This window comes from Mustela putorius, unplaced genomic scaffold, assembly GCF_011764305.1.
Source record: "Mustela putorius furo isolate JIRA1106 unplaced genomic scaffold, ASM1176430v1.1 tig00000083_pilon_pilon_pilon, whole genome shotgun sequence".
In the NCBI taxonomy this organism is placed as follows: Eukaryota; Metazoa; Chordata; class Mammalia; order Carnivora; family Mustelidae; genus Mustela; species Mustela putorius.
Window position 1 is genome coordinate 45,674,872 of NW_025421273.1, and position 131,914 is coordinate 45,806,785.

General features: G+C 38.1%; 1 protein-coding gene and 1 pseudogene across 2 annotated transcripts; both read left to right on the forward strand.

Moving 5' to 3' along the window:
* Positions 1-15,721: 15,721 nt before the first annotated feature.
* Positions 15,722-104,345, forward strand: SLC30A9 (solute carrier family 30 member 9). 2 transcript variants are annotated; one of them, XM_004764076.3, is made up of 18 exons: positions 15,783-16,034; positions 27,135-27,302; positions 41,712-41,774; positions 43,913-44,012; positions 46,370-46,462; positions 46,835-46,917; positions 59,142-59,200; positions 64,881-64,948; positions 67,159-67,261; positions 76,392-76,447; positions 79,488-79,623; positions 82,613-82,652; positions 83,701-83,772; positions 84,231-84,338; positions 86,913-87,078; positions 89,487-89,616; positions 92,258-92,371; positions 100,801-104,345. In XM_004764076.3, the coding sequence occupies exons 1-18, from the start codon at positions 15,923-15,925 to the stop codon at positions 100,843-100,845; spliced, it is 1,716 nt and encodes a 571-aa protein (XP_004764133.1). In that variant the 5' UTR covers positions 15,783-15,922; the 3' UTR covers positions 100,846-104,345. The 2 variants fall into 2 exon arrangements, with proteins under 2 accessions (XP_004764135.1, XP_004764133.1); XM_004764078.3 differs by lacking the exon at positions 41,712-41,774 and having other exon boundaries at positions 15,722-16,034.
* Positions 37,505-38,842, forward strand: LOC106006990 (annotated as a pseudogene).
* Positions 104,346-131,914: the final 27,569 nt, after the last annotated feature.

Genomic DNA, 131,914 nt, shown 5'->3' on the forward strand with positions numbered 1-131,914 from the left:
GAGGGTACATGGGATTGAAATACAAATGAAGACATTTTGACACTCCAGTCTCACCGTGGACCCAATTCAGCAATAGGTTACCAGCTCTGGTGTTCCTGGGCCAGTATACCCTTTAATAGGGAAGAGCTCTGTCCCAGATCTTCTTTGATTCCCTGCTGTGGGAAGTTGGGCTGGATTATATTACCCTCAAGAACTCATTCCTTTTGCTGAGATCCTTCCCCACCTTTGCCCTGTACTCCATCCTTGTTACTGACCCTGTCCCGGACCCCCATCCCTTTTGGTGGAGAAAATCCTGAAGTTTGAGCCCTGCAAGGCTTCAATCTTATAACCCCCTTGTCAACAATTTTCAGTTTTGACCAGAGGTAGGAGAGAAGGGAAAGGAGAGTGGGCATTGCTCAAGTTGGGGAGTATCTCAGGTCCCTGTGGCCTAAGGCTAAGTAATTTTTCCCACATCTCTGAAGTACAGAAAGATCAACCCAGGAGAAACAGCTTCTCCCTGAGGCCTAGAACTGAGCTAAATAAAGTGAGCACTTGGAAGACCTATTGAGGACACATGTTCTGCAAAGGCTTAGATTGTTTCCTTTTTTTTTTTCTGAACTTAACCCTGCCTTTATTTCCGCTTTTCTCTACCTCCAGACATCTCATGAACCTCTTTCTCTTGGCCGTGTCCTCAACACTTGCCCCATTGTTCTGTTCTGTTGTATTTGCCCTCCAAAACGTCAATCTCCAATCTAAAATAATACCTCCCTGGGCCTTCTTTCTCATAGCATTATTTTTTCTCTACACTTAATAGTGTTAACTCACTCTGGTATACTCTTCTTTCTTTTTATTCCTTATTTGCTGTTTCAGTTAAGTCTCAGGTATGTCAAAGTCTGTCACTGTGATAACAGATTTGTCAGTTCCTCTTGTAATCTCAGTTTCCTTACGTATTATTATTATTATTATTATTATTATTTTAAAGAAATCACAAGTAGATGGAGAGGCAGGCAGAGAGAGAGGGAAGCAGGCTCTCTGCCGAGCAGAGAGCCCGATGCGGGACCCGATCCCAGGACCCTGAGATCATGACCTGAGCTGAAATTAAGAGTTGGATGTTTCCATTGAGCCACCCAGGCACCCCTAGGTGTCTTTTGTGAACAGCTGTTCTGGATTATTCTGTGATCAGCTTGTTCAAGCTGGGAATGACATTATCCCAGAATTCCTTTTCTTGGGTTCGAGTGGGCCCAAAGACCAATTTGTGTGAGAAATGACTGGCCGAAAATGAAGGCGTGGCCGTTATTTGGTAGATGGGGGTGATGGATAGCTCAGCAGTGCCCCGCAGGGTCAGGTGTGTAGTTGCTCTTTGTACTTCATCCTGCTCTTCCTTTGGAATGCTGCCCGGGGTCGGCCCCCTGGTGCTTGGCTGCAGACCAAGAGTAGGAAAAGGCAACTTTTCTAGCTGCCTCTTTAAACTTCTCATGCAGTTGTTTGTTCCCCTTCTTTATCCCCGGCTTTCTTGTCTGGTACTGGCTTCCCACCTCTTCCTCCAGGTTGGAAAGGTACTAGATAGATTACCTGTGTGTATTCACTTACTCTGAAAATTCTTTGTATTTTTGTATTTTGTTATCGTGGGGTTGTTTTTAAGGTGTGTGTTTGTGTGTGTGGGGGGTGGATTTATTTTCCAATTTGAGTAGATTTAGGGTATTTTAGGGAAAAGATTATTTGGGGTGTTGACCATACGACTAGAAACAAATCAGTCCTAACAAACTTAGGCTTTGAGACTTCAAAACTCGTCAAAAGAAAAGTCTTTTGGTAGGGTTTTATTCTGAATAATCCAAAGGATCCAAAGCCTCCCCCCTCCAAGATGGATGGAACTTAAATGATCCTTTATTGCCTGTCCAAGATAGACATGGGAACCTAATGGGATGCAAGGGGCAGGAAAAGACGGGGAAGGGAAAGTGAAGGTGGAGAGGCAAGAAGCCTTAGAAAAGGGACTGCTGTCTATCTGAAGTAGACTCTGATTCAGTCTGGTAAGAAACTCCATCGGAAAATTAAATAAATGTTTTTGCCATATTCTCTGAGCTCTTTATTCAGAATGTCTCTGTTTTTTTTCTGGTTGATGGATTCAAACGGACATACCAGCTGTACGTTAAGAATGATCAAGGTGTTGCAAATACATGTAACCTCCATCAGGTATAATGTCAGAAAGTCCATAAATGGTAGTTACAATCTTTAGATATTCTCTTAGTTTCCTTGGACCTGAGTTTCCTCGTTTGTAGAACATGGCCAATAAAGAATTATTTTGAGGATTGTTTGAAGTGTACATATTCATATACTGTAATGGTTTGTTCAAATAGCTATGTTTTATACTCTGTTTCTCAATTTATCTTAGGGGATTCTAGGACTCCTGGAATTTAAAGAACAACTTTGGAGATCCTGTTTGATGAGTCAATATTTAGTTAAAACTTGTGTTATCATGTTTAAAGTCAACACCTTTCTGGGCAAAAAAGAAAGTGGACCTGTTAAGAGAATCCCTGCCCCTGCCTTAAAATACAAAGCTTTATCTTGGCAGTTGGATTTTTCCAGGGATATGGAGGCTCAGGCAAGGTACGGAAAGCAAAAATGCTATTACTTGGTGCAGACATCAGATCAGCTTCTGGAATTGTGAGAGCTCTCTCCAGAAGTACATCTTCAAAATCAGTAAATGATTAAAAGTCCTCTAAAACATGCTCTTTCTAAACTACCCCAAATGAGTGCATAAGGAGGATGCAAAAATAGCCTAAGAAATGCTCAAAACTAAATTTATCTGTAATATGTAGAGAATGAGCCCCAGAATTACAATTCTTTCTTCTTTAGAGAATTTGCCAGAAATTGGGAGTGACTTCATTTCTTTATCCCAAGTGAGACACCTAGAAGTGGAGATGAGACCATTATCATTGGAAGGCACTAGAGCATGGCCCAGCTCTAGGGTTCTGAAATCTGACAGGCTTGGTTTCAATTTTTAGCCCTGTGATTGGTTTCTCCTATAAAATGGGGTTGAGAGGACCCCATACTCTGTGAGATGATAAAATGAGCTTAAGAACAGAGTGTTTAGCACAGTGCTTCACACATAAGGGCATACATGTTGGCTATCATCATCATCCGTAATTTAAAACAATTCTGTGGAGTTTTATTGAATAATTTGAGTAGTTAACATAATTTCCCACTTACCTATATCCCAAAGAGAAAAGAACTATAATTATTTTCCAAGTAGTGTTTAGTAATAATTGATGTTTATATCAATGACCACCTCTCATTTTCTCCCTTACCCAGGTTCTATAAAATTTTGAGTTGTCAAAGTTTGAATTTTGGCAATTACATGATACTGTGGTTTAACAGTAAGAGCACAGAATCTGGCTAGAGCCCTGATTTCAGTAGAAATCTACTTCATACAGATCTGTGACCTTGCATAATGCATTTAATCACTCTTGACAGCTTCTCTCTTGAAAAATAGGGAGTAATATAGGATCAAAATCCTTAACGTTATATACTGATAGCATAAAGTTTTCTTCCCTGCCACTCCTTCACTTTTCTAGAATGTTATATTCTAAGGGTTACACTAGTAGGGGGTGTTTTTAAAAGAATGTTACCTAAAATGGTGAAGGAGAAAAAGTATCAGTGCAATGAGGAAAGAGCTAATTGTATTCAATATTTTATTGGAAGGGGGTTTAGACTCCCTTAAGGTCTGCCCCCTTCTGCCTCATGCATATTCAAATTCTGAAATCAGCCCACAACAGTAGAACTAGTTGGAGCAGAGAAAGACTGGCAACATCCTTTGGAGGCAAGACCCAAGAAGAGCTGGAGCTGAGGTTCTGAGGAAAGTGTAATTAAATCAAAAGGACTAAGAGGCTGTGTGTGCGTGTGTGTGTGTGTGTGTGTGTGTGTGTATGAAGAAGCAACAGAAGAAATACAATGCAAAGCACAAATGCAGGCCACATACATAATTTTAAATTTTCTAGGAGCACATTAAACACAGTAAAAAAAAAACAGGTGAAATTAATTTTTTAATGTTTTATTTAACACACTGTATCCAAAATATTCAAATTATTATTAATATATTTTATATATTCTTTCATATTAAGTTTCAAAAATCCGGTATATACTTTATTCTTACAGCACAGCTCAATTCATACTAGCTACATATCAAATAATTACTCTCCACATATAACTAGAGGCTAATTAATTGGACAACAGAAATCCTGAAGTTATGAAGGAGATTGTAAGAGATTCTTTGGTGAACTTGGCCTTAGCACATGTTGCTTCCCCAAAGGCTAGGAGTAAGATTCCATAGCTGTGAATGGAGCTTAGGGGCCAGCTAAATGGAGTAAAATGATGATTCTAATCTCCACTGCCTTGTGAATTTTGTGTGGTTTGGATTATGTGGCCTGAAAATGAAGTCAGGATTGAACGTTTCTTTGGGGTTTTGTGTATATGTTAAATTGGCCAAATTAAGATTGTTAAGAGATTAAACCACCTTTCTCTTCCACAGTAATGGTGTATTGGTCTACTCAGGCTGCGACAGCAAAATACCATAGACTGAGTGACTTACATAGCAAAATTTATTTTCTCAGAGTTGTGGAGGCTGGGAAGTCCAAGGTCAAGGTGCCTGCAAGGTAGATTTCATTTTGAGGCCTTTTCTCTTGGCCTGTAAATAGCTACCATCTCACTGTATATTCAGATGCATGTACATGGAGAAGAAGAAAGATCTCTTTCTCCTCTTCTTACAAGCCTGCCAGTTGTGAGTTTAATAATGGATGTTAAAGTGCTTTTGTGAACTCTAGTGCTATTTAAGTTTTTGGTGATGTTATCAAATTACCATGTCCTGCACACAGTAAACACTGAAGTTGGTTTGTTTTTTTGTTTTTTCAAAGATCTTTTTAATAATCTCTCCACCCAAAGCAGGCCTTGAACTTACAACCCCAAGATCAAGAGTCGCATGCTCTACTGACTGAGCCAGCCAGAGGCCCCACTGAAAATATTTTTTAAATGACGTCAGCAGAGTAAGGATAATTGATGTATGTCATTATATATATCAGGTAGTGTTAATGCTAAAGTCTCTATTAACGTAAGAGGGTTTATACTACTAATGTCAAGAATACATGTATTTTTGCCTTTTGATTCTTAGAAAACACATTAAATCATATGTGTTAATCCTGTATGTCAGAAGCATGAAGTCATCAGAATGTACCCAAAGCAACCTCTCAATAAATGCTGTCAGTTACATCTTCAAAATCTATCCAGAATCAGCCTATTTCTCTTCACCCACCTCAATTACTACCATGGACCAAACCATCTTCATCTCTCATCTGGTTTGTTTTAGTAATTCTTCACTTCTCTCTTTCTTCTGCTTTTGCCCATTCCCTTTTCCTATGTCAATTTTCAGTGCAGCAATCAGTGACCTGTTAAATCATGTCTCCTCTGCTCAAAGCCCCTGCAGTAACCTACCAGCACCTGCTGGGTCACTCTCCTCTTGGTCCTCATCATCTACTACTTTCCCCCTTGTTCACCATGTTCCAGCCACACTGGTTTCCTTGCTCTTCCTTGAATGTGCCGAGTACACTTCTGCTCACACACACAAGTCCTCGTTTCCCTTCTACTTAGAATGCTGACCTAGATACCCTTTCAACTCATTCCTTTATATCCTTCAGATCTTTATTTAAATGTCATCTTGGTCAGACTTTTCCTCTTTTTAAAAAATTTATTTTTAAAAAAACTATTTGGGGAGGGCAGAGGGAGAGGGAGAAGCAGACAGGCAGACTCTCCCCTGAGTGAAGAGTCCTATGTGGGGCTCGATCTCACAACCCTGAGATCATGATCTGGACCAAAGACAAGAGTTGGAAGCTCAACTGACTGAGCCATCTAGGCTCCCTCCCCACTTTTTTAAAATTTAAATTCAATTAACATAGAGTGTATCATTAGTTTTACAGGTAACGTTCAGTGATTTATCAGTCTATATAATGGCCAGTGCTCATCACATCCCATGGCCTCAAAGTCCATCACCCAGTTACCCCATCCTGCCACCCCACACCCCTCCAGCAACCCTAAGTTTGTTTCCTGTGATTGAGTCTCTTACCGTTTGTCTCCCTCTCTGAATTCATCTTGTTTTATTTTTCCCTCCTTTCCCTTATGATCCTGTTTTGTTTCTTAAATTCCACATAAGAGATCATGTGGTAATTGTCTTTCTCTCACTAACTGATTTCACTTAGCATAATACCCTCTCGTTCCATCCACATTATTGCAAATGGGAAGATTTCAGTTTCTTTTGATGACTGAGTAGTATTCCAGTGTGTGTGTGTGTGTGTGTGTGTTTAATTTTTTTTTTTTAATCTTCGATGGACATCTGGTCTCCTTCCATAGTTTGACTACTATGGACATGACTGCTATAAACATTGGGGTACAGCTGCCCCTTTGGATCATTACAATTGTATCTCTGGAATAAATACCTACTAGTGCAATTGCTGGGTGGTAGGGTAGCTCTATTTTGAACTTTCTGAGGAACCGCCATACTGTTTTCCAGAGTGGAAGCACCAGCTTGCATTCCCACCAACAGTGTAGGAGGGTTCCCCTTTCTCGCATCCTCACCAACATCTGTCATTTCCTGAATTGTTAATTTTAGTCATTCTTGGCCATACCTTTCCTGACCACCCTACTTAAATATGCCACACTCCAAACCTGGCATTTCTTTTCTTCAGATGCTTTGCTTTTCTCTACAATACTTACTGTCTTATAGTGCTTATCACATGGCATGTACCATTATCATGTATTTATCATCTGTCTCCCCTACCAGAGTGTAAGCTTTATTAAGACAAGAATCTGTTTGTTTTTTTCATTGCTTAAAGTCAGTTCCTAGAACACAGATTGCATTCAGTAAATATGCACTGAATGTTTGAAACAAAATCCACCACAGAAAAGGATCCCTTTTCTAGCATCCCCTTTCCTAGCATACTGGGTAGCTAACAAATCTGAAGTAGAGAGTCAAGCTTGGAAGCTATAGAATGGAGTGATGCAGCTTCTATTGGAGACAGTCGTCACTAATGTGGGGGCACTCACCGGAACTTCTGTCCCTGTTCTGTCTGGAAACTGCACGTATCTTGGCTTCATACCTCTTCCCTTGCCCCACATTTATTCCATGAGATACCTTACTTTTCCCATTAGTTTCTTTCCAATGGAAGTGTCTGTCACATCTGTGAGCCCTAAGCTGCAAGGGGGCCTAGGGAAGCGAGTCCCAGCCTTTACTTTGGGGAAGTGGACCCCACAAGGTAGGAGATTCCCCAGATACTGGCGTTATATTAAAATATGCTGGGCAGACAGAAGATATGATCAATGTCCTTCATTAGCACCAAACTACTCTAGCATTTTTTAAAAAAAAGTTCCAGGGGCATCTGGCCAGTTCAGTCGGAAGAACATGCAAACATGGGTTTGAACCCCATGGCAGTATAAACATTACTAAAAAAAAAAAAAAAAAAAAAAAAAAACCCCAAAAAACACACACACACACACACACACACACACACACACACCACAAAAAAAACCTAAAAAAAATTACAAAAGAAATTCATTAAAAAAATTTCACATCAGGAGACCTGAATTTAGATAGAAACTTTAAGCTAGAATTTGTTTTTCATTTTAGCAACAATTCCTAAAACTGCCCCAACATGGTTAGTCTAACTCTTCTATACAGTCAAATGCATATGCATGAAAGGAGCAACCCAGCAGAGATGTGCTCTTAGCAGGAAAGGTCAGGACCACTGTCACCAGCCCCTTGGCTGCCCAGGGACCTGTGGGCAGAGCAGGCCAGTAGGTGTGGAGGAAGCAGGTGTGGGCTCACCAATAGCTTTGGGGTGGCCAGAATTTGCTTCTAATACCAACTGTTAAACAGTCTGATGTTAGATTTGTTTTTCTTCATTCCTGATTTTGTTTCTAAGCTTTGTCAGTTGCATATTTTCTCATTTCACATCCTGATAAATAACAGCCAAACTCCATGGCCTAGAGTATGGTTTCCATCATGAACTTCTACTTCTTGGTCAGAGGGTGGAGTAAGTAAACTGTATGATGCTTTACTTATGGAAAAGGAATGAGTGTGAGTCCGTTATCAGGAAAAGCAGCAGGGGTGTGAAATACGGGGCTGCCTCAGAGCTTTTCTTCTGTCACCCTAAAAACTGTTCAGCAGCTGGGTCAGTGAGTAGCCTGTGGCCCAGCCCAGCTTCAAGACAGTAGCGTCTAGGACTAGTCTTGATTCCATTTAACCACTTTTCCCATGAACTTTTTCTTTTTTAAATTACTATTATATTTTTGCAAGTATGGGACAGAAACGACTCTGCCATATTATTAGAGATTTAAGTTGACAATTCATTGTCGTTACTGTACCATTTAGTTGCTGACATAACATGCAGCAGAGGCTACACTGCAAGTTAATGAGTAATTATTTTTTGTACTCTAGCTTCTGCTTGCAATTCATTTGTCCTAGCTGTGTGGGGTTAGTAATTATTTTTTTGACACGTTCTAAAATGTTTTTATCTTTTTAAAAATATTTTTGCAGCTTATTTTTTATTTCCTCATTTGTTTAATTCTTTTCTGTTTATTAAATTCTTCCACTTGTCCCATTCTTTGAAAAGTCTCCTGGCTCTTTATGGTATGAATAAGAATGTGAAATGCTTCAATTAATTTATTCCTTATTATAAATAAGCCAAAGCCCCAGTCAAGCTTGTTTACCATTGTATGGGTACAGTTTAGGCCTCAGTTGTCAAGGGCTTATTTTCAGCTTGTTACAAAGCATGCTTTGGCTTCCCTTCTCCAAAGTCTGCTCCTTCCTAACCAGGAAACAGGGCAGGGACAGGATTCTTTTCTTCCTTTTTCGGTTTCTCTGTAGCTGCTGTATATAGATGTGGCTTAGCTAAAATACAAGAATTGACTCAGTCCAAGCCCCCCTCCCTCCACTTTTACAGCTAAATAAAGAGTCTGGATATTTTTTAGAAAGAACAAATAATTAGTGCAGAATTTCACAGTAATCTGATACATATATATAGAGAGAGAGAGATTGATGCCAGACAAAAGTACTTCCGGCTAGTTATCCAAACACAAGGACTGCTGGAGGTGTTAGATGGGAACAAAACAGCTGAAATGAAGTATGGCCATACTACTGAAATATTTGGTGGAAGATGGGTTCACAAGAGGATAGTAATAAAAAAGGCAAGATTGGCCCTGTTTATCTTTTCACCTTCCCATCCCCATGTGTATAGATATTTGAGGCAAGAAGGAAAGAATATTGCCTCCCATTCCTCTCCAGGTTCCCAACAATGATGCTGAGGTGGGGAAGAAGCTTCAGACATGGACAGAACTGATACATGGTAAGGCAGAGTTACGAGGTTATTTATGGAGAAATGGGAGGAGATTGAGTGGAATGTTGGAGACAGAGCAGGTAGGATTGGAGAGGCTGAGAGCGCCTCTCAAGAATGTAGCTCAAAGTCGTGTAAACATTTTAAGGGGAAATCTTTCTTTCTCCTAGATCTGTTATGTATGTGTCTACTGAGGGGGAAGGAGAGCTGATTAGAAAAAGAGATAAAAGTGGATTGAAAGCTCTCTCTGTAGGGTGAAAGTTGCAGAGATTTTACAGACATAACCGTCACTCTTTCTCACTCTGATGGAGCCTCTGGACTAAAGGAGAATTAAAACAGTCATGTAGTTCTTATAGTTTGCATGGGTTCATTCACTCACTCACATACATCTTATGTCCCATGAACTACTATACACCAGACACCAAAGCTTGAAAGATGAAGAAGAAACAATCCCGGTCTAAAGATAATGAGGGGAGACAAAAGATGTGTAACCAGTTTGAGAATCTCAAGAGGCATAAGCATGAAATGTTCATATTTTCTATACTTAGTACTTGGTCAGACTTTATTGTTCTGGGGTAGTAGCCTCCCTGGTTCTTGAAACTTTAATTCCAGGTACTGAGATTTAATTCTCTTCATTTAAAACATTAATCTTGGGCGTCTGGGTGGCTTAGTCGGTGAGTGAGCATCTGACTCTTGGTTTTGGCTCAGGTCATGATTTTGGGGTCATGTGATTGAGCCACGCCGTGTAGGGCTTAGCAGGGAGTCTGCTTCTCTCCCTCTCCTCCTCTCTCTGCACGTCCCCCCCCCCCCCCCCGTGCTCTCTCTCTCAAATAAGTAAGTATTTTTTTAAAAAAATTAATCTCATATTTAATTGAAAAACACTCATATCTCTCCAGGGTGTAGACGGGACCTGTGGTTCCAACTCACTTTACACACACGTCTTTCTCTTCCATGTGCTTGCTTTTCTGATGGTGGGGTCAGGAGCTCAACAAGGGAAACAGGTGATCTCTCAAATGCACGAGTATAGTAAAGTTGCTCTTCCCTTTCTGTAGGTCATTGTGGCTTATCTAGCTACTTGTCAGTGAGGACACATAAGAATTCCCAACAGGCCCCTCTGCGGAGAAATTCAATCCTAAGCAGTTCTCTATGCTTTGATAGTTCTCTGCCAAGACTTGCTGTATCCATCAGCTTCCCACTGGCCTGAGACACACATGCCCACATTGTCCCAGGTTTGGTTGTTCTGTAACAAGTCTACAGGTCTCAATCTCATTTACTCTCCATGATCCCAGCTTGAAGTCTGTACGTTCAGTCAGGATCCACAGTCTCTGCTCTCTGTACCATCACCCCCCAGTGCTCAAAATTTTCTCCCAAATTCATAGCATTGGAATAGATCAGCAAGCCTGTGGTTAAGCAAACATACAGATGGGGATGGAGATACCACTCTCCTCTTCTTGAAGATGCTACAGAATTTTACAAGTACCATAGCGTAAGTACAGATTTTCAAAACAGAACACAAAATATAGTCACTATTAGTGAAATAAATTGTTAACTTGGAGAATTTGATAATGTAACATTAAGAACTTCCTTTCCTTAAAAGACACCACTAAAAAGTGGTAAGAACTCACACAGTGGAAGATATTTGTAATACATATATCCAGCAAGGGAGTTGTTTCCAGAATATACAAATCAATTAAGAACCATACAAACCAATCATACAGATCAAAAGAAAGGTGGGAAATAACAGTCTTGAATAGAATATGAAAGGACATGCAAATGGACAAATATATATTTAAAAAGGTAACCAGCTTCACTTACCATCAAGGAAATGCAAACTAAAGCTACAATGCCATGTGCCTCCATACCTACCAGGAGGCTAAAAAAGAAGATAGTAGCAAATGTTGGTGTGGTCATGAGAAAACACAACTTTCACATCATGGAGTATATATTTTTACAACTACTTTGGAAAACTGCTAGTAACTGCTAAAGCTGCAAGTGTGCAGTAATTTTAGTCCTAGGAGTATATCCATCAGAAACACATACATGTGTCCATGATAGTTTGTAATAGCCCCGAACTGAAACTACCCAAATGCTAATCAGCAGGAAAATGGGTAAACTGTGGGATATCCATACCATGGGATCTTACACAGCTGTGAGAATGAAAACCGTAAGAATCCCATAAACATAATACTGAAGTAAAGAAACTACTCTTTCATATGTCCTATGAAAGAATACAGTGTACACAATTCATGCATAGAAAGTGTCCAAACAGGGAAGATCAGTCTATGTTGTTAGATGAAGGATTCAGAGTAGTGAGTGGAAGAGAATCTTCTGGGAAGCTGGTAATGCTGTGTACTGGTAACATAGTTTTGTTCCTTAGTTAAAATCCTTAGAGGTGTGCCTGTAAGATTTGTGCTTTCATCTGTGTATTATACTTCAATAAAAATTTAAAATTTTAAAAACCTATGAGAATTTCTTCTGGTGCCCCCACTGTGGCTTTGCAGAAGAAATTGACTCTCTTCCACAAATGCTGCCCTTCCCCAAAGTACCCATACTACTTGCTCTCAGTCCCCAATTTATTTTTCTCAAGGATAAGCAGTCTCCTCTGTCCCCAGGAGTATTTGGTAAATTGATTTGCCCAACTGTAATGCCTGTAATCTGCTGATCACTAACCTTTGAGGAAAGGAGTTAGGGGCCCACATGGTGAAAGATGCATATATATGAACTTATATATAAAAATCTTCTCCCAACTTAACAAAATGAATTGCAGAAGGGGCCATTATTGGAGAAGCTAGGATAGGTAAGACAGCTAGGACCCAGGAATATGGTCATCACTAGAGAAATCACTCTTTCTATTCCTGGATGGAATGGGCAGAGTGAACCTACTGAATGCAAGTGGAGTTACTATCTAGTTAGAACATGTAATAATTGTGATCGAGAAACAAGTTACTTCACAAATAATGTGGGGAGAAAACCCATCAGAACAACCAACCTCTGCCTCTCCCCCTTGTAGCCCATGCGCACACACATAGATTTGGAGTCAGAGGACCTGTGTCTGATTCCGTGTTCTAGCCCATCCTTGCTGAGTGGTCTTGGGAAAATCACTCAACAGCTCTGAAAAATGGAGAGGAGGATTAGCAGCCCGGTCAGACATCATATCAAATTCACATTTCACTTTCTTTACTTATGCAGATGTTTGCCTATACATACAGACTATGTGTGTGCAGACCCACACTGCTTCTGACTACGTTTGTACAGCAGGCGCTGACACACTCGGCTCTGGCCAGGGAGTCTCCCTTTTAGCCACATGTATGCCATTTTCTTTTTGAAGTGTTTAGGTGGGCAAGCTCCCTCCACCCCCAATCCTGCACGAAACAAACATGATGCCCACAGATAGATGGATTCAAAATTAAATTTGTGTTCTTAGCATACCTCATGATAGAACCACTCATTTTATATTGCAATGGACTAAGTCAATTTTCCAAATAAATGGCCAAGTTTGTCTCATGATCAGAATCACTGTTTTCCCAAAGCAATAGACAAGGTGAAACCAAGAAACAGTCAGCTCAATTACGGAAGCAAATTCCTGAAAGATGTAGGAACTTCTTCAGAGTTCATGGAAAACCCTGCAGGTGTTGTGGTATATGCTAATAATCAAATGACAGTTCACTCCTTTCCTACTTCTATTTCCATCTCTCTGACTTAATAATTATCTACATTTAGGCATCTATTTATATCATAAATCCTCATGAAACTATTTATTTGAAGCTGTATGTATGATCATGTTGATCATACATTAAGAAATGTAGGGACATGCTCTCTTGACCTACATTTCAGGAGATAAAAGATCATGTTTTCATTCAGATCATTTGAAAGACCTGGTATTTTCACCCACAGGATAAAACCCACTGATTTGGAAAGTAACCTGCGTGGTTAAAAGCAAGATTTCTGCCTTAGTTTCCTTATCTATAACTTGCTCAAGTGTTATGAATGAGATAATGCATGTGGAGAGTGTGGCGATTAGTAAATGATCAACATTATTACTAATAACATCATTTTTTAAGTAAACCAACATGGGGTTTACCCCAAACATGGAACTCAAACTGAACCCCAAGATCAAGAGTCGCATGCTCTACTGACTGAGCCCCCCAGGCACCCCTAATAATATCACTATTTGAAATCTTGAGTTTATTTTGAAATTTTCTGTCTTGTTTGATAGAAAATAAGCTCCATGATATTGGAATCTAATCCATTTAATACATATAGGCAGCTGCTGAATGTGTCTGAGTGGAGCAGTAAGGCAAAATCTCTTGGTAAGGATAGGATTTCTCATTTAGGATCACAGGAAATTCTCCCAAGGAGCTCTAATACAGATTGCTTCAATTTTCAGCACTTGGGGAAATTTTGAGGACTGTCCAGCAGGACAAGTATATAATAACAATATAGGTCTAAATACCAAGACAGCTCCAGAAATATTTTAATGCAAGTCCATGGAGACCTTATTTGACAGAGCATTTTGAGGCATAAACAAGAAAACTCAGCATAATCTGCTGTGTTCCTCAAATTTATTTGGCAAGTCAAGGCTTCTGGAGTTTTATCAAAATTAATGCAGTATCCAAGTTAAGAAACCAGGGGCTACTTTAAGAATCCAAAGCAGGTAAGCATTATAGTGAAGGTCAATGGATATTTACATAAAATAAGAGCTAAGCCTTTACGTATTTTATATCCTAAAGTTGAATTTCTGTTAAGATCTATTTACAAGGAAGAGATAAGAACGTTCCAGTAATATGCAAGTATTTGAGTAATCTTGAGGTTATGAATATTTATGGCACAGCATTTTTATATATCCACTTAATATTTTTAAGAGAAGGAAGGGAATCAAGTAAGTGGTAAAATTATTATTTTTTAAAGATTTTTGTTTGGGGGGGGTGAGAGTCCTGCAGGAGAGGAGCAGAGGGCGAGGGCTCCATCCCACCATCCCGAGATCATGACCTGAGCTGAAATCAAGAGTGGGCCACTTTAGGGGCACCTGGGTGGCTCAGTAGGTTGGGTGTCTGCCTTGACTCAGGTCATGATCCCAGTGTCCGGTCATTGGGCCTCATCTGGCTCCTCTCTCTTGCGCCCCCCCCCCACCCCCCACAGCCTCCCTTTGGTTCTCTCACGCCCTGTGTCAAACAAACAAACACACACAAACACCAAAACTTAAGGGGAAAAAAAGTGGGGCCTTAATCAACTAAGCCACTGAGGTACCCTGACCATTTAACGTTTTAAACTATGTTTGTCATAGAAGTTAACTTTACCATTCTTGTGATAATTTCATCACTATGACTTCACTAATCTGGCTATCTCAATTAGCAAAAAAGACTTGATTCTCTCAAAATTAGGAACATGCTCATTTATTTCCCTTTGAAATAACTACTATGTAGTAACATAGTTGAGCTACTCAGATTGGTTTCAAAACAAACGACCATGCCATTGATTGGTTGTACCAGCTACTGTTTGACACCCTTGGAAAAAGCAAATGTACAAAACCTAAAATTCCAGTATCCTGACGCTTATTTTCGATTCTGAGAGACAGAAAATTAAAAAAAAAAATACACTGATAATTTCGAATACTGATAAGCATCTGAAGAAAATATACAAGGCAACCGGGTAGAAAATAACCAGCCCTACCACACACAGCCAGAGCAGTTAAGGAAAGCCTCTCCCGAGTTTGCGCTGAGACGTGGACTCGCGTGTCCGGGGTAAACGCCGCGGTGCTTACCGCGGTGAATATCGTTCCTGTCTCTCTCTCCCTAGCACCAGACTGGCTCCTGCTCCGAAGGCTGCACCTCTCCGTTTACTCGGGCAAATCGTGAACACATGCTAGTCTGACTTTACTACATTACACACGAGACTCGGAGGTTCAGAGGTTAGCACGGCCATACCGATCCCAAAGCGAGTGCCTGCCTTCAGGCACCGGCTACACGAAGGGGTCTTACAAAAGAGAACCAAGTACTGCGGCCAGGTCCGGAGAGTAGCGAGTTCCGCAGGTGAGCTGCCGCTTCGGCTCACCCGGGAGGGCTCCGAACGCGGTAGAGAAGGCCAGCATCCTTCCTTCCCACCTGTCTTCCCACTTCCACCACCACCGCTCCCGTGCGCTCAGAAAACAGGAGCAGGCAGACGCCGGAGAAGTCCCTGTCACTTCTCCCAAAGCTGCCCCGTTTCGATGAAAACAAGTTACGCGATGCTTTCCACCGAAAGTAAAAGACACAGATGCTGCGAAAAAACAAAACAAAACAAAAAAACAACAAACAAACGGCGGACACCAACCCTGACTGCAGCCACGCCCTGCCCACGCCGCCCGTCTCGCTCGGCGGAGACCCGGGCTCAGGGTTTGTGTTCCTCGTTACGTCACTTCCGCCGCCTGCCCGGCAGGCGCCGATAAACGCTGTTACCATTTCCGGGTCAGTGAGGCCGCCTACGGCGGCGCAGGCGTGAGTATTACCCGGTGTCCAGTCTATGGAGTCAGTTGTTCCCCGCGGCGTCGCGGAGGCAGGAGGTGGTGTCCGAGTGGGGGCCTTTGCCCCGCCAGGATGTTACCGGGCTTGGCCGCCGCCACTGCGGCCCACAGGTGTAGCTGGACCTCCCTCTGCCGGCTCCATCTGCGCTGCAGGGCGGCGGCCCACGGCTCCAGCGAGCGCCAGGGTGAGTGTCCCGCCTCGGCCGCTGACTCCGCGGCAGCCGGCCTGGAGGAGCAGGCCGAGCTCGGCGCCTCGCCTCGGGCATTTCGGCCGCTTGACCTTCTCCAACCCCAGAACCTTCCTGTTGGGTCTGTGTCTTTGCAGTTCAGCTCGCCCGGGTGGCAGAGACCTCTGACAGCTCTCCCAGACCCTGGTTTTCCCCAGGGCCCTAGCACAACTCCCATGGAAACTGGCCGGTAGCTCCCGGGCCGGGTCACATACTTGAAGCCAACCATTTGTAGCAGATAAAATGCTACGTGCGCGTCGCGGTGTCCTTTAATGTCAGCCCCTTTCCCCCAGGCAATGAGAAATTACGGAAACCTAAAAGTGCCAGGATCTTTCGAGTTCATCGGCTCCCCTTCGTTGAGCGCTTTTGGCTCAACAGATTTTCTTGCCCTGCTCCTTTTCCCGTTCTCCTAACTTTTTCCCTTAAATGTCCTAAAAAGGAAGGAGGGAGTGAGGGATGGGGGTGCTACTCATCATTTACGAATCACTCTTAAGTGTGAGGATACGACCATGCCACAGTCATTGAATGAATCCAGTTTTGGATCATAAAGCAAGCTAAGTGTTCAGTTTCGTTGAACGATCTTTACGGTGAAAGCGTGTGTAATGGAGCGGTAACCCAGAAAAACGTGGTTGACGAGAATTTTTATCCCTCTCCTTAAACACTCTTTTCTTACTCAAATTTAAGTTGTCCCGCAGTTTCCAAAATAGCATTGAATTTGTAAGTTTTAGTCCGGCTTACCTACGTTTTTGCCATAGCTTGGGATGCCATAATAGCTTGACCCCTCGAAAACAGAGAGAAAAACAGAACCAAATCCGCCCCTAGTCTAATTCCTTAGATTCTCGAGCATAGAGTGTTTACAGATAACATTTTCCAAAAATTCATGTTTGAAAAAGCTTGTAGCATGCTTGTGGCGTGGCAGTAGAAGTTAGAACTTGTAGTCCAGTCAACCAAGTTTAAAAGTAACAAGTTATAGTGACACCTGTACTGTGAAAATAAATGAGAATATATTAGTATCGTTTATTTGCAGTAAATGTAAAAGCTTTTAAAATTTCAGAATGGTTAATTTTAACATCATGTTCTGTGACTTTTTGGTGGGGATAGAAACGTAGAGGTGGTTTTTTTTTTTTTTTTTTTCTATATTGGCAATACAGCTGGTTCTCTTACGAACAAAATGAATCTTCTGATTATACCATACTCCAGAAATCCTCAAGTAAACTTTCTAGCATAGTTGATTCTATTTACCCAGCAATTTTGGCATTTTACACTTAAGTTAGGTATGCTGGGTAACCTGTCTTCTAAGTCGGTAGAAAGGACTTGAAATTGTGTAATTTGTAATTATATAGTAATAATAGCCATCCTTCATACCAAAAATTATGTACTCTTTGTTTCACCCGTCTGTGAACCACAGATAATAAGTACCTATTTCTTTGGTCAGGATGACTTTGCAAAGTTCTTTGGAATGTTTATCACCAGAAAATTAAGATGTGTTTTCACACTTAACACGTAGTAGGTTTTAAAAATAACCTCCTTTGTGAAAATTTAGTTCCAATAATAACTGAAACAGTTTTTAAAAGGACAACCATTATCGTAAAATTAAAAAGCATTAGGAAAGGGTACTATTTAAGTCAGATGCATGAAAGGAGAAAGTGATATCTGAAAATTTTCGGGGAAAAATAATCTAAAAACAGATGTTTTTCTTTGTCAAGAAATAAAATTTATGCTTCTAAAATTCTTGTATGGCAGAGGGGGTATACTTACAAAGAATAAGGAGAGAAGGAAACCGTAAGGGAAATTCTTGCTTTATCTGCATACTTAAAAATGAGAAATGCCTATACACTGAAAGCTCAGTTTAAAGGTGAAAAGGAAAATAGTATTGTAGAGCCTTGCCATCCAAAAGAAAGATAACATGAGCCACGTATGTGATCTTGGGTTGTCTGATAGCCATATGTGAAACAGTAAAAACAGATCATTAATTTTAATATTTAGTTTAATAATTAATTTTAATATTATTTTATCCAGTATATTAAAAATACTTAAATATGTAATCGAGATCAAATTTTTGAGATATTTTACATCATCTTTTTGTACTAAACCTTCGAAGTCCAGTGTGTATTTTACATTTAGCACATTTTAGTTCAGAATAGTCACATTTCAAGGGCTCAGTGAACAGTGACTACTGTACTGGACAGGGCAGTTATAAAATTAGTATCCCTAATTTATGAAGAATTCTTACATACCAGTGTATCTTCCAGTTTAAAAAAAAATGGGTGAAGAATATGAATGAGTTCATAAGGGAGTTCAGATGGCATATAAAAATGTAAAATGTACCATACTTACCAATAAGCGTAGAAATAAAAGCCCAAGGATTTGCTACTCATTGCCTGTCTTACATTGGCTATTTTTTCATATTGATAACTCATATTGAGGGTGCAGGAAAGCAGGAACTCTCTTTTTCTATTGATTGGGACATATAATTCAGTGTTCTGGTGGTCAGTTATTCTTTTATGAAAAGAACTTTAGGGGTGCTTGGGTGGCTCAGTCAGGCTTCTGTCTTTGGTTCAGGTCATAATCTCAGAGTCCTGGGATCAAGGAGCCCCGAATCCTGCTCCTTGCTCATCTGGGAGCCTGTTTCACCCTCTGCCTGCTGCGCCACCTATATGTGTGTGCTCTTTCTGTGTCAAATGAGTGAGTAAAATCTTTAAAAAAAAAAACTTTAAAGGTTTATACTTTCTGACCCAGTGATTCTATTTTTTTAAAAGCTTTTATTTATTTGAGAAAGAGCTTGGGGAGGGGGTTGTGGGGGAGGAGCAGAGGGACAGGGACAAGCACACTCCACACAGAGCCTGACATGGGGCTCAATCCCAGAACCCTGAAATCATGACCTGAGCCAAAGGCAGAGACTTAACTGACTGAGTCACCCAGGTGCTGCCCCCACCACCCCCGAGTGATTCTATTTAAAACTATATAAAAAAATAATCAGATGGGTATTATAATGTATGCACAAGTTCATTATTCATAGTAATAAATTGATAACATTTATGGTTATAGAGAGTTGGAAACAAGTATATTATGGTGCCTTTATTATGGGCTGTTGATACATGCAACATTAAAAAAATCAATTTAGAAGAATAGTGACGGGAAAGTGCTTTTAAATATATATGTTTTATTTATTTGTATGAGAGAGAGAATGAGAGAGAGAACATGAGGTGGGGGAGGGTGAGAGGGAGAAGCAGACTCTCTGCCAAACAGGGAGCCTGATGTGGGACTCCATCCCTGGACTCCAGGATTGTGACCTGAGCTAAAGACAGTGGCTTAACCCACTGAGCCACCCAGGCGCTTCGGGAAAATGCTTTTATACTATTAGGTAAAAGTAGAAAAAAGTATGGTTAAGAATATATACTGTGCTGGGCGCCTGGCTGGCTCAGTGGGTTAAGCCGCTGCCTTCGGCTCAGGTCATGATCTCAGGGTCCTGGGATCGAGTCCCGCATCGGGCTCTCTGCTCGGCAGGGAGTCTGCTTCCCTTCCTCTCTCTCTCTGCCTGCCTCTCCGCCTACTTGTGATCTCTGTCAAATAAATAAATAAAATCTTAAAAAAAAGAAAGAATATATACTGTGCTATTAACATATACTGTGCTATTAACAATAAGTTTCTCTAGAAAAATTTTTTTATTAACTGTATTTTTCAAACAATCTATAATAAACATAATCCTTTTGCATTATAAAAATGTGACTTATTTCTGTAGTAAATATTTCCTTTTTAAGTTTCTCTGACTTTTCATAGAACACTTACTTTATTTTTCATATATTTATGCCTTGCCTCATTTGGCAAAAATTTGAGATGGGAGGCTTCTCCTTTAAGTACAGTATACCAAATTAATGGACACATGCTTTTGCTTAAATCTGAGGTTAATAGAAGTGTAGCTTTAAGTAAAAAGTATAAATTAAATTTTTGTATTTTACTCTTGTCTCTAATCTGACAAGAATTTTGTTTTGTTGTGCCCCCCACCCCACCCCCACCCTTTGAAGAACTAACAAAAGACCATTCTGGCAGGCTGACACCATGATTCTATGTAGTTCAAGTTAATGATAGGATTTGTAGCTGTAAAATGAGGCTAACTATACTATGTTCCTCCTAACTTTTAGTGCGTTGAGGTTTGGTTCAGCAAAGAGGTCTGAGGCACTGTTGCTGGTGCTGAGCTGCTGAAGAAGACAGACATAGTATCCTCCTTTATTGGGCAGATACCAGGAATGAGAAAACATGGCTGAGTGCTAGGAAAGAAGTAAACCGGGTGATGGGCTAGAAAGTAGCTACGAGAGGCCATTTCTTTAGATATGCTGAGGAAGCAGTGACTGAGTCAAGTCTTGAAAAATGAAAATGAGCAAGCCAGGTGAAGATCTGTGGTGAAGAGCAATCTGGGTAGAGCAAACAGGAACCCTAGAGACCAGACTACTAGTATTCAGGAGCAGAAAAGAAAACTGCTGTGGCTCGGGTAAGGGAGGGGAGGATATGAAATGAAGTTTGAGAGGTACTGGAGCCTTTTAGGCCATAGGTTTAAAAGGCTATATATACACACACACATATACACATATATAAATAAATTATAAATATATAAATAAATTATATGTACATATAATTTATTTATATATTTGACAGAGAGAGTGAGAGTGAGCACAGGTAGGCACAGGGAGAGGGAGAAGCAGGTTCTCCACTGAGCAGGGAGCCCGATGCGGGGTTCGATCCCAGGACCCTGGGATCACGACCCAAGCCGGAGGCAGTCGCTTTACTGACTGAGCCACCCAGGCGCCCTAAAAGGCAATATTGTAAAAATAGCAGTCTACTTTGTGGAAAATGGGTTTGGAAAGGAGAGCGTGAATTAAAGAGATCTTTTGGGAGTTGCTAGGCAGACAAGGCTGTGGCAAGGCCTTGGTAGCTAGCAATGAAGATGGAGGGAAGTAGATTGCTTTGAGGTATGTTTTGGAATATAAATTATACAATGTGGTAATAGAGGTGAAGTATTTTGGACAGTGGCACTTGGTCAACCCTGAATATATTAGATATTGTTGTTTTTATTTGTCTAAGCAAATATTAATAAGAATTAAGTGCAATAGAAATGTATACCAAGAGGCAGTGCAGGAAGTTGCCCCGATCTCATATTCTTAAAAAAAAAAAAACCCAAAACCAAAAAACAGAACTTCCCTATTGGTGGATAAAAATCACGTCAGTAATAGTCCTCAAGGCTGAGCTACCTGATCTAGGTTACACTTCGCTTGGTAGATGATAGGCACAAAAGATTTTTCTGCATTTTTGGCTAGCCGAAAGAATTAAAATAAAGTAGATACTGTTAATATTAGTAGTAATAATAATAGAAGTAATTTAGCAATGACTACATTCTTAGTTTTTAAAAACTTAGGCATTTTTGAAAGTACAGCAAAGTGTTATAGAGTAAAAATTGTGCATAATCTAGATATTTCCCCAGTCGCGTTTTTAAAAAGTAGGCTCTGCACCTAGTATGGGGTGCAAACTCACAACCCTAAGATCAGGGGTCACATGCTCTACTGACTGAGCCAGTCAGGTACCCCCGCTAGCCTCATTTTTAATAGTTGAAATCCCACTATGTTGTTTTGTCTCTTCCTTTTTTTTAAATGCAGCATGATGAATATTTTCCCACATTCTTAAAAGATTTAAATATATACACAGTGAAAATGTAGGGACCTCTCATAACTTAATTATTTTTCTATTAGGAAATGTTTAAGTTTTTTCCAGTTTTTGCCATGATAAATATTACCACAAAGAACAATTTTTGCATATTATTGTGTATTTAATGGGCCCAGCATGCCTCTGCTGTGCTACTCTGCTTATTATTGTGTATTTTAAGTTCACACTAACCTCTTATAAAATTAAGTATAACATGATCAACGTCAGTGCTTTAGGAATTTGGGGGCAAAACTACTGAAATAGTCTTTTAAGTAAAGAGATTGATCTTTAGAAGGTGTAAGCTACAATTTTGAGTCTCTAGCCCTTAAATGAGCCAGTGATGAAACTGCACAAACTGCAAGAAATCTTTTTGTTTATAGTTATGGTTATTGCAGGAGCAGCATATCCAGAAGATAGAATCGTCAGTTTGCATGAGACAGAGTTTCTTTTGTTGTTTGTTGTAGTGTGAAAAAGAGGGCCAAATTTCCTCTTAAAGCCAGAGGAAATGGTAGGTGACAAACCAGATTGGAGAGAGGAGACAAGTGCTTATCAGCAGTGATTGTGAGGAGCTACAGAGGCAATAACAGTAAAAAAGGCAGAGAGGACTGATTGTTGTAACTTGATTGACAAGATAAGAGTCTCTCTGCAGTCCTGATGAAGATACAGCTCTTATATATATACAGTGATGAGAAGTCCTCGTCCAAGCCCATAGAACTGTGAGCACCAAACTTTCAAAAAGATTAATCTTCTGTGTGTAGCTTATTTTAGATGTTACCTTGAAGAAAGGATATATTAGTGGTGGGTACTATTTTTTTAAAACTGTTTTTCTGCATCCTAGTATTAACTAATGAATTCAGTAATTGATTTAAAAATGGTTCTTTCTTTCTTTCTTTCTTTCTTTCTTTTTTTTTTTTTGAAGATTTTATTTATTAGAGAGAGAGAGAGCAAGCACAAGCAGAGGGAGAGGGAGAAGTAGAGTCCCTGCAAAGCAGGGAGCCCTTCATGACCTGAGCCAAAGGCAGGCGCTTAACTGACTAAGTCACCCAGGCACCTGCGTGTTTCCTTTTTTTTTTTTTTTTTTTAAATGGTTGTCTTTCAGTTGCTGTGTTTTAGATATTATATTTGGCTTATTGAATCAAATGTGGTCCTATATATTTTTTAGAATATAAAATGTTAAAGACGGTAATGTATTCTTCAAGTTTTTGCAGTTTTTGATCTTGCATTAATGCCTGATGTGTACTTTTGAAGTTGCTGATACCTGAAATTCTACTGAGGTTAAAAATTAAGGACTTTTTGGGACAGCTAGCAAGGTTATTTCTAGGTTAGTGTCTAAAGAATGCAGGAGTCAATTTGAAGAGACCCTTTTGGCCAAAAATGGGACCATTTGACCATTAATCGGAGCAACTAAAATGGATTGAAATAGATCAAATAATGTTTAAATCTACAAAATGATACATACACAAATTACTGTGTCACTACTTCAGGATAGTATGTAGTGAACTCATTATTTTGAGAACTGGTAAGTAAGGAGAAAATTTAGTCTGATTTTCTTGTAAACTGTACTGCTGAGTGACCACATATATGTGGGGAATTTTCTTTTTGAAGTATTCTGACAAATGAAGAAGTGGTAAAATTTGAATATCACCATTTTATACCCACCTAATGGGTAAATGGTTCTGGGCACTGAACAATAGCAGATACTACACAAATAAAGAAAGACAACCAAATATGTGGTACTTGATGAAAACACTTCCACTGCTTTTTTTTTTTTTTTTTAAAGTAGGCTCTAGGCCCAACATGGGGCTCAAACTCAAGACGGTGAGATCAGGAGCTGCTAACTATACCAGCTGAGCCAGTCAGGCGTCCCAGAACTCATCACTGCTTAGTAAATAGTGTTTGTTCTAATAAAAAGAATTAGAACTTAGATAAAACCTTCACATCCATGGATTTATATAGAAAATACAGAAGAACAGGTTAAACAACACCATGGGAATTAAGTCAGGAAAATTCAGATTGGAAAACTACCAGGACAAAAATTTAAGGTAAATAACTTGATTTCTTCAATTTAAAAATGGCTCTTTAAAAAAAAAAAAAAGACATCCTGGGGGCACCTGGGTGGTTCAGTCGGTGACTGAGTGACTCTTGATCTTAGCTCAGGTCTTGATCTCAGGGTTATGGGTTCAGGCCCTGTGTTGAAAAAAAAATAAAAAAAAAAAATACATCCTGTGGCTTTCAGGAGACTCAGAAGACATCTCAGTCAACAATAGTAAATGGATCTTATTAGGATCTGTTTATACACAAAAAATTATAACACTTGCAACAGTTGGAAATTGATGATATTTGATGATATAAAGCATTGCTTATTTTTTATCATGGTCGTTTGGCTGTGTTTTTTAGTTCTTGTCTTTTAGAATACATATGGAAAATTTTATGAATTTAATTATTTTATGTCTGAGGCGTGCCTGGGTGGCTCAGTAAGTTAAGCGTCTGGCTTTGGCTCAGGTCATGATCCCAGGGTTCTGGGATTAAGCCCCACGTTGGGCTCCCTGCTCAATGGGGAGTCCCCATCCTTCTTTGCCTCTGACCCTTCCTGCAGCTTGTGCTCTCTACCTCAAATAAATAAAGTCTTTATAAATAAACATATAAATAATTTTATGTCTGAGATTTGCATCAAATTAACATGGAGGTGAGGAAGTATTGGTGCAGGTAGATATGAGACTAGGTTCACCATGAGTTGATAATTGCTGAAGATGGGCAATGAGCACCTGGCCATTTATTGTACTGTTTTTTCCTACCTCTGCATATGTTTGAAGAACTAAGGAGAACCTTGAAAAAATCTAGAATCAAATCATGGAGATATTTATATTCTTTTTTTTTTTTTTTTTTTTTTTGACACAGAGAAAGATCACAAGTAGGCAGAGAGGCAGGCAGAGAGAGAGGGGGAAGCAGTCTCCCCACTGAGCAGAGAGAGATGCGGGGCTCGATCCCAGGACCCCGAGATCATGACCTGGGCTGAAGGCAGAGGCTTAACCCACTGAGCCACCCAGGTGCCCCGGAAATATTTATATTCTGAGGGAGGATTTTTTCAACTGTGAAGTAGGGACAGCTGGATGGCACAGTCGGTTAAGCATCTGCCTTTGGCTCAGGTCGTGATCCTGGGGTCCTGGTATTGAGTCCTGCATCAGACTCTTTGCTCAGAGGGGAGCCTGCTTGTCCCTCTCCCTGATGTTCCCTCTGCTTGTGTGCTTGCACGCGCGCTCTCTCTCTCTCTCTCTCTCTCTGACAAATAAATAATATCTTAAAAAAAAAAAAGACTTGAGTAGTCTCTCTTTAAACACTTTAGCACAGCTTATAAAAGCATTGTATCAGTGGGTGGAAAAAAAGCATTGGTGGCATGTTGGCTTTGTTAGGTAATAATCATAAAAGATACCTTGGATTGGACTGACAACACCAGTGGCCACGGTAAACAGGATGCTTTTCTGGAGGGTGCGTTTCTTAGGAAAATTTGCTTTAGTCCTTGCTTCACTGATTTGGCTAATAGTAACAGATTTTACTTTTTTAAAAATATTTATTTATTTATTTGCCAGAGAAAGAAAGAGTGAACACAAGTAGGGGGAGCAGCAAGCAGAGGAGAGGGAGAACCAGGCTCCCCGCTGAGTGGGGAGCCCAATGTAGGACTCAATCCCAGGACCCTGGGATCATGACTTGAACCCAAGGCAGAGCTTAACAACTGAGCCACCCAGTCACCCCTAGGCTACACATTTTAATGTGCAAGGAGGTGCATTATTATATTTGCTTTACTTTAGTGTAAGAGTAAGCCTTTAAAAAAATAGAGGCAAATGCCCCAAAACATACTGGGCCTTCAACAATTATTTGCCAAATAAGGGAAACAGTAAGTTGACAGAGATCACAAGGAGGCCGATAGGCAGGCAGAGAGAGAGAGAGAGAGAGAGAGAGGAGGAAGCAGGCTCCCTGCTGAGCGGAGAGCCTGATGTGGACCTCGATCCCAGGACCTTGGGAACTTGGACCTGGGATCATGACCTGAGCTGAATGTAGACGCTTTAACCCACTGAGCCACCCAGGTGCCCCTGGAAGATCATTATTAAGCAGTTAGAAAACTTTCACCCTCAGGGTGCATGGCTAGCTCAGTAGGTAAAGCACATGGCCCTCAATCTCAAGGTGGAGTTCAGTCCCCCAGTTGGGTGAGAGATTACTTAGGGGGAAAAAAAAAGGAAAGAAAGAAAAGTTCCAGCCCTTAAATGCATAACCCTTCACTCAGGAAAAACTTGACTATCTCTAATGATATACCTTCATTATTTCAGCTAACACTTTAAAAAATATGTAAATTATTCACAAGATGTTCAAGGTCTAGTACTCATAATTTTAAAAAAAAGAGAGAGAAAGAGGGTCACATGAAAGTAAAGACAGATTTAGTTTTCTGCCACTTCAGTGCAAGTGTGGAATATATTTTTCTTCAGTATTTCAGCCCTCCAAAGCCCACAGTCAACCAGATGCAGCAGCTGAAGTGCTTTGTAATTAGTCTTCTATTCTTCCTTCAATTAGAATTCCTGTGTACTGAGGGATCTCACCAAATGTTGATCTAATTATCTGATTAAAAAAAATCAGTGACAGTATGAATGACTGATTAATATAATTCACTTATTGATTGTGAAATGAAAGAGGAATAAATCTAGCTAGCAGAAGGACACAGGGTAATTTTGAGGAGGAAGCCCTCCTTACCTCCTCCCTCTCAGAGTTCTCTACTCTGAAAAGTACATTATGCCAACATTTTTTAACATGTAACCAGCATATACAAAATAAGAAGTATCATATGTCAGAGATGTTTCAGAAGAGGTGAATGATGAGAATGTCTTATCTGATTTTACATATTTTAAGTTTCCAGGGGCACCTGGGTGGGCTCAGTAGGTTAAACATCTGACTTTGGCTTAGGTCATGGTCTCAGGGTCGTGAGATCGAGCCCTTTGTCAGGTTGCATGAGGAATCTGCTTGTCCCTCTGCCTCTCCCTTTGCTCTTGATCGTGCATGCTCTCTCAAATAAATAAATGAATAAAATCTAAAGACTTTTAAAAATAAAATTTCCCATATAGATAAATTTACAAATTAGAGAATAAGAATATTATTATTTTTTCTTTACAAAGCATAGTCTCCATACACATAGGGGTCAATGAAACACCTCTACAGAGAGGGTGGGTTGGCATGTGCTTTTGGGTATTTAGCAGAATGAAAGTTTTATTGTTACTCTGTAAAATTATTTTCTTTCTACCATAGTAGGTATGTTTTATTGGGTATAAAATTTTTGTTGTGAGTTTGTTTGACATTATTTTTTTTTTTTTTTTTTGGTAGAATGGCAGAATGTAGTGACATTGGGAAGCTTTTCAAACATGGTTCGCTATAGTCACCCATTTATTTGTACACTGAGTCAAGTGAAGTCATACTCCACAAATGTTCAGAAGGAAGGACAGGGATCACAGACTCTCAGAGTGGAAAAAGTACCATCATTTGATGAAACAGGTGTGTATAAATCTTTTAAAATCATTTTTTTTCTATATACTGAAATAGCTTGTGTAAGATTATTTGTCCCTTGAATGTTTGATAGAACTTATGTATAAAACTATCTGGGTTAATGTTTACTTTGTGGAAAGCTATTAAACTGCTAATTTACTTTCTTCTAATTTTTCTGCTTTTGACTCAGTTTTGGTAAGTTCTATTTTTTTCTGGGAATTTGTCCACTTAAACTAAATTTTTAATTTACTGGCATCAAGTTCATAATAGTCTCAGCATTTATAGCTTTATCTTTTTTTTTTTCATTCTTAATGGTGTTTGCCATTTTCTTGATTAATTTTGCCAGAACTCTGTCCATTTTCTTATTTTTCCAAGTAGTATCTTTTTACTTTGAATATTTATATTGTATGTTTGTTTCCTGTTTGGTTAATTTTTATTCTTACTTTAGTTATATCCTCCTGTTTTCTTTGTGCTTATTCTGTCATTCATTTTTAAATGATCAGATAGCTATATTGTTCATTAATTCCGTACCTTCCTTTTCTTCTAAAGTAGGTGTTTAAGCCACCATAGCTCTGGTGGATTTGACAGACTTTCCTTCAACAGTTGTCCCTAAAATTTCGCTTTATTTATTTTGTAGCTATGTTATTAGATACATAAACATTTAGAGTCATTACATAACACTGATGCATTACACCCTTTCTTTTTATGTAACAACTCTTTTTTTTTAGTGTCTCTACCAGATGTTATTAGTATTTGCCTGTTTTCCCATCCTTTAATTTTAACCTTTTTTGTCCTGATTTGAATCTTTGTCTAATAATTAGAAATTTGGTTTGTTTATATTTACTGTTATTACTAATATATTTGAGCATATTTCTGCCATTGTCTCATGAGCTTCCTTGTGGGTTTTTAAAAATTTTTTTAAATTTAATTTAATTTTTTGAAGATTTTATTTATTCATTTGTCAGAGAGAGAGAGAGCGCACAGGCAGGCAGAAGTAAAGGAAGAAGCAGGCTTCCAGCTGAGCAGGGAGCCTGATGTGGGACTTGATGCCAGGACCCTGAGATCATGACCTGAGCTGAGGCAGATGTTTAACTGACTGAGCCACCCAGGCTTCCCTGGTTTTGTTTTTGTTTTTTTTTTTTTAAACTTCTTTTTTGCCTTTTTTTTTCTTTTTTCTCTCTGCGTTATCCTTTCTCCCCCATGTGCACACACATACATGCACTAGCTTGGGAGTTAAATACTCTGTGTACCTCACAGTCTACAGGTAATTAAAAAGCTTAACATTCCTGTGACTTTAACAATGACACCTGCTCTTCTACCTTAGATGCTGGGACTGGCATTGCTCTCAGTGACCACACTGTCAAGCTCCTTTTCTGGTATGACAGTACATTTGGCTACAGCAACCGGGTGGTGGATGTTATGATCCTCATGGCCTTCAGGGAGTAAGAGCCCTCTAAACCACCACCCTCAGTGAGAGCAGAGGAAGAGAGAGGCCCTCAGCTGCTGAGAAGTATTTGCCATAACTTATCCCCAATACACTGAGAATCTCCCAACCTCCATAGTTTCTACTCCTTGAAGAAAAGGAGAGGCTTGGAGAGCCCTACATTGTTATGAACACCAATAAAGTATGCTCTACCCAGCCAAAATAAATAAATAAATAAAGTCTGTTTTGTATGGGGAAAAAAAAAGCTTAACATTTGTTTCTGAAAAATATAAAGAACTTAGAATCCTTTAATTCTGGTCACTTTCTCCCAACTCACATGCTATTTATTGGCTAGTATTTTGTGTCTATTCTGATTTATTCCCTCTATACAATATACATCATTATTTGTTCAAATATCTCTAAAATCCTTGTTAACCACCTTTTCTTATTTCTCTGGTCTTTCTGTCTGATGTAGTACATCTTATACAAGTTCCTTTAGGTGAGGATCTTTTTATGGTAAAGGCAATTTAAGATGTTATTCCAGTGTCTTTTGGGTTCTGTTGCTGTTGAGAAGTCCATATCATGCTTTTGTTCTCATGTTTTTTCTATTTTATTGCTTTTTAAATTTGATTAACTTTATTTTGAAAGTCTTTTTCTTTGGTGTAAGCTGCAATTATACTATGTATGTATTTCTGCATACTAGGTATGTATTTCTGTGTATTTATCCTGCTTGAGATTTGTTGGGCTTCCAGGAACTGAGGATTAGTAGTATTCTGTAATTCTCTGTCACTATTACCTTTTCTTGGTTCTCTCTCTTTTTAAAAAATGTATTATTTATTTAAAGATTTATTTATTTGAGAGAGAGATTGAGCAAGCTCATGGGGAGTGTCAGAGGGAGACAGAGAGAGAACCTAAGTAGATGTGGAGTCTGGTGTGCAGGTTGATTTCATCACCCTGAGCGGAAACCAGGAGTCTCACTCACACTTACCAGACTTTGCTACCTAGATGCCCCTTTGCTCATTTATTTTTAAGATTTTTAAGTAATCTATACACCCAACATGGGGGTTGAACTCTAAACCCTGAGATCAAGAGTCACATGTTTCACTGACTGAGTCAGTTTTCAGTTATCTTTTATCTCTTTTTGGAACTCTAAGAATTATGTTAGATCTTTTTGCTTTATTTTCCATGTCTCTAAATCTCTCTGTCGTATTTTGTATTTCTTTATCTTTCTGGCCTGAATTCTGGATTATTTTTTTAGATCTGTCTAGTTTGCTAATTCCCTTGTTAGTTAGCCTCTGGTCTACTGGTTGATATGTATGTTGGGTTTGTGTGTGTGTGTGTTTTTAAGGTTTTATTTATTTGACAGAGAGACACAGTGAGAGAGAGAACACAAGCAGTGGGAGAGGGAGAGGGAGAAGCAGACTTCCTGCTGAGCAGGGAGCCTGAGGCAGGGCTCAGCCTGAGCCAAAGGCAGACACTTAACCGACTGAGCCACCCAGGCACCCCGTATGTTGGGTTGTTAATTTCAATGATTATATTTTTCATTTCTAGAAATTGTTTATTTTTCACCTTGCTTATTTGTTTTCTTGTTCCTTAAGTTTTCAAACTCCTGTTTTATCACTTACCATATTAAATGTGTCTATTTTATATTCTATAAATGAAAATTGCATCTGAAATTTTTTCATTCTTACTGTATTATCTTTTTACTTTGTGCACTCATTCATGATGCCATGTCTTTGTTTTTTAATTGACAATTATTCATTTTCCATGGAGTTTAGTATTTTGGAACTATTCGAAGGATTGAAGATGCATTTCTGCATAGTTTGCTTGTGCCTCACTTAGCTGCTGGGAGTACAGCCTGGGACCAAATTAACTTAAATTCTTTGCGCTAGACTTTTTAGACTACGTTGGTAGCATGAATTCAGACTGCAGACTTGTGTGAGGGCTGACTTAGCCTTATGTTTTTCATCCCCACTATTTAACACCAAAGGAGAGGTTGGCATGCTTTCTTGCTGTTCCCTTCTGTGTGTGTGCTTTTTTTTAATTTTTTTTTTTTTTAAGTTCACAGTTATGCTGTCTGTCTAGCTTTTTTTCTGGGAGTCTCCTGTTAGATGTTCCATCTGGAATAGAATGTAGTCATCTTCTCCTATCTCTCATGCCTCTAACAGCAATGGAAGTAGAAGCTCAAAGACTATAAACCTCAACAGAGGGACACCTGGGTGGCTCAGTTGTTAAGCTCTGCCTTGGGCTCAGGTGATTCCAGGGTCCTGGGATTGACTCCCACATCAGGTTCCCTGCTCAGTGGGAAGCCTGCTTCTCCCTCTCCCACTGTCCCCCAGCCCTGCTTGTGTTCCCTTTCTCACTGTCTCTGTCTCTCTGTCAATTAAAAAAAAAAAAAAAAATCTTTAAAAAAAAAACCCACCTCAACAGAAATCTCAGGGGAAAGGTTGCTTGGCTTTGGTGTTCTCACTTAGTCTGTAGAGGTTCAGCTTTCCTTTTGTTTTTGCCCTCTTTGCATCATTTTTTGTGAGCTTAGCAATGTGTTTGAAAAGATTTTGTCCAGGATATCTAGTCTGCTGTGCAGCATTAAAATGAAGTCCTTTATTCATCTATTTATTCAAGAAGTGTTTTAGTTTTAAGGGTTTTTATTTATTCGTTTTGGAGATAGAACAGGGGGAGGAGCAGAGGGAGCGGGATAAGCAGACTCTGCTCTGAGGACAGAGCCAGACTCAGGGCTCTATCCCACATCCCTGAGATCATGACGTGAGTCAGAATCAAGAGTTGGACGCTAAACTGACTTGGCCATCCAGGCACCCCAAGATGTATTTATTGAATGCTTTTTATATGGCAGCAAAATAGAATGACTCTGACTTTATTACTAAAATGAAAATTAAAACAAAGTTAAGCAAACAAAAATAATACTGCATGGTAAATACCACGGCGGAGGAAATACTGTGTGCTGCAGAAGTACTTAGAGGGGTATTGAACTGAGTCTTGAATGATTGAGAAAGGAGAAATTTTTCCATGAGGAAATGTTACCTAGTTAGGGACCTAAAAGAAAAAAGTAGGTACTGGTGTGATGAATGGTAGAGAAAGGCAAAACCGCAAGTGTTTTAGTGTGATTAGGTTAGTGAGTATGGGACCTGGTGATGATGTTGGTAGTTTTGAGAGCACAAGGGATGAATATCAGGTGGTCAGCAAAGTCAGATCAAGGTTTTGTTGAGGAATTTGGACTTTGTTTTCTAGACACTGGGAATCTGTTAGAGTATTTTAAGTAGGGGAAGTACTTGATCAGATTTAAAGTTTTAGAAAGATAATAGTTGCTTACTAGAAAACCCATTGGAAAGGAAGGAGAGTGAGAGCAGTATTACAAATGAGGGTCTAGATTAAGATAATGGCGATGCTTTTTTTAAGTGAGTAGATGAACTGGAGATTTAGGAGCTGAATAATTAGGACTTGGTGATTGAATTTAGGAAAAAGAGAAGAAGATCAAGTAAAGCATAGTGCCTGGTTACTGACTGGATTGGATGATTGTATAGATGATTCATTGATTGCTAAAATTGGGAATACCAAAACGAATGTGTATTTTAATGAGAAGATGGTGATTTAGTTTTGGACATCTGAACTGTAGGTGCCTCTGTGACATCTTAACAGATGACTGGTAGGCAGTTGGGTGTGCTGCTTTTCTGCAGTGAGACATCATCATCTCATCATCTCTTGGCTGGATTACTGCCTACTCCCTGGGCTTCTACTCTTTCATGCTCGTTATTCTTCAGCCAAACCAGTCTCCCTTTGGTTCTTAGTAAATAAAAAAACCTCGTTCTCATCATAGGGCTTTTGCTCTAGGTGCTTTCTCTTTCCAAGGTGACCTTCTACACATGGCTGACCCCTTTTGGTCACTTATATCTTAGTTAAAATGTCAACTCTGCACAAAGTCATTCTTTAATCATTTCATCTAAAGTAGCCACCCATTCAGTTGGTTAAGCGTGTCTACCTTTGGCTCAAGTCATGATCTCAGGGTCCTTGGATTTAGCCCTGTGTGGGGCTCCCTGCTCAGCAGGGAGTCTGCTTCTTCCTCTGCCCCTCTGCCTTGCTTGTATGTGTATGCATGTGCTCTCCCTTACTCTCTCTCTCAAATAAATAAATAAAAACTTAAAAAAAAATAAAGTGGCCACCCAGTCAGTCTTTAATATTAGCCTAATTTTAATTCTCTCTGTGAGTAGCAGTTAATACCGATTGATATTTTCAATATTTCTTTTATTTCTCATTCCCTCCTTGTTTCTAAAGCCCCATACAAGCAGGAGACTCAGTGCCTAGAGCAGTGGTTTGCACGAAGTAGGGGTTTAATAAATATTTGTAAATGAGTGAATGCAGAGTTCTAACTTGGGGAGAGATTTAGGATTAGCTATTAACTATATCCAGGAGAAAACTGAAGTCATGAGTGTGTCTGGGGCAGTTCAGGAAGGGAGTTCAGAGTGAGGAGATAAGATCTTCCAGTACAGAAATCCCCAGTGAGTCAGGGGCAGATGAAAGAGGAGAAACCTGCGGAGAATACTTCAGAAGGAGCAGCCTGGAGAGGTGGGAGGGAAACCACGGGGAATATGGTGTCAGAAGAAGAGAGTGTTTGAGGAATAATAAACATTTCAAGACTACCTTTTCTTCAGTTGGATGCCTTTCACAGGGGAATATGTTACAGATTCCTAGAGAAACCTGTGCTTGTGTTTACAGTGCCTGTTTTTCATCCTTTTTCCTAAGCCCCATCCTCCCTCTGGGCTTCCTGTGCAGTTTTAACCAATTCGTTCTCTTTTCCTTGTGGTGATGGAGAACTGCAGGGACGAATATTGATTGAGAGCTTGCTATTAGAAGATGAAGGGATGGAGAGTGTAATGAGTCCCTCAGTTCCAGAAATAAGCATATTTATTGGAACATAGAAATGGGAAAAGAAGTGATAAAATCATACCATTCAGGAAAAAATATGTTATAATACTCTTCTGAGGTGAACATAGATTCAGGCAAAAGCACTTAATGTTGGTTCTGCTATACAGAATGTTTGAAATTGAAATCCATGACCAGGTTTCTTTTTTCTCCGCTGACTGAAATAAAAATGGTAGTTTATTTTCTTATATTAGAAATACATTGTTTACTGATGGTTTCATTTTGGGCTCAATTTTTCAAAATTTGCTTAGGTCAAATTAGAACTTGTTAGCCATTAGAAAGCAAGTAATTGCTTGATTGAAAGATAATTTGTATATTTAAGGATTTGAGATTGACTTTTGAATAATTCAAATCACATGGTAAAGTCAGGAACAGCTCATTAAGAGGCAGAGACTTGCTAAGGAATCCTTAAATTTTTAAGGAGCATTCAGATGTTTTAAATTTTAGTAAAATTGGTTTTAATTTTGCTAATGACAGCAGATGTGTGGCAAACAGCCAGGGGTTGAGCTTTAAACAAGTGTCTAGAGATATTCATGGATAGACTAGTTATTTATTGAAATCATAAAGATTCTACTCCAGTGATAGAATATAAGTTTATAAATATGTTAGTGTGCCAAATAAGTATTCATACCTGTTTTTGAACCATTTACTTGCATTTCTTGTTTATGATTCTTAGCACTATATTATTAGTAGCATCTAGACAGTTTGTAGTGAGAAAAATATCCAGAAATATCAGTCTTAGAGCAGATTGTTTCATGTGATGTGGTTGAATTACTTTGATCATTGTGAAAAAGTGGGTTGTATCTGAAACTTTTGACGGCAGATTTTAGCTGTTCAGATACTAGGTGAGTGATGAAATGTTTTCCCTTACTTTTGTCTGCGCTATTCTCTCTTCCCACAACAAAATTTTAAGAAATTGATATATAGATTTTTATAAAGATGCTTTAGAATTTGCAAATAAATTAAAAAAAAGACAAAAATGAAATCATATTGAACTGTTTGGTGTCAAGTGTTGTAAGCTGTAGTTATTAATTAGTGTGTTTTAAATTTTTTAAAAAATTTTTAAGTAATTCCTGAACCCAGTGTGGGCTTAACTCACAACCCCGACATTAAGAGTTGTATGCTCTACCAACTGAGACAGCCAGGCACCCCTAAATAGGAGTGTTTGATACTATCATGATGTATTTTGGATTTGATGTATAGTTAAAGCCTTTTGGATTTTGCGTATGTGTTTTAGTTATCAAAACATAATGTACCATGTTAAGTCATTTCTCCAGTTCACTAAAAAAAACCCTAAGGATATACTAAAAATTAGATGTAAGATTTTTGCTTTTATTTTTTTATTTTTGAAGATTTTATTTATTTATTTTTGAGAGAGGGAGAGAGGCACAGAGGGAAAAGCAAACTCTCCACTGAGCAGGGAGCCAGGTGTGGGACTCAGTCCCAGGACCCTGGGATTGTGAGCTGAGCTGAAGGCAGATGCATAACCGACTGAGCCACCCAGGTATCCTTTGCTTTTATTTCAAAGAGCTTTGCCTTTGTTAGTGCCTAGGCTGTTGGCATGTAACTTATCTATAAAACCTTTGAAGGAAGGTAAATCAGTGGCTTAGGCAGAAATTCTTATCAAGATAGCATTTTGAATAGATGCTTTGAGGTATCTGTTCTACTTTTCCTTGGAGTGATAGGTAAAATATAGAAAGAGAAAACTGAAGAAACAACTGGACTCAGAAAAAGTTGTGCTGTGTCCAAGGAGTGTAATAGAAGGTGCTGGACTGTGGTCTGTAATCAGACATTGGCCACGAGGGGTTCCGTTTGGTTAGGATAATAAATCAGGTGCTACATGCATGGCCAGGTGCTGGAGTCAGACTCATTGTTTGAACTTACCCACACGCTCACATATCGGAGGCTAAACTGGCTTCTTCCATTTGTTATGTGAGGCTTTGTCTTGTAGGAAGTTGTAAGTTAGGGAGGCAAGAGGGAAAAAGAGGAATTGGATCCTGCTATTTGCTGGTTTCGAGACTGGATCGAGGGGTGGGAATTTCAAACTGGCGGTAGGAAATCTGGTTCAAGACAGAAAGACCAGATTGAGTTTTGAGGTAGAGCATGAGGAGAATGAAAGGATATATCTTACTCAGAATAGGATACTAATTAACAATTAGTTAATTAATAGGATTGTAATCTCCCAAACATAAAAATACACAAAGGATCATATTGCAATGTGTACATTTCAAATCAACACATTATACACCTTAAACTTATAAAATCTTGTATGTCAATTGTATCAATAAAAAAAAATGCATGAAAAATCCTAGCTGTAAGAAAGCCAACAAAATCAAATGTGTATTATCTCTAGATGATGCTAAAATAACAGCCTGAATTGCTTTAAAATAAGTTTAATATCCTCAGAAAAATAAGTGAAGTACTCATATTTGAAATACATACTGGCAGAGTAAAACCAGAACAAATAAATCTGGAAAAGAGCCAACTAGAAATCTTAGAAATGAAAGTGTAGTCACTAAAATAAAAATTTAATAGATTAGGGGCACCTGGGTGGCTCAGTAGGTTAAATGTCTGACTCTTGGTTTTGGCTCGGGTCATGATCTTGGGGTCCTGGGATCAAGCCCTGTGGTGGGATCAGCTTAAGATTTTATCTCCCTCTTTCCCTACCTACCCCTCTGGCTCATTCTCACTCTTAAAAAATAAATAAATAAAATTTTTAAAAAGATTTTATTTATTTATCTGACAGACAGAGATCACAAGTAGGCAGAGTGGCAGGCAGAGAGAGAAGAGGAAGCAGGCTCCTTGCTGAGCAGAGAGCCCAATGTGGGGCTTGATTCCAGGACCCTGGTATCATGACCTGAGCTGAAGGCAGAGGCTTTAACCCACTGAGCCACCCAGGTGTCCCTAAATAAATCTTTAAAACAAAAGTCTTTTTTTTTTTTAAAAGGTTTTATTTATTTATTTGACAGACAGAGATCACAAGTAGGCAGAGAGGCAGGCAGAGAGAGAGGGGGAAGCAGGCTCACTGCTGAGCAGGGAGCCCGATGCGGGGCTCCATCCCAGGACCCTGGGATCATGACCTGAGCTGAAGGCAGCGGCTTAACCCACTGAGCCACCCAGGTGCCCCAAAACAAAAATTTAATAGATCAAATAGTCATCGTCAAGTAGAGGATTAGTAAATTGAATTGACCCTTGTGTGCATAGGGAAGCAAAAAGATTAAAAAAAAAAATGAAAAGGCACTTAAAAGGCATAAAGCTCTTGGCTACATTTAATAGGCCATTTTAGAGAGAATAGAGAATTTGTTGGGAAGGCCTGTGGTTTCTTCAACTGCTGTTCTCTTTTAAAACCCATGTGGCAAGCCCTGCAGCAGGAGTAGGAGAGACAGTAAATTCTGTGTTTACTGGAGCATTTTACACTGCTGCACTGAGGGCACATGCATCTTTAGTGGGACTTGGAATTCTGGAGAGTTGTCTTTATGAAAAACTGGTTATAATTTTCTTTAAATCCCATCTCTTAGTTTTCCCTTTTGTTATATTTCGGGGAACATCGAGAAACCATGAACAACTTTAGTAATGCAGAATTTGACTTCCGTTTCTTCATGAAGGCTTTACTGCCAAGGAAATTCTGGACCAAAAAATTAATAAAGTTTGGTCTTCTGATAATAAGGATGCTTTCTCTATCGCAGACCTAGGAGGCATTCTAAAGAAACATATGAGATGGTTAAAAGTTCTTCTTTGGGTCATCCCCTTTTATGCATTCAAATGCAATGATAGAACCATAGTGAAGACCAAACTTGGGACAGAGATCACAAGTAGGCAGAGAGGCAGGCAGAGAGAGAGGAAGCAGGCTCACTGCTGAGCAGGGAGCCCGATGCGGGGCTCGATCCCAGGACCCTGGGATCATGACCTGAGCTGAAGGCAGAGGCTTAACACACTGAGCCACCCACGCGCCCCAGATGATGACTTCTGATAGTGAAGTTAAACTGATGAAAATTGCCAAGTTACATCCAAAGGTAAAGTGGGTTTTGCAGATTGCCACTGATGATTCCAAAATAGTCCGTCTCAAATTTTAAATTTGATGCCACACTCAAAACCAGCAGGATTCTTTTGGAATGGGTGAGAGAGCTAAACATTGATTCCATCGATGTCAGCTCCTACATGGGAAGTGGCTGTACGGAGCCTGAGAGTTTTGTGCAGGCCATCTCTAATGCCTGCTGTGTCTTTGACATGGGAGCTGAGGTTGGCTTCAGCATGTATCTGCTTGCTATCAGTGGTGGCTTTCCTGGATCTGAGGATGGAAAGCTTAAATTTGAAGAACTCAGTATCAAATTTATCAGTTATAAACCCTGCACTGGACAAGTATTTCCCGTCAGAGTCAGACTTGGGATTGAGAATCATAGCTGCGACTGGCAGATATTACATTGCATTAGCTATTGTGCTCGCAGTTAATATCATTGCCAAAAAAACTCATATTAAAGGATCACACAGGCTCTGATGATGAGGGTGAGTCGAGTGAACCAGACTATGTATTACATGAATGATGGAGTATATGGATCATTTAATTGGATCCTTTATGATCGTGCACATGTGAAGTCCCTTCTGCAAAATAGACGCAAACTGGATGTGACGTACCATTCAGCTAGCGTATTGGGACCCACGTGTGATGGCCTTAATCACATTGTTGAGAGCTGTGATTTGCCCAAGGGGCATGTGGGCGATTGGATATTCTTTGATAAAATGGGTGTTCACACTGTTGCTGCTGCTTCTGCTTTGGATGGGTACCAGAGGCCAGCTGGGTGCTATAAAATTTAGGGGCTGACATTTGATTCTGTAGCAAATCTTGAATCACGACTTCCTGCCCTAAGTAGAGGACTAGGACGTCAGCCCCCTGCCTGCATCCTGTGCCTGGGAGAGGAGGACAATGCGTTCTCCCGCCGCCTGTCCTTCAGCTAGCATTCGCGTGTGAGTGCCATTCCTGTAGCTGTTAACTTCAAGTCTAGCTTGGGTTGTGGGATTTGAAGGGACAATTTAAATTAATTACTGCTAGTTTTGAAATGTCTTTGTAAGAAAGATTGGCACGGATGCAACAATATGGAACACTAGGGAGATGGAGTCATTTATCTGTGTTCCTGTGGAAACTAATTGAATTTTTTTTTAAAAGATTTTATTTATTTATTTGACAGAGAGAGATCACAAGTAGGCAGAGAGGCAGGCGCAGAGAGAGAGAGAGGAGGAAGCAGGCTCCCTGCCGAGCAGAGAGCCCAATGCGGGACTCGATCCCGGGATGCGAGATCATGACCTGAGCCGAAGGCAGCAGCTCAACCCACTGAGCCACCCAGGTGCCCCTGAATTTTTGTTTTTAATGGGAGTTTTATTCACCTCTCACACCCGCTACTGAAGAATGCCCTTCAGCTGCTGAGCAAGCATTTGTAGCTTATACTTTGGCAGAATGGGCCAAAAGCATAGTGTTGTGACCTGTTTTCAAAATAAAGTATCTTGTGGTGCTTGGCTGCCTCAGTCATTTGGGTGGGTGTCCTACTCTTGGTTTTGGTTCAAGTCATGATCTCAGGGTCCTAGGGGCAGGCTCTGCATTGAGCTCTGCGCTCAGCAAGAAGTCTTCTTAGGATTCTTTCCCTCTTCCTGTCCCTCCCTCTCTGCTACTCTTCCTGATAAATTTCTTTGAAAAAATATTTTGAGGGGCACCTGGGTGGCTCAGTTGGTGGAGCCTGAGTCTCTTGATCTCAGGGTTATAAGTTAAAGCCCCACATTGGGTGGAGAGATTACTTAAAAATAAAATCTATATTTAAAAATATCTTGAAATTAAGAAAAAAAAAAAGAAAAAAGAAAAAACTAAGTAACTATCCTGAATTTTGTTTTGAGCTCCAAAAAGGGAATAGATTTAAACATTTGTGTGTATTGTTTAGCTTTTTTTTTTTTTTTTTTACTTTATTGTGTGGTAACTTACTGTGTGTATGCTTTTGTGTTTTACTTCATTACATTTTGGTAAGATTTATCCTAATGGTATATGTGTCTGGTTCATTCATTTTCATGGGGATAATTAGAGTACATACTTTTGAGGGCTGTGTGAATTAAATGAGTTGATAAATGCAAAGTGCTTAGAATAAATAGTGGTTGTCACATAGTAAAGGCTCAAAGAAAGATGGCCATTATTATATTTATAATATTCACCACTATAAAATCTATGACTATAACAGGGTATAACTGTCAATGCTTGTAGACATTTGGGTGGTTTCCAATTTGAAGCAACAGACCAGTGCTGCTCTGAAATACGCATTTACTTTTCTCCTTGTACTCTTGTGCAAGTTTCTATTAAGGCAAATATATTGCCCTAGAAGTAGAATTTGCTAGGTCACAGGTTACGCTTGTGTTCAACTATATCAGATAATGGTAACTTGTTTAGCAAGGTAATTGTGTCTGTTTGTATTTCTACCAGCAGTATATGAATTCTCATTGCTCCAATCCTTGCCAACATTAGCTATTGATGTATTTCTTCATTTTCTTCTAATGATGGTTGTAAAATGGCTTCTTGTAGTTTCCTTTGGGTTTTGTCCGTAATGCAGCCATTTCTTCATATGTTTGTTATTTACATTTCCTTTCTTTCTTACTGTCTTCTCTGTTTTTCTAATGAGATTTTTTTTTCTTGTTGATCTAGAGTAATTCTTAAATATTGGTAGTTATCATTTGTTGATCCTATTTATTAGAAATATCTTTTCCCAATTTGAAGCTTTTCTTTTCTTTTTTTAAAGGATCTTTTGGGCGCCTGGGTGGCTCAGTGGGTTAATAGCCTCTGCCTTCGGCCCAGGTCATGATCCCAGAGTCCTGGGATCAAGCCCGGAATTGGGCTCTCTGCTCAGCAGGGAGCCTGCTTCCTCTCTCTATACTTGTGGTCTCTGTCAAATAAATAAATAAAATCTTTAAAGGATCTTTTGATGGACAGAAGTTTTGAATTTTGATTTAGCAGAATATACCCATTTTTTCTTGTTTAAGAAATCTGTCTGTACCATAAAAATATTGTCTGTTGTCTGTTAGGTGTGTAAATGCCTTAACATGTAAATCTTTACCTGAAATTGCCTGTTTATGGGGTGAGGTATATTTAATTTAATTTTTATTTAATTACTCATTTATTTTGGGGGGAGGGAGTTGTACAGTTGTCCCAGTAGCCACTTGATAGTCATCCTTTCCTCATATTGTATCTCTACAATAGTTTTTTTACCCCCAAGATTTTACTTATTTATTTGAGAGAGAGAGCACAAGCAGGGGAAGGAGTAGAGGGAGAGAAAGAGGGACAAACAGCCTCCCACTAAGGAGGGAGCCCAGCATGGGTCTTGATCCCAAGCCCCTGAGATCATGACCTGAGCCAAAGTCAGATGCCTTACTGACTGAGCCACTCTAGGTGCCCCTCTAGAGTAGTTTTGAGTAAAAGAATTCATAGTATGTGTCATCGTTTTGTTCCTTATTTTAAGATTTTATTTATTTATTTATTTATTTGAGAGAGAGAGAGAGAGAGAGAGAGAGAGTGAGAGAGAGTATGAGAGGGGGAGAAGGTCAGAGGGAGAAGCAGACTCCCTGTGGAGCTGGGAGCCCGATGCGGGACTCGATCCTGGGACTCCGGGATCATGACCCAAGCCGAAGGCAGTGGCTCAACCAACTGAGCCACCCAGGCACCCTGTTCCTTATTTTAAAGAAACGCATCTAAATTTTTCACCATTGAGTATGTTTATTAGAATTTTGTTTTATTTTTTAAGGAAATCCCTTATGTTAATTTTCAAAAGTTTGAAAGTTGTATGGGTGTTGAATATTAGTGAATGCTTTTTCTTTAGCTCCTGAAATGATTCTATAGCTCTTGTTCTTCAGTCTGTTAATTAGGGGCATTGATAGGTTTACTAATGTTTGACTACTCTTGAATTCCTAGGATAAATACAACTTGGTCTATCATGTATTATCTTTTTTATACATTGCCAGATTGTTAGCTAATATTAAGTTTATAGGTTTGTATGAAAACAACTACTTATTGTTACTTTTTTAAATAAACTTTATAGCAGAAAATATAGGCGCTGAACTGAAAGCTCCACTTATTAAGCAAGAGCCTCTCCAAGTAAGAGGTAAATATATTTTATTCTGTTTTTCATTATAATGGTGTTTTGAATATACAAAATTAGTTTATATAGAGCTCTGTATAATTGTATTATTCTGAGTATACTGCCTATTTTTATTTTTCTTTAAATATACTGACTGTAAAGATTTATACTCCTGCTTATAAGCTAATTTCTACTGAAGTTCACTTTGCATTTGGGTTATAAATTTGGCGGTAATTATTTTTTCAAAAGCCCAAAGAAGGAAGTAATGGCAAATAAAAGTCACCCATTGCTTTATCATTTTTAGAAAAGTAATGTGATTAAACAGACCAGTACCTTTCAGTTCCAGCACGTTCAAATCCAAATAGAGTTTGGACATTCTTGTCCAACTTTCTTTTTTAGGAATAACTGAGTGACGAAGGCAGTCTTGTTTGCAGCTCTGCTCTTTGTAATGAACTATGTCTCCTGTCTACAAAGCAGCGTGTTTGACAAGGGCAATAACTCTGTGACTAGAAGCACCATGGCTTTGACATCAGACAAAAGTGGATTTGGTTTGTGGTTCCAGGATGTATTAACTGTATGGCCTTGGACATTTTCCCTGTGCCACAGTTTTCTCCCCTCTAAGACTGTGCTAAAAAATGGGATTTCTTTTCTAGGATAACCTTGAAGATGATCCGTAGTATATATAGTGACAGTTAAAAATAATTAACATTGATAGCTGTCACCATCATCAATACCCTGGCCAGGACAGGCCAATAGGGATTTCCGTATACTTTGAAGAAATCTTTAAAAAGTAATTTTAAAAAACACTCAGTTTTTCAGAAGAAAGAATAATTATTTGCTCCAGAGGAGCTCATCTGGATATAGAATTTTAGGATTATTAGAGTAAGCCAGTTTAGAGACTTGAAACTCACAGAAAAAGATTCCTGAACTTCCTTAGATGTTTTTTCAAATAAAGTTTTGATTTTTATACTGAACTTTATGTTTGGAATGTTCTTCTTATTTTTGCATTCGATTTTAATAGTTAATATGATATCTTAAGAGTCTTTTTTACCTACTGTATTGATGAATCATTTTAGTCTTAATTTGCTCTTCCCACTTCAAAGTACAGAGGAAAACTTGTTAATTAATATCTGAGAATAGAATATGAAGCATCAGGGTGATAGTTGGAAATGGAACACATGACTTTCTGTTGTTTTGCCCCTGCTCTTCAGATATTTGCTTATTTTATTTATCTGTGTCCTACAATCGAAAGTCTCAGTTTCTGATTTATAAATATAGACCTATATTGGTGTAGTTTTTGATTCACAGGCTATAACTGATGCCAAACTGATACTTTGTTATTGATCTCTGGGTTTTTTTTGTTTGTTTGTTTGTTTGTTTTTTTAATGAACAACTTGATACTTGGTAGTAGGGAAACAGTTTAGTAGAAGGTAGTATTTTACCTATAATCTGTAGTAAATGTTCTATAATTTTTAACTGATAAAAATATTTCTTATGTTTACTTTAGCTTTCTTATGGACTATGGTGAAACAGTACAGCAGCTTTAGGCTTTTTTGACTGCAAGTCATATAAGAAATATTAATGACCTCTACTATATATATATATATATATATATATATATATACACACACACACACACACACACATTATTGTATGTAACTGAAACAAAAGCTTTCACAAAACGTACTTATTCATTGTATGTGGTAATGTTTATTCACTTTTTATTTGAATTTTTTATAAAATGCCGGTTTTACCCTGCAGTTTAGAAAACATTGAACAAGCATGTGATTTTTTTAATTGAAACCTCCTTTTTATTTAGACCCTAGACAATTTATTATTATTTTTGTAGACCATTTATATTGTATTAGTACAATTTAAACAGACCAGGAATACCTATACAGGGTATCCATTAGACAAAGGGTTGAAATTTGGTGTCAGTTACAGATGACTTAGGAGATAAAATCTAGACGGCTACAAATGGAATTCTGTCCTAATCTGCACTTGGGAGAGTTTCTTCTTCTGGTGCCATTCGGTGCATCAAGAAAAACATCAGTTTTTCTATGAAATTCATTAGTGAGCCCTCTTAAATATCAGCATATGTTCATCTTCCAATGTGATTTCTAATTGTCCATATTTATGTTTTTTTATATTTTTGGATTTAGTCAAAGCAGTCCTTAAGAAGAGGGAGTATGGACCAAAGTACACTCAGAATAATTTCATCACTGGAGTCAGAGCAATAAATGAGTTCTGCCTTAAATCCAGGTATAGTAGTTTTTTTTTATAAAATGTGGTAGTTCTAGCTCATCTACATAACCTTGTATTTCTTAGAATGTGTTACTTGCTGCTATCCATGTGGAAATTTTCCCATGACTCCTTCCTAAATTGAAGAACTACTTTGTCCAGTTAAAAAAAATGTTGAAATTGTTAGCTTATGAAACTGAATTCTGCTTCAGTGTGGGCAATCCAGTCTTTCCTGGTATCTTAAACCCAAAGAAGCAGGTTCTTCAAGACATCTGTATCGCATAAGAACTTTAGTAGTTTTATTATTATGTTAATATGTGGCATATAAGATATCTTATCAATAAGATATTTGCATATTTGTATGTTTAACTTTTTAAAGTGTTGGGTTTTACATTGAAAAAATAAAATTAAAAAAAAGTGTTGGGTTTTTTTTGGCTAGTGGAGTTGAATAATTTAGTTACATATATGTTTATACTCCAACTCTGTTGAGCATAAGTTATTTTTGTTTTCTGATATCTTTTTGTTATGAATTTCCTTATAATCATAGATTTGTTGAGATATTTGTCACAAATTAAAAATTTCCCTTCCTTTCCGTGTTTACCTAAGCAAGCCATATTACATGGAAAATTTCTTGACAATTTAGTTATCAGATTTAGCCTCTCCTCCCCCCCCCCCGCCCTGCCCATCACATCCTCTATGGTATATTATCAAGAAATAAGAATTCTTATAATTAGTTTTATAACTTACATACCTATTACCAACCAGTTGTGCCATTGATTGATGTAAAACAATGTCCTATTTCACATGGAGTATTTCATTTAGTTCTCACAAAAATTTTGTGAATTTAGTAGATTAGGTATTGCTAGCTCCACATTGTAGGCCAGAAAACATAGTAAAGACATCACTGATGACCCAGCTCATTTACTAAGTCAGCATCATGGGGTTAGAATACATATCTTTGATACCTTGTCCAAATTTTATACTAATATGTGATGGTTGGTTGTTGATTTATTGTATTGTATTTATTTTAAAGATTTTATTTTTAAGTAATATCCATACCCAGTGTGGGGCTCAAACCCACAATCCTGAGATCAAGTTGCATGCGCCACTGACTAAGCCAACCAGGCACCCTATAATCTCCCAAGTTTAATTTCTTGGAACTTATACCAGCTTTTTATTTATAGGCCTTTTCATAACTCTTCTAAAATTTCCATAGGAAATTTGATCAAATTTAGAATGACTGTCGGGGCGCCTGGGTGGCTCAGTGGGTTAAAGCCTCTGCCTTTGGCTCGGGTCATGATCCCAGGGTCCTGGGATTGAACCCTGCATCAGGCTCTCTGCTCAGCAGGGGGCCTGCTTCTCCCCCTCTCTCTGCCTGCCTATCTGCCTACTTGTGATTTCTGTCAAATAAATGAATAAAATATTTTAAAAAAATTTTTAGAATGACTGTTTAGCAGTGTTGATGAATACATAAACCTTGAGAATGGAAAATAAATAACATAGAATTGACAGACACTCTTTATGACTTGATACCTGTAAATAATATTACCATTTAGTATCACCACTTAGTATTAATCTGGATATAAACAAGTATGACTATAAATTTTTTTTAAAGAATTTATTTATTTGAGAGAGAGACAGTGAGAGAGAGCATGAGCGAGGAGAAGGTCAGAGGGAGAAGCAGACTCCCCATGGAGCTGGGAGCCCGATGCGGGACTCGATCATGGGACTCTTGGGATCATGACCTGAGCCAAAGGCAGTCATCCAACCAACTGAGCCACCCAGGTGTCCCTATAATATTTTTTTTAAGATTTTATTTATTTATTTGACAGAGATCACAAGTAGGCAAAGAGGCAGGCAGAGAGAGAGGAAGGGAAGCAGGCTCCCTGCTTAGCAGAGAACCCGATGCAGGTCTCGATCCCAGGACCCTGGGATCATGACCTGGGCCAAAGGCAGAGGCTTTAACCTATTGAGCCACCCAGGTGCCCCTGACTATAAATTTTTGATTTAAATTCTTAAGTAAAGGATGTTGCTCTAATCCATGTTTTTTTCTACTTTTTTTCATACATCAGACATTGCAGCGGGGTGTCCATAGCAGATAAAATACAAACACTAATGAAGAAATTACATCTCTTCCTATCACGTTATGGTATTTTTAGTGAGCATCAAGAAAAATTTTTATTTTTTCACTGTCTCTAGACCACAATTTTGTGTACAAAATGCCATCTTTAAACTGATTTTTCCAGCCTTAAACTGATCTGTATAGCCTTTAAAGATCAGGATCTAGGTAGTGGCTTTTACCTACCCCTAATAATCCTTCTAAGAACAAAAACTATGTGAACCTTTTCAGAATAAATTCAGCACGTTTCTTTCTTCAGTGATCTAGACCAGCTTCGAAAAATCAGACGACGAAGTCCTCATGAAGATACTGAATCCTTTACTGTATACTTGAGATCAGATGTGGAGGCAAAGTAAGAACATGCTTCTTCTAGAATAAATGTACAAGGCAAATTTTAGATTAATAAAAACCAATATTGGATAAAGGCTTTTAAATGATCTACTTTAAAAGCAGAATATTTTTATCTTTGCACACTTGTTTGTGAATTACTAATATGTACTAGTTAACTAAAAGTATTTGATAATTTATAAGAAAAGTTGATGTTGAACTTACTTACTATTTAGAGTGAATTTAGAAACATTTTTTAAGTCCTGTGTATTTTTCCTAAAGGACCTTCTGCTTTGTTGTAATCTTTTCATGTAGTTATAGTTCATCTTGATTTAAATATAATTGCAATTAAGGCATTAAAATTGTTCATTGTTGATGGCCATATATGTATGCACAGATCCTTGGAAGTTTGGGGAAGCCCTGAAGCTCTGGCCAGAGAGAAAAAACTGCGTAAAGAAGCAGAAATAGAATACAGAGAAAGTAAGTATATTCAGTTTAAAGTGGAGTTAATTGAAAAGTAAGTTGTAGGTAAAACTTGGGCCTTTAATAATTGCACTCCCTAGTAGTTGCATGCCTCTCCGCTTAGGCTCTTTTGGTTCTAGCAAATACTAATTGCCACTTTGGGATTCAGTTACTTTTTAAAAACAGTATCAGGATGCCTGGGTGGCTCACTCGGTTAAGCGTCTGCCTTCATCTCAGGTCATGATCCCATGGTCCTGGAATGAATCCTAGCATCAGGTTCTGGGTTAGTGGGGAGCCTGCTTCTCCTGCCTGCTGCTCCCCTCCTTGTGTGTTTGCATGCTTGTTCTCTCTCACAAATAAAATCTTAAAAAACAAAATAAATAAAATAAAAGCAGTATCTATTTTCTTGTGTTTTTCCTCTATAGCTCTTTTAAGGATGATGAGAGGAAACAAAGCTGGTTGGTGGTTTATTATAAGATACATGAATATTATAATTTATGGTCTGATTTGAAGATTACACTTGTTCTAAAAGTGATTGTGCTTTCTTACAGAAAAGTCTGTTAATTCAGTTTGCCCGTTTCTACTTTACTTTTCTAATTGTTCTGTTTATTCCAGGGAGAGTCGCATGAATTGGGGGAAGGGCCAAAGGAAGGGGGGAGAGAGAGAGACACAGACTCCCACTGAACCCAGAGATGCCAGGCTGATCTCATGTCTCATGAGATCATGACCTGAGCTGAAACCAAAGCTGGATGCTTAACTGATTGAGCCACCCAGGCACTGCCTGCCCCACTTGTACTTTAATTCATTCATTCAACAGATATTTATCAAACATTTACTGTGAACTAGAAGCTGTGGTTGATGCTTGAGATTTAGTTGCAAATAAGACTCTCTGGGCATTTAACACTCCAATAGTTGAGTGACAAAGCCACCTTTATAGAATTAGGATTCAGAATTATGTGAGATATAATTTAGCTAATTCTTTGATTTACATATATATATTCATTAATGTCAAAAGTGTTGCACACTTGTGATTTAAAAAAGGATACAAAAATATAAAGAATAAAAGTCTCCTTTCATTTTCTCTGGTCACCATCTCATTTTGCTTCCTATAGATAACTGTTGCTGGAAGTTTGGGATATATCTATCCAGAATATTTCTCTGCTGCATTTTCAAATTTTATATACATCATTTTTTTCACTTAAACATAAATTGGTGACACTATACCTATTGTTTTGCCCCTAGTTCTTTATACTTAACAGTGTAACCATAAACATCTCCCCATGTCTACATATAGAAATCTACCTCTCGTTCTTTTTTAACAGCTGCATAATATTCCGCTGTGTGGATGTAATAAGCTTTATGTTCTCAAACTTTTTTTTACTATTACAAAGAATACAACAGTCAGTATCATATTTATTAAATATATAATAACATATTCTCTTATTGCAAATACATAGATAAAATGTTAGTAGTATTTCAAGGTCAAAGGACATGGGCATTTTAAAATTTAATAGAATATTCTCCAAAGGAATATGGTGCCAGTTTATATTACACTTAAAGTGTATGAGGGTGACTATTTTCTCAAACTCTTGACAATGCTGGATATTACCATTGTTTTAACTTTGTTGTGTATTTGATGGGCAGTAGATGATATCTTTAATTTTGAGTCTCTGGTGACTGCTGAGGTTTGTTATCTTTAATATATTTATTTGTTTTTCTTAACTCTTCTTCTATGATAATTTTTATATCTTTACTCCATCTCTTACATTGTGTATCTTTTTAAATTGATTTAATGAGGTTTTGGTAGATTTTAACTCTTTAATTTTGTATGTTCTAAATATTTTTTTTTTTTTTTTTTTTTTTTGGAGTCACCTACTTTTAAAAAAAATTTTATTTATTTTTATTTCAAGTTTATTTAAACTCCGGTTAGTTAACATATAGTGTAATATTGGTTTCAGGAGTAGAATTTAGTGACTCATTGTTTACATCTAACACCCAGTGCTCATCACAGCAAGTGCCCTCCTTAATTCCCATCACCCATTTAGCCCATCTTGTGTCCACCTCCCCTCCATCAACCCTCAATTTGTTCTCTATAATTAAGAGTTTGTCTCCCTCCCTTTTTTTTTATTCCCTTTGCCTGTGTTCATTTATTTTGTTTCTTAAGTTCCACATATTAGTGCAGTCGTACAGTATTTGTTTTTTTCTTACTGACTTATTTTGCTTAGCATAATACAGTAGCTCCATCCACATTGTTGCAAATGGCAAGGTTTCATTCTTTTTGATGGCTGAGTAATACTCCATTGTATATTTACACTACATTTTCTTTTATCCATTCATTAGTCGGTAGACATTTGGGTTCTTTCCATACCTTGGCTGTTGTTAATAATGGCTGCTGTAAACAACAGGGTACATATACTTTGAATCAGTATGTTTGTACGCCTTGAGTAGTGCACCTAGTAGTGCAATTGCTGGGTGGTAGGGTAGCTCTATTTTTAACTTTTTGAGGAACCTCTGTACTGTTTTTCAGAGTGGCTGCTCCAGTTTGGATTCCCACCAACAGTGTAACAGGATTCCCCTCTCTGCGTTCTCATCATCTGTTGTTTCCTGAATTGTTAATTTTAGCCATTAGGGTGAGGTGGTATCTCATGGTGGCTTTGATTTGTACTTCCCTGATGATGAGTGATATTGAGCATCTTTCCATGTGTCTGTAGCCATCTGTATGTCTTCTTTGGGAAAATGTCTAGTTATGTCTTCTGCCCATTTTTAAACTGGATTATTTGGGGGTTTTTTGGGTGTTGAGTTTGGTAAGTTCTTTGTAGATTTTGGATACTAACCCTTTGTATGTTCTAAATATTTTTAGAAATATTTGCAAATACCTTCTGCCATTCTGCAGGTTGCCTTTTTGGTTTTGTTCTTTCCTTAGCTGTGCAGAAGTTTTTTACCTTCAGGTGCCTGGGTGGCTCAGTCAGTTAAGCGTCTGCCTTCGGCTCAGCTCCTGATCCTGGGGTCCTGGAATTGAGCCCTGTATTGGACTTCCTGCTTAGCAGCGAGTCTGCTTCTCCCTCTCTCTCTCTGCGATCTCTCTTGCTTTTGCTGTCACTCAAATAAATAAATAAAATCTTAAAAAGAAAGAAAACAGAAGAAGAAGAAGCTTTTTGTCTAGGTGAAGTCCCAATAGTTCATTTCTGCTTTTGTTTCCCTTACCTCTGAAGACATGTCTAGCAATAAGTTGCCATGGCTGAGGTCAAAGAGGTTGCTACCTGTGTTCTCCTCTAGGATTTTGATGGTTTTGTGCCTCACATTCAGGTCTTTAATACATTTTGAATTTATTTTTATATATGGTGTAAGAAAGTGGTCCAGTTTCATTCCACATGTGGCTGTCCAGTTTTCCCAGCACCAGTATGTTGAAGAGACTATCTTGTTTGCATTGATATTTTTTTCCTCCTTTATCAAAGATTAGTTGACCATATCGTTGTGGGCCCATTTCTGGCTTTTCCATTCTGTTCCATTGATCTATGTATTTATTTTTGTGCCAGTACCATACTGTATTGATGACTGCAGCTTTGTAATATAGCTTGAAGTCCAGAATCATGATGCCTCCAGCTTTGCTTTTCTTTCTCAAGATTACTTTGGCTATTTGGGCTCGTTTGTGGTTCCATACAAATTTTAGGACTCTTTGTTCTAGCCCTGTAGAAAATGCTGGTGGTATTTTGATAGGGATTGCATTAAATATGTAGATGCTTTCGGTAGTGTAGACATTTTAACAGTATTTATTCTTCTAGTCTGTGAGCATGGAATGTTTTTCCATTTCTCTGTGTCCTCTTCAATTTCTTTCATAAATACTATGTAGTTTTCCAAGTACAGACCTTTTACATCTTTGGTTAGGCTTATTAGGTATCTTACAGTTTTTGGTGTAATTGCAAATGGGATCAATTCCTTGATTTTCTGCTGCTTCATTTATGGTGTATAAAAAATGTGACAGATTTCTCTGTTGATTCTGTATCCTGCGACATTGCTGAGTTTGTGTATCAGTTTATCGCCCTCGCCCCGCAAGGATGACAAGACGCCTTGGTTCGGATGCATCTTCTCTCTCTTCTCTCTCTTTATTTCCGCAAGTCTACACACTTATATACGCTTACATGACCAATCAGTGAGCAGGGTACAGCAGGGAGCGAATCAGGCTGTGCACCTAAACGAACAACTTCGCTAGCAACCAATGCTGTTTACTTCCTCTTTGGGCGTTCTGCTTAGTCTCACGAGGCAATCCTAACCTGGCAACTAGCCAGGCGCCATCTTTTAATGGCGGAGGCCGCCCTGGCCAGGGGCCTGCCTCCGACATCTCCCCCTTTTTTCTTTTATGGCAGGGATCGTGCCTGTCTTAGGTTGTCAGTGGCGGGGAATATCCTTACCCGTCATCAGACGTCAGATATCAATGATCTGCTTCCTGTCTTAGGTTGGTATATTTCCCCCACCAATCTTACCCGTCGTTGACTACCGATCCAGGATACTTAGCCACACTTGGGGCGATGTTCCAGCCTCGATGGCTAACAAGGCCTGCACCATGGCTTGCTGTTGCCTATGTTGCTGTCGCCTCCAAATTTGCAGTTTCCTTACTAGAAGAATCAAGCCCACTACGAGGATTATCATCAGACCAATTACACTAGCCCATTGTTTCGTAAAGGTTAACACATCTTGCAATGTTTTGATTATCTCTGGGAGGGTTGCAAGCTCAACTCTGGTGTTATTTATCCTTGTTATGCCTAGTAGCAGGTGCTGAGTATAGTTTTGGAATTCTGCGGACTAATTCCCCCGCAAGTTTTGGGAGAGCTGTCGGGAGACATTCTGTTAGTCACTCATATTAGTATAGGCTACGGGAGTTACACAAATTGCCAGGAAGGGTACTATACATCCCAGTCCCAATAGGGCCCCCCATATGTCCACTTGTTCTTGAACCAAATCCACTCTCTGGTTGACTATCAAGATTCCTGCTTGCAGATGTGCATTGATCTGAGTCTGTGTTTGAAGGGCAGCCGCCGTTCCTTCTTCAAGGGTGTTCACAGCTTCCGCAGTGGGTATAGTTGCAGCAAGCGAGACTGCTGCTGCTGTGGCAGCTGCTGTAGATATAGCCAATGCTGTCACAACGGCAGCTGTGATACCAAAAATCTCTCTTCTTTCTGGATAGCACCACCAGTAACTTGTCCTCTGGAATGGAAACTGGGATAGGAACATGGGTAGGGATACGCATAATCGCAGCCAGCTTGAAGGCCGTGACATTCCAGCACTGGGAAAAATAGCAATTCTTAGTGCAATTCAACGTATCATACAGCTCACTAGCCTTTGTTACGAGGAAAAGGAATGGTGGCGAGACCCATATGGGAGTGGGCTGATAAGTAATATTATTGGGACAAGACAGATTAACTGTTGTCTCAAAGGTACTAGAGTCATTTTGTTTATAAGAGCAGTTGAGGAATTTGCCACCATTTAACATGGACACTGCTGAGATATCAGTACATGCTCCTAGCAAGTTACAGACCTGCCATGCATCAAAGGGAGAGGAGGGAATAGGAGAGAAGAGTTAGTCACTGGTAAAGGATATAGCCATGCTTTAACCACTGCTCACAGCTCTCTGGCTTGAGTCTGCCGCAGGAGGTGTAACATCCCGAGTTATCATCAGCATCTTTAGCATCATGACTGGTGTTCGGAGGCAAGGCTGTACGCACCAGCCGCTCTGGGATCCAAATTGGAGCCTCCTTTTCCTGTGGAAAAACACATACAGACCCCCTACTCCATCCTAACACTGGATCTGGTCCATTCCATTTTCCTGTGAGGATGTCCTTCCGAAGTACTAAAGGCTTAGGGGGAGCAGCAGCATCACTTGCATGTCTGTCTGCAGCTGATTTACCCGTTTTGTCCAACGTTAAAAAATTCAAAATAAAGAGAATGGTGTTGAGCTTATCTTTAGGGGACCTGAAGGTGTCCCCTATTCCCCCTTTTTGTTTATAAAGCGCATTTTTTAATTGTAAGATGGGCGCTCCACAACACCCTGTCCTTGTGGGTTATAGGGTATTCCATGTATCAAGTGAATGTCAAGTTGTTGTAGGAAGGCTTTAAAGGGTTGTGAGGTGTAGGCTGGGCCATTATCTGTCTTTAATTGGCATGGCTTTCCCCATGCCGCAAAAGCCTGTAGGCAATGGGCGATAACATCTCTGGATTTTTCCCCCCGTATGCACTGAGGCGAAAATTATTCCAGAGCAGGTATCTACAGAGACATGAACATATCTTAACTTTCCAAATTCTGAAACATGTGTGATACCATTTGCCATATATGATTAGGTAACAAACCCTTAGGATTAACCCCCAGGGACGGTGCAGGTAGTAAGATCACGCAATTTCTGCAGGAGACTACTATGTCCCGTGCCTGTGCTTTTGTTATGTTAAATTTGAGGCGAAGAGTTAAAGCATTCTGTTTCTTCAAATCCTCCCCTAAATGGTCCCATTGAGGTATGTTTAGCAAGCCTTCATCTAGGAACCATGGAGCCGCCTTTTCCACTGTATTCAAAAAGGCCCGAGCAGTTTTTGTTTTTAATGGCATGCCATTGGCCTTTAGAAGGTTCTTTAGGGAACCCTCTAACCACGACTTTGACAGTCCAGATCCCATAATTAGAATCCCAACCTAATGGCTGTTCCACGTATACTCGCTGCTAAATGGCTCTAAGGCCGCCCCGCTTCTTATTGCGGACTTGTACAAGTTAATCCCGGCTCAAGGCCGCCCCGCTTCTTATTGCGGACTCGCTAAATCCCGGCTCTAAGGCCACCCCGCTTCTTTTTTTTTTTTTTTTTTTAATTTTATTTATTTATTTGAGAGAGAGACAGTGAGAGAGGACATGAGAGGTGAGAAGGTCAGAGGGAGAAGCAGACTCCCCATGGAACTGGGAGCCGCATGCGGGACTTGATCCTGAGACTCCAGGACCGTGACCTGAGCCGAAGGCAGTTGCTCAACCAACTGAGCCACCCAGGCGCCCGCCACCCCGCTTCTTATTGCAGACTTGTACAAGTTAATCCCGGCTCTAAGGCCGCCCTGCTTCTTATTGCGGACTTGTACAAGATTCCCACCACTTTGATCGTGGTCCCTTCCCCGCTTACCTGCAGTTTCAATAAGAAAATCCCGGCTCTATGGCCGCCCCGCTTCTTGTTGCGGTCTTGTACAAGTTTCCCACCACCTTTGTCGTGGTTTTACCCCGCATACCTGCGGACTTCTCCCTTGCAAGGTTTTTCTGTTTTTACTCCCCGCTTTACTGTGGAATTCCCACTTTTGAACGTGGCTAATGTCCCCGCTTACCTGTGGACCTTTACTCCCCGCTTTCCTGCGGATTACCTTGCAAGATTCCTTTATTTAGTTCCCGGGTTTCGGCGCCATTTATCGCCCTCGCCCCGCAAGGACGACAAGACGCCCTGGTTCGGATGCATCTTCTCTCTCTTCTCTCTCTTTATTTCCGCAAGTCTACACACTTATATACGCTTACATGACCAATCAGTGAGCAGGGTACAGCAGGGAGCGAATCAGGCTGTGCACCTAAACGAACAACTTCGCTAGCAACCAATGCTGTTTACTTCCTCTTTGGGCGTTTTGCTTAGTCTCACGAGGCAATCCTCACCTGGCAACTAGCCAGGCGCCATCTTTTAATGGCGGAGGCCGCCCTGGCCAGGGGCCTGCCTCCGACATCAGTTCTAGCAGTATTTTGGTGGAGTCTTTGGGTTTTCTATGTAGAGTATCATGTTATCTGTGAATTGTTCCTTGCTGATTTGGATGCCTTTTATTTCCTCCTTTTTTTTTTTTAACTAGTGAGGGAGAGAGTGGGGCAGGGTAGAGGGAGTGAGAGAGAGAGAGAGATTGCTAAGCAGACTCCACACCCAGCGTGGATCCTGATGTGGGGCTCATTATCACAATCCTGAGATCATGACCTGAGCAAGAATCAGGATAGATGCTTAACTGACTGAACCACTCAGATGCCCCAGGATACCTTTTATTTCTTTTTGTTGTCTGATTGCTAATGCTAGGACTTTTAGTACTATGTTTAACAGTGGTAAGAGTGGACATCCCTGTCTTGTTCCTGACCTTAGAGGAAAAGCTCTCCCGTTTTTCCCCATTGAGGATGATATTAGCTGTGGGCCTTTCATACATGACCTTTATGATGTTGAGATATCTTCTCTCTATTCCTACTTTGCTGCAGGTTTTTGTTCTGAGTATTTTCTCATCTTCCTTCTTCAGTTTTTGTTTCATTCCCCCCATTTGTGGGAGATTTCAAACATAGAAGTACAGAGGAAAGTATAACCACTCCGCAGGAATCCATCACCTAGCTTTACAGTTACCAACACATGGTCAACCTTGTTTTATCTATATCTCCTTTACCCTCACTCTACTAAATTACTTTGAAACCAGTCCATTTCGTCTTTAAATATTTCAGTGTATATTTCTGAAAAAACAGGTATTTGTTTTAGTTAATTTACATGGTAGTGGTAGTTGAACTGTTTTAGAAAATTCACTAAGCACTGCCTGTAGTAATCTGTCATTTGGTCTTAACATCCTCTCAGTTGCACCTTGGCTGAAGATCTAGGATGGTTTTAGATAGTTTATATTCAGGCAAAGAAAATGAATGACCTTTTGCTCATTATTCCTTTTCTTGACAAAATTGAAAACATTTTTTCTTTTTTCAACTAATCTAGTCAGGAGGAATAAGGAATATGTTTGAGATTCTCATAGTCTTGCAATATATAATATGAAGTTATCTGCATGTTGAGCAAGTGTAGATTTTTTTGCAGAATCCAAGTCCTTTAAATCATTAGTATAACATTTTGAGAAGTAATAGAGAGAATCAATAAATCTTAGTATCTGTGGGGTTTGGGCCTCAGAAAAAGCAAACAGTTGCTGATTATATTCACAGATATGCTAAAGAGAGTTACAGTTAAATCCACAGGAGTGAAATATTGCCTTAAGAGAAATATATATTGGGGTCAGGGAACTTCAGAATTTTGGTATCACTATTCAGTTAAAGGCTTCCATTGGGTTCTTTAAGGTAATAGAGATGCTAATTCAGGATATGATCAAATGTTGTTCCAGTAGGGCAGATTGCATTGGGGAACTAGATGGTTGCACTGCAGTTATAGTTCTGGTTACTTTGGGGAACAGATATAATGTGGCAGGATTAAAATAGAGATAGAGGTGCTAGTATCTGAGAAAAAGGTATACGTACTTTTCTTTGACAGGCTTTATTTAGGAGAATCTGAATTCTTCAACTGTATTTCTAAATTCTTTATAGGAATAAAGCTTAAAGGTGACAGTATTACCTTCCCTTGATGAGTTGGTGAAATTTCTAGGTGGAAATTGAGAGACAGTTATGGTCAGTAATATAGGAAGAAAAGGGAGAGAGAGTTTTTTGAGAGCGTGGGAGTTCAGTATGAAGAGGGTGAAGCAGTGGGATAGGAAGGAGATCAAGGAGAAGGGGAAGAAGGTGGAGGAGACATGCTAGGAAGGAAAGAACAAAGTAGACAAATTAGTGGTGTTCAGATCATCCCAGTTTTGGCCAATGGGCGCACCTCACGTTGGTTCTGAAGTCCCTTTGTCATAACCCTAGTATTGTGGCATCCTTTCTTTTAAGTATAATAAGTTGTTTCAGGTTTATCTTGTACATGTTTTGCCCAGATTGGGCATTGCCCATCTCTGAAAAGAACCCCATTTTTTTTTCCTGTGGTAAATAAAATTGAGAGATTGTACTTGGGCCTTTGGGGTACTTTTTTTTTTTTTTTTTTTTGAGGGAGAGAGGGAGGGGTGGAGGGACAAAAGGAGAAGAAGAAAAAGAATCCTAAGCAGGCTGTATGTCCAGCGTGGAGCCTGATGCAGGGCTCAATCTCATGACCACAAGATCACGAACTGAGCGGAAATAAAGAGTTGGACGCCTAACGGACTGAGCCACCAAGCTGCCCCAGTGGTACTCATTTTTTAATAGGTTAACATATTTTTAATGTCTTTCCAGTGGACAGTAATAAGAAATACTTCATTTTCCTTAAGAGAGAAGCTATATAGGCTATTCTGGAAAACTTAATGTTTTCTTTGTTTTGTTTTTTAACTTTTCCTTACACTGAAAATCTTATTCCTTAATCCAATAATATAATTATATTTTTGGTTTACTCTTATATGTGTATACATACATATAGAAAGAACATGGTATAGTTTCAAAATAATAATACCAATATTATTACCATCAGGATGACCTAAGTGTTAACTTTCGTTTTTTTCTTTAGTATATATTCCACTAGGGATGTATAATGTTTCTTTGTTTTAAATACACTTGAAATTTCTGTCTGCATAGATAAACCATCAAATAGATATAAAATGAGGTTCATTTGTTTCATTTTTGCTTCTGATATTTAGAAATAATTTATATGATTCCAAAGTCACATCTACCAGAAAGAACCATCAGAGAAATTTGGTTTCCATCCTTATCTTCTCCACCCTGTTTCTCCTTCTCACATTGGTAACCATTAAAAAAATAAGTTTTGGAGTTATTTTTTCCATTAAAAAATATGCTATGAAATAGCTTGTATATGGTATTAATTCCTTCCCCACCTCCTTTCATAAATAAGGTATACTTTCTGTCTTTGGTTTTTTTTATTGACATTATGTCCTGAGGACCAATCTGTAGCAGTAAATAGAGACATTTCTTCATTCCTTTTATAATACTCCATTTTGTGGGGTACAACATGGTTTATTCAGTCATTCCCCCATAGGTTGTTTTCAGTCGTCTGCGATTAAAATAATGATACCATGAGGCTGTACATCTATGAAAGGAAATATTTAAACATGGGGTTTGAGAAAATAAAGTAATAGAAATTTGTTTTTCTTGTATTTTTAAACCTTGAGCTAAAAATTGAAGAACTGGTTCTTCTATCAAGATTAAGTAATTAATATTTTTAGATAATATTGAGAAGAGAATCTTGTATCAAAGTACCTTTCTGGGGCGCCTGGGTGGCTCAGTTGGATAAGTGTCCAACTCTTGATTTCAGTTCAGGTCATGATCTCTGGCTTGTGAGATCAAGCCCAGCCTCAGGCTCTGCAGTAGACACGGAGCCTGCTTAAGATTCTTTTTCTTCCTCTACTTCTGGCCCTTCCTACCCCCACCCTCTAAAATAAATAAATAAATAAAATATTTTTAAAAGTGCCCCTTTCTCTCATTACATTTCTCCCTGCCTTTTTTTGTTGTGTTAAAAAGCACAACAGAATTTGTCACTTTAAAGGAATTATTAAGTATATTCACATTGTTAAGAAACAAATCTTTAGGAATTTTTTTCCCAGAGCTTTTTCATCACATAAAACTGAAACTCTGTAAACAAATGGTTCCCCTTTTCTCCTACCTGTAGCCCTTGGTAACCCCTGTTCTACTTTCTGTCTCTATGAATTTGACTCATATAAATAGAAGTATACAATATTTGTCTTTTTAACTGAGATTTCACGTAGCTTAATGTCCTCAAGGTTTATCTGTATGCCAGGATTTCCTTCTTTTTAAAATCTGAATAATATTTCACTGTATGCATATACTGCCTTTTGTTTATCCATGGACATTTTGGTTGCTTTCACTTCTTGGCTGTTCTGAATAGTGGCGCTCTGAATAGGAGTATGTAAATATTTCTTTGAGACCTTGCTTCCTTTTTTCTTTTTTTTTTTTTTTCTTTTTTTTGGATGTATACCTCCAGGTGGGATTGCTAGATCATATGGTAGTTTTTAATTTTTTGAGGAACCCTCCATGTTGCTTTCCACGGCGGTTGCACCATTTTACAGTCCCACCAGCATACAAAAGGTTTTCACTTTCTTTACGTCCTTGCCAACACTTGTTATTTTCTGAGCTTGGTTTTGTTTTGTTTTTGGATAATGGCCATTCTGGTGGGTGTGAGGTGATACCTTATTATAGTTTTAATTTGCATTTTTCCATAAGGCGTTTGATATGAGCATCCTTTAATGTGCTTGTTAGCCATTTGTATATCATCTTTGGAGAAAGGTCTGTTCTAGTCCTTTGCCCATTTTTTATCCAGGTTGCAGATCCAGATTTTTTATAATAATCTGGTACTTTTACTGATAGCCAATAGAAAATATTTAACATAGTCTTAAAGAGAATAATTGTGTTAGTGTAGAACATGACTGATAGAATATGTATGAGCTAAATGTATTTTGTAATTCTTTTCTTATAAAGGGCTGTTTAGAAACCAAAAGATACTAAGAGAATATAGAGACTTCCTGGGAAACACCAAGGTAAGATTTTCTTTCTGATAATGTTACACGTGTATATTTTTGCACAGTGAAATTTTAGTATCAGTCCACTGTGAAATTTTAGCATGTCTGATCATAATTCAAGATTTTCTTAAGCACAGTGTAATTTACTGAATTATATAATCTGTCTCTGTTTGGTTTTCTTGAAATTAAAAAAAACTGGGACATAATTTCTCTTTAAATTCATAACATGTTATAAACCATAAGTATATAGATACAGGTAAGGGAGAAGACTTTATTTTCTTAGGTTTTTAGTAAAATTTAACTCTTTCGTATACACCTTTAAATTCCTTTGTCCTCTCTCCTACTTCTAACCCTGATTAAATATTCAAACTGCCACTTCTCTGCTTGTACTCAAAAAGTTTAGCCCTTGGACAAGAAAATTACACAGCCATTCTGATTGTTCTTACTTATTATATGAGTATATATAAAATCATGGACACAATATTATTTGACAGTCTTACTGAACTTCCATAATGCATTCAGTCTCTCACTCCGTGAAACAGCTGTTGCGTACTTTTCCTGTCTTCCCAAACTTCCTACAGCCTTCCTCTTCAGCTGATGACCTTGCTTCATCTTTCACTGAAAAAAATAGATGTAATCAGATAAAAATACCTCACTTTTCATCCCCAGATTTACTAACTTATCTACTTGTGTGCCAGAATACTTCCTATTAGGAGGAAGTTAATACTGAGACCAGTATAGAAAGTTTACCTTTATCATCCTACCTCTTATTCTCTTCTGAATCCTCTTCCTTTGGGCTTTCATCCCCACAACTCCACTGAAATGGCTTTTATCAAAGTCACCAGTACCTCCAACATACCAAGTAATCATGTCCAGAGCCAACGTTGCATTTAAACTTGGTTGGGAGATAGCTCCTGTCGAGAAGTGAAGGTCCTATTTGGAGAAAGGACTAGCTGTGCAGATTGTCTCCTTTCTTCTGAGTTACATTTCAGACATTGCTCCCTTTTGGCAAAGTTTTGGTTGGCAGTGATGACGACTCTAGTCATATTTTATTTGTTCTTTTCTTTTCTATTCATTGTATTCAGAACTCCTTAATTTCTATTTCCTCTCTGAGTTTTGTGTTTCTGGCATCCCATTGGTGGAATCTTTGCCCCAGGAGCCAGCCTCTTCACTGCTGCTGTGGAATAACATAGGTTTGTGAGACCTGCCTCCTCGGAGAATCTGTTCCTAGGTGTTCTGTTTCCCATGAAGGGGTTCATGGTCACTAGATTTTTGAGAGTAGCTACTGACTTCTGAACTCAGTGTCACTAGAGGCCTTTTGAGGATTCATACTTGTCAACCTTGAAAAGTTCCAGGGTTTGAATGGAATTTTTTTAAAGATTTTATCTATTTATTAGAGAGAGTGAGCAAGAGAGAGAGAGAGAGCACAATTAAGGGCAAAGGGAGAGGGAGACGCAGACCCCCTTGCTGAGCAGGGAGCCAGATGTGGGACTTGATCCCAGGACCCTGAGATCATGACCTGAGCCAAAGACTGACGCTTAACTGACTGAGCTACCCAGGTGCCCCCTAGAATTTGTTTCTATTATACTCTTTTTTTTTTTGTAGTAATAGGATAACCCTCTACTTTTCCCATATTTTTGGACAAAACCTTCACTCTCCTACTGAAGATGGTTACTTTCATTCTCCAGAAATATATGGGGCTATTCCTGTTAAATACTTAATATTTTTAAATTAAATATGAAATTCTTCTACTCCCCCCACCTTTTGATCCACTTGATTTTCTGTGATATTTTGCTTTGTATTAGAGGAACTCTAGTAGTGATATATATGAACTCACTAGTTCTGGGTCTGCCAATATTCATTCTCTTATTAGAACAGTATCTAACTGTCTGATATCTAATTTCTCAATGTCCTTTTAATACATTTCTCCTTTAATACACTTCTCCTTTCTTGTGCCTTTCCTTAGAATTCTAATTCTGTGAAATTATTTGTGATAGTCCTTTAGAGCATTAGAAGTACCTTTATCTCCACTTGCAGTTATAATTTTGAAGTGTCAGTAGTGCTTTGAGTATTTTATGCTGATTTGCTGGTAGTCGTTTTTGAAATATTGCCACATTTTCTGTTTTTGTTCCAATATTTTAAAAAATTATTATCAAAATTTCAAATATATACAAAAGTAGAAAAAATATTTGATGAACCCATCTTCCAGTTTCAGTAATTTCCAGCGTGTTGGCCATTCTGCTCTCTAAGGGTCAGTTCTCCAATTGCTTTTATTGTGGAGTTTATGGGTGGCTTTAATAGGATGCTTCCCAAGGGTGTTGTGAATCCTGGCTCCTTGTAGATCTCTTGCTTTTCCTTAGACTTTGTCACTATTTCTGATCTAACAACCAACGTGTTTTCACCTTTTCTGTAATAATTTTTTATCAGCTATTTGAGCTCCGTAAATCTTTTTTTCCTTAAAACATTTTATTCTACTTTTTAAGATCTCATTTTCCTTCCTTGTCTGTCTTGTTTATCCCAAAAGTTCTTGCACCTTTCTTCTAAAGACATATTTCTCATCTTCCACTTTAAACAGCATCTTTTCATTTATCTCTCTGCATTTTTTTTTTTTTTTACTGTTTCTAAAATAATTTTTTGGAGTTTTGTTTTTCTTTATTCAGCCAAAGGACACAGCACATTCTCATTATAATAAAACAAATGTACTCTAGTTTTTATTTATTAATAAACAATAGAACTCAAAAATCTACAGCCATGGTCAGCGTTTATGGTTTGCAAATCTAAGTTCAAGTAAAATCATATGGATAAGGTTTCTTCCTGCCTAATTCCTGGTCTTAGCTCTGGAGGCAGTTCAAAAGAGAATTTGGGGGCATCTAATTGCACATTGTCAAGAGCTGGCCTTAACACTTAAAATCTAGAAGCTCTCTCTTGTGTTCTGTTGTCCACAGGGAACGTAGGAGGTGTTTTTTAAAATCCTCGTCTGCAGACCTGACTTCAAAACACTATAAAAGTGAGAAGAAATTTAAATAGGCATTTTTCTCTCCTAATTCCTGATATGAAATCTCACCTCAGCTTTCTTGGCAATAACCAGCCAATTCTATAGAAATTCTATAGAATCCAAGTGTATGCTGCAGCAGCCTGACTTAGAGGACCTGCAGTTTCAGTGCGGGCTATTTGTCCCTCTTCAGGGCCATTGTGGTCTGTGTGCAAGGGAACAAAACTGCCATAAGCTGTGGTGACTTACCAAGAAGTAAGTAACTCTTACATGGCATGACCCCAGTAACAACCTGAAATCTGACTCCTTATTTGTTTTCCTCATCTGTTTTTCAGAGTTCCAATCCATTACATTAGATCTTAAAGACTGTTCTGATCTATTTATTTATTTTTAAAGATTTATTTATTTATTTATTTATTTATTTATTTATTTGATAGGCAGAGATCACAAGTAGGCAGAGAGAGAGAGGGATAAGCAGGCTCCCCGCTGAGCAGAGAGCCTGATGCGGGGCTCCATCCCAGGACCCTGGGATCATGACCTGAGCTGAAGGCAGAGGCTAAACCCACTGAGCTACCCAGGCACCTCAAGACTCCTCTGATTTAGACTTAACCAGTAAATTGTTGACACCTCTACCTGTCTTGTCCAAATACAGAGCCGTGAAAGAACAGAAGAGAATGTCTACCAACTCCCAAAATAAAGGAGGGAGCTCATAAATATGCCCAGCACTCTCTTCTAAATTTACCTTAGTAAACTTACTTAGTCAACCCCCAGACAACCACTGGGGAGGAGGGGATGCCACCAGTATCGGGAGGGGGGAAGTCTCTTCTCATGGAAATCCAAGAGGGAAGGAATAGTCAAGTGCCCGTCACCAGCAGAAGTATTCTTTTTCCTTGGAACACCTTGTTCTCTAGGAGCCTAAGGTAGTCTTTCTCCTGGTTCTCCTTGGACTTCATTAATACCTTCACTTCCTTCATCTCTTCTGCAAAAAAACTCCTCTGCTTATTTACTCAGTCTCCAAATATTAGAGATTCATTATAGACTCTTTTATGTTTAAATCCCATTAGCAGATCCAACTGGCATTTTCTCCAAGATAGATACCTATGTAACTTCTGCTCACCATGCCTCTTATTGAAACCTTAGTCTCAATCATCACCGTCCTTCACCTGGACTACCCTCCTAATTGTTTTCTCCATCTCTGCTTTGTCCCCATAATTTGTTCCTGCTGAGCAAGGGGCCTGATGTGGGACTCGATCATGACCTGAGCCAAAAGCAGATGTTTAACTGACTGAACTGCCCAGGCGTCCCTCTTCTCTCCATTTTAAGCTATGTCTTTGTAAAACCCAAATTAGACTATACCAAATATCTGCTTAAAATCATGGTGCCTTCTTTTTGCCAGTAGAACAAGAGTTATACTCCTTACCATAGTTTCCAAAATCCTGTGGAATATGGTCCCTGCCCCCTTCTCTGTCCTCAATCCCTACTATTTTCCTTGCTTTCTATGCTCTTAGTCACATCAAGCTTATTTTGTCCTTTCCACACACCAAGCTTATTTCTTTCCACGTCTTTAAATGTCCTGTGTGTATACTCCACCTGAAACCATTCTTCAGATTTTTTTCATGGTTGCTGCCTTCTCATCTTTGAACGTCTTTCATACTCTAGCTAAAATAACCCTTTCCACATACACCCTCCCCCCATACATGATCTTCTCCATTCTGTTTTATTTTCTTCATTATGTTTATTATTTATGTTTATTATTTGTATTATTATGTTTATTATGTTTATTATTATCTGATGTTATGTGTTTGTTTATGGATTTATTCTCTATCTTCCTGGACTCAATTGTGAGATCAGTGAAGGCAGGACTCTTGTTTACTGTCAGGTCCCAACATCTAGAATTGTGCCAGGCATGTAGTAGTTGCACAATAAATATTTCTTGAATAAATGACATAAGGCAGACTATATGAAGTGCTTTAATAGAAATGTAAAGTTCAATAATAAATGTGCAGCCAAGTGAGTATTCTCTGTGACTGACCAAGAATGGCTTTAAATAGAAAAGTACCAGTTGGCCTAACATGCAATGGGATGAGTAAAAGCTAGACCAATTGTGGTAGAAGATGATGCTAGCATTCCAGGGAGAGGACAAAGCAGGAGAAAAAACAAAGTATACATTGAAGAAACAGCGAAACTACCTTTAACTCAAGATAAATAGCTTTCTTTACTTGGCTTGTTTCTTTTGTTTTGGTTTGTTTTGGAATTCAACATTATCACTTGAGGTCTTTGGTATTTAGAGAGTAATAAGGAGTTAAATTGGAGAAGCAAACTTGGCTTTGACTGTTCCTTAAAAGTTAAGTTGCTCAAGAAGTGGAAAAATTTTAGAGTGTATCGATTTTAGTTCAATACATTTTTATCATTTTATCCCTAGTGTCTGTGAAACCACCGCAGATCTTTCCTGGCAACAGGCAGGAAATTACTTACAAAGAGACAGTTAAGTTTTTGGAAAGAGATTCACATATGCTCTCAATTTCTGTCTTCTCACTTTTTAACATGCAGATTCTAGAGAAAAGGAAGCAAATAACTAAATCTAGATGTTTAGAGGGTTTGATAGAGGACATATTTTCTGGTGTGTCAGATCACTTATAAGCATCAAACTGTTCTCTGGAAATTTTAGAGATTTTTTGTGTGTTTTTGTCTGTCTGTTTTTTATAGCCACGGTCCAGGACGACATCAGTTTTTTTTAAAGGGCCAGGAAAAGTGGTGATGGTTGCCATTTGCATGTAAGTACCACTTAAAATAAAAATATATTATTTTTAATGTGTGTATCTGTGAATGTAAAAATTTATTACTTGGTGTTTAGGTGAAGAGTTAGATGTTTATGTTATTATAGAAGGAAGTTGAATGAACCTTTTTAAATTCTTGTCAGTAAAGTGTTGAAGGAAGAGTCCACATAGATATCCGTGCTTGTGCTGGGTCTGTTTTTGGAGTGGTTAGGATCTAAGAATAGTTGCTCTCTGAAAATTCTTTTATTTTCATTGGAGTTGATAGAAGTTTTTTAGAAAGGTGAATTGGCTGAGATCAGTTTTTGAGTAAACAAGCCTGGGTCATATCCACTGAACAATATTTACATTGTTGTTTTGCCCCACTTATCTTGGAAGAACATAACTGATATTTGTGCCTCTTCTTTTTCCTTCTGTCTTCTTGATTCCTATTGTTCTCTTTTTTCTCTTTTGCTGATTAATCTATTTTAGGATATTTAAAAGTATTAATTCCATAATTCATTAGTTTGTTTATTTCTAAAATATATACATATGACATGTCACGAATTGTGGTAGGGTCTTGAAATACAAAAATAGAATTCATAATTCTCATCTTTAAGGATTAGAGCAACACTAGACTTGAGGACATCATGTACAGTAATGCAGAGAAGAGACAATGATGCACTAAACTGAGATAATGAAGGTAGGGATGGAAAGGCATGTTTAGGTCCAAGAAATATTTAGGAGACATGGTCAAGGATGGTGCCCAGGCTTCTGGTTTGGACAGTTGGATAGCTACGGCATCATCACTGAGAGAAGGAGCACTTGAAGGAGGGGCAGGGTGGCAGAAAAGGAAATGATGAGCTTAGTTTTGAGTTTAATGATCTGCCTGTAGGGCACCCAAGTGGAGTTGGTCAACAGCATTAGTTCTTCCCATCAGTAACGTGAGGTTAGCAATTAAAACTTTCTTCATTGGAAGAGTGTATGTAATATATGTAAACTGCTTAGTGTAATACCCAGTACGTAATAGGTACTTAATAATTTTTGATATAGGTTGGTCTGAAGCTCACAAGGAAAGCTGGATTAGGGACTTAGAGTTGAGAGTTATTGATATAGAGATGATAATTAAAGCCATAGGAGTAATTAAAGATCACCTGGAGAATGTGTATGAAGTGTGTGGAAGAAAAATCCCTTAGGAGGAAACCTTGAAGAATGTGAACATCTGTGAAATGGGTAGAGGAAAGAGCCTGCAGAGGAGACTGAAGAAGAGGAACAAGCAAGCAAGAAAGGAAAGCAAATCTGGAATGAAAGAAGATCAGGGATATCATGGATGCCAAGGAAGACAGTCTTCGAAGAAAATAGTGGCATATGCTTCTGGGGGATTCAGGAAAATACTAAAGTATTTTCAGGAATTTAGTGGCAAGAAACAGTTGTGCTATTAATAATAATCGAGGTATCTGAAACATAAGCCATTGTTAAATGGACCGAAGACTCAACGCAAAATGTGGAAAATGAAGACAGCAAGAGGAGATACAATCCTTTCAAGAAATTATTTGAAGTAGAAAAGAGGAGAAAGGGTAGCTGGAAGGGGATATATAGTTTCCTTATTTATACAATGAGGATATTAGTATTTATATAATAATAGTGTTACAGTAAAACATGGTAAGTGGCTAAGTGTAGTGCCCAAGATGAGTGGTGCCAGTCGTTACTGTTGGAATCTGAACAGCTAGCTGTTTATTTTTAGCATCTATTATCTTCTAGTGTGACTCTGAGACTGCTTGGTCTTGATTTGTTTTCACCTCTGGCATATGGCACCTTCACATCTGGCCTGTTTAAGTAACTAGACTTTCACCAAAGTCTTGGTTTTGTCATTAGTATGCTGGACAATATCAAGTATAGATCTCTTTCACCTACATTAGACACTTAATTTCCTTCTTAACTTTACTTCATCCAAATATAAAACATTCTCTTCTCATCAGTTCTCAAAATACACTTAAGTAATTTGTTTACACATATCATGTTTCTTCATTGGAATATTTAATGATATCATAATCTGTATTTTTCAAATTTATTCCCTTGTTACCTGAAGTATAATAAATTCTTAAAAGGTTAGAGATTCTTTTTAATTTACTTGGAGCAGAATCTAGTATAGAGGTTTACGTACTCAAATAAGCTTTTGGTAGAAATTTTTATCAAAATCTATGCTAAATTGTTTTATCTTTCTCTCCTAGCAATGGATTAAACTGCTTCTTTAAATTTCTTGCCTGGATTTATACGGGTTCAGCAAGTATGTTCTCTGAAGCTATACACTCTTTATCTGATACTTGTAATCAGGTAAGGTGTAAAAGATTTTTTCTTGTTAATTTTAAAGTAAATTTTTTTTTAAGGCTTTAATCTGAAAGTTGACCTATTTAAAAACAGAATGATTCCTGGGGCACCTGGGTGGCTCAGTGGGTTAAGCCGCTGCCTTCGGCTCAGGTCATGATCTCAGGGTCCTGGGATCGAGTCCCGCATCGGGCTCTCTGCTCAGCGGGGAGCCTGCTTCTCTCTCTCTCTCTCTCTGCCAGCCTCTCTACCTACCTGTGATCTCTCTCTGTCAAATGAATAAATAAAATCTTTAAAAAAAAAAAAACAAAACAGAATGATTCCTATAGTTGGCTTGAGGAATAAAGTGAAAGTTGTTTTTACTTTTGATGGTGAAGTACATAGAAATTGATCATAGTATTTTATTATTATTTTTTAAATCAAGGATCTTCTTTATTACTTTTGTTTTTAAGAGAGAAAATGAGGTGAGTGGGTAAGGAGTGGGGCAGAGGGAGAGAGAGAAACTCAAGCAGGCTCCGCACCCAGTATGGAGCCCAGTGCAGGGCTAGATCTCATAACCCTGAGATCATTACCTGAGCGGAAATCAAGAGTCAGATGCTTAACTGACTAAACCACCCAGGTGCCCCTGATCAGATTTTAAAGCAGGTTGTTATGCTTTAAGAACTTACAACAATGGAATATGAAGTATAAGATTATTAGTACTAAGTGTTGGGCAAAGGTTTTTGTAGAAGAGATTCTTATCATTAGGTAGAAATTTGGTCTCTGAATATGACTTCTTATGACTATAAGGACCAATTAAGTTTTTTGAATAAAGCTATAAAATAAGGCACCTGGGTGGCTCAGTGGGTTAAGTATCTGACTCTTGATTTTGGCTAAGGTTGTGATCTCAGGGTCTTGGGATCGAGCCTCACACTGGGCTCCATGCTCAATGTCGGGTCTGGTTGTCCCTCTCTCTTTGCTCCTCCTCTGCACTCATGTTCTCATGTGCACGCATGCTCGCTCTCTCTCAAAAAAGAAAGTCTTGAAAAAAATAAAGCTATAAAATAATCACAAGTGATTAGTGAATTAAAGTGATTTCACATTAGACTCTTTTTTTTCTTTAGATTTTATTTATTAGAGACAGAGAGAGAATGAGCAGCAGGAGGGCCAGAGGGAGGAGGGGCAGAACCTCAAACAGACCCTCTGCTGAGCGTGGAGCCTGATGCTCACAATCTTGAGCATCTCACAATCTTGATCACAGTCTCCATCTCAGAAGGCTTGATCTCAAAATCTTGAGGTCATGACCTGAGCTGAAATTAAGAGTTGGATGCTTAACTGACTGAGCCACCCAGGGGCCCATAAACTGGGATTTTTAATTCCTTTCCTTGAATGTGCAAATGAGGAAAGATTTTTATAAAATTAAGAATAAAAACAAAACCCAAAGTTAGCAGAAGGAAGGGAATAATAAAGATGAGAGCAGAAATAAATGGTATAGAAACTAGAAAAAATAGTTCAGTGAAACCAGGAGTTGGTCCTTTTTTTTTTTTTTTAATGAGAGCGTGGTTGCCATGCATAAGTAGTGGGGGAGAGAGAATTTTAAGCAGACTTCACTGTTACCATGGAGCTCCACATGGGACTTGATCTTACAACCCTGATATCATGACCTGAGTCAAAAATCAAGAGTCAGATCTTCACCAACTGATGCTTCACCAACCCAGCTACCCTGAGGAACTGATTCTTTGAAAAAAAAAAATCAGCAAAATTGATAAGCTTCTAGCTAGATTGATCAAGAACAAAAGGACTCAAAAATCACAAATGAGAGAGAAATAACCAGTATCACAGAAATTCAAAAGACTGTCAGAATATTATGAAAAATTTTATGCCAACAAATTGGATAGCCTAGAAGAAATGGATAAATTAACCTACCAAAACTAAAGCAGGAAGAAATGGAAAATTTGAACAAACTGATGTTGAATCAGTAATCAAAAACTCCAGGGTTGCTTGGGTGTTTCAGATGATTAAGCATCTGCCTTTGGCTCAGGTCATGATCTCCAGGTCCTGGGATTAAGCCCCTCATCTGGCTCCCTGCTTGGGGGTGGTGGTCTGCTTCTCCCTCTGCCTCTCTGCCCTGCTCGTGCGCACGCTTGCTCTCTCTCTCTCTCTCTCTCAAATGAATAAATAAGATCTTGGGGGGAGAAAAAAAACTCTCAACAAACAAAAGTGCAGGGCCAGATGGCTTCACAGGTGAATTCTACCAAATATTTAAAGAAGAGTTAATAGCTATTCTTCTGACACTATCCCAAAAAATAGAAGAAGGAAAACTTCCAAATCTATTCTCTGAGGCCAGCATTACCCTGATACCACGATCAAATAAAGATACCACCAAAAAAGAGAACTACAGTCCAAACCTCTAATGACATAGATGCAAAAATCCTCAACAAAATACTAGCAAACCAAATCCAACCATACGTTAAAATAATCATTCACCACAGTCAAGTGGAATTTATTCCTGGATTTCCAGGGTGGTTCAGTATTCCCAAATCAATCAGTGTGATACATCACACCAGTAAGAGAAAGGATAAAAACCATATGATCCTTTCAATAGATGGGGGGAAAGCACGTAGTAAAGTAAAACATCCATTCATAATAAAAACCCTGAATAAAGTAGGTTTAGAGGGAACGTACATCAACAAATAAAGTACTTACATGAAAAACTCACAGGGAACATCATAATCAATGGGGAAATACTGAGCTTTTCCCCTAGGTCAGACACAAGCCAAGGATGACCACTCTCACCACTTTTATTCAACATAGTACTGGAAGTCCTAGCCACAACAATCAAACAACAGAAAGAAATAAAGGGCATCCAAATAGATAAGGAAGAAGCAAAACTTTCACTGTTTGCAGATGACATGATATATATAGAAAATCCTAAAGACTCCACCAAGAAACTACTAGAACTGATAAGTGAATTAAATCAAATCTCAAGATACAAAATCACCATACAGAAATCTGTTGCAGTTCTATATACTAATAACAAAGCAGCAGAAAGAGAAATTAAGAAAACCATCACATTTACATTTGTACCAAAAATAATAAAGTCTGTAGGAATAAACTTAGCCAAAGAGGTGAAAGACCCATACTCTGAAAACTGTAAAATACCGATGAAAGAAATTTAAGATGTAAAGAAATGGAAAGATATTCTATGCTCATGATCGGAAGAGCAAGTATTGTTAAAATGTCTGTATTACCCAAAGCAATCTACAGATTTAAATGCAGTCCCTATCAAAATACCAACATTTTTCACCAAATTAAAACAAAACCTAAAATTTTTGTGGAACAACAGAACACCCCAAATAGCCAAAACAATCTTGAAAAAGAAAACCTAAGCTGGTGGTATCACAATTCCAGGCTTTAAGTTATATTACAAAGCCATATTAATCAAAACAGTATGGAGCTGGCACAAAAATAGACACATAGATCAATGGAACAGATTAGAAAACCCAGAAATAAACCCACAATTATACAGTCAATTAATCTTCAACAAAGCAGGAAAGAATATCTAGTGGGAAAAAGTATCTTCCATAAATGGTGTTGGCAAAACTGGACAGCTACATGCAAAAGAATGAAACTAGACAACTTTCTTACAATGTACACAAAAATAAATGCAAAATGCATTAAAGACCTAAATATGATACCTGAAACCATAAAAATCCAGAAGAGAACAGAGGCAGTAATTTCTCTGACAAAGAATTGAGACTACATCAAAATAAAAAGCTTTTGCACAGTGAAGGAAGCAGTCTACAAGACTGAAAGGCAGTCTGTTGAGTGGGAGAAGATATTTGTAAATGACATTTCTGGTAAAAGGTTAGTCTCCAAAATATATAAAGAACTGATACAACTCCACACTCCCCAAAACAAAGAATCCAATTAAAAAATGGGCAGGAGACATAAACAGATATTTCTCCAAAGAAGATATGTAGATGGCCAGCAGACACATGAGAAGATGCTAAGCATCACTCCTTATCAGGGGAATGCAGATCAAAACTGCAGTGAGATACTACCTCACACCTGTCAGAATGGTTAACATCAAAAACACAAACACCATTGTGGACAAGGATGTGAAGAAAAAGGAATGCTTGTGTACTGGAGTGCAAACTGGTGTAGTCACTATGGAAGACAGCATGGCATTTCCTCAAAAAGTTAAAAATGGAATTACCTTATAATCCAGTAGTCGCACTGCTGTGTGTTATCCAAAAAATACAAGAACACGGGCATCTGGGTACCTCATTCCATTCGGTGTCTGCTTTCGTCTTAGGTCATGATCTCAGGACGCTGGGATCAAGCCTTGCATTGGGCTGCCTACTTGGCAGGGAGCTGCCTTCTCTCTCTCCTGATCCCTCTTCTTGTGCTCTCTCTGTGTTGAATAAAAAAAATAAAATCTTCAAAAAAAAAATACAAGACCACGAATTCAAAGGGATACATGCACCCCTCTGTTTACAGCAGCAGCATTTACAATAGCCAAGATACAGGAGCAGCCCAAGTGTCCATCAGTAGATGAATGATTAAGAAGTTGTGGGGGATATAAACATATATATTTGGGATATTATTTGCCATAAAAAGATTGCAGTCTTGCCATTTCCAACAACATGATTGTAGCTAGAGAGTATAAAATCAGTCAGAGAGAGACAAATACCATATGATTTCATTCATGTGTAGATTTTAAAAAACAAATGAGCAAAGGGGGGAAAGAGACACAAACTCAGAAACAGACTCTTAACTAATAGTTGAATAGTTGGATATGTAGTTGGCTGTATATGTAGTTGGATATATACCAGAAGGGAGGTGGGTGGGGGATGGGTGTAAGAGGTGATGGGGATTAAGGAGGGCACTTACGATGAACACTGGGTCATGTATGGAAGTGTTGACTCACTATATTGTATCCCTGAAATTAATGTAACCCTGTCTAATAACTCTACTAGAAGTAAAATAAAAACAATTTTATAAATTCAGCAAATGGTTGTCTCTGATGTTGGGAGAGACTGACTGAAAAGAGGTACAGGGGAATTTTCCGAGGTGATTGAAAAGTTCTGTGTCTTGATGGGAAAATATGTTACAAGGGTATTGATTTGCCAAACCTTTAAGAGCTGTATATTTAGGATTCTTGCATTTCATTGTGTGTGCATTTTACCACAAATTTAGAATTTCCATATGTGGAAATGTGATTACTGAGTGTATATTTTAAAATGTTAAGGAATTAGTATTAATATTTAAAAGTATGATAATAGTATTGTGTCTGAATTTCCTAAAATGCCTTCGAGTTTTAGTCATTCAGGTAGAATATTTAAAGATGAAATGGCATGAAGCTTCCAATTTACTTAAATATTCATGGGGGGTGTGGGTATGGATCAGAGAAAACAGATATGTTACATATTTACAATTATTAAAGCTAAGCAATGGATGAGTTGAATTTATTGAAATGTTCTGTTGGGTTTTTAAAAAATGTTTTACCCATCTCTCTGTAGGTTGACAGTTTCCATAATATAAAGTGCAAAAAAATGTGATGTAGATTGTAATAATCTTTTTTTAAGCACACACACACACCCCTCCCTGAAATCTGGCACAAATATCTTCACAAAAGCAACATTAAAAAACTGTTTACAAGTATGTATGAAGATAGTCTGAAATATCCATCAGACTCTTAAATGATTCCCTCTCCTGTTCTATTTGATTTCTTTACAATGAGAATGCTAGTGTTCTAACTAGAAAAACAAATTAATTTTTGTAATAGATCGAGCAGCAACAGAGGTAAGTAAGTGCTAAAGTCATGTGGTGTTGGTGCTTTGAGAATCCTTGGTAAATAGTTTGTCTTGATTAAAGTGGTCAGAATGGCTTTGATGAAAAAGATTTCAACGGGGCCTTACTGAGTAGATGGAAATTGTATTTCTTATGGTCTTTTGAAAACTATCTTAGGGGCCTTTGGATGGATCAGTTGGTTAAGCATCTGACTCTTGATTTTGTCATAGGTCATGGTCTCAGGGTTGTGAGATCGAGCCCCACATTGGGTTCTTCACTGGGCTTGGAGCTTATTAACAAAACAAAATAAAACTATTTTAGAAGTATAGTAATATTTTTAAAAATTAATTCTAAAGAACTCCTACAACCCCATAGTAAAAGTCCTATCTGATTAAAAAATGGGCAGAAGATATGAATAGATATTTTTCCAACTAAGACATAGAAGTGGCCAAAAAAGTACATGAAAAAGTGCTCAGCATCAGGGGGCACCTGGGTGGCTCAGTGGGTTTAAAAGTGCTCAGCATCACTAATCATCAAGGAAATGCAAATCAGAACCACAATGAGCTATCACCGTACACCAGTTAGAAGGACTTATCAAAAAGATAAGAAATAACAAGGGTTGGCAAGCATGTAGAGAGAAGGAAACCCTTGTATGCTATTGATGGGAATGTAAATTGGTACAGATGCTATGAAAAATAGTATGGCGGTTCATAAAAAAAAAATATTGAACTAGCAAATGATCCAGCAGTTCCACTTCTGGAATTCTCATCTAAAAGGAAACAAAACACTATGAAAAGATATCTGCACCCTCATGCTCAATGCAGAATTATTTACAACAGCCAAGACTTGGAAACAACCTAAATGTCGATTTTGATAGATGAATGGATTAAAAAAATGTATGTATGTGTACACACACATGCATGGATATTATTCAGCCATAAGAATAAAAAAAAGTCCATCCTGCCATGGATGGACTGTGAGGGCATTATGCTAAGTGAAATAAAGTCAGACAGAGATAGATACTGAATGATCTCATTTATATGTGGAATAAAATCAAAATACCCCCAACTGACAGAAACAGGTTGGTGGTTGCCAGAGACAGGGAGTAAGTAGGGGTGGGTGAGATGGGTGAATGTGGTCAAAAGGTACAAACTTTCAGTTACTAAAAAATTAATTTGTTTGAATATTTTTATAACTATAGTGTTTTTTTTCTTTACCTCTGAGAGACTAAACGACCTCAAGTTTTAGATTTGGACTGTGCCTCTAGTGATACCTAGGTTGGCAACTTCTGTGGCAGCTCATTTTTTAAAACTTTATTGCTAAATAATATGTAATACATCACTAATATTAATTGATAGGAACTTATTGAACACCTGAGTTTATAATGTAATATTTAGGAGAAATTAGACTTTGCTTTGTCTTCTGTAAGGAGGTCAAAACAACTAGAAAGATAGTCCAAGGTAACATTTAAGCAGTTGCATGATAGTATGATACTTAAGGAAAAATCAAAAAAGGAAAGGATAATCATGGAGGGGGAAGCATTTATAATACTTCTTAGCCAGTAGATATTAATACTCATGATGCTGCAAACCAAACAGATGTAGGTTATATTTATATAACTGATACGTATATATCTTTATATATATTAGTATGTATATTTATTTATGTATACACACACACATTGTAATTGTGCAGAAAAAGGTCTGAAATCTATCTCCTGCTACTCCTACCCCTGTGGGGAGTGAGGCGGACAGGATTAGGGATGTTCTGTGACATCTTATTTTTATAGGAAAAACTAACAAGTTTGGTCCACATTTCAGTTAATGAACAACTTGTTATCCTACACTTCATTGCATGGCCAACCTGAATATTAAGGACTTCAGAAATAATGAATACCCATTGGCTATTTTGTAAGCATTATAAACACATGCATATATATACACAGTGTGAATTAATGAATATTTCAATTTCATTTACAAGTTTAAAAGAATTCTGTGTTAATTTGCTCTCATTTCTTGGTTTGATTCACTGAAAAGCCATCATCTTGTAGGTAGTTTGTTTTTTTTTTAAAGATTTTATTTATTTATTTGACAGAGAGAGATCACAAGTAGGCAGAGAGTTAGGCAGAAAAGGGGAAGCAGGCTCCCTGCTGAGCAGAGAGCCAGATGCAGGGCTCGATCCCAGGACACTGAGATCATGACCTGAGCCGAAGGCAGAGGGTTTAACCCACTGAGCCACCCAGGCGCCCCTGGACCCATGGTCCCAGGGTCCTAGGATCGAGGCCTGCATCTGGCTCTCTGCTCAGCGGGGAGCCTGCTTCCCTTCCTCTCTGCCTACTTGTGATATCTTTCTGTCAAATAAATAAATAAAATAAATAAAAATCTTAAAAAAAAAAAAAAGAATAGAAAGGACTTGCTAGGAACAAGCATACTAATATCAGGAGTTTCCTGTGGATAACTCTTTTTTTTAACAAAAGATGCAATTGAGAAACCAAGTAAGGAAAGGAAGAAAAGATCGAGTCCAGGGAGGATGGAAGGAAGGAGAGAGAGGTGGTAACTAGAATCAAAGACATGTTGGTATTTTTGCCATATTTACTTTGTTTTTGTTTTTTTAAAGAAATAAAATCTTAGTTGTAATTAACCCTACATCTTTATTCCCTCTTTCTATGCCCCAATAATCACTGCTCTGTATATATTGATATGTGTACTTCCTTTGCATAGCTTTGAAGTGTTCGTAGAAATGTGTGTATCTGTATACAATGTATGGTATTTAAAATTTTAACTATCTTTTGTTTATTTAGCAATATGTTATTTTTCCTATAAAAATACCAGCTATCACCTACTATCCTAATCCTGCTTCTCTCCTCAGAGGTATAAACAGTTGAATGTGTATTCTTTTAGAACTTTTCCTATACCTTATATTATATGTTGTCTACAAAAACGACGTAAGTTTTTTTGTACTTTACACACTGTTCCTAAACTTGATTTTTTTTTTTCTTCCACTTTAATGGTATGTGTAGGAGCTTTTACCATGTCAGTACAGAAAGCTGTGTCTCCACTTCATTCTTTTAAACTGTTGGAGAAGTAACTGTGGTTTGGCACCACCATAATTTATTTTGCCATTCCTTATTGATGGATTTTTAGGTTTGCTTTCACATTTTTCTTCTTTATAAGCAATGGTGTTTTGAACCCCTCAGGGTTAATCTTTATTTCTCTAAGGTAAAGACTGAAAACCGGAATTGCTGGGCTGTTGTGTATGTGCGTGTGAAGTAGTTCTTTGCTTTTGTCAGATTGCACACTCCAGATTAGTTCTATTATACTCTCCATCTTGCTAATAATTATTTATCCTTTCTTCTTCTCCATAGGGTTTACTAGCAGTGGGCATCAGTAAGTCTGTTCAAACACCAGATCCTACTCATCCGTAAGGACATTGCCTTTATTTTATTTTATTTTATTTTATTTTATTTTATTTTATTTTTGGCAGCAAGTCATTGAAATACAAGCAGTTGAATTTTAGAAGTCTCCTGCAATTTGTATATCTGCATTTTTGTATTAAAGATTTGGTCATTTCTTTCACAATAGTATCTAAGATACAGGATTCAACCACAATGTCAAAATAAACTCAAGATATAATTTGAAACTTGTTTTTAAATTATGTTTTTGCTTTGTAACAGCATAGAGATCTTGTCCTCTTCATATTTGATAATTAAAAGCAAAACACATATATTAATCTTAGAGTTTTATTCTACATTTAGACTAAGAGGCACTGAATCTAAAATTTTAATGATAACCAGATGCCTGGGTTGCTCAGTCTGTTAAGCAGCTGCCTTCAGCTCAGGTTATGATCCCAGGGTCTTGGGATCAAATCCCACATTGGGCACGCTGCTCAGTGGAGCCTGCTTCTCCCTCTCCCTCTGCCTGCCACTCTGCCTAACTTGTGCTGTCTGTCAAATAAATAAAATCTTTAAAAAAATAAAAATAAAATTTTAGTGAAAACTTTTATGAAATTCATGTTTAATGTATTTTAATTCTATTGGGACTTAGTATTCTGCTAACATTTCAAAATTGTTTATTTGTAAAATGAGTATTCTTTTATATTGAGTCACATCAGTTATTTGAGATACATATATATATATATATATATTTTTTTTTTTTTACTAACATAACCCCTAATCCTTTTTTTTTTTTTTTAAAGATTTTAAAGATTTATTTTAAAGACAAGCAGGGGGAATAGGAGAGGGAGAAGCAGACTTCTCGCTGAGCAGGGAGCCTGATTCGGGGCTCTGTCCCAGGACCCTGGATCATGACCTGAGCCAAGGGCAGATGCCTAATGACTTACCCACCCAGGTGCTCCCATAATACTTTAGAATTCCTTGTGTATCATTTATTTAACAAGTTTCAGTAATAAAATTTGATCCACCTTAGGTCAAAATAATGTACTTTTATTTCTGTAAAGGAGTCTATTTCTGTGTTTTATATAAATGCCTTTTTTTGTTTGTTTTTTGGGGGTTGTTTTGGGAAAAATTTTATTTATTTATTTGACAGACAGAGATTACAGGCAGGCAATGAGGCAGGCAGAGAGGGGAGAGGCAGGCAGAGAGAGAGAGGAGGAAGCAGGCTCTCCACAGAGCAGAGAGCCCGATATGGGGCTCGATCCCCGGACCCTGGGATCATGACCTGAGCCAAAGGCAGAGGCTTTAACCCACTGAGCCACCCAGGCGCCCCTAAATGCCATTTTTTACTCAAAAACATGACACTACTTTTTAAATTTTATTTTTTTAAGAATTTATTTATTTGTCAGAGAGAGAGCAGAAGCCTGGAGATCTACAGGCAGAACAGGCAGAGGAGGCAGAGGAAGAAGCAGGCTCCCTGCTGAGCAAGGAGCCCAATGTGGGACTCCATCCCACATTCTGGGGTCATGACCTGAGCCAAAGGCAGACGCTTAACCAACTGAGCCACCTAGGCATCTCAAGACACTACTGTTTTTTTTATAAACAGTAGTGTATTTTGAATATCTTCGAACTATCAGTAAGCAATTACAGAGAACAACTAGTTTTCTTATCTACTTATTAACATCATTATAGTATTTTACTGTGTCAAGAAAAGAATTTTTTTCTGATTAGTTTTATACACCAAAATTTTAAAAACAGGATAAAATTTTACAGTTTTAGGTTGTGAAGATTTCTTTTTAAGGTGTTTTCAACAATCTGTTTAGTGCTGCTCAATAGAATTTTCTGTAGTGATGGAAGTATTTTATATCTCTCCAGTATGATAGTCAGTAGCTACATGTGGCTGTTGAGCATTTGAAATGTGGCTAGTGTAAAGAACTACATTTCAATTTTTATTGTTTAACTTTAATTTAAATAGCATTTTGTGGCTGATGACTAATATGGGATGATGAAGATCTACATAGTTAAAATTTTCAATAAGAACCTACAATTTTTTGAAAACATAGAGAAGGAAAGTAATAGAACTTAATTTAGATCTTAATTTACTTTAACTGAAATAAATATAAATATATATATCCTATTTTACTTTGAGGGAACATTTAGAGAAAGTAAGTTTTTCTAAATCAAGCAGTAGAACATTTTCACATCTATAAACAGAATTCCCTATGGCAAGATTACTACATATTTGCAAAAATAATTTTAAAAAGCAGTTTTAATTAAGACCTGTTGTTTAAATTTGCATCTGCCAGAAGGGTGCCACAGAGTTTGGCTTTGGGAGTAAATTTCCCAGGAAATATTTTTATTGATGAGTGATTGCTTTCCTCATAAAGTATGTCATGTTTTTGAGCTTCTTAAAACTCAGTATTTTATTGGTACATACAATAATAGAAGATAATACACATATTGACCAAAGATTCTTAAAAAATAAATGAGACTTTTAAAAAAAAAAACTTGCCATAAAAACACCCAGAAAACTGAAGCTCATAGTCCTAATAATAATAGTTAGAAGTTAATAGTGTGTTAAACTATTCAGAACCAGCCCCAGGTATCCAACATCTAATTATAGGCAAGAAGACCAAATGTTCAGTTAGAAACTGTATTACAGGGTAATTTAAATGTCATCCTCTCCATTAAGCACCTGAATGCATTTTTAAAAAGATTAATTTTATCAGTATTTGTGCATAATAGTAAATTGACTGTATTTAATCAAAACATACTATTGGAAAAGGGATTAGCAAATACCTGAATTCAGTCATATTCACTCTGTTTTTCTATATTTTCAAAGATCTTGCAGGTTTTTTTGCCTTTATATGTTATTTTCTGATTGAAGTTACATTTTAACTTTGATATACTTACATTTTAATATTAAATAATATAACTGATACACTTATTTTAATATAAAACCATAAACATCTTTATAAGAAATTTTTTATTTTCTTTTTCATTGGCTTATTTAACATATATTGTAAAATGATTTGTATTTCTTGTATACAATTTTTTTCTATTTTTCAGGTATGGATTTTCAAATATGCGCTATATTGCTTCGCTAATTAGTGGTGTTGGTATTTTCATGATGGGTGCAGGATTATCTTGGTACCACGGAATCATGGGATTGCTTAATCCTCAACCAATGGAATCCCTTCTATGGGTAATCTTTTTTCTGCCAGTTTTCAAGTAATATAAGTATGGGAGAATGCCTTTGTCATATTGATGTTAAAGAAAGGGACTAACATATGCCTTTTTGACTCTAATTAAGGGTTATGTGTCTGTAGTTGTGTTTTTTAGAACATGAGTACACATGACCTCTAAATTCATACGGTTCAATGATGTTGAACAAGAGTATCTCTACAGGTACAGGGGCACCTGACTGGCTTAGTTGGTGGAGTGTGCGACTATTGATCTCAGGGTTGGGGGTTCAAGCTCCACGTTGGGTATAGAGATTATGTAAAAATAAAATCTTAAAAAAAAAAAAAGAGTAACTCTTTATGTACAATCATTAAATACTGACTCCTGGCTTAAAATCTTGGGCAGTTCCATTAATTTCTTGTTATATTGAAGAACAAGAAGATCTCTGTTCATTTTTAGTCCCAAGAATCATCTGTCAGGATTTAAAACATCCAGTGCCACAAGATAGTCATAAGTTGGAATTGTTGTATTTAAAGATGTTTTTTCCACTCATGTAGGTAGGAAGCTTGTACTGGGGAAATGGGAGGATGGGAGCATGGTCACCTAGATTTTCCTAGCTAGGGCTTCTGCCCTTCTCTCTTACTCCTGAGCTTGCCTCTGGCAGCATCAAAGGTAGGGACAGAAGACAGAAAAGTACTACTTTACCGGCACCAGCATCATTTTGCATTGGTTTCCTCTGGCCTTTGTGGATGCTTAAAGCTGCTTTTTTCTCTCATTGGAGCCTTCCTGATAATTACCCTGTGTGGCCATTCTGACTCTAGCTCCTTTGACAAGCACAGATTGGTCATGTGACATCCCCTCTTAGCTTCTGCATCTTACGATGTAGTTCCAGACTCTTTCTGCTGAGGTTGCCTTGCATTTTCCAGAAGGCTCTTTGGGCAGTTGATCTCTTTTTAAGAGACTCTTACTCAGAGTTCTCCTTGGGCCCTGTGTGGTAAAACAGGCATCTTTATTACCCTCTCAGGGAGAGTGCAGTTTGTTTGTTTGTTTTTCAGATGTAATCATCTACTCTGTTGACACAATCTGTATCAGTAGACTTGTCAATAAATTTATTTTTATATGTGCATTAGGCATAGTTCACTGTATTCTCTTCTAAACACTAGGGACACACATCCAGCTTTCTGAACAATCTTAATGGCTTAATAGCTTTCTTCAAAGAATTCTTCACTTTTAGCCTTAACCTTAGCTCTTCCTCATGGGTAAGTGGTATGGAGCTAGGAGTTGTAAAATCGGGCTGGGCATTCTCTACGCAAAGCCTGAAGAGATGGTGTAGCACCTCATTTTGGAATGTGGGAGTACTTACACCCTCATTTGTTCTCAATTGGAATGAATCTCATTGAACATCTTTTCCTCCATTCTGAAAATGCTCAGCCGCTTTATAGATACCTCATTCTAATAGTATTCATCTGTATTACTTCACAGAGACTAAGTGGTTAATGAAAATTAGTTAAATTTTGAATTGCATATAAGTTTTAAACCTACTAGATGCTCAGGGTGCCTGGGTAGCTCAGCCACATAAGCATCTGACTCTTGATCTCAGCTCAGGTCTTGATCTCAGGGTCCTGAGTTTAAGCTTTGCGCTGGGCTCCATGGTAGGTGTGGAGCCTATTAAGAAAAAAAACTCTTAGAGGCTCTTCAGTCTTTTTGCAGCTAAATGAGGTTACATAAGACTATGACTTTCAGTTAATAAATTCAATGTACCATAGACCAGTTTATGTTTATTAAGTATTGAAATCTTTTGCTGGGATATGCTGTTTCCCTTTATTGGGTGATAAATGTGTCTTAAATCCTTTCAGGAAGGAGATAGGAGGATTAAAAAAATTATTGGGCAGTTAAGCTGTTCAAATTCTATTATAGGTTGGCAGTAACATTCAGTAGAGAGAGCCTAGAATTGAGACTGGAAAACCCATATTCTAGTTCTTACCCTGGTATCATTTCTATGTACTCAAGTGAATCACATAGCCCTAGGACATCTCAGTTTCCTTAACAGAATTATAAGAGTATTAGATGAGGCTCAGAATTTTCCAAACTTCTATTTCAGGGAAACCCAGGGTTCCAAAAAGATAATGCTGAAAATTCTACATATGTTTCGTTTGAATTTCATTGAAACTAAAAAATTCAAGTTGCTAGGTTGTCTCTTGGTTTAAAGCTTTTTTGCGATTCTTTATTTAATTCAAGTGTGTCCTGTTACTGCGTGGAAGATGATGTAATCCCAAATTGATTACTATTTATAACTGCTTATCTTTCTGAATCTGGATTGGTACTGGGCATCCAGACAAACTCCAGAACAGAAGTTACATAGTTATGTGTATGGATCTTTCTTTTTGAGTTTCAGAGAGGGAAGGATTATTTATTTATTTATATTTTATTGACATATAATGTATTATTTGCTTCAGGGGTACAGGTCTGTGAATCATCAGCCTTACACATTTCACAGCACTCACATAGCACATCCCCTCTCCGATGTCCATAACCCAGCCACCCTATCCCACCTCCCCTATACCCCCAGCAATCCTAGGTTTGTTTCCTGAGATTAAGGGTCTCTTATGGTTTGTGGGAATGGATCTTACTATATCCTGGTATCCATACCCCAGATTTCAAATGTTTGTGTTCATTTTGAACTTCAGAAAAATTTTTATACTAATTTTTTCATCTCTTATGTTATGATTTTAACTTAGGTCATGGTATAACATTCTGTAGAGTGGACAGATTACTCTTCTAAGCCTTAAAAAATGAGATGACCATCAGATTTTTAACTTTTATTTTTTTCCTTTTATGAAGATATACCATCTATTTCCTTGCCTTCATTTGAGCTGTCTCGCATCACGATTCTTATCTGGCTAGGATTTAAATTTGTGTTGCATTTTAAACATTATAAACTGTATGCATGAATCATTGTGATTCTCTAATGAAATATTAACTTACACCTTATTTTAATACTTATTTTCTAGGCATATTGTATTTTAGCGGGATCATTAGCATCTGAAGGAGGTATGTACTGTTATAGTATCTCTTTATTCTTAATTTAGTAATATATATTCAGCAGTTCATTTTTATAAATTGCTAAATTCCACTGATTAAAGAAAAACTATGGAAATAGGAATCTACTTCGAGGGAGTAAGTTCTTTGTATAATGTACTATGTTATTCCTCTAATGGATGTGGGCAAGGGAAAAGCTGTTATTTTGCTCTTGAGTATCTTAATCATAACCCTCAGAACATTTGGAATGGAGCCTAAAAACATACCTATATATTGAATTTTTAAAAATCATCTTTTAATGGGGCACCAGGGTAGCTCAGTCAGTTAAGCAGTTGCTTCCAGCTCAGGTTGTGATCTCAGGGTCCTGGGATTGAGCCCTGCATTGGGCTCCCTGCTTCGTGGGAAGTCGGGAAGTCTGCTTCTCTCTCTCCCTCTGCCTGTCCCCTGGCTTGTATTCTACTTTTCTTTCTCGCTCACTCTCACTCTCTCACAAATAAATAAAATTTTTTAAAACATAAAACCTTGGGAAGGTTTTAGTAATATTAATCATAGAAAGCTGACTCTTTGCAATAAAATATTTCCAGGTTTCTGCAGGTTTCAGCTGTAGCAAGTTTTATGACAGAGAAGTACTACATCATGTAGGAAACTGCCTGATTCATTGCTGTGTTCATAGTGTGCTTACTTCCCATACGTTGTCATTTCCAATCCTGTGTTCCCTTAATCTTTGACAGTCTGTAAAATGGTGATAACACCACTGTCTCAAAAGGTCAGAAGGATCAAAAGTGTGTTTAGTGTGGTGCCTGCAACTAGTGCTGTCCAATAAATTAAGGTCATTAAGGTGGTGGTAATGATATTTAAATTATTACGGTTTAGAAATATGGGATTCCTTTCGTTTTAACAATAATTGGAATCTTGATAGTGACTAGTTAATATAGAACTTTCCTTTATTGACAACCCTGGCGTTTATTTAAAGTGTTGTACCCATTTATTTTGAGATGCCGTCTTTAAAATTTGGAGGCATGCAGTTTTTTTCTTGCTGATATGAATGCTTTTCTTTCAGCAACACTTCTTGTTGCTGTAAATGAACTTCGTAGGAGTGCTCGGGCCAAAGGAATGTCATTTTATAAATATGGTATGTATGTTAGAAGCCAGGTGCTTTACTTCATCTCCTTTATTTTCTAAAATTGCCCAGTACTATTGCTTTTTCCTTATAGGGGTGTACAAAATATATCTTGATGTCTTCTCTGTGTGGCTCTTACATTATATATCATCTCTTTTAAAAAGAGAAATGTAATGTGATAGGAACATGAATACTTTATATTTGGATTTTAACTGAAGTGACCTACAGTTTTTCTATACATCTTTTTATAACCAGAGAAAGTAATTTGACTTTAAATTTCAGTTACTGTCAGCATTTAAACCAATAAATTATGTTTACATTGAACAGGGTTTTTAAAATCAGGATCTCATACATTTTTTAATCTTAATTTTTATCTTAATTTGAGATAGATACTTATTAAAATGTTACATGATAGTATCAGATTGGGATTTCAGAAAGTTTCTTTTCTTGTCTCTACCCCAATGATTAAGTAATGGAAAGTCGTGATCCTAGTACAAATGTTATATTACTGGAGGATACTGCAGCGGTCTTGGGAGTGACCATAGCAGCTACGTGTATGGGCCTTACTTCTATAACAGGTAAATATTTCTTAAGTTACAGGTGATTTATTTGTACTACTTAAATAATTCTCTAATATGTGTGTATTTTCTTTTATATCATTGAATAACTTTAAACCAATAGATGGTTAAACGCTAATTCCACGCTGATCCTGTATTTGTATAAGACAGATAAGACGATAAAAGCCTTCAGAGTTCTCTCTCAGAAATAAAGAAGGCTGTTGTTAGAGCATTTCTCTAATGTGCTAAACCTTTGCCTTAATAAATTATGCAGCTACTCTGAGCCTAATAAGTATTGATAATATTTGGCCTAGTGACCTTGAAGGTTTATTAATATGTGGGAGAGAACTTTATAAACCCTAAAATTGTAAATAAATATATATTGTAGCTCTTCTTCACTTGTCTTCCACTGTTAGTGCCAATAATAACTGCTGTTGCTTTCGTGTTTCCCAGACTCTCTAGTTGATTTTATCCTCATTTTGGTAGCTAGTTAATTTGCAGAACAATTCAATACAAGCCAGTGAGAAGACAGAGAAATCATTTTTATTTTCTAAAACAAAAGAACCATGTAGTATGAAAAGATTCCATTTCTGAGGATGGAACTCTCTTGGAATGGAACTTCTTCCATGCTTATCCGTTTGTCTTTGCACGTTTGAAGTAATTGTAGGTGATGAGCTTCCACAGTTCTGCATGTTTCTTAAAATACCTGAAATATGGATGAGTCTTACTCATTTCAAATGTACATCTCAAGACTAAACCAGCGTTCTCTGATATTCACTGTGATCCAGAATATTTCTAAAAGTTCTGAGTGTTTTTCTGGTTGACCTTACCATTTTAGACATTTCTTAGACAGATTATCACCTAGCAAAATCTTAGGCTTAAGGAAAGTGTCACTTGATGATAAGTCATCTATTAATAGATTATTTTCCTTTGGATAATAATAAAAGTAGTCAAATCAAACTTACATAAGTTTTTGTTTTGAGAGTTTTACATTGTTTTAATTAGTTAAATTAATTCATTTAAATTAAATAACATGCCAAGAAATAAATACTTTCCCACTAATATTTCTGTTTTCTATAGGATTATTTATACATGTATATTTTTAAATAATAATTAGGGAAATTTGGATTTTTAAAGAATAGTATTTGATTTTGAACTCTAATTACAAGCCTCCTAGTGGATTATATTTTACAAATGGATCATTTTTTTCTTCTTTTTTTAAAATTTTTAATTTTTTATTAACATATAATGTATTTTTAGCCCCAGGAGTGCAGATCTGTGAATCACCAGGTTTACACACTTCACAGCACTCACCATAGCACATACCCTCCCCAATGTCCATCGCCCACCAGCCTCCCCTCCCTTCCTCTCTTCTGCAACCCTGTTTGTTTGGTGAGATTAAGAGTCTCTTGTGGTTTGTCTCCCTCCCGATCCCATCTTGTTTCATTTTTTCCCTCCCTACCCGCCAAACCCCAATGTTGCCTCTCAAATTCCTCAAATCTGGGAGATCATATGATAATTGTCTTTCTCTGATTAACACCCTGTAGTCAACTGGATCATTTTTAATACCTTAGCACAGATTAGTTTTTTTACTTTTTCAGTGTTATAGTCTAAGTGTTACTAAAACTAGTATGCAAATTGTCTTCTTTTTTTAGTAAAATGTATGTTCTATCAGGCATTAAGAGAGTTAAATTTAGTACTGACATTTGATCTTTGGGATAAAAAGACTTAATTATAAAAGCCTTGTATGTAAAATTTATTATAAAAATTTAAAATATATTTATGGATGTCTGTTTTGTAAATACAAACCCACACATTCATAGATAATAAATCAACTCTTCTCACTGGTTCTGGGAGAGAATTAAGACCTAACAACGTAAGGCAAAGTTTAGAATCACCTGGAGGGCTTGGGAAGACCAAGAATGTTGGTCCCAACTCTGGACTTTCTGACTCAGAAAGTCTTAGGTGAGGCCTAAGAACTTCATTTTTAGCAAGTTCTCAAGCGATGCTGTTGCAGCTGCTGGTAAATAGCTGTACTTTGAGGACTACTGCTCTAATTTATCTGTAGCATGCAATAAATTAACTTCTCCCCTTTGTATCTGGAATGCTACTAGCTATGTAACATCCTTGGTTAAATGAAAAGAGAGATCCAGATCATTTTTTGTATGGCTTCATTCTCTCACAGACTCTTGAGAAGAATAAGAGACAAAAAGTGGTCCCTTTTCAGCTGTTGATCTCACAGTGTTGCCAGCGTGGGACAGGAAAAGTGCTACTGATACATTAAAAAGAAATGGATTTTGTTATATTAGTAGTATGTATATGATGTCTCTAAAATGCTCTGAACCCTCACTCATGTAATGACCATATGCAAGAATTAGATCTTGAATAATTAAACCACATAATACGCCTGTGTATTGTGAAGCGTATGTAGCATCCCCATTTTGTAGTATAGTAAACTTATTAGGAGAAAGTCATTAAAGGAATTAGGAATGTATCTCAGGTCCTTTGTTTTACTAATTCTGGTTCTTTACTGACTAAAGCTTATTGAAACAATAGAAAATGTGAATTTACTGACTTCTCCTGTCCTTTATTTAGGTAATCCTCTGTATGACAGCCTAGGTTCTTTGGGTGTGGGCACGTTATTAGGCATGGTCTCAGCATTCCTCATCTACACCAACACGGAAGCGCTCTTAGGGCGATCCATCCAGCCAGAACAAGTACAGCGGCTTACTGAACTCCTGGAGAACGACCCATCAGTAAGGTCAGCTTATTCCAGTGATGCTGCTAAGGTTTCCAAAACATACTAAGAAATAGAAATGCTTGGCTTTTAAAAACTTCCAGAAGGGTTTGTGTCTCCCTAACTTTTAGATAGAACTTTTTAATCTATGACTTTTCAGACTTGTAACCTTAAAAGAAAATAAGTGAAAACATTTAGGAAGCTCCCTGTTTTCTTTTAAATTCTGTATATCTTTAACTTTTAAAATAAGGAACAGTTAGATAATGTAGTGGGAACAGAAGTTTACAAGCGATTGTCTCCTTAATGTAGAACCACTGTCGTGGAACCTTTGTATTTACTCTTGCCTCGTATTTGTATTATAATTACAAATTGCTATATTAAATTTAAGAAGATTTTTACTCAACGGGGAAGTGATTATCAAATTGAATATAAGTTATACTCCTTTTGAAAATAGACGTTTTGTTTTAGCTCATTTTACAAGTTTTTCTTTACAATCTTTATCTTTTAAATGATGTAAAAATGAAGAACTGAAGGAGGATCTGGCTGGCTTAGTCAGTAGAGCATGCAGCTCTTGATCTCAGAGTTGTAAGTTCCAGCCCCACCTTGGGGGGGAAAAAATGAAGAACTGAAGACTTAGGAGATAACAGAATCAGAGTTCTAATTAGTACTTTATAGGAAATTCAAGTTTCAGAGTGACATGGAGGGAATAATCCTTTAAAATCCCAATTTTCTACTAGCTACATATGTGTTAAACTTTAAAAGAATGTATTTTTCTTCTGTGTTATAACCAGATTTTTTTTTTTTAAGATTATTTATCTGAGAGAGAGAAAACACAAATTGGGGAGGGGCAGAGGGAAAGAATCTCAGGCAGACTCCCCTCCAAGCATAGAGCCCAGACACGGGGCTTGATCCCACAACCATGAGATCATGACTTGAACACCTAACAGACTTGAGCCACCCAGGTACCCCTTAAAACCAGAATCTTTAAGTCTTTGAAGAATGACCTGTATATCCAAATCAGTAAAACAAATGAGTAAAATAATACTAGATTTATATTCTAAGCCCTATATTTTTAATCTGGAAAAGTAGTTACCATGTTAGATTAGACTAGAAGTTGAGTATTCTTAGAATTAGTATTAGGCTTAGTACTTGATTAATCCATGTTAATATCCTTTTCCCCGCATTGGGCTCTCTGCTCAGCAGGGAGCCTGCTTCCTGCTCTCTCTCTGCCTGCCTCTCTGCCTACTTGTGATCGCTCTCTGTCAAATAAATAAATAAAATCTGAAAAAAAAATAGGCTTTTACAGTTATGAATTTCCCTCTGAACATTATTTTATACTGTATTAGTCCAATAATGAAATTCATAATATTTTGTTAGGATTGAGGTAGATAAGCTTTTTAAAAATGAAAAAATTATATAGCTTCTTGCCTATCTGGACAAGTTTTGATTCATTGGGTATATATAACTTTGTAAGTATTAAATCATTCATACTTTAATCATTGATAAAGATGCTTTTTTATTTCTGTCTAAAGAATTTTAGACTCACTATTTACTGATTTGCTCAGGATCACTCAGAAATTAGGGTCAAATGTTTTGAGTATTTGAAGCTCATTTAGGCATGTTTTCCTATAGCTTTCTATATCACTAGGATTCAGAGTATTTTGTTATTTTATATATACCATAAAGAAAAGATGTTAATAGTGGTTATCATAGAAAGAAAAGAATTTCTCAACAGTTTTCTAAGGAAGATTCATTACTGAGGGCTAGGGAAGAAGGGATGAAAAGTAGTTACAACACTAGGACATTTCTGGGAGGCATAGTATAATGGAGCATTGAGTATGGGTGTCTGAAGATCTGGAGGTGAGTCCTGCATCTGCTGTTAACTAGCTAAATTACCTTAGGCAAGTCACTTAGGCCCCTCTAGGGCTATTTTATAATCTGTAAGGTAAATTTATCTACTTCCCTGAATTCCATTCATTAAATGCCTGCCATGTAGTTGCTACCATATTAAACATTGTGTGTATGTGTTGGCTCATTATTCCCCATATCAGATCCATCACTAACCTCATTCTAATAGAGTGCTTCACTATTGTATGAAGACTTCTAAAGAAGCTTTGAAGAAAAGGAATTATGAGACAAAATTACAACATTGTAGAAAAGCAATTTAGAGTTCATTTTTTTAATCCACAAACTATGCAATTCATGTAAATACAGGCCATAGAATAATATTTTTTAAGTTTGCGTCTTTGTATGGCATTACACACAAATAGCTAAATGGACATTTGGGAATTTATAGATGGCACTTAATGGTGAATACTCTGAAAGCCATCTTGGTCCATCACTGATGGAAAAAAATAAGAATTCTGTACTTTGTGCCATTAAAATGTATATGTGTGCATATATGAATTTGTATGCATTGTTATTCATTGCAGGGCAATTCATGACGTTAAAGCCACAGATCTGGGATTAGGGAAAGTAAGATTTAAGGCAGAAGTAGATTTTGATGGACGAGTTGTTACAAGATCGTATTTGGAAAAGCAAGATTTTGACCAAATGTTACAGGTAAGTTTATGTATTTATTGTTTTCTTGTCAAAGTTAGAAAAATTACTTTAAAAAAAAAAAAAAGATTTTATTTATTTATTTGACAGAGAGATGACAAGCAGGCAGAGAGGCAGGCAGAGAGAGAGAGAGGAGGAAGCAGGCTCCCTGCTGAGCAGAGAGCCCGACGTGGGACTCGATCCCAGGATCCCGAGATCATGACCTGAGCTGAAGGCAGTGGCTTAATCCACTGAGCCACCCAGGCGCCCCAGAAAAATTACTTTTTAAGTAAACAAAATAAAACTTTTACAGGTCTTAAAGTTACTTCTGCTTTCAACTTCTTAGGGTTCCAAAATCTGACAGCCATTTTATTTGCTCTAGAGTGGGTCTGAGGAGACAGCAGCGGAGCAAAGTACTATTCAAGTGCTTGTCATAGGCTAGGCGTTTTACATATGTTTTCTAGTATACTCTCAACAACTCTGTGAGGTAAAGAAATAATACTCAGTTTTATATGTAGGCAAATTAAGACACAGAAGGATTAAGTAACTTGTCTAAAATTGCAGAGCCATAATATGGAGTCAGATGTGAATGTAGAGCTCTGTGATTCTACATCCCATGCTTTTATATTAAGAATTAAATTTAAAAGAGAATTGAGAGGATAATATAATGAACAGTGCAAAGTTCATTTTATATTACCACTTGCCTTTATCAAATCTTAACATTTTATTCTACTGTGTTTGCTTAGGATCTTCAAAAAAGAAATGAATTGTTATAAAAACAGGTGAAGACCTTGTTTTCTCCTTCTAGATCTATTCTTCTTCCTCCATCCCTAGAACTAAAAATTGTCTTGAATTTAGTAGTCATTTCCATTCAGTTTTTATACTTTTCAACAGATTTTTCTTAGCACTCTAAGTATATAGTAACATTTTGAATATTTCAAAATTGATATAAATGATATCATACCATCTGATTCTGATTTCCTCTATAGTTTGCTTAACAGCATGGTTTTGAGGGGCACCTGGGTGGCTCAGTCTTTAAGCCTCTGCCTTTGGCGTCCTGGGATGAGCCCTGCGTCTGGCTCCCTGCTGGTCAGGAAGCCTCCTTCTCCCTCCCACTCCCCCTGCTTGTGTTCCCTCGCTCATTGTATCTCTCTGTGTCAAATAGCTAAATCTTAAAAAAAAAAAAAAAAAAACACAACTCAGCATGGTTTTGAAATTCCTTCATATTATTGTATATGTATACACATACACACACATACACACACACAAGTCTAGTTCATTTATTTTTTTTTGTTCATTTATTTTAATTTCTATGTGATATTCTATGAATATAGTGCAGTTTATTTATCCAGTCTTCATTTGATGCATATTTATTTCCACAATGGCATTCTCTTATGTTTTCTGTTCAGACATGTAAGAATTTCTTTAGGATACTGTACAGCTAGATTTGAAATAGTTGGGCTAGACTTGGCGCATCTGGGCGGCTCATTTGGTTAAATGTCAGCTCTTAATTTTGGCTCAGGTCTTCATCTCATGTTGGGCTCCATGCTGGGTGTGCTTACTTAAAAACAGAACAAAACAAACTTACTTTCATCTTCCCTAGGTGGCAGATTGTGCTCCAAATTGTGTCAATTTAATTTCCACCATCAGTACATCAAAGTTTCTGTTGCTTCCATTCTTACTAGATGGTATTATACTGACAGTTTTAAATTTTTGTCATTATGATAGATATGAAACTGATGATTTATATGTAATTATAATTTCTGTCCCCCCCTCGTAGTAACAGTGAGGTTATTAAACATTTAAATTTATTGACCATTGGGATTTCCTATACTGCTTGTTTTTTTAGTTAATTTCTTATTCTGAAAAATTAATAAACATTTTCTTTTTAATATGCTGGACACTGATCCTTCCTCGGTTGTGAAATGCAAATAGCTTTTTTTTTTTTTTAAGATTTTATTTATTTATTTGACAGAGTGAGAGATCACAAGTAGGCAAAGAGGCAGGCAGAGAGAGAGGAGGAAGCAGGCTTCCTGCTGAGCAGAAAGCCCAATGCAGGGCTTGATCCCAGGACCCTGAGATCATGACCTGAGCCGAAGGCAGAGGCTTTAACCCACTGAGCCACCCACGCGCCCCATGAAATGCAAATATCTTTTACTGTGTGGTTAACCATTTCACTTTGTTATTGGACAGAAGGTTTATTGTGTTTTTTAAAATTTACAATCTTTTTCTTTAGGCTTTTAATTATCTTGCTTGAGAAATACTTCTTTATTCCAGTATCATAAAAATATTCCTTTTTCTTCTAAATGTTTTGTGGTTTGTTTTCTACCCTTAGTTTTCGAATTCGCTTAGAATTATTTTTTTGTTTAATGATCTGAGATAGAGGTTTAATCTTTTTTTCCTATAGAAAAAGAATTGTCCTTGCACTGTTTATTGAAGAATAGTCTGTTCTTTTCCCACTAATTTTGTAATGCTATCTTTGTGAAGTATTATACTTAATTTTTTGTTGAATTAAATTTTTTTGGAACTAGGTGGTTCATCACCTTCAGCGTGAAAGTTTTTTGCTAAATTTAATGGTGTTTGTTAAAATTTTTTAAAGAACTCATCGGTATACTAATACGATTTTTTAAAAAGTTATTTTGTTTTCCTGTTGTTTTCTTTATAGGAAATTCAAGAAGTGAAAACTCCTGAAGAACTAGAGACCTTTATGCTTAAACATGGAGAAAACATTATTGATACTTTAGGAGCTGAAGTAGATAGACTTGAGAAAGAACTAAAAGTAAGATGTAATCATAATAATCATAATGCTGACTCTTAAGTACTTACTCTGTGTCAGAACACTGTGCTGATTGTATCATATGTGTACTTCTCTCAGTAACCTCATGGTTTGTGGTTGTGAACAAGAAAAATCACTGGGTTCAAGGAAGTTGGGTAATTTACTCAAGGAAGTAGGGAATTGGGCATTTATTGGTCAGTTCCAGATTCTGTACTTTCAACCACTATTCGATAGTGCCTGCTTAGTTTCTAAAGTAGCTAAAGGTTTTATGTTTGTTCTGAAATAAAAAGCATTTTGAAAGTTTCTAGAGAAATGGAAACTAGATTCTCTTCAAAAGTTTGAAAAAACAGAATGTGACCTTGAATATCCACAATCTTCCTTTTACTCCATCTGTCATTATTTTATATTTTCTTTTTGCTTCTGTTCCATTGGAGATCATTACAACCTATTGGTTTTTTACTGAAATATTACCTGATAAGACTATCTTTAAAACTCTCAGTATTCTCAAATTGTCATTTATTGACTCTTGAGTTCAAGTTATTGGAAAAAATAAAACTTATAAATGATCTTGAACATACATAGCTTGTTGAAGGCAGTGCATTTTCTTCAGCTGCTGTTGACCATTCTTCAGGTTTGTTAAACACTGAAGGCAAATAACAAAAATTGAAGGGCAGCATTTCTGTCACTACTTACTATTTTTTCTTTTAGACTCTAGTTACCAGAGTAATAGAAGCACTTCAAATAATATGATTGTGTTTATGTTAATATAATAGTTTACAACATGATTCTCAAGTTTGTAGATGAGCAGTTCTCAAATATTTTCATCTTTAAGATTCTTTATATTCTTAAAAATTATTCAGGACCCAGAGAGCTTTTATTGATTTGAATTAATATTTATTGATGTTTATTAAATCATAAATTAAAATTGAGAGCTCTAAAAATATTCATTTAAAAAACCATAATAAACTGGGGCGCCTTGGTGACTCAGTGGGTTAAAGCCTCTGCCTTTAGCTCAGGTCATAATCCCATTGTTTTGGTTGAAGAATAAGAAGAAAAGGGAAAAGGGAAGAATCTTTAAAAGTATTCTTAATGTGTTTTCAGATAATTGTGATACTCTTTTTGGATATGATACCAATACCTGACAACTCTTAGCCTCTTGAAGCTTAGTTGCAATGTGGAATCCTCAACTGTATCAGAGAAGTTTCACATACTGTTTGTGAAGTTAGGGGGCACAGTCCACAAGATTACCCTAATTTCTGACACCAGTTGCAAATTTCAAGGGGTTCCTCATGTCACCCTCAGGTTTGATAATTCATGAAAAGGACACAAAACTTACTGAATGCTTTTATTTATTTATTTATTTTTAAAGATTATTTATTTGAGAGAAGGAGAGAGAGCATGGCCAGGAGAGGGAGAGAGAATCCCAAGCAGACTCTACACTGAGTGGGGAGCCCAACTCAAGGCTTGATCTCAGCACGCTCAGGTCATGACCTGAACTGAAATAAGAATCGAGTGCTTAACTGACTGCACTGCCCAGACACCCCCACTGAATGCCTTTAGACTCATGGTTATGATTTAATACAGTGAAAGGACACAGATTAAAACTAGCCAAGGGAAGAGATACATAAGACAGCGTTCTAAACACAGAGTTTCAGTTGTCCTCTCCCCATGGAGTCATGGACAGTGTTATTTTCTGACAATGATGTGTGACAGTTTGCACAGAGTATTGTCAACCAGGGAAGCTTAACCGAGCCTTGGTGTCCAGAGATTTTACTGGGGCTCCTTTGTTGACTGCTTGGCTGGTCAACCTTTCATCTCTGGCCACTGCAAGGAAAAGCCCGCATTTTTTGTCTCCAGTCCCTTGTGGATATAGAACATATACTGTGTGGCCAAAGATAAAGACAAAATTAATCAGGGCATTCCAAGGGCCTAGAGATCACCTCCCATAGCCAAGGGCCAAAGCCAGATGTCTCTCTAGGTATGATTAATTATCTGCTATACACTATTACTTTAAAATCTATTAGTCTGTCTTTGTACTTTGAATCTTTTAACCCATGCATGATTCTGGAATGTTATGAATTGGCCAGTTAGAAATACTGATTCACTGAATTTGTACATATCTTTCAAATGGTGATATATTTCTAAGTATTGGGAAGCTGTCGGGGTCGTAGTGGTAAGATAGAAGTTTTTCAGTATTCTGATTTTCATTAGAAACCTTGCATTTTACCATTAGCAACAAATATTATTGTTTTCCTTGAAGTAACAAATTTATTTTGTTCACTTTTAAAGAAGATCTCTGCCAAATACCCAAATTTGAATAATCATAGTTTGTTAGTTTTTCTTTCAAGTAAAACTGGGTTTTAGATAAGCTCACCTTTTTTTTTTTTTAAAGTAGGCTCCATGTTCAGTGTGGGGCTTGAACTCTTAAACCCTGAAATCAGGAGTTACGTACTCCACCAACTGAATCACCCAGGCGCCCCTAAATGGTGTTTAGATTAAAAAGCATCTCCCTCAACCCATAATTCAAGCAGTCACAGAGGCGCTTTTCCTTGTGAGACTTCAGAAGCAGAGGGGCTTTCGAAACACTTTCCATTTTGTCATGGAATATCTTATTTATTTTTTAAAGATTATATTTATTTGTTTGAGAACAAGAGTGCATGAGCAAGTGCAAGTGTGGGGAGGAGCAGAAGGGGAGGGAGAGGGAAAGAATCTCAAGCCGACTGTGCTGAATGCAGGGCCCACCAAAGGTGGATCCCCCAGCCCCAGAGTCACCCCCTGAGCCTCACCACCCAAGTTGAAACCAAGTCGGTGGCTCAACCAACTGGGCCATCCAGGTGATGCTTCACAGACCATTTTAAAAAATATTCTCAAGGGTTGAGGTTTAGTAAACCAATGTTTTTACTACTTTATGAAGGGTATTTACTTTTTCATTAAGGACATTTTGGTTTTTTTATTTTATTTTATTTTAAAGATTTTATTTATTTATTTGTCAGAAAGAGAGAGAGAGAAAGCACACAAGCAGGCAGAGAGGCAGGCAGAGGTGGAGAGAGAGGCAGGCTCCCCACTGAGCAAGGAGCCAGATGTGGGACTCGAGCCCAGGACCCTGGGATCATGACCCGAGCCGAAGGCAGCAGCTTAACCCACTGAGCCACCCAGGCGCCCCACATTTTGTTTTTTAGATATTATTTATTTTAGAGAGAAAGAGAATGTGAGTGAGGGGAGGGCAGAGGGAGAGAGAGAGAAGGAATCCCAAGCAGACTCTGTGCTGAGTGTGGAGTCCGACTGGGAGCTCAGACCCAAGACCCTGAGATCATGACCTGAGCCAAAATCAAGAATCAGATGCTTAACCAACTGAGCCACCCAGGCACCCTGATTATGAAGGGCATTCTAAAGTGAAACTGGCTTTTTTTTTTTTTTTTTTTTTTTTTAAATTACGTGTCTGACAATAAAGAAGCCCAGTGACTGTCTGGTTTGGTGCCAGTTGCCTTAAATTGTGCAAAGATGCCATCAGATTTATCTGCCATTGCTTTGATATGTCATCAGAGGAAATACCAGCATAGTTTATTATTTATTTGAAGGAGAATGAGTGAGAGAGAGCATGAGAGAGGAGAAGGTCAGAGGGAGAAGCAGGCTCCCCAGGGAGCTGGGAGCCCGATGTGGGACTTGATCCTGGAAGTCCGGGATCATGACCTGAGCCGAAGGCAGTTGCTCAACCAACTGAGCCACCCAGGCACCCAATATCAGCCTAGTAAAGGCAAATAACATCAGTGGTTATTATGAAAATAGTTTTGACCTTGGAAGCCCCCTTGACCAAGTTTCAGGGGTTCCTCGGTGGCTCAGTTGGTTAAGCGACCAACTCTTGATTTCTGCTCAGGGTGGTAAGATTGAGCTCTGTGTCCCAGTCAGCATCCAGGCTCTGCACTCAGCGTGGAGTCTGCCTGAGATTCCTTCTCCCTCTCCCTCTGCCCTTCCCCCTGCTCGTGCACATTCTCAAGTGTGTGCACACGCTCTCAATAAAACAAACAAACATATCTTTAAAAGAAAGAAAAGGTTTCAGGATCTTTGGGCCACACTTTGAAAAATCACTTTTCTAAACATAATGCCAGGTGACTATTTTTGTGCAGGGTGAAATGAGACTAAATAATCTTTGCTTTTCCCATTCTGTTTGTTTTTATTTCCCTGACATGGATAAAATAATGGACTTTTAGACTAAATCTTTATTTTATCTTTAATAGGAACAATAAGTCAGAAACCAGGTTTGAGTTAACAAATTGGTCATTCTTATATTTACTTTTATCACAATCAGGTAAATTTATTATTTTTGTCTAGCTAACTGTGTGCTTTAATTAGAAACTATTAAATCTTTAAGAGACTAAACTAATCCGTACGTGTTTTTGAAATATAAGTCTCTCAAACCAGGAAACGAAGTTAACTTATACCTTTAAGTTGAAAACCTCTCTGACTAAGGTAATAAGGTGTAATTTATCTTTTTTAAAAAAGATATTATTTGGGGCGCCTGCGTGGCTCAGTGGGTTAAAGCCTCTGCTGTAAGCTCAGGTCACGATCCCAGGGTTCTGGGATCGAGCCCCGCATTGGGCTCTCTGCTCGGTGGGGAGCCTGTTTCCCTCTCTCTGCCTGCCTGCCTCTCTGCTTACTTGTGATCTCTGTCCGTCGAAAAAATAAATAAATAAAAATAAAAAGATATTATTTATTTATTTGTTAGAGAGTGAGAGAGAGGGCAAGAGAGAGAGAGAGCATGAGCAGAGGGGAGAGGGATAGAGGGAAAAGCAGGCTCTCCACTGAGCAGGGAGCCTGATGTGGGACTCAATCCCAGGACCTTGGCATCATGACCTGAGCTGAAGGCACATGCTTAACCAACTAAGCCACCCAGGTCTCCCTAATTTATCTTAAAGTTCTTCATAGTTGAGGCACCAAACCAACAGAGTGCATGAATTTAATTCTTGTTTCTTGTTAGGAAAAATAGCTGATTTTCTTTTGAAAACTGAAACTTTGGCATATTTCTTTTTCGTATCTAAGCTTGGTTGCCTTCTAGGTTTAAATTTAATAATTATTCAATTATTTTGGAAGATCAGCCTCAGTGATAAAATTTAGCAGTATGGCCATCTCTTTTGAGTAATGCCATCGATCTCATTATTAGAATGGATGGTATTTTTGGCATAAAATCTATAGCATGAAAAATAATAGAAGCTAATTTATAAAGTCCCATATTATAAATATGAAATATATTTTGTTTTTATTTTGAAGTTCTTTGAACTGCTAATTTAATTTTTTTTTTGTTCTACCTCTATGTCATTCTGTGGCTAGACTCTTCTCCTATCCCTCCATGAAGTTTTTTTTTGTGTTTGGGAGGCAACAGTTCTGTTGGGAATTAATTTAGTGGGAAGATGCCATAGTATTTGCAAATTCCTAATAAGTAGTATTCCAGTTAAATGTTCTGCTCTTTAGTCCATCTTTTGCTTCTTGAATTGCATGCTCTTATAGCATTTTCTTGAGTCTGCAGCATTGCAAAATAAGTTATACAATGTGGTTTTCATCTCTCCATAGCGAGTTTTGAAATAAATTTGTGGTATGCAAAATGTTCAAGTTGGATACTGGCTAGGACATAATAAATCAATAAATATTTGTTGAGGGATGCCTGGGTAGCACAGTCTGTTGGGCATCTGACTTTTGGTGGCTCAGATCATGATCTCGGGGTCGTGGGATCGAGCCTCACATCAGGCTTTGATGTGAGACGGAGAGATTCTCTCTCCTTTCCTCTGCCCCTCCTGCTCGTGCTCTCTCTCAAATAAATAAATAAATCTTTTTAAAAAGTTAAGTATTGAAAAAAATGAATGAAAATTGTAAGTTGAACACCACTTATTGATTTTCATTTCTATTTAACAAAATGTATTGTTTCTGCTATGCACATGAACTCTTATTAGTCACTAAATATTAAAATTTAAGGATATTCTATTTTTTTTCATTCATTCATTCAGCAAATATATTGTGTGTTTCTTTTTGTATTTGGCACATTAAATTTTAGGAATTTGATAGTTTTCTCCCTAAAAACTTGATTTTAAAACAGACTACATCAGCTTTTTACTTTTTCTTGAGATTAAATTTTTATTGGTACACATTTGTTACATAGTGTTTTTTTAGATAGAATATTTTCAAATTTTTCATTAATAGCTAAACTTTTTCAAGTCATATTAGGATGGTTAGGGAGGACTGGGAAGGGAAAATAAAATTGAGTTTCATTTCTCTTTGAGGAAAAGGAAATCTTTTTCGTTCTTTAATGAGTTTAGGGAATTCTAAATAGAGCAAATAGTTTAAGGTAAAGAGAGCATTGAGAACAAAAGGGTACACCTGTGTCTGGGGGGGCCCTGGTCATTCTTGCATTAAGATCCAAGAGGAAAGAACCCTCAAGTATAGTTGAACAAAACTAGTTATAAGAAAAATCTCAGTGCACACTCAGTAGAATGCTCTAACTGGAGCTCAATTCCAGTATTACATCAGATTTTTGTCTTTATACTCAAATTCCTTTAATACAGGGAATATGCAAATGTTCCTAGGATATTATTTTTTTTTTAAGTTAGGAATTATTAATCCTGATTGACTATCAGAATCCCTTAGAAGAGTTTTTCCTCCCATGTTGATTTATCTATCCATTTGTTTAATATTTATTTAAGTAATCTCTCCATCTAACGTGGGGCTCGAATTCATGACCCCCAGATCAAGAGTCACACGCTCTCCCAACTGAGCCAGTCTCACCATCCTCAATCCTTTGGCTCAGAGATAACCATGTTAATATTTTTTATATTTTGTACCATATTTCTATATGAAAGTCTTAAGCTCCTCATGATTTAAACATTATTTATTCCCTCTTTAATAGATGTAAGGTATATAATTAGTTTTATACATTCTCTCTGCTCTCCCTTTTCACAATGTCATTCTGTTCCATCTTACTACATTTTTAAATTACCCCACAGATTGAGTTAGGTGTCCTTCCTTTTTGTACTCGTAAAATCCCAAGACCTTTACCTTGCTCTTCATTTTTTCTGCCTTGCTCTTCAAGTAGCAGCAGTCTGTTAAAATTGCCTGCTCACCTACCTGCATTTCCTCACCAGACAAGAGTTCATCGAAAACAAGTACCGTTTGTTTCCTCTTCATTGCTACATACTTCAGTGCCTGGCACAGAGTAGGCCCATAATAAAGATATTTTCTGTTGTTAGTGAAATGAAGTCCTTAAGTTAGCATTTAAGATTTTTCACAAGTTGGTTTCTGCGTGCCTTTCCTGCCTCCTTACTGATCCTACCCACTCTGCAACTTCTTTTTTTTTTTTTTTTGAAGATTTTATTTATTTATTTGACAGACAGGAATCACAAGTAGACAGAGAAGCAGGCAGAGAGAGGAGGGGAGGCAGGCTCCCTGCTGAGCAGAGAGCCCGACGAAGGGCTCAATCCCAGGACCCTGGGATCATGACCTGAGCCAAAGGCAGAGGCTTTAACCCACTGAGCCACCCAGACACCCTCACTGCAACTTCTGTGGCTAACTGTACCATGCTGCCAGTGCATGCTTCTTGGGCTCCCTGACTTTGCTGTCTGGTCCTCTTCATCATCTCTCTAGAAAAGTCACTACTTTTAAGTCTTGTTTAGATATTACATCCTTAGTGAAGTCTTGCTGGACCTCACGAGTTAAAGTAATAGACCTGACATTTTTGTTCCCAGAGTTAGCATCATAGTACATTGTAATGCTTAAGAGCTTGGAGTCTGGAATCTATCCTGGCTTCGTCACTCACTTCTAGCTCCTTAAGTTTGGGCAGACTAGTTAATTTCTTCAGACTTCTGTTTTCCCCCATGGAAAATGGAAATGATTGAGTTAGTAGAGGGCTTTAAAACACACACATGCATGTGAAGCCCCTTCCTTAGCACAGTACTTGGCCAAACAAAAGTAACTACCCCTCAGTGTTAACTGTCATTATTGTTAATGTTAATGCGCTGGCTTGTAGATGGTTATTGATATACTTGGCTCCCTGGCTAAACTGAGTCTCTCAAGGTCAGGAACAAGCTTATTTAATGATCATAGTTCCACTTTCTAGCACAGTGTGTGGCCCTAAACTATATGGCTCATTGCTAACATATATAGAATAAGTGAATATTTTATTTTCTTTCAGATTATTTCTTCTGATTATTATTATTATTATTGTCTTCCAGTGATTTTTCTTTTTACCCCAAATGAGTATATTGTGGAAGTTTTGCAATACCATATTGTTCATAGTGTGTAATATTCCTCTGTTGATTTTTATCTTGCTAACATACTACCAAGAAATTGTTTGACCATATGGTTTCAGTGGCTTTAGTGATCTAAAGGAATAAAAGGAAGCAAAATTCTCTTATGTTATGAATAATGTGGTGGTGATTTTTTCCTTCCAGAAACGAAATCCTGAAGTGCGACATGTGGATTTGGAGATATTATAGATTTGATGGAATGAATCGCCTTGGAAGGAAGCCTTGGAAACAAGTTTGGCGAGCCTGCTCTCCCACATCGAAGGAGTCCATGCTACTCAGAAGCTGTTTTATTAAGATGGAGGAAATACTTAATGTGAAGGGCAGTTCAGCAGTCTACAGAACTAATACTACTTCATATTTCTGAGAGACATATTACAAGTTGAATCAATTTGGAAATCTTGTTTTTATGTTTCAGTAGAGAACATTTTAGTTGTCTAAATTGTTCATAATTTTTCATTTTACCCCATCAGGGTGTATTGTACCTTGCAATCATGTTTCCTTTCTTCACATTGGTAAGAATAAACAACATCCATAGGATTATAATTTTTAATTTTATGACCACTGAAGATTTCACTCCATCAAAACCCATCAGTCTTGAACATCCTGGCTAAATCTTGGTTTTTAAACAGTCACTCTGTGTTTTTTTTTTTTTTTTCTTACAGAATGTGGGAATTATTTCTACATAATTCTGCCCTGAGCACTAAGAGGAACACTTTCCTAACCGAGTTATCCACAAATGTTCATTCCAGAAATGGCTTAGTTACTGAATTGAAGGAAGACATGTCAGTCCACTCATAGGCTATAGTAGTTGCCATTTTGTAAAATTTCTATGTCTCCTTAACTTTTTTTCTTTCTTTAGTTTAATTTTTCCAGTGTAGGAGATCCAAAATAACCCTAGATGTTTCCATAGGCCAGTTTGATGGCTGTTTTTGTTTGTTTGTTTTCATGTTTTTCACTGGCTTTGGTGCCATAATGTGTATTTACTAGGAGGTAATGCATTTATAAACATTTTAACATTCTGTAAAATGGACTAGAAATATTTATAATTTTGCAGACAGGACAGCATTTTATTTTTAATTTATTTAAAAAGGCACTACTCATGTAAATCTGAACCGTGGGGTATTTCTTGCTTTAAGAGAAAGAGAAGTAAATCTCTTCTTATGCAGAAACTTGTGGCCATGATTTTGTATAATGTCATAGTCAATAGTGTGTCTGTAATATGAGTTTTTTGCAGTTACAAATGGGCATTTAACATAATATGTGGCTAAAACATTATGTAATTAAGTAGCTTTCTAGTGATCATCAGGTATCATGGTGAAAAAGCATACAATTCAGTAATGGAAATTTAGTGCAAAACTATAGCTGTGTCTCCATTCATCAAAATTACTTGGGGCACCTTGGTGGCTCAGTGGGTTAAGCCTTTGCCTTCAGCTCACGTCATGATCCAGGGTCCTGGGATCAAGCCCCACATCGGGCTCTCTGCTCAGCAGGGAGCCTGCTTCCCCCCACCCCCGCTGCCTACTTGTGATCTCTCTGTCAAATAAACAAATAAAATCTTAAAAAAAAAAAAAAAAAAGCAAAACAACAACAAAAAACACCCAACTCATACGCACTTTAAATTGTTCAGGTAGCAGAGAGAATTGTCCAGGCAAGACTGATGGCTGGGTGATTTCTTTTGCTGGATAAGTGAGTGTTTGACCTAAGGACCTAACTGTATGAGGTCAGTGTCTAAAAACTTACTTAGATTGAGGTTAATGAATCACAGCAAATTGTAATCCTGGAAACAAAAAATAAACATTTGGTTAAAGGGGTTGTAATGGTAGTTTTTTGATCCAGGAATGTCATTTATTGGAAAATTATGAAAATTTACATAAGTGTACTTTTTTTTTTTACCATTACAAAGCATTTTGCATGTACATTTTAAGTGAAATAACATTCCAGTTTTATTTTTGAAGATACAAAATTATTATATACATACATATACACATGTAACACACACAGTTTGATTCTCTTACGGTTTCAAATTCTTTACCCTTTCTTTTTTTTTTAAACTGTTTTTGACCCATTATACTTCACTCCGTACTTCTAATGTCTAGTTCCCACTTGTCATTTGTCCCATGTCACTGTCATATGGGAAGGTACCAAATTACATGCAATTTCCTCCCAGTAAAATTACTCTGAAAAACTTCACATAGCTACATGAGAGTAATTAACTCATTTAGAAAAAAATGTTACAGTTGATGTGCACAAGTTATTCTAAATGGTAGATTTTTTGAGGATTCCCTAAGAAACCAATTCCTGATATTTCATTGAGTTTTCTAATCTGATTTTTATTGAAGTCATGCCAGTTCTTAAATAATAATAGAAAGCTTATGTTTGTCTTTTCTTTCCATTTTTGTTCTGTACTAATATTGTAAAGTTTAACACAATTTGACATAAAGACGTATGGCATAATCTAAGAATTTGAGTATTTCTGTGAAAATGTATGCTATCACTGCTCTGTTGTATTTTTTTTTTCTCCTTTTAAATTAGAGTGCAGTTTGAATTTTAAAACCAGAGAATTTGGGCCTCTTTTTTTTTCAAAATAAGAGAATATCTGTTCAGGTTTCTTGGTTTTGTGTTTTTCTAAATTAATGATTCTATTTTAAGTCTTGACCTGATGATGCATTCATAGCATTTGAACATGTAAGCGTATAAATCTTGATCTTTTCAAAGGAAATAGCTTCCGTGATAAAGTAATTGTGAAAGTAGTGTTGGAGAGTGAGAAGAGCAGTCAGAGCCCTTGACTCCTACTTGCTGACCTCAGGAACTCAAAGGTGAACACATACGCTGTTTTTAGTCCCAGCTGAGAATGGACCTCCAATTAGCTGTAAGTAGTAGGCCCCAAACTGGGTAAGGTGGCACATTTTTAAGATGACGGCAGTTAGGAGAATGAGGGATGGAGACCTATTTTTAAGTTGACCATCTTGGTGGCCAGTAATATCCAATTTTAATGAGCGAGATTCCTGAACGTGTACTAAAGAAACTGAGATAGGATTAGACTGGAAATTTTTCAGATTTTCTTCAAAAACAAAGTTAATCTCTGCATACATACATCCTACCCACACACCAAATAACCCTGAATAACAAAATGGCATAAGACTTGAATTTTGGGCATATGATTTTAGTGTTACCTTAATTGTCCCATAATTTGGAGAATGCTTTTTGCTAAAATTACACCATCTAAAGGAAATGACTTAAGTTTTAAATTTGATAACTTTTTGAGGTAGAATGCTAGAAACTACAGAAAATTGCACAGGCATTTAGAATTTATACTATCTTAGATTGCATTTGTCAAGCTTTGGCATTTCTTTTAAATGTGATGACCCCCAATTTGCCAAACTGTCAGAAGTCAGTGAAGCAAAGAATTGAAGGTAAAATGTTGATTCAAAGTTTGTCTCCCCTAAATCCCTCATCCCTGTGCCTGAAATGGAAATTTGGAAGGCATTTATGTAGAAGATTGGTCTGGCAGCCTTTATATTTGCATTAAGTTTAGTAGCATCTCTAGACTTTGGTTTTATGGAAGAGAAAATTTTTATTTTTATTATACTGTATTTCATCTCTCTGATTTTGCTGGCAGATTAAGACGGCCCTAGCCCCTCAGGATGCTTTTTCCCTAATAAATGTCAGATGTAAGTAAGAGCAGTTCACTTCTTAGTTTGGGTTTGTTCTTTTTTCTTTCCTGATAAATGTCTCATCAACTTAAATCCTCCTTTACCTCATGTACTAATAAGAACTAAACTGTAAACTAAATTGATACATTTTACCTTTAAAATGCCTGTAATTTTGAGCAGAATTTATTATTCATTGAGTATCCTTGTTTGTAAGTTTCCTGGTTTTACAATACCAAAATATAACAACTCAATCATTTTATAACCAGTTTCAGGATAAAGAGAACCGTTAACAACATACCATTAGGAAGAGAACTGTTACTAACATACCATTAGCATATCATATGTTTGGTAAAAGCACAAACTCCAAATGTTATATCCCTTATTGGTATATATTATTGCATTTTGACGAAACTAGATTATTTAAACATGCTAATTAGGTTATTTCTTCTGAGATGTGTCTATGTAGCATATTTAGAGGGGGAAAAAAAAAACCAACACAACACTAAAAGCTGCAACCTAGAGCCAACCTGCTCTGGGGCCCATGATGAATTCTCTACTAATCCTACTATAGGAATTCTAACTGTACTTTCCTTTTTATAAGAAGCTAAACCAAAGTAATTACTGAAAGTAATTTGGTATTTTGAGAGCACATAGTTCCCTCCCCTAAATCAAAATTTATGGAAAATTGAAGCACAGGGGTGCCTGGGTGGTTCAGTTGGTTAAGCGTTTGTCTTCAGCTCCAGTCACAATTTCAGGCTCCTGGGATTGAGCCTAGCATCATGCTTCCTGCTCAGTGGGGAGTCTGCTTCTCCCTTTTCTTCTGGTGCTCCTCCTCTTACTCACTCTCTGTGTCAAATAAATAAATAAAATCTTAAAAAAAAAATTAGAACAGAAGCACAGTTGTTTAAAATTTGCATAGCAAAATACAGAATTCTATCTGTATCTTTATGGGCTTGTAGAGGCTTTAAAACAGACTTAAAACATAGCTATTGGTATTATGATAGCTATCAACAGGATAATTTGAGTTTTTTATGTCAGGTACCCTTTTACATATATTAACCCATTTAATCCTTACAAAGAGCCAGTGGAATAGAGATGATTTACTTTTTTACCTTTTTTAGAGATGATTGAATGCAGATGAGGGAACTGAGATACAGGAGATCTATGAAGCCTGAGGATATGCGGCTGATAAAGGGCAGAGTCCAAATTTGAATGCAAATAAATTTGGCTCTTCCAAGTCACTCTGCTGAGCACAAGAGCCCAAGAAGAGTAGCACTCAATAGAAAGTGGAAGCAAAATAATCATTTTATTGTGAAATAAGCCAGTGAGTTAATATTCAGTAGTCAGAATACCAAGCCATGTCTAATTTAGACTTCTTGAAATGGGGCTGGTGAGGTGGGCTTGGGTGAGACATTGACGCTTTACAGAAGCTGAGGAATTGGCTGTCACTTCGAAGTTTTATTTTCAAGTATTACTTAGAGACCACCTTAGAGACCTATGCAGAAGGCACTACTTACTTAGTTCAACTGTCAGTCATTGATTTGAACCATGCAGGAAAAATATTTAGGGAAAGGTGTGGAGGTTTGCATTAGTCAAAAAATTATAGAATGCCCTAAAGTTATATTTGAATAGATGAAACTTAATGTGATCTAAAATTAAACATTATGTGTTCAAACAGATACATCAGGAACATTCTCTGTTCTGTGACCCCTAGTTACCCATCTTCTTCCAGAGAAAACTTTCTCCCAGAGAAAGCTTATGATGTGTCCTTACACATAATTCAGTGTATGTATGCACACCCACATGCAAGTTTATAGTATATATATTTCCTCTGTTCTACACAGATGGGAAAATACTTACACAATAAGGAATCTTATAATTTAAGAAGTACATATCTGATTCCAGAGTTTTGTGTTCACTGAAAATTGTTACATCAAGAGGATGGAACACTATAGTGCTGTCCTTTACTGTATGGTAGCCACTTGTGACATGGGACTATTTTGTAAATAAGTAAAATTGAAAAATCAGTTCCCCAGTTGCAATTAGCCACATTTTCGTGTGTTCAGTAGCTAACATGTGGCCGGTGGCTACCATGTTATACAATGTAGATACAGAACATTTCCATTTCACAATTATTTTTGGACAATGCCAATAGGATAAAGTCATTCTATTTAATCTGTTTAGTATTTGAGAGTATCTTTATAGTGTATAACAAAATACAGATCTTCCTTAACCTACAGTGGTATGTCCCTATAAACCCATTGTAAGTTGAAATAATCGTAAGTTGAAAATACATTTAATACACCGACCCTACCAAATGTCACAGTTTAGCCTAACCTACCTTGAACGTGCTCAGGACACTTATGTTAGCCTACATTTGGGGAAAATCATCTAACTCAAAGATTGTAATTAGTGGGGGCGCCTGGGTGGCTCAGTGGGTTAAAGCCTCTGCCTTCAGCTCAGGTCATGATCCCAGGGTCCTGGGATGGAGCCCCGCATCGGGCTCTTTGCTCAGTAGGGAGCCTGAGTCCTCCTCTCTCTCGGCCTGCCTGCCTCTCTGCCTACTTGTAAATAAAATCATTTTAAAAAAAAGATTTTAATAAGTTTTGAATGTCTCATGTACTTCATTGAATTCTGAAAGAAAACAAAGTTTGTATGGGTACAGAAATATCACTTCACTTTTGTGTTTGCATGAGTAAGTAGGATTTGCTGCTCATTGCCTGTGCCCAGCATCACAAGAGAGTGTCCTACCACATATTGCTAGCTTGGAGAAAATATCAAAATTCAAATTTTGAAGTATGGCTTCTACTGAATGTGTACTTCTTTTGCACCATTGTGAAGTCAAAACACTGTTAAGTTGAACCATCACAAGTCAGGGACCCACTATAGCATCTATTATTTGTGGTTGGAGGAAGGTGAAAGAAATTCTAGCTTAGTTCTTAAAAATGTATTGATGTATAATTCGGTCTTGGGTATGACTTAAGGCTACAATTCGTTAGTGTTACCTTGAATATGTAAATTTCTTTTAAAAATAGTTGGAACTGGACTTCATCTCGCATCCAAACGCACGATCAACATTCTGAGCGTTACGGAACAAGTCGACCCTTTAAAATAAAGTGTTGAACCATCAGAAATTCTTACCCAGATTGATATAGTATGTGATTCTGAGAGTCAATGTTAGTTTAACGTGGTGGCCCAGCAAACAGCTAAGTTGGTTTAACACTATTCATCATCTGAAGGCCTTAGAAGATGAAAACTTGGGATCAAAACTCCCAATTTCTTCACCTTGCCTTCAAAAAAAATCTCTTACAATCTTTTCCTTTTCAGCAAATGGCACCTTCATTTTTTCAGTTGGCCCAAATCTTGACAAAGCCCGGCTCCCCCGCATTTCTTCTACAATGGACAATTCAACACCTTAGCAAGATCCACTGCCCCTACTTTCAAAATACACATAGAATCCATTTCTCATCATCTCAATTATTACTTTAATGTCAGCCATGATCACACCAGTTGAATTTCCAAAGTAGCCTCTTCACTACTTAACACATTCTATTTTGACATAGCAGCTTGTGATTTTTTTGAAAATCTGTCCAATCGTGTCATTTTTCAAAGCCTTCCTAGTGGCTACTGATCTCATACAGGACAGCAAAGTCCTGATCAGACCTACACTCCTCCATGGGGGGGTTTCCTCCACTGTCTCTCTGACCCCATTGTCTCCTAGTCTCTCAGTGTTCCAGCCAGACTGGTGTTTCTGCTTTTCATACATCCTACGTAGGCTTGCTGGGTCTTTGCACTGCCTGGACTACTCTTCCCGCCACATACCCACACAGCACACTGCTGCTTCAAGTATCTATCTGCTCAGATGCCATGTCATCAGTGAGGCCTTCTCTCACTGCTCTGTGTAAAATAGGGAAAACCCTCTCCATCTTCCCCTCCATCCCCTAATTTTTCCCTGATTTTTTTTTTTTTTTTTTTTTTTTGACCATAGAATTTATGATCTGGCATACTATAATTTTGCCTTTGTTTATTTTTTGTTTATCTCCACTGGAATGTAATACCCATTAGAGCTGTGTCTCCAGAAACTGGAATGACATCTGACACCTGGCAGACATTCGATAAGTATTTATTGAATAAGTGAATGTTTTGTATATGATGCTAGTCTGTTGAAGTATAAAGATAAAAAAGACATAGACTTGGTCTTCTGGCTCACAGTCTAGTTAAATTTGACAAGCAGCAGCTCATACAAATGATTGCAATCCAGCATAATAATGTGTTTATCAAATATTTAACTGGATTAATATTAATCTTCATCAAAACCAGGTTTGTAAGATTGGCATGCTGATTTGCTGCTGAGGGGAGTGTGAATTGGAGCCACTTATCTGTAGGTACCAAGAGTCAAAAATGTTCATACATTTTGACCTTGTCATTCCACTTCTAGAAATACAATCTAGGGAAATAGAGCTGCTTCAGTATGACAATTTTTTTTTTAATTTGGGAAAATGGTTACAGTACGGCTTATTTATTTATATTGACATATAATATATTACTTGCCCCCAGGGGTACAGGTCTGTGAATCTTCAGGCTTACACATTTCACAGCACTCACCATAGCACATACCGTCCCCAATGTCCATAATCCAGTCACCTTATCCCTACCTTCCCTACCCCCCAGCAACCCTCAGTTTGTTTCCTGAGATTAAGAATCTCTTATGGTTTGTCTCCCTCCTGATCCCATCTTGTTTCATTTTTTCCCTCCTTAGCTTTTACAACTCCCCACTCTGCTTCTCAAATTCCTCATATCAGAGAGATTGTATGATAATTGTCTTTCTCTGACTTATTTAGCTTAACATAATACCCTCAGTTCCATCCACATTGTTGCAAATGGCAAGAATTTGGGGGGTTTTGATGGTGGCATAGTATTCCATTGTGTGTGTGTGTGTGTGTATACACAACATCTTCTTTATCCATTCATCTGTTGGTGGACATCCAGGTCCTTTCCATAGTTTGGCTATTGTGGACATTGCTGCTATAAACATTCAGGTGCACATGCCCCTTTGGATCACTACATCTGTATCATTAGGGTAAATACCCAGTAGTGCGATTGCTAGGTCGTAGAGTAGCTCTATTTTCAACTTTTTGAGGAAACTCCATACTGTTTTCCAGAGTGGCTGCACCAGCTTGCATTCCTACCAGCAGTGTAGGGGGGTTCTTCTTTCTACACAGCCTCGTAAATTATGGTATATTTATAAGGTAGAATACAGCGCAATCTTTGGAAGCATTTTTTTGCAGAACACTTAATGATATGACAAAATGCTTAGATAAGAAAAATGTAAGAATACAAACCTGGACTTCCAAGTGTCATAGCTAAGGTTTGGGGCTGGGGTAGGAGATGTTACTTGCTTTTTATTGTACACACAGGAAATATTTTTATGAGCAAATATTTTATAAATTTTAGAAAGTGCTTAGACTCATATTTTTAGTGAAAAAATAAAAATAGGATACAGGACTATTCAGAATAATTCCAATTTTGTGTACATAGAGCACTGAAAGGAGATACATTAATAGTAACAGTGCTCACACATGGGTAATTTTTATTTTCTTTTTTATTTCTCTTGTGTCATTTCTAGGTTTTCTACTATGAGCCTGTCTTTTAGAAAAAAATGATAATTAAGGAGAACAAACAAGTCTTCAGAGATAATTGATAATATTAGAGTGTCTCATGTGTATAATAGAATATTAGTTAAAAAAAAATCTTGCCATTTGCAACAACATGGATGGAGCTAGAAAGTATGATGCTAAGTGAAATAAATCAGAGAAAGACAAATACCATACGATTTTGCTCATGGAATTTAAGAAACAGAACAAATGAACAAACAAGACAAAAAAACAGGGGACGAACTGGTAGTTGCCAGAGGGGAGGTGGGTAGGGGGATGGGGGAAACAAAAGAGGATTGAGAGTACACTTCTCTTGATGAGCATTGAAAAAATGTATGGAACTGCTGAATCATTATATTACACACCTGAAGCTAATATAACACTGTGGGTTAATTATACTTGAGTAATAATAAGACAACCCTGAAGTGCGAGGGATGCCTGGGTGGTGCAGTTGGTTAAGCACTCGCCTCTTGGTTTTGGCATGGGTTGTGAGATCGCGTCCTGCGTCAGGCTCCACACTTAGCATGGAGTCGGCAGTCTGCCTGAGCTTCTCTCTCTCTCTCCCCCATACCCTTCCCCTTACTCGTGCTTGCTCTCTCTCTCTCTAAAATAAATAAATCTTGGGGAAAAAAAAAAAAAACCTAAGGTGTGAGAACCCTTGAATTAGAATTTTAACACTTTCTTTCAAAAGGAGGTGAGAACCAATAATTTTAAAGGAAAAGACTTGGGCTCATTTCTTTTGATTATTATTATTTTTTTTAAAGAATCTTATTTATTCGACAGACAGATCACAAGTAGGCAGAGAAGCAGGCAGAGAGAGAGGAAGGGAAGCAGGCTCCCCGCTGAGCATCTTTTGATTATTTTTTAACTTGGATTTAATACCATTCAACTTCAGAAGTTTCCCATAGGGATTTCCACCCCTAGTAATAGGGGCATATATTGTTGGAAGTCAATATGGTGGTGTGCTTGACTCTTTTGTTTATATAACCTGAAATACTCTGAGATCTCACTGTGGGTCATGGTAAAAACAGTATGTTTGTCAGAGAAGACTAAGACAATTGTTCCATTGGAAAACTGAAAAAGAAATGTTAAAAACAGCCTTCAGGGGCAGCTGGGTGGCTCAGTTGGTTAAGTGTCTGCTTTGGTTCAGGTCACGATGCCAGGATCTGAGATCGAGCCCTGCATCTGGGTCTCTGCTCTGTAGGAAATTTGCTTCTGTCTCTCCCTCTCCGTGCCGCTCCCCCTGCTTGTGGGCTTTTGCTCTCCCTTCATTAAATAAATAAAAATCTTTTTAAAAAACCCCGAGCCTTTGGTTACTGTATACGTCACTAAATACTCTTTTCTTTAGGGGTATAACTGACGTGTAACATTACAGCTGACCCTTGAACAACACAGGGAGTAGAGTCCCTGATCCCTTATACAGTCGAAAACTCACATATAACTTTTGATTCCCCCACAACTTAACTACAAATAGCCTACTGTTGACCAGAAACCTTACTGATAACAGTTGATTGATACGATTTTATATCTTATATGTATTATATACTATATGCTGCATTCCTACAATGGAGTAAGCTAGAGAAAAGAAAATATTAACATCATAAGGAAAATACATTTATGGTATTGTACTGTAAAAAAATCTGTTATAAGTGGACCCACATGGTTCAAATCCATGTTGTTGGGGGGTCAACGGTATAGTCGTTTCGAGTGAACAGCATAACAATTCGATACTTGTATACATTGCAAAATAATCACAATAAGTTTACTTAACATCCATCACCGCACGTAGTTACAAAAGAAAACTTTTGTGATAACTTTTTTAAAAAATTTTATTTATTTATTTGACAGACAGAGATCACAAGTAGGCAGAGAGGCAGGCAGAGAGAGGGGGAAACAGGCTCCCCGCTTAGCAGAGATTCCCCGCTTAGCAGAGAGCTGGATGCAGGGCTCGATCCCAAGACCCTGAGATCACGACCTGAGCCGAAGGCAGAGGCTTTAACCCACTGAGCCACCCAGGTGCTCCTGTGATATCTTTTAAGATCTGTTCTCTCCGCTACTTTCAAAAATGCAATGTAGTATTATTAACTGTAGTCTGCTGGCTTTACATAGCTTTGCCATAACTTACCAATTTTATAACTGAAAATTTGTACCTTTTGATCCCCTTCACTCACTTCTCCCACCCCTCATCCCCTTATTCTGGCAACTACCAATCTGTGTATTTATCATTTTTTGAGGTTGATTTATTTTAGAGAGAGAGCGAGCGTTGTGTACAAGTCAGGGGAAGGGCAGAAGGAGAGAATTTTCAAGCAGACTCCCTACTGGGAGTGGAGCCCCACGCAGGGTTCCATCCCACAACCACGAGATCATGACCTGAGCCGAAACGGAGTGGGACGCTCAACTGACTGAGCCACCCGGGCTCCCCATCTTCTCTATATTTATGAACTTGGCTTATTTCTTTTTGTTTTTTGACAGCTATTTTTTGAGTGCCGTGTGTCACTAGGCACTGTACCACCTCTTAACTACCCAGGATATGGGGACAGAAATGCCCCCTTGAGGAAGTGCTCTGTAAGGCCAGGCACCAAGAGCAGGATGAAGAGTGTCCTAGGCAAGATGGATAGAATGTGCACAAAAATATGGCTATTGTCTTCAGTTGATAACTCTGTCTAATCAGGCTAAAGCATCTTATTCAAACAGGAAAAGTGGAGTGCATTTTTATTCGTGAAAACCCTTCCCCTGACGCTAGAGCAGATTGTCTTCAGCCTTCAATATTGAGTGAATTCCACTTTGCGACATTTCTGCCGGATCTAGAGAATCATAATCGATAAGAGACTCATGCCTATTTTGAAACGGTATGTATGGTATCCCTGGTGGTTCCGAATATTTAACTTGCTTCCTCAGAAGTGTAGCTCAAGGTATTGTTTCTTGCTGGAGTTCTGAATTGTGATTTATCCATTCTCAGTAGAAATATTAAATAAATCTTGAGAAAACTCTAAAACCCATTTTTATTGTAATTTTTCTTATTGAATTCTAGATGTAATCTTAAGATGATTTAGGAAGACATGAAAGGAGAGGTGGCTGTTAAACTCAGATTGAAGCAATTTAAAATTTTTATAGAAAGTTCTATTTGATATAGAATTTCTCAGTTTATTCCAAATGTGAAAAAGTTTGGACCTGCTGAAGGAAAGAAATAGATGTCACAGCTGTTTCCACCTTATTTGTTCCGGTGGGACTCCTGTTCTGCCTGAGCCTTGCAAGTTTCCTCCCAGGCTCTCTGAGTTACCTTCACTTCTTTGAGGCCCGGGGCCTTTCTGTGTCCTGAGCACAGGCCTAGTTTTGCAACAGGACTACCCCTCAAAGTCTGGCAGTGTTTTCAGACGAAAGGGATTCAATTTTCTCATAAGTCGTTTACCTAATTTTTTTACTTTATTGAGGTATAATTGACATATTAGTTTCAGGTGTATAGAATAATAATCTGATATTTGGTACGTTGCAAAATGATTACCACAACAAATCTACTTAACATCCATCACCTCACATAGTTTTTCTTATGATGACAACTTCGGAAATCTGATCTCTTAGCAACTTTCAAATATGCAGAACAGTATTATTAACTGTAGGCACTATGCTATATATTACTTCCCCATGACTTATTTATTTTATAACTGAAAGTCTGTACCTTTAGACCTGCTTCCCTCACTTCTCCCACCCTTACCCCTGCCTCTGGCAATCATCAATCTGTTTGCTGTGTTCACTGTGTCTGTGAGCTGTTTCGTGTTGTTTTTTAAGATTCCACATAAGTGAGATTATAGCAGTATTCGTCTTTCTCTCTCTTATTTCACATCACATAATGCCTTCAAAGTCCATGCATGTCATTGCAAATGGTAAGATTTCATTTTTTTTAAAAAAGATTTTATTTATTTATTTGAAAGAGACAGAGAGAGACAACAAGAGAGGGAACACAAGCAGTGTGAATGGGATAGGGAGAAGCAGGCTTCCCACTGAGCAGCGAGCCCAATGTGGGGCTTGATCCCAGGACTCTGGAATCATGACCTGAGCCAAAGGCAGATGCTTAATGACTGAGCCACCCAGGCGTCCCAAGATTTCATTCTTTTTATGGCTGAACAATATTCAAGTGTGTGTGTGTGTGTGTGTGTGTGTGTGTGTGTGTTGTGCGTAACATCTTTATCCATTCATCATCATTCGATGGATGCTGGGCTGTTTCCATAATCTGGCTATTGTAGATAATGCTGCTATAAACATTGGATGGCATGTATCCCTTTGAATTAGTATTTTTGTATTCTTTGGCTAAATACCTAGTAGTGCAATTGCTGGGTCATAGGGTAGCTCTATTTTTAACTTTTTCAGGAACCTCCACGCTGTCTTCCACAGCGGCTGCAACCGTTTGCATTCCCACCAACGGTGCACGAGTCGTCTTTCTCCCCATCCTCTCCATCACCTGTTGTTTCTTGTGTTATTGATTTTAGCCATTCTGACAGGTCTGAGGTGGTATCTCATTGAGTTTTGATTTGCAATTCCCTGATGATGAGCGATGTTGAGCATCTTTTCATGTGTCAGTTGGCCATCTGTATGCCTTCTTTGGAGAACTATCTCTTCATGTCTTCTGCCCATTTTTAATTGGATTATGATAATAGCCTTCTAACAGGTATGAGCTGTTATCTTGTGATTTTTTAAATTTGTATTTCCCTAATGATAAGTGATATGGAGCACATTTTTATGTGTTCGTTGGCCATTTATTTATTTAAAGATTTTATTTACTTATTTGACAGAGAGAGCACAAGTAGGCAGAGCGGCAGGCAGAGGGAGACGGAGAAGCAGGCTTCCTGCTGAGCAGGGAACCCGAAGCAGGGCTTCATCCCAGGACCCTGGGATCATGACCCCAGCCAAAGGCAGCCACCTAGCCAACTGAGGAACCCAGGTGTTCCCATTTATTTATTTTTTAAAAAGATTTATTATTTATTAGAGCATGTGCAAGCAGAGGGATGGGCAGAAGGAGAAAATCTCCAATGGTACCCACCCCTCTCCACCCAACACAATGAGCTCCGGTGCTGAGGTGGGCTTGAGATTGGCTGAGGTGGGCTTAATCTCAAGATTGTGACCTAAGCAGAAATCAAGTGTCCCACACTCAATTGCTCATCTGACCAGCCACCCGGGGATCCCCTTTTGGTGATTTAAATGTCTTTGGAAAAATTTCTGTTCGGATCCCTTGCCCATTTTTAAATGGAATTGCTAGGATTTTTTTGCTATTGTGTTTTATGAGTTCTTCAGATAATTTGGATATTAACCCCTTATCAGATACATGATTTGCAATATTTTCTTCCATTCGGTAGGTTGCCTTTTCATTTCATTAATGGTTTCTGTTGATGTACAAAAGCTTTTTAGTTTGTACCCTCACTTGTTTATTTTTGCTTTTGTTGCCTTTGCTTTTGGAGTTTGATCCAAAAAGTTATCACCAAGATTGATGTCAAAGAGCTTACCACCTATCTTTTCTTCTAGAAGTTTCATAGTCTAGTTATTTAATTTTTTGATACTCATCTCTGGTCTAACTAAATTTGGCTGAAGTTCTCTTAAAGATTTACATTTCTAAAATTTCACTGTAGAATTAACTTTCTCCGTAATAAAGATAGTCATCACTAACTTCTATTCTTTCCTTATCTTCATTAGTTGTTTCATTGGCATTATAACTTGTCTTGTCTCTTCATAGAATCAGCTGGAGCCGTTTCTTAAATTTTAACCTGCATACAAATCACCTGGAAATCTTGTTAATGCAGATTTCCTGATTCAGGAGATTTGCAAGTGGGGCTGAGATTCTCTGTTCCTAACAGGCTTACAGGTAATTAATTCTGAAGGTGCTGGCTCATGGACTACACTTTGACTATCAAGGACTAAGATTATTATCTGATGTTTGGATATGCAGCCTACTGGCACAGGAATATCCAACTTTTTATAATACATGTATCTCCAAAAAAATATTCGTAGTTAACTGTGGTTGTAAAACTGACACACTTTTAGAAAGAAAGATCACTATGAATTCTCATATAAAGGAATGCACTTCCTACCTAGTTGATTTCTTGGAGTAAATCTGGAATGGGCAGGAGGCTGGGCTAACGGGGTGATGGGTATTAAGGAGGCACCTGCGATGCGCACTGGGTGTCATACGTAAGTGACGAATCACTCAGTTCTACTCCTGAAACTATTAAATTATATGTTAACTAACTAGAATTTAAATAAAAACTTGAAACATTAAAGAAAAGTATGGCCATAAAGTAATGTCAATATTTTAAGTAAATGTCAGTATTTTAAGTAAATATTAAAGACCAACTAACTGTTCTTTTAAAAATAATCCCGTGGGGGCGCCTGGGTGGCTCAGTGGCGTAAGCCGCTGGTTTCGGCTCAGGTCATGATCTCAGGATCCAGGGATCAAGCCCCGCATAGGGCCCTCTGCTCAGCCGGGAGCCTGCTTCCCCCTCTCTCTCTGCCTGCCTCTCTGCCTATTTGTGATCTCTGTCTGTCAAATAAATAAATAAGATCTTTTAAAAAAATAAAAATAAAAATAATCCCTTGTTGGGGCACCTGGGTGGCTCGGTGGGTTGAGCTTCTGTCTTTGGCTCAGGTCGTGATCTCAGGGTCCTGGGATGGAGCCCCGCATCGGGCTGTCTGCTCAGTGGGGGAGCCTGCTTCCCCCTGCTCTCTCTCTGCCTGCCTCTCGAACTACTCGTGGTCTCTGTCTGTCAAATAAATAAATAAATAAAATCTTAAAAAAAATATATCCCTTGTGAGGCTATAGGATTATTCAAACAATGCAGCCAACAGTTGCTTGGGAGTTAACTAGCGAAGTTGTCACCCATCTTTTAAAGTAGCCTTCAAAAATGATAAATATCTTTATCTTTTGAGGATAATTTTGACTTTCTTGGAAGCAGCCAAAACTAGTTGGATATAAGACTGATGAATATAGTGGATGAGTAAACGGGTTATTATTTCGGGTTAAAAGTAAAGAACACCATTTGGGTTAAAAATTTAGGTTGTGTTTGTGGCTCATCAGTTCATTTTGTAAGAGAAACCCTAACTGTGCTACAAATATTCTTAAAATAAGTTTGTGCCCTTTCAAGGTAATTAGTAATATGAAGTATAATGCTCACCCGAAGTTATAAATTCTGGTTTGTTGGTTAAAGAAGTCAGTCTCACTATTTTACCAACTTGACTCATTCTAAGTATTCTTACACAATGTAAAAGGCACCATATTTGAGGTCATACAGCCTGTGTTTTGGAGGTATATTAGGGTTCAAATTCGGACTCTGCTACCTACTATATGTATGACCTTAAGCAAGATGCTTCACTCACTTTGCTTCAGTTTTCTTATCTATTAAATAGTGATGCTAGTATTATCCAACTGCATGGGGATTAAATAAGATATTGGATGTAAAAAGGGACACATGCACCCGAATGTTTATAGCAGCAATGTCCACAATAGCCAAACTATGGAAAGAACCTAGATGTCCATCAACAGATGAATGGATCAAGAAGATGTGGTATATATACACAATGGAATACTATGCAGCCATCAAAAGAAATGAAATCTTGCCATTTGCAACAACATGGATGGAACTAGAGCGTATCATGCTTAGCGAAATAAGTCAAGCAGAGAAAGACAACTATCATATGATCTCCCTGATATGAGGAAGTGGTGATACAACATGGAGGCTTAAGTGGGTAGAAGAAGAATAAATGAAACAAGATGGGATTGGGAGGGAGACAAACCATAAGTGACTCTTAATCTCACAAAACAAACTGAGGGTTGCCGGGGGGAGGGGGTTTGGGAGAAGGGGGTGGGATTATGGACATTGGGGAGGGTATGTGATTTGGGGAGTGCTGTGAAGTGTGTAAACCTGGTGATTCACAGACCTGTACCCCTGGGGATAAAAATATATGTTTATAAAAAATAAAAAATTAAAAAAAAAAAGATATTGGATGTAAAATACTATATTGTTTCAGACCTAGTAAGAGTCTAATTAAACTTAGCCGATATTATTACTATCATTATTAAAGGTAATTCAAATAATTCACTGATTAATATAATCACGTATTGAGTGCCTTCTTGCTAGGCATTTTTACCCACCATTTAATTCTTTAAATATCCCCTCACTTCTGTCCATGATGAGTTACCTGCTATGGGAATTATCTTCTGGCGAAAGCAACTAGAAAACCAGACAAATTATGTGAGGCAAGCCGCTGTTTTAAGACGTTGGACAGCAGGTTTTTAGGCAGCATGGATATGTCAAACAGAGCTTGGAGAGAGCTTCTTGAGCTGAAACTGGCGTTCAAGGAAGAGAGAACCTGTCAAGCTGATTATAATGGATGATGGAGGTACAGAGAGAAAGCCACATCTGTCATGTGTCATATTCCCTCACGCCTTTGGTTAAGTACTTACCTCAGCATGCCTGTGGGGAAATCTCAAAACAGGGGAAACAATAATTGGGAATAAGTAGACCTAACAATTCCCACCAAGCTGTTTTTCCATCAGTCAGAATGGAGAAAAGTTACCATATACAGGAAATTTTGGGGAGTCCTTGGAAGGACCACACCTCTGTGAGGTTAAATTATTTTAGAGTAAAGGGTTCCCCGGATCTACCATAGCAAAGCCCAAACAAGCCTCAGAAGAATCAAACTGGGGCACCTGAGTAGCTTAACTGGTTAAGTGTCCAACTCTTGGTTTTGGATCAAGTCATTCTCTCATGGATCGTGAGATTGAGTCCCCTGTTGGGCTCCATGCTCAGTGGGGATTCTGCTTGAGATGATCTCCCTTTGGCCCTCTCCCACTCTCTCTCTCTCTCAAATAAATAAATACAAAAATTAATAAATCTTTTAAATAAAGAAGAATCAAATTGATCTACAAGTAACTTAACTGCACACTAGAACAAACTCCAACACTTTATAAAAGAATCCAACAAGATTCAGCAAGTCAACGTAAAATTCACAGTGTTTAGCATCCAATCAATAATTCCTAGCAGGAGAAGATGACCCATAACTAGGAGAAAAATCAATCAATAGAAATAGCTCCGGAAATGACAGAGATGAAGAAATTGGCAGAAAAGGACATAGGACAGCTATCTAAATATAGATTTGTTCAGGAATGTAAATGAAAATGTGAACATATTGAGGGCACTTGTGAATGAATATATATATATATATATATATATATATATATATATATTCAAGAAATAAAGTGTGTGGAAGAGAAAAGAATATATGTGTGTGTGTATATTCAAGAAATTTTAAAAAAAATACCATATCAGAAGAGAAAAATACACAGGATAGGAGTAATAGTAGATTTGACACTGCAAAAAAGAAAAAAAAAGAAGATTAGTGAATTTGATGTAATATATGCTATCCAAAATAAAGCACAGGGAGAGAAAAATAAACAGAATCCATGTGACCTCTGGGACAATATCAGGCAGCCTAATATATGTTTGTATGAGTTTGCTGTGGCTGCTCTAATTACCACAATCTCAGAGGCCTAAAGCAATACAAATCTATTACCTTACAGTAGAAGTCAGAAGTTAGGTTAGAAGTCCAGCTAAGGTTTTACTGGTGTTGACAGGGCTGCGTTTCTTTCTGGAGGCTCTAGAGAGAATCTTTTCTTTGCCTTTCCCAGCTTCTAGAGGCCACCTGTAGTTCTTGGCTCCTGGTCTCCTTCCTCCAGCTTCAGAACCAGCAACAGTGAGTCAGACCTTCACATCTCACCACTCTGACTCTCTCTTATGCTCCCTTGTCCAGTTTTTACTTTTTGGTTTTCCCTTTTGCATATCTAAAGATCCTTGTGATTACATTGGGCCCACCAAGATAATCGAGGGTCATCTCCCTTCTTAAGGTCCCCATGTCATGTAACATAGCATATTCACAGATCGTGGGGGTTAGGATGTAGACATCTTCAGGGAGCCATTATTTTGCCTTCTAGAACATGGACTTGGAGTGCCAGAGGAGAGGGGAGAAAGAAAGGAGGAGAGAAAATGTGTTTGAAGAAACGACTGAAAAAATTTCCAAATATGATGAAAAAACCCATAGATCCAATTAGTTTAACAAACCCCAAGTGGAATAAAGAAAACTGTACCAAGTCGTGTCATAATCAAACTTGAAAAAACAGTGATAAAGAATCTTAAAATAGCCGGGGGTGGGGAGGAAGGAAGGACACATATATACAAAGATCTTTAGATTGGAGATACTTAAATAAGAAATATAGAAAACTTCCCATCAGAAACTATGCGAGCCAGAAGAAAATGGACAGACATCTTTAAAATTCTCAACCTAGAATTCTATACACAGTAAAAAATCTCTTATAAAAATAAAGGTGAAATAAAGAAGCTTTCAGACACACAAAGCTGAAAGAATTCCTCAAGCAGCAGGCCTCCACTACAAGAAAATTCAGAGCAAGTCCTACAGGCAGAGGAACATGAAAACAGATGGAAATCCGTATCTACAGAAAAGAATGACAAGCACTGAAAAAAGTGAGCAAATGTAAAAATGTTTCCTTATTTTAAAAATTAATGGATAGTTGATGGTTTAAAGTAAAAATGATTATATATTGTGTTACAGGGTATATATCAAATGTAGAATTAAAATATATAGCAGCAAGGGGAAGCTAAGAAAAAATAAAATGAAATCAGAGAGGGAGACAAACCATAAGAGACTCTTAACTCTAGGAAACAAACTGAGGGTTGTTGAGGGGAAGGGGGTGAGGGGAAGGGATAATTGGGTGATGGGCATTAAGGACACTTGATGGAATGAGCACTGGGTGTTTTATGCAACTGACGAATCACTAAACTGTACCTCTGAAACTAGTAATACACTATGTGTTAATTAATTAACTTTAAATAAAAAAAATTAAATATATAGCAACAAAAGCACAAATACTAGCAGAGAAGAAACATCCCATTATGAGGTTCTTACGCCTGCAGAGAAATTACATTAGCTGAAGGCAGATTGTGATAAATTGAAGATACATACTCTAACCTGTTAAGCAACCTTAAAAAAATGAAAACAAAGAGGTACAGCTGATAAGCTTACAAAAGACATGAAATGGAATTCTAAAGGATACACAAATAGCAGAAAGGAAAAAAAAAAAGGGGATGAGACAGAAAAACCAATAGCAATATGGTAGATTTAAACTGAACTATATCGATGATCACAATAAATGTAAAATGGTCTAAATATTTCCATGAAAGGCAGAGACTGTCTCATTAGATAAAAAAGTAAGGCCCAGCTATATGATGCGGATGAGAAATCCACTATAATGATAAATATTCCTGTAGGTCAAGTGTAACAGGATGGGATGAGCTAACACCAACCAAACAGTAACACCAACCAAAAGAAAGTTGGAATAGGCATATTCATATCAGACAACATAGATTCCAGAATAAAAGTTGTCAGCAGGGATAATGAAAGTTATTTCTTAATGACAAAGGGGTAAATACTTCAAGAGGTCAAAATAATCCAAGCATTTATGTTATCTAAAAGCAGAGCTTCAAAATACACGGAGAAAAACTGATAGAACTGGAAGGAGAAACAGATAAACTCACACAGCACCCCTCTCCCAATAATCAATAGAAGGAGACCCCAAACCAGTAGGTATATAGAAGATGTGAACGACACTATCAACTAACTTGACCTATTTGACATTTCTAGAACCTTCCACCCCAAAACAGAAATGCACACTCTTTTGAAGTGCACTTGGAATATTTACCAAGAAACACCATATGCTTGGCCATAAAACACACGTGAATAAAGATAAAAAAAGATTTGTATCTTACAAAAGTATGTTCTTTGACCAAAATGGAATAAAATTAAAAACTCATAAAACATAGAATTAAAATAGATGACAGCAATAGTCAGAAGGACAGGAAGAGAGAAATGGAGGGGTATTGTTGTAAGATCCTTGCACTGTTCATAAGTGGTATGACTTTATTTTAAGGCAGAGTGTGATAAGTTAAAGATGTAGATCGTAAATCATGGAGCAACCGCTAGCACGCACATGCACACAGACCAAGAGGTACAGCTAATAACAATCCAAGAATGAAGATAAAATGGAATCATAATAAATAATCCAAAACAAGGCAGTAAACAAGGAACAAAGAAGAGGCACAACACAAATAAGATATCAGCTTTAATTCTTATTTTAACTCAAAGAGGTAGCTATCATTTTACAAATCAGGAAATGAAAACTCAGAGAGCTTTAAATGACTTGCCCAAAGTGACTCACCTGGTATGTCCTGGGGCTGGGACTTCCATCCGGGTTCCGGGTCTTCCAAGGCTTGTGCATTTTATTGAATGCCCAGACATTGCCGTCTTGTGTGCCTGTGTGCATTCTAGCTTCTTGGGTGTGTAGAATAATTTAAAGAACTAAACCTATGTGTTCACCATTTGTGCATACGATTGACACTGAAATTTTTACATGCCTATTTAGCCAAAACATATTCTCTTCAAATGACAGGGAAGGTACACAGAATGATTTCTTCAGTGTTTTCCTGTCTTTCTTCACTCTCCATCACAGCTGGGGCCATGCCTAGATTCTCTACAATGAGGGAGTGGGATGAGAAGGCATAAGCAGCCAATACTGCGGCTGTACACCATTGCTTCACCGACCATGGTTAGGACAACTTAAGTTATTTTCCACAAACCTCTTTAAATCTTTTGCTGTGATCATCATCTATGTATATACATGTATATAAGCACAGGACACTAACACGTTAAAAACTATTTTGGAGCTCCATACAACATGCCAGCTACTGCGCTAGGTTAAGAAAATACAAAAACGCAAAAAAAAAAAAAAAAAAAAAAAAAAAAAGAATTGTGTCCCCTGACATCATAGAGCTAAAACTCTTCTGAGGGGTACAAATGATACAAAGAATCCCACAAATATGTAATTATAATGTCGTCCTAAGTTCTATGGAAGCAACAGCATGACCTGTTAGATAACAGGATGACATTGGCCACCTCCACTGCACCCTGGGTATTATTATTACTAGGGTGATGCCGCTTCTTTTCCTTTCAAATTTCCAGGATATTCGTGTGGCTTTTCACTGTTATCCACAAATTCAGTGGGAATAGCTATTTTTTCTTTTACCAAGCATACCGAAGACTTTGAAACTATCACAAAGCCACTGAGCCAGAAGTTGACAATAAGTAATACAGGTGAGTAATAAAATGGTTTTTTCAACTTTAGCATGCTTGGACCCAAGCAATTTCTTTTTCACAAGATATTTCTAGTGTAGTCTCTTGAGTAGGAAGGCTGTCGCCTGCAATTATTTTGAAAGTTATTCATCCTTTCCTTTCCCCTCTGCTAGAAGAACAATAATTTTTAAGAGTAAAGATTCAACTAGGAATTATTTGTTATAATGCAGGCTTTAACCATAGGATTTCAGAAGAAAACACTTTAGGCACTCCATTAACAAATGGGTGTGGACGACTTTTAAAAAAATTTTTATTTATTTATTTTAGAGACAGAGTGTGTATGAGTGGGGAGGGGACAGAGAGAGAACCCGAAGCAAACTCCGTGCTGAGCGTGGCGCCCAAGGCGGGGCTCGATGCCAGGATCCAGAGATCATGATCTGAGCTAAAACCAAGAGTCAGATGCTCAGCCGACTGAGCCAGCCAGGCATCCTGGGGGTGGACAACTGTATACTCTAACCCATGTGACCCACAGCACGAAAGGGGCACACCCAGATCCTACCGCATTCATCGAGATGTGTCCTGGAGAAACTGAGCCACGCCTGGTGCCTCGGGAGTCCACTTCCCTGTCTCACTAGACCAGATCTCGCAGGGACTATTACCGATTCCCTCCAACCACAGTCTGCGGGCTGGAGCCCGGTGCCCCGCTGCCGCTGGTGGGAAAGCCGCCGTCGTGTGGTCCTGAAACCATCACAGTTCTCTTGCTTCCTAGCCTATCTTTTCTCTGGTCCGAGGGAACTGGACACCCCAGGGCACGGCCTAGGACTGACGGCTCACCTGGGCTAGCCCATACCACACAATACATGCTTACAAAAGAAAAAAAGGGACAAGAAAAAGAAAAGGAAACATGAAACTAAAGGGGTGTTTGGCTTCAGATAGCTCAATAGGGAGATGGAACCGAAGCTAGCTTTTGTTAGTTGTTGGGTAAGAACCAGAGCGGGAAGAGACAAAAAGCGATGATTTTTTAAAAGCCCTGGATCATTATCTGGTTACTTGTTTGTAAAAGTCGCTTTATTTTAGGAACGGATTTGAGTGGCCGGATTTGAAATATTCTCCCCGAGTATTTTCATGGTTAGGCACTTAGTACCTAGGCAATAGGAACATCTGCTCGCTGAACAGATCGGGCTGCACAGAGTAGAGGCCCTCAAACCGCCCCATTTGCCTTTCTGATTAGAGCCAGGGGAGGGAGGGAGGGCGGGGCCATGCGGGGAATGATGTAGGCGGCCGAGTCTGCCGAGAGCCTGCCTGCGATGTAGACGCGCAGGTTTGCCTGGCTAGCAAAATGGGAAGGATTGTTTCTGGCACAGAATAATTGTCCTTCAAAAATGTTCCTTTAGAAATATTTTCATTAGTATACCATCAAGTTTTTTTTTTTTTTTTTTTTTTTTTTTTTTAATATGAAAGAAGCCACCAGACTGAAGTGTGGCAGAATTTTGAGAGGGTTCATCCATTCATTTTTAGGGTGTCACAGGGGAGCAAAGCTGCTTTGTTTCAATAATGATGTAGCACAATGCTTTTTTAATAGTGGAATTTTTCATTTTGATAATGGCTCATCCATTTGTCTTTCTAATAACCCCTTTCCAGACTAATAAATTAGCCATTACATTTTAATATTTTAGAGCAATATGTTTAACTCTGAAGTCTTTTCCTAGGTAGCCAACAAGTGCTCTCAGATGAAGAACTGTAAGATAAGCTATCAAGGAAAAGGTGGTTCTGAGCAGGAGAGAAGGTACTAGAATAAGAGTTCTTAACACTGAGACCACAGATAAGCTTTAGGTGAGTCAAGGAACCCTGGGAATGCCCTGGGAAATCCCTAGTGTCTATTCATCTAGGGAGAGTTTTTATGGGATTTTTTTTATAGGATTATGGTTTTTATAGGATTCTCAGAGGGGCACTGACTCAAAAGTGTTAGAGTGACTCTTGTAATATGAGTCAACCGTAGACTAAGTTATGCTGCACTTACAAATTAAACCTGAGATCTTGGTAGCTTAAAACCACAGCTGGTTCTCCTGAAGTTACTTCCAGCTCCTGTCAGACAACAGACACTTGAGCGTGCTCTACTCAAAGGCTCGTAGGTAGGATCCCAGAGAGGGAAGAAATCAGGTCTTCTGGACATTGCACGTCTACCTCTGGGCAAGTGCCTCACTTTACCTCATCTGTCAGGTTCTTACCCTCATTGCAGTGAAGGGGACAGAACCCTGATGGGGAAGTAACATCATGGTTGAGAAGAAGATCCTGTGTATAAGTTGAAACAGAGTCTGCAATGTTTTTGTAAATGTGGGGCAGGCACAGGGGCAATGGTGACAGGAAGGGGTAGAGGAGGTGTCCTATTTCTGAAGTTAGATTTTGAACACTACTATTGATATTCCAGGAAGCATTCTAATATACTTACTATGTGGAATTCACCTATTTTCAGACAGAGATAGCTTTTTATAATAAAGTACTGTTACAATAAACTTTCAAAGATAAATACAAAGACAAGAATAGAAAAGATGGTTGACCGTGGTCGAGAATAAGCATATCAGAAAAGCTGAGCTGTGGGAACATACAATGAAGATACAAGTTAACACTGAGCTTCCTGGCAGCCAAGGCAAAAAGGGAGACCCCAGAAAGAAATGTGCACAAGTGGTTGTAAAAGCACAATTCTAGGGCAATGCATTATTTTGATATACATTTAGGCACTGCTAGTAAATACATGCATGAACTTGAGCTAGTTACTAAAATTTTCTGGGCCTTACTTTTCCTTTAGTGATGGTAATTGCCGGTTTGATCAGAAGATCTTTAAATTCCTTCTATCTGTAACTTCTCAATTATTAATAGAGATTTCAGGGAAAAGGCTTGTTTTATACTTTTCACCAGGATTAGACCCTTCTTCATTAAGCAAATGTTTATGGTTCCTTGGAGATTGATGATAATTTTCCCCATTAAATATCCCTAAAGAGAAATGTGACAGAGTTCCTAGTCGTTATGAATTCCAGAACTATCATACATTTCATATATCACGTACCTAGTTTCGGCTTTGACATCCTTCTTCAGCCACAGAAAACCAGTCTGTCCAAAAATATACCAGAAACCAAAAGGGTAATTATTTAGCATGAAATGCTAATAGAAAACACAATACAACCCACAATCAAACACATTATTATGTTTTTTTTTTTCTTCCAGTTGAATTGAAAATGCTTCTGTGTTGCCAGGAAGGAGAATGAATCATTGTCATTGATAGAAGAAAAGGGACAGAGTAGAAGACATTTCATACCTCTGTTCCTCCTATTTCCCCACGGCCTGAATTTCCCTTCAGAATCAGGCAGAAGCTTGAGAGTCTCTGTTTTTTGTCTCTCATTGTTGAGAAGAGGACCCTGGGTTTTAAAAACTGTCAGTATTTATCGTTCCTTGTTCTGGTCCCTGTACTGCTCTTCAACCACACAGCCTACTGTTTGTTGTATTTCATTTTGATTAGTGGTATTCTTTAATATTTTTGTTTTGATGAATTTTGGTTTTTATGACTGAAGAAAGCAAAAAAGATCAGGATCAAGCTGGTCTATAACATTTTTGGGAAATGAGAACGAGCATTTCTCTTGAAAGCTGTTTCAAAACCACCGCATAAGCCAATTTATTAAAATTTGACATTTGGTAAGTACAAAGACTCAGATTCTATTTTAGACGTATTTCATACCACCTTATTGATGACTGATTGACTGAAGCGTTGTTTCTTCAACATCAAGACCAATGAATCCAGACGGCTGTTAGCAGAGACTGTGTGTCTCTAATGAGCTTTAGGACGGAAGCAGAGCCCAGCCTCACCGAGGACCCAGAATTGCACTAATATTCGTCTGTGCCTTCTTTTCAGGATTTCATGCGGCGGTCTTCTCAGACTGAATCGAGCAAGATTATAGTTTGACCAGCCGAGCATGGTAGAGGTAAGAGGTAGTTGCTGTCTTACCCTCATTGATGCGGTTTTTTCACTCCGTCTCAGAAAGCTTCCAGATACTACCTTCAAAGATGAGTTGTACTGAACTAGGTAAGGCCTCTGCTTCTTACCTGCGTTCAGACTGCCTGCATGGGTGCTTTGGCCTCCCCACTCGACACGGCTAGCTCCGTAATCTTGGGAACTTGTGTCAGTTTACTCCTCCGTAGAGTGGGGACAATGTTACTTTACCTCATAGACTCATGAAGACGACTCCGTGTGATCATGTCAGTCAAACACTTAACCTACTAAGTAAATATCAACTATTCCAATTTGCTAAGAATTACGAGGTCATTTACGGAAAGACATCAGCTCTCAGGATTCCCGTGAGGTTGAACCAAAGAGCTCTTAGGGCCATCAGACTAGTCTCTGCGATCATAGCCGTTGTGCCTCTCACCTTCCCTTTCTTCTTTCTCCACCGGCTCAGTGTCCCAGGATGCTGACGTGGGTGGACATAAATGGGTTCCCTGTCTTCTCGTTTTCGGATGCTATCAGCTAGAAGGGAGCAGCGGTAGGAGATGGAAAACAGGAGGGAGATCAGGGTGCTGATTCCTCCGGCTCCCTCCCCGTGGGCTCTGCCAACTCTAATGGTGCTTCTTACGTGGGGGTCGTGTTTCCTGGTGAGGAGCCTTCCGCACCCAGCCCTCTCTAATCCCGGTGCAGCCAACCACTCACTCGGCCTCCCCTTCCAGGCTACTGACAACCCTTGAGGGCGCTGGGTCTGGACACCGCCCTCTCCCTCGGAGCTGCAGTCTGTCCTGCCCAGACCTTCTTAGCAAACATCTTTATTAAACACTCCTCAAATGGACGGGGCCATCTGCTTGCCGACGCACTGCCTGAAACCCCAGGCGTGTACCACGGGGACTGTGTCTATGTGAGGTCTGCACAGCCGCTTGAAAGGGGGGAGGAGGAGGAAGAGAGCAAACAAGACTAATTCCACAGAGTCTCGGGAGTACCATAAATCCCACGTGAACCAAACTTTCCCTGAACGCGTGCACTTTGACAGAGGTCGTCAGATGGAACCGTCCCCATAAGACAGAGACACGGGCTCAGGGACCCTGTCTCTCGTTGTGTGCCAGAGTAAACTTTCTGAATATAGCTTTATTCGGAGGCACAAGCTGCTCGGTGGAACTTGGGGTTTTCTCATAATTCAAGGTAGGTCTTTGTTATTTTCCCCTCAAATAATTTAACTTCCATTTTAATTGATATTCCAATGGAAACAAATTATTTGGATCAAATTACTGTTTCATCCAAACAGCTGGTTGAAATGTTGCATCTTCTGGTGATAAAAAAATCACATCCTTTTTTTTTTTCTAAAAATTTTATTTTTTTTTCAGTGTTCCAAAATTCATTGTTTATGCACCGTACCCAGTGCTCCATGCAATCCGTGCCCTCCGTAATACCCAGCACCAGGCTCACACCACCACCCCCCTTCCCTCCAAAAACCTCTCGGTCCACAGTCTCAAATGGTTTGTCTCCCCCTCCAAATTCCCCCAACTTACTTCTCCTCTTCATCTCTTTAGATTTTCCCTAAAATGAAACCAGTGTTTTTAGTTTTTCTTAGTCTGATTTATGAAATGACATTTCCTCCATTATCATCCTATAGTGGCTGATAGGTCAGATTCATGTTTTATGCAATAACTAATTGTGGGAAGCCACAACTATGCCACTTTATTTAGCCATAACTATTTTGATTTTGTACTCAGATCACTGTTCGAAAACCATAAACAATCAACAATTGTTCATTTTTAAAGGTCATAAGTAACAGTTGTAGGATTTTCCCTTCCCAGTACAAGGGTGCCGTTGCGTAACGGAAACGGGCCGTGTGTGCAGTGAGTACGTACAAAACACGGGGCAGAAGTCGTCTCGGCTTCCACACCATGCTCCGTCATGACTGCTCGTTCTCTCTGTCTCGAGATCGAATGGGTTTTTTTTGGATGATTTTTGATCTGTTCCATGACATAACTTGAGTATCTTTTACTTGGGTTTTAAGTGTACAATATTTTCTTGGCATTCAGAGACAAGTAGAAAAGCCTTAGCTTCAGGGGCCATAAAGTTCTTTTCAAACAAAACAAAACAAAACAAAAAACCAAAACAACACAGAAAAGCTTCTTCAATGAATTGGAGAAAGATGCAAAAACACTTAACAGAGACTTGACATTTATTGTGCAATTTTATCTCCAACAGAACATGTGGCATTCTAGAGGTATATGAGGTAATAAAATCAATACTCCAGTTAGAACACCTGAAATAATTGGCTCTAGTAACAAATGTTTCTTATAATTAAAAATATTGAATGTTTAAAAAACTCTTATAACATTTTAAGTTCCTAAAAGAAATGTGCCTAACACTTAAAAAACAACTTACTTTTCTATATAAATTGTTCACAAAAAAATCTTGCTATTCTATATTACACTATGCATTTATAGTTTTATTAACATATCCCTAGTGGGTATTAATTCTACACAGTACCATCAAATAGAAATTATTCATAGAGAATCAACAAGACTCCAACAATAAAAATATTAGGATCGATGGATTTGTCACAGTTTCTCCACAAGTGTTCATCATAGAAAATAGAGTAAAGGCAAGTTGGCCCCAGTGTTAGGCTACTACATGAAGGTCCAGAGAGGAGAGACAGAGAGGTGATGCTTACATTGGACAGGGCGGGGGCTGGACCAGTGACCTTGAACCTTTCGGGACCCATCTCATGGTCTGCCATGCCCTGTTTCCAAGAAACACAAGCCAGGCCTGCGTGGCCGTGGCAAGCTCTTGAACTTAAACACAGCCAAAGCGATGTTAAAGCCGTCACTACCGGAAAGAAACGACAGATTACTGTATTTTTCCTACAAAATTTTCACAACAGTTCTCACAGTGACATCATAAATGAAATCCCTCTCTTCCAAACCAGACTCATTGATTCTAAGGCTACAAATACAACAAATGTGAAAAAGTGAATGAAATGTTAGCTAACCGATGCCCAGTGCCATTTCTAACATCTAGGAGTTCCCAAAGAATATCACTTCACTGAGTTCAAATTTTTCCTTTTATATCCCCACAATTTTGTACAGGAAACCTATGAAACAAATGTGAACACATTAGCAATTTTAATTTATTCACTACTTTAAAACTGTTTCATCTGCAACACGGAATCTTAGGTAAATCAAGTCTTATGCAGAAACCTGGGCGGTTACCAGAGGAGATACGGTTTATAGGGTCCCATTTAAACATCAACATACTTTAAAGGTGGCTTTTAGTAACAGAAATACCATCTTTCCCTCGATGCCATACATTAAACAAAATCCATTCCAAAGTGTTGATGGGCTTTAAGAACTCTGCTCTGACCACAGGGAAAACAGAACTGGTCACCCCGCTTACTAAGCCCAGTGATTCTCCACTGTGGGTAGTGTCCTTACAGATCGACCGGGACAGCAGGAACCGCCTCGGAGGGTGGTTGGGAGGGTTCAGAGGAGAGAATGCATTAAAGTGCTTAGGAGAGAACCCGGCACATCAGAACGCAAGGACGGTCAGCTACAGTTAGGACACTTGTGAGCGGTCTGGGAAGGCCTCAACAGTTTTCCAACATGGCCAAAACCAACGTGGCCATTTGAACTGGGGCAGTTATTTTGGAAGAGTCTTCTGAGTGGATGTATTTTCACATGAACTCGGGGAACTGTGACTGAACGGACAGGACACCCAGCCCTCGTTTCAGTCAGCTGTGGAGGGTCACGAGGAACGTTACTCGGGCCCCTCGTACCACAGAGATTTGGTCAATTTAGAGCTTCAGGAGGCAAAGTGACCAAGCCGGTCAATGGGTGAACCAAGTCCAGTCCTCTTGGTGCTTCCTACAACTGGACACAGCACAGAGGATGAGGGTGGCCTCTCCCAGGTGGATGCTGTCAGATACGGCTGGGAGTTTTCCACTCGAGGAGGCAAGTCCTGGTGGCCTGGTTTTCCTACACTCCATGTTGCCGGGTATCATTCCTTCGCTCTCTAAAAAACACGAATGCCACTGGCTGACGGAGCAAGTAACTGTGCAGAGGACCATCAGCTGGGGAGCATACATTATTCCAAGGGAAGTGATGATTTTTATTCAGTACTTATACGCTTGAAAGAAGCCATCACTATGTTTACAAAAATATATCATAATGATGCATACCGCTGTTTAGACACATTTACATTAGAGTTCTGACTCAAGCGCTCGAGTTGACATGTTTTGCCAAGAAGTTATGGCAAGTGTTGCCACATGAAACGTACACCAGCAAGACTTGCACCATATGTGCAAAATCATTTTTCTATTACATTTCTAGAAATCTGTATATGAGAGCTGTCAAAAATTATAGATCTGTACTGTGAAATGACATACCAAGGAATGAGAAAAGTTCGGTTTAAACCTTTTCTAAAAATACAGTTATCCGAGAATGAGATCTTAACAAGCGACTGAAATCTGAGAAAAACTAAGGAGGTAGTCAGTGGGCAGCAGGTTGAGATTCTGGAGCACAAGCTGTATGACAAAATCCAAGTGAGGGCAAATTTAGGTTTGCTTTTCTGAAAATCGTGCATGTTTCATCTCACATGATGCCCCATCCATTTTCTGAGAGCAAGCGGAGGGAGGACAAGACATGAAAGTTGGTAGGAAAATGTAGAAATCATGAACCTGCAGGATCCCAAGACTATATTTTTGTCTAGACTTGGGGAGAATGTCTACTATTGTAAGAATAGCTACTGGGCTACAGAAACCATTCCAC

Excerpts from the sequence above, each read along its gene's own strand:
- SLC30A9 (XM_004764076.3), top strand. The coding sequence starts at position 15,923 with ATGTTACCGGGCTTGGCCGCCGCCACTGCGGCCCACAGGTGTAGCTGG. Across the intron at positions 44,013-46,369 it reads GAGTTCTGCCTTAAATCCAG|TGATCTAGACCAGCTTCGAA; the intron begins GTATAGTAGTTT and ends TTCTTTCTTCAG. Across the intron at positions 46,463-46,834 it reads AGATCAGATGTGGAGGCAAA|ATCCTTGGAAGTTTGGGGAA; the intron begins GTAAGAACATGC and ends ATGTATGCACAG.